At 40.2% G+C, this 144,179-nt stretch overlaps 4 protein-coding genes and 3 pseudogenes across 19 annotated transcripts; 4 read left to right on the forward strand and 3 right to left on the reverse strand.

Moving 5' to 3' along the window:
- Positions 1–294: 294 nt before the first annotated feature.
- Positions 295–59,570, reverse strand: Naa16 (N(alpha)-acetyltransferase 16, NatA auxiliary subunit). Of its 9 annotated transcripts, NM_001399534.1 has the most exons (20): positions 59,368–59,507; positions 55,665–55,749; positions 53,226–53,330; positions 51,773–51,930; positions 50,140–50,274; positions 46,184–46,337; positions 43,535–43,654; positions 39,551–39,646; positions 38,069–38,175; positions 27,407–27,479; positions 24,202–24,371; positions 23,750–23,902; positions 17,429–17,557; positions 10,710–10,923; positions 8,897–9,090; positions 6,440–6,548; positions 5,624–5,722; positions 5,137–5,280; positions 2,067–2,164; positions 295–1,563 (listed from the first exon to the last, which is right to left on the reverse strand). In NM_001399534.1, exons 1-20 carry the CDS (start codon positions 59,419–59,421, stop codon positions 1,366–1,368), a joined length of 2,595 nt encoding a protein of 864 aa, NP_001386463.1. In that variant the 5' UTR covers positions 59,422–59,507; the 3' UTR covers positions 295–1,365. The 9 variants fall into 9 exon arrangements, 4 of the variants coding, with proteins under 4 accessions (NP_001386463.1, XP_063130715.1, XP_038949975.1 ...); XR_010057850.1 differs by lacking the exons at positions 295–1,563; positions 2,067–2,164; positions 5,137–5,280; ... (1 more) ...; positions 6,440–6,548; positions 10,710–10,923 and adding an exon at positions 16,737–16,878 and having other exon boundaries at positions 8,951–9,090; positions 59,368–59,569; XM_063274645.1 differs by lacking the exons at positions 295–1,563; positions 2,067–2,164; positions 5,137–5,280; ... (1 more) ...; positions 6,440–6,548; positions 10,710–10,923 and adding an exon at positions 16,737–16,853 and having other exon boundaries at positions 8,951–9,090; positions 59,368–59,569.
- On the forward strand, positions 58,693–58,855 carry LOC120097256 (U2 spliceosomal RNA; annotated as a pseudogene).
- Positions 59,571–65,548: 5,978 nt separating the features above from the next.
- Mtrf1 (mitochondrial translation release factor 1) lies at positions 65,549–93,374 on the forward strand. Of its 8 annotated transcripts, none has more exons than XM_006252367.5 (11): positions 65,557–65,878; positions 67,779–67,888; positions 69,447–69,872; positions 70,686–70,777; positions 72,491–72,572; positions 72,747–72,854; positions 77,023–77,195; positions 78,483–78,600; positions 82,017–82,153; positions 86,510–86,608; positions 93,012–93,374. In XM_006252367.5, exons 3-11 carry the CDS (start codon positions 69,455–69,457, stop codon positions 93,123–93,125), a joined length of 1,341 nt encoding a protein of 446 aa, XP_006252429.1. In that variant the 5' UTR covers positions 65,557–65,878; positions 67,779–67,888; positions 69,447–69,454; the 3' UTR covers positions 93,126–93,374. The 8 variants fall into 8 exon arrangements, with proteins under 8 accessions (XP_006252430.1, XP_006252429.1, XP_063130713.1 ...); NM_001399523.1 differs by having other exon boundaries at positions 65,590–65,840; positions 93,012–93,369; XM_008770927.4 differs by lacking the exon at positions 65,557–65,878 and adding an exon at positions 65,904–66,981.
- A 2,173-nt stretch (positions 93,375–95,547) lies between these two features.
- Positions 95,548–100,127, forward strand: Kbtbd7 (kelch repeat and BTB domain containing 7). The gene has a single exon (NM_001302944.1). It carries the CDS (start codon positions 95,833–95,835, stop codon positions 97,903–97,905), a length of 2,073 nt encoding a protein of 690 aa, NP_001289873.1. The 5' UTR covers positions 95,548–95,832; the 3' UTR covers positions 97,906–100,127.
- A 4,728-nt stretch (positions 100,128–104,855) lies between these two features.
- Rps24-ps14 (ribosomal protein S24, pseudogene 14) lies at positions 104,856–105,341 on the reverse strand (annotated as a pseudogene).
- Positions 105,342–111,916: 6,575 nt separating this feature from the next.
- On the reverse strand, positions 111,917–112,535 carry Rpl15-ps1 (ribosomal protein L15, pseudogene 1; annotated as a pseudogene).
- Positions 112,536–136,950: 24,415 nt separating this feature from the next.
- Positions 136,951–138,708, forward strand: Kbtbd6 (kelch repeat and BTB domain containing 6). Its single transcript, NM_001012045.2, has one exon. The coding sequence runs from the start codon at positions 137,202–137,204 to the stop codon at positions 138,669–138,671; it is 1,470 nt and encodes a 489-aa protein (NP_001012045.2). The 5' UTR covers positions 136,951–137,201; the 3' UTR covers positions 138,672–138,708.
- Positions 138,709–144,179: the final 5,471 nt, after the last annotated feature.

Consider the following 144,179-nt stretch of genomic DNA (forward strand, 5'->3'; position numbering starts at 1 on the left):
GTAGCCCTGGTGCCCTGAACACCAACTGCAGAGCGCACTGGAACTCCAATTCAGAGACCACCTGCCGTCTTCCCAGTGCTGGGTAAAGGATGTGCACCACCCGCCATGCCCGGCCTATTTCTACATTTTAAAACACCAAAGAATCCTATTTACTGTGGCACCGAAGCTTATCTGGGGGTTGGTTACTGACAGTCACACTTTCTATAAGCTTGAAGAATAATATGGTTAAGTTTCTACTTTCCCAAAAAATATTTTTCAAGTATGGACACATAATAATAGATATAAACAAGCAACTCTGTATGAAATAATTTATTGTAGCATTGTCAAGATTGGCATTATTTTACAGTATTTTTTTTTCTCTTCAAGAACTACGAGTCTAAAGAAATAAAGGAAAACTACTTTAATTAGAACTATCTAAATAAAATCTTCTGTTTTGGTTTATATCAGATAGATTTACAGACATATTGTCACTGAGAAATAGAGTGATTCCATTATATAAAATATGGCAAAAAGGGTCCCCCCAAATACTGTTCAACAACACTATGGTTTAATAGTTTAATTATAGTTTAAATTCTCATCTGAGAAACCTAAAAATGTACTGAATGGCTTGTGTGGGGACAGTGCTGTGTTTTAATTTGTACTTTGCCCAATCATCCTCCCTTGAAGAAAACTCAGGGTAAGCTACTTGCTAAACTCTCTAAGTAACTCAATCAAGAAAACACAATTGCTATTCAATAAAAAAAAAATCCAATTTAAGAAAAGAAAAAGAAAACAATTCCTCTACAATAGTCTGTAAGACCAGAATAGATACACAACAAATTTAATGGTTAAATTTACATGATTAAGAGGCAAACCAGTCTTCACATTCTGAATCAACATAACACTGGTGTATCCTTATTCTACCATAAAGTATCACGTTTATGGCTATGACAAAGGGAATAACCATACAAGTTAAGGTAAAAAGGGAACAAATCACATTATCTACCAAGATGGAAAATATGGCTGTTTCTTAACATTCAGTTAACACTTCAAATAATCAAATAAACAAGAGGTCAAAACAGATTCTGAAAGTAGGCCCTAAAGGAAACAGTGTAAGAAGGCTGTCTATACCTTAATCAGCAACTGAAGTCTATAATACAGAAGCAACAACACTCATAGCTCAGGAGTGTGGGACTGCACAAGTATCAACAGGTAACTGTAACAGACGTCTATGTAAACTGGAGGCCAGACACAGCATAAAATAAGCTTACACAATATTCCATTTAAAACTTCTATCCAAATATTTTATTTCATAGCAGTTTAAAATGTACAGAAACCCTGATGTGAATTCAGCTAAGAGTCTGTAGGAGCAGCTTCTCACAAGGTTCAGATTTCATTCGTTAAGAGCTTGTGCTCAGCTGTGTGGTTCAGTTCAGTGCTGAGACCCAGGGCTTCATTGGCAGCAGGCAGGAAAGCAGGTGTCAGTGGAAACAGGTTATGGCAGGTCTTCCTGTACTCTTCATACTGGGAACTACAGTTCCCAAAGCTGCCGTCCTGCAGTGCCTCAGAAACCTTTATTAGAGTCTAGTGACAAAAGGAGAAAAGACCAACTGTGTAAAGATAAAGCAGCTCATCTAATAGTAAGTGTAACCAACAGAGACAACTTGTCCCCCAGAAAGACTGCAGTAGCCTCTTCCTATCTACAGTGAGCAATCACTTCAAATGAAGAATGCTAACGTCAAACTCTGAGATGGGTATGGTGGCAAAGGTCCCTCTGATCCCAGCACTCGGGGCTGAAGTAGGATTCCAACTTCAAGTTCTGTATAAAAAGGCACTCAAGTGCCTCTATGGATGAGCGAGGATGTGGTACCTACCTCATGCTTTGTTATTTCAGTTAACTCACACTCAAGTGTATAACAGCTATCACTTGCACATCTATAGCCTGCCTGAAGCCACACAGGTAACAATGGATAAAGTAAGATTTGCATTCAGGCTGAGCTCTTTAACCCACTTAAAACTATTGTTGTAAAGATATATGTTTTGTTAGCCCTTGCAAGACCTATAAATCAATCTGTGAAGAATCTTACCTTCACATTTTTATTTTTTATAGTTTCATCCAACCTAGTGGCTGTAGCAATTGCTTTCTCTTGCCTTGACTTGTCCAGAAAATACATCATTTTAGCACCTGAAATTCCAAGACATTACAGGATGAGTGACTCTGAAGACTTACATTCATCTGACTTACACTGACCACTCGGATGTGGCTTAAAGTGTTTAATAACTCAGTGGTGGGCTGGAGCTGGCATCAACCAGCTTTAGGCAGCCAATCGTGACAATTTCTTCCTATTCAATAACAGCTCACTGAACCTTTTGGCTATATTGAGACTGTGAGTTACCATGGCAAAACGATCAGAAGAGAAGGTAAGAGCTCTTGCTGCTCTTCTGGAGGACTCAGGTTTGGTTCCCAGCACCTATGTAGCAGCGCACAATCTGTAACTCCAGTTCCAGGGAATCTGACCCCCCTCTTCCGGCCTCCACAGACACTGCGCTCATGTGCATCAACACACACACAGGTAAACACTCATTCACATAACATTTTTAAACACATTATCAGAGTTTCTCCTTCACAGTTATTAAACACTTACTGAAAAAAGCCTAATTTGACAATTTCTGTGATTTTAAAATACAAATGTACAGGGCTTAAGACCATCAGTCATTTCAGCTGGAACCACTTTTACACAGCACAGAGCCTTAAGTAGAGTGTCTAAAGAGCAAGTTATTGTCATGGAGGGCTGTACTCAAAGAAAGGTCTTTCCACAATCATGAAGAAGGGAACTTTTAAAAGCTATTTAGAATAAAACAAAACACAGTTCATACATGTCCTATAAATATGGTCATGTTCACAGTCTCACTATATTCTTATTGATGTACATTATCTGGCAATAATTTGTTGAGAATACTATATAATATTAACTTACACTTACAAAATGGTCTTTTGACTTTGTTTTATTCTTATATGGTAGACATTTTCCTTTTCCTTAGAATTTCATTTAATATTTCAAAAGCAATTTCTCACAATTATTTAAATGTTTTCTATTATCTCGATTTTCTAAAAATTATTGCTTCCACCTATTACTTTTTTTTTTTTTTACTATTTTTTTTTTTTTTTTTTTTTTTACTATTTTTAAGATATGTGTGTGTTTCTGTGTGGGGGTTATGAGTGAGTCACAGGAAGCCACAGAAGCCAGAGGTGTTGAATTCCCCCTGGAGCTGGACTGCTGCTGAGAGGCTGAAAATCTACTGCAGATCACCTGGAAGAGCAACACATATGTGCTCTTAAAAACCGAGCCATCTCTCCAACCTGTCCTCTGCTCTTAAAGAGAAATTCTCTGCTCTTTCTGCCTAGAAATGTAATTTATTATTAATGTAAGCATTTCTTCCAAATATGTCAGAATGGAGACTTCTGCTTTAACAACAAAGTTCAGATTAAAATAATCTATATCTAAATATGGCATACAGTAGAGCAGTTAATTTGGTACAACTTTCATTTTGTCTTCAACTCCTTTCCAACATCTTTCCTCTAGTGTTCATTAATGCTGCCCTTAACATTTTAGGTATTTGTGCAAACAGCGTAAAGTCCTTTCCATAACAAGACAGGATACAAGTAAATTTTCAAGATAAAAAGTAGATAAAGAAAGGCTAGGAATGAAGCCTAACTTGCATGAGGCCTGGGCTCAGTTTTCAGCACTGCATAAAACTGGAAGTGGTGGCACACGGCTATAATCTCAGTACTCAGGGTGTAAAAGCAGTGAGAAGTTCCAGGTTATCCGTGGCTCTAAGAGGCCAACGGAAAAGATATTACACAATCCATCAAACAAAACAAACAAACAAACAAACAAAAAACCCAAAAAGCGGGGCTGGGGGTTTAGCTCAGTGGTAGAGCGCTTACCTAGGAAGCGCAAGGCCCTGGGTTCGGTCCCCAGCTCCGAAAAAAAGAACCAAAAAAAAAAAAAAAAAAAAAAAAAACCCCAAAAAGCCTAAGAGCAATAAAGATTTGAGGAAAAAATTGGCTCATAGTCCAAAGTCAATGTTAAAGTTTTGGTATAAACTTCCTTTCAGACTTTTTCCCAGGCATATTTTTACATAGCTGAGATTTATTGTTTGTTAATCTCTGCATATGTATTATAAGAATTATTTATAACCAGGGAGATGTAATCCCAGCATTTAAGTCAAAGCAGGAAGATTAAGTCCAAACTCAACTACATACTAGATTCAAAGCCAGCCTGGGATGCATGACACCTTATCTCAAAACAAGACAAAACATACAAAAAAAGGCTGTTACTATTATTATAAAATGTTTGAATAAACACTGGTTTAAACGACTACTTGGTATTTCAGTCTACCATTGACTGCTGTTATCTCTGAACATACATTTTAGTCCATTTTCTTTCCCCCAAATTTACATACATTTTAGTAGGTATGTTTGCATTGAAAGCTTTCTTTGCTTGGAATAATTTGGTTTGAGCCAGGGTCTGTGTATATAGCCAACTGTGTATAAGGCAAACGTACTGCCCTGCACCAGCATGTGGAGCCCCAGGGATTATAACTGAAAACTACTACCCTCAGCTGGGTTACGTTACTTACAAAGTACGACTACAGAATGGAAAGACACACGTAATATCCAACTTTTAAACAAATATTTATATATATATGTAAACATATATAAATAAATATAAATAAATAATATATATGTATATGTATATGTGTGTGTGTGTGTGTGTGTGTGTGTGTGTGTGTGTGTGTGCTGCACACAGAAGTCAGAGGAGAGCACTAGATCCCCTAGTGGAACTGGAGTTAAGGATGGTTGTGAACTACCATGTGGGGGTCTGAAAACTAAACTGGGGTCCTCTGCAAGAGCAGCAGCACTCTTAACTGCTAAGCCATCTCTATCCCCTAAAATGTGTAACTTTTAACAAGACAGACAAATTGCTTTCCCAGTGATGGTGCAAACCATGTCCAAGAGTGCTGCTTACTAAATATACTCTCCTCTCCTTTTTGACAACAACACTCTGGCTAGTTACACCCTATGGATGGTCCTGTGCTATTTTCTTTTTTCCTCTGGAAATTAAGTAGACTGAGTGTTTTCCAAATACAAACCTGCAAGCAGATGCTGAAGAGAGGTAGCGTTGTGTTTGAGAAAATCCTCATTAAAGCTGTGCACATCTTTGTCGACAAATATCTTCTTCATTTCTTGAGCTAAAACTGTGCTCACGATGTCTGGGAGATTACTGTGATTAGATACTACAAAAAACCAAAAACAGGTGGATTTGTTTTTCATGGACTTGGATGGGGGAACAACTGAAAGATTTTTATACTTAGGATGTTAAGCTTAATGTATATATATATACCCATACACACAGAGACAGTAAAATTACTTTCTCCTTTGAAACATTAATAGTCTAGTCAAAAATGCACTAATTGTATATCTCATTTCTTAATTACAGGTATACCACCATTTGAGTATCAGGTAAACATCTGGTTTGGTTAGATCTCTGCAGTCTCTTCCCTGTCTTGTTAAATGGAAGATGGCTTATATTTGCTTCTCATAGTTCCATGCATATAAACATCTCCTCCTTATACTTACCAGATTTAGAAAATTTAATCAAGCATTCATGTAACCAAGGGTTATTACTGTCAATGGCAAAGGCTCGTTTAACAGACTGCAACATTAGCAAAAACTTCCCTGTGCCAGAAAAACAAAACAAAATGAAGCATGAGCATTTGTGTTATCTTCACTTATTCATTTTAAGAACCTACTTTAAAAAAACACGTGAGAAAAATTTAAAATTAATTTGCATTATCCAATTTTTTGCTTTCTGAAGAAAAATTTAAAAAATTGTTTCACATAGATGTTTTAGTTAGGTTTCTACTGCTGTGATAAACACATGACCAAGTGCGACTTGGAAAGGGTATGTCATCATATAGCTGGGAGCTCATTACCCAGGGACGTCAGAGACAGCTTCACCCTGAGGTCTGAGGGAGGCCATGGAAGAACGCTGCTTCCTGGGCTGCTCCTCATGGTTTGTTCAGCTCGCTTTCTTATACTTCAAAGAACCACCAGCCTGTGGGTAGCACTGCCTACAGTGAGCTGGACTCTTCCAGATCAATCTGGAAATGTGTGAGGATATTTCTTCATGTGAAACTCCCTCCTCCCAACCGGCTTCGGTGTGTGCTGACACAGAACCGGCCAGCACATGCAAACAATCTGTATATTGTTCACACTAGGCTCACAGCAAATTTTAGAATCAACATTATAAAGGTTAGAAGCTGAACTCAAGGCTAGGAGTGGGCAGCTCAATGAAAAAGCACGTGCCCAGAATGTATGAGGCCCTATGTACCATAAAAAACAAAACAACAATTAACGGACATATACAAACCTCAATTCAAAACAATGTGTTACCTTTTCTAAAATATATTTCAAAGGCCAGCAGGTGGGTATAAATGTTATCTGCAGCAAGGGTTTTTAGAGGAGTGAGGAACTTGATGGCTTCTTCTAATGGATTGTCAACCTATTTTGAAGCAGAAAGGAAAACTTTTATATTTAAAAAGCAGGTAACACAAGCCAAATTCCCCCTCAAGTTTACATATACAGATGTATAACTATTTGTACACTTTCTTTTATAACTAAACAAGCATGAAACATTTAAGAATTATCACCTATACAACACGATCAGGGGATAGAGAGATACCTCAGCTGTTATGAGGACCCAGCTCCTAGAACCACGGTAGGTGGCTCAAAACCACCTGTTACTCCAGCTCCAGGAGATCCGATGCCCTCTACCAGGCTCCATAAGCCACCTCATTCCATACGTACATAAACAAATAATAAAGTTAATCTTTTTTTTTAAAGGTACATGACCAATAGTTTTATTTTTTTAACTCATTTATTCATTTTATGTATGTGAGTACACTGTAGCTGTCTTCAGACACACCAGAAGAGGGCATCGCATCCCATTACAGATGGTTGTGAGCCACCATGTGGTTGCTGGGAATTGAACTCAGAACCTCTGGAAGAGCAGTCGGTGAACCATTGGTCAATAGTTTTCAAAGTAGAAATAGCTACATTATTTTTATAACTATAAAATCAGTGTACTTTTATACAAATCAAGAACTATTTGAAATTATTCCACAGAATTTATGAAATTATACACCAAGTACTGGTAATGCCTTATATATTACAAATGTCAAAAAGAAGTAGGAAAATATCATAACTGGAAAAAACATAATGAAAAATCTTAGATATTTATTAGATTTCTAACGAATGAATCAAAGTTAAACATTTCTCTAAATCTGGTCCCAAAATAACTAACGTTTTGACAAGATCTTAGTTTTTAGGTACTGTTTTTAGAGCTAGATCGTTGTCTTAGTTTGGGTTTTACTGTTGGAAAAAGACCAAGGGAACTCTTATACATAAAACATATTTAATTGGGGTTGGCTTATAGTTTCAGAAGTTTAGTCCAATATCATCATGGTGGGAAGCATGGCAGTATCCAGGCAGACATGGTGCTAGAAGAGCCAAGAATTCACATTTTGATCAAAAGGCAGCCAGGAGGAGAAGACTCTCATTCCACATTAGTGGAACCTGAGCATTGGAGCCTCAAAGCCCACATTGCCACAGTGACACACTTCCTCCAACAAGGCCTCCGATTGTGCCATTCCCTGGGTCAAACATATTCAAACCATCAACCATTTATAGAGAGAGACAGATTAAACCGATAATTCCAGACTTTATAAACTATTATACTGCTGCTACAAATTCCAAAAACTAGGTGGCTTCTTAAACACTTCTTTCAGTTTTGTAGATTATAAGTCTCATACTAGTCTACTCATCAGGATTAAAAATCAACATGTCAGAAGGACTGCATGCCCTTTCATGGGTTCTAGGAAGAATCCCATTCCATGACTTTGTCTACTTCTAAAGGTGGCCCACATTTCTTTCTACTTTAAAAGCCAGCGACACCACATTAAGTCACTCTCACAGCACATCACCCTACCCTTGTCTGCTTTTCTCCACCATGACAGACCCTGTCTGACCACACTGGGCCTTATGGACATTTCAGACCTATCTCAGCTGTTCCCTCTTCTTTTTATTGAAAACATTTCTCCCCTCACATAATATATCCTGATTACAGATACCTCCCACCCTCTCTCCTCCCAGTTCCTCTTCACCTCCACTTTTTCTAGATCCACCCCTTTCTGTGTCTCTCATTAGAAAATGAACAGGTTTCCAAGAGATAATAACAAAATAAAATATAGTAAGATAAAACAGAAATAACACATTGGAATTGGACAAAACAAACAGAAAAAGCACAAAAAGCAGTGACCCATTCATTTGCACAGTCAGGAAGCCATAACATATACAAGCAAAGAATCTGCTTCTATGGCTGGCATCTTTTTTTTTTTTTTTTTTTTTGTTCTTTTTTTCGGAGCTGGGACCGAACCCAGGGCCTTGCGCTTCCTAGGTAAGCGCTCTACCACTGAGCTAAATCCCCAGCTATGGCTGGCATCTTAAGCTAATCTCTTCATTTTAAGATTGGCGTATTGCAACTTTAAATTCCACTTGATGGAATTAAAATTTCCCTTTGCCATGTACTCACATTCCAGGAATTAGAACATACCTTCAGAGAACCCTACTCTTGGGGGGTCCATGATAGTTCTATATATAAGTAGCATTAGCCACATTTTTGCCTATTTTGGACACTGCATATTACCATTCAAACAATACACAGTGGCTCTTATATGACTTGAAATATTGCAAGTAGCTTCTTTTTTATTTAAACATTTAAATACACTATGTCCAGAGCAGAATCAAATATCATAATTTTGCCATAAAACAATAGTTATAGACTCAACTCACCCTTTCCAGTTTTTCAGGAATAAGTTCTTCCTTATGACCACTGGTAACTTCTTCTTCTTCTTCTCTTTTTTTCTTTTGATTTTTCTGCTGACGTTCCCTTTCTGTGTGCTTTCTCTCTTCTTCTACCTTAGCCTTTTTCTGAGCTCTTCTTTGCTTGCTAAGCATTTTCTTCAGTTCTTTGGCTGACAGGTTTTCTATAAACATTCAAATATGCAAAACATCTGACTGTTGGTTTTCATTTTTTGTCTTTTTTACAATACACACTATTAATATAGCTTTCTTTTTGGAGAAAATGGGGGTTATCTATGTAAAAGGTTTTAGAAAGTATTTTTGTGACTAGCCAAAACATGGCACACAAAAGGCAGTCAATAAAAGTTGGTTGCATTAATAACTAAAACTAATTTCAACTAAGTCCTTCCTCTGTGTCAGCTTGACACAGTAGAGAATCACGAGACTATCTACATTAGGTTGGCTTGTGGACATGTCTATGGGAGACTGTCTTAATTATGCTAAACTGCGGTGGGAAGTTAGTGGCACTCTTTCCTGGGTTTGGATCCCATTGATTAAAGAGGAGAAAGCTGAGTACTGTGTGTTCATTCACTCTCTGTTCCTGACTGTGGCTATGACCAGCTGTTTTAAGTTCCTGCTGCCTTTGTCTTCCCTGCTATTATCCTAACCTGGAATTGTGAGTTAAAATAAGCCTTTATTCATTAGCTGCTTTGCCAGTATAGTTTATGACAATAAGAAACAAATGCAGTTTCCCACACAATAGATAACAGGCAAATCACTTTATCCCTCTCAACTTCAAGTTGTAAAACATGTACCAACTATGCTCTTGGGATGTTCCAAGGGTGAGAGAGAATGTATGTGATGAGATCCAAACTCCCTTTTATCTACTATATACTATACACTAGTACCAGTGACTGACAAGCAATAAAGGCAATCTTACTCCGTAAAGCAGACACCACACTCTGTAAGAACATGTATTTTCCTGAGGTTCTTATAGCTTTTAAAATTATATAATCATTTAATTATATAAAAACACACTTAATTATATATAATTATAAAAATAAATGTTTAATTAAGAACATTTATTAGTGTGTTTGTGGAAGTAGTGGCAGAGAAGAGGCTGAGATTAGGGGTGCATACCCTCTTGCATGTATAAAGGTCGGAGGAATGGAACTGATTCTCTCCTTCACAGGAGCTCCAGGCATCAAACTCCTATCATGAGGCTTGGGTGGCAAGAGTTTATCTGCTGAACCATCTCACCAGCCTTCAAAAGCCTTTTCTTCAATTAGCATTTAAAGAAAATAAAGTAGCATATAGACATTTATATTCTTTCTTAACTGATGCTACTAAAAACAGAACCAAAAGAGACAGTGCTTGATGTTGTCGTACACACATACACAGAGGCTGAGGCAGAACTATCAAGAATTTGAGGGCAGCTGGGCACTGGGGGACAGGAGGACACATGCAAGGCCTCTCACTTGGTTGATGGAGGTACATCAAGCTAATGTACAAAAGCCCTCAAAGAAAGATGAACTGTATTGGAAGTTTCTCTGGCTTTTTCCTAACGTATCTATTAGCCAATACTGTCTTCACATCCACTTGACAACATGTCTTTTATTGTTATTTTAGTTATACAAACATTTGGATTGAGGCAAAGCAATTTGATATAGTATGTAGTGTATGACTGATTAGGGTAGATAACATTTTTATCTCCTTAAACATGTGTTGATACAATTTTCCAAATAATATGTTAATCTCTTATAATATTCTCAAGTTTAGTATTCTTTTTAAACCTTTTCATTACCTGAATCTATGTCTTGTTGTTTGCTGTCACTGGTTAAAGGGTTATCGTGTAATTTCAAATATATTTCAATTGCTGATCTAGCAGCCTTGAAATAAAAAGTATGTCTTCTGAGAGTGTCTTCTAATCTCAAGAGGTCAACATAAGCACGGAGGGTCATCCTTCTCATGCAGTATGTGTGGAAGTCAAACTGATCATCGGTTATCTCAACAAAATGCTTAAAAACAAAACCACAAGATTATCCCTTACATTTATGTCAATAACTTTTACCTTTTAAAAGAAAACTGTATAAGAAAGAAAAACTGTAAAAGCCTCCAGAAGAATACAGTCACAGTTTCACTGGTTGCAATTGATTTACAGTATCATTTTTTACAGCTGCAAAACTGAACACACCTGATCTCAACTTAACAGGCTCTTCTATAATCCACCCTACTTCCTGATATCACAATTGTGATGATACTCTATTTGACAAGAGAGGTATCAGGTTATCTCATTGGTTATGTTGATGAAGTTTACCTCTGTACTCCAATATAAACCAGCAAGGCAGAGCTAATCACAACTATGAAGCTAACAGCATGCAGGTTCCCACTAAATGTTTACAAATCTGACTCATCTACTCCTCCCTGAGCTCTTTTCTTGTGTGGGCAAGACTCACCATCTTTAAGCCTCATCTCTACAGAGTGTAACACATAGCACAGTACCTACCAACTGGAAGGAAGGAGCTTATCATGCACAAGTCTTTGATTTCTTAGTGTCTTAATTATTTAATCTAGGGTAGGAATATATCTACATAGCAGTTTCTTAAGGTGATTGATCAAGCAACACATTTTAAAGTTTCTTCTCATTAACAAAGTATTATTACAAAGACAGCATTATGACTTTTTCTTAGCGAAGAAGCTCCCATTAACATATGAATATTCCATAAATTCTTAATTCGTAAGTCTTCATAATAACAAAAATAGTAACTTCTTCCTAAGAAGTAAGCTCAACACTTTCATCTAATTTCCAAAGGACTCACCACCTGAACTTCAAAGCTTAAGTAGTAGTTGCTTTCATGAAAAGAAGAAAATTCACCTTCAGTATGTACACAAAACAATTTTATAATTTAGTCCCCCCCCCCACATATATTTGTCCCTCTGCTTCCCCATTGCACTTTGGTTTCTCCAGACTCTATAGAAAAATGAAGTGTTCCACAGTCCCTTGGGGAGGAGGCGCACTGCAGTGGTCTAGTGACTAAGCAGAGGACACATTCTATCAATTATGCCTAACCACTTGATATTTTTAGTTATCTTGGTAATTAGAAACATGCTATATACACAAAAATCATACTAAATATCTAAGAGTTTAAGAAAAGAATTCTAAAAAGAATAAAAGTATAACACAGAGGACAAGCAACAGGAAAAAAATAAACATTTCATATTAGTTCACTTATTAGAAAATCATGTTTTAATGATATATTTGAAAATTAAGTTTTCAGAAATAAATTAGTAAGTAATCACATCAATTTATTTCTTAAAAATCGAAGGCTAACATTCATAATGGTGTTAGTGCTTTTCCTTAATGTAAACCAGGCTTACATAATCCAACACAGTTGGCTAAGGGAAAGAGCAATGCTAAGTCATGAAACACCATAAGATGAGAACATCTAAGGGAGTGCACGACATTATTTAAGTTGAGAAACATATGAGGGAGGGATGACAAGCTTCAAAAGATATTCCTAGAAATATCAGTAGATATGAATTTTAAGTCACACTTCAAAAGTAATCTGGAACCACAAACACTTATCCACCTCTTTATCAGTAACAGCCCACAGGCTGCCTCTCTCCAGTTGATGTCTTCCATAAACTGGGTGACCAACTTAGCCCAGTTTAACAGAAGTCTTCCCAGTTTTTCCAGTGAATACACTGTCTTGGAACCACTCGACCACAGGCAAACCTGGGTGTTTACTTACTCCATATAGATTTCAGTTTAAAAATAAAATTAAAAAGCTAGATAAAAATCAAAAAAAGGAGAATACTACAGCTACGGTTTGTTGATATTTTGCTTTGGAATAAACAGAGGTACTGCAGAATACTACATAAGCAACTAAATAAATAATTTCAATCCCTTTCTCCCCTGCCTGGCAGCCACTGTTAGCAGATAGTCAAAATTAGGCCTCACTGTGAACTTTGAAGCTAGCACTGACTACATAGCAAGACCCTCTCTCAACAAACAAATAGCAGAAAAAATAGGCATGATTTAAGACCAGTTGCCAAAGAATTAGGAAATGTTCCATCAAAGCTTTAGAATATAACTTTATTCAGGAATCGTGTGACACCCTCTTCTAGCCATTCCCCTGGTCTATTACGTCTCTGAATTCTTGGCTGAGACAATTAAAAACTTAAACAGAGAAAATAATAAATGTCCGTTCTTAAAAGTGGTGAATGGGGAGGGGACATGACTGGGAGGAGCAGATGAAAGGGAAACTGCAGTCAGGATGAGAGGATGGATGGATGGGTGGGTGGATGGATGGATGGATGGATGGATGGATGGATGGATGGATGGATGGATGGGTGGATGGATGGATGGATGGGTGGGTGGGTGGGTGGGTGGATGGATGGATGGATGGGTGGGTGGGTGGGTGGATGGATGGATGGGTAGATGGATGGGTGGGTGGGTGGGTGGATGGATGGATGGATGGATGGATGGATGGATGGATGGGTGGGTGGGTGGGTGGGGTAGATTGATTGATTGATAGGAAAAAAACCTATTCCTCTGAAGAATCTGAGATTCTTATAAAGAATAATCTGTGATTATAAAGCCTGTGAGAACTTAAAAAGATGCAATATGTTTTATTCTGGCAGAAATCCTAGAGTGAATGAACAATAAGAAATAATATATTATATGCCCTATATATTATATTATATATTATATTGTATGCCCTAACCCAAATAAATATAAGCCAGCACACTAAAGAGATCCCAATCAGTATTTAGAAAAAGAAAAATAATATAGGATGTTGCTGTGAACACAAGTTTATAGTAAGTACTTTGAAGACAGCTGTTTTGTTTAAAAAACTTAAACATCAGATTGGACTGGGCCACATGACCTTTACAGATAATCTTAAAATCCACTGAGAGGGTCAAACTAAAGACAGAAAAGGTACTATGGACAATTCCAGAATGCTAAAATTTCAACTCCAATTTCTAAGAAGCCATAACAGGAAGAGAAAGCTGAAACTACTTTTAAAGAGAGAGTTCTTGATTGAAACTGTCAGAGCAGAAAGATATATTCTTTATCCTTAGCTTTACTTCTATTTAAAAGATGCAAAATTTTATTTGTGATTGGTATTTATTTCCTTATTAAATATAAGCCAGGTATAAGTTAACTTATAAAGTAGTTACAAATCATGTTTGAGAGATGGGAGGTGCATGCCTTTAACCTCAACACTCAAGAGGCAGAGGCTGGGGGATTTCTGAGTTTTAGGCCAACATGGTCTAAACCTGGTCTACATGAAAGTAAGGAATACATGCATAGTGAGACTGTCTCCAGAAAATAAAAGTCATCTCTCAATTTTATACTTTTGCATGTGCGCATGAGAGTATGATGTGTGTATGGAGGTCAGAGAACAACCTCAGATGTCTTTCCCCAGGTGCCTTTGATTGGCACAGGGTTTCTCACTGGCCAGAAATTTGCCATGTTGGTTAGGCTAGCAGATCTAGTAACTTTCACAGATCCACCTGTCTCTGCAACCAATTTTGTCACTGCTGGGATTATAGAAACACATCATTCTACCATATTTTTTCCATGGATTCATTCAGAGGATCCAAACTCAGGACTTCATGCTAGCAAGTGGTGTGGGTGCACGTGTGCCCGCACACTTTTCTCTGTGGGTTCATGTAGAGACCAGATGTTGAAGGCAGAACATCTTCCTCACTTCCCTGCTCCCCTCCCCAGTTGTTGAGACAAGGTCACTCACTGACCCTGGCTCACTATTTCAGCTAGACTGCCTAGCTAGGAAGCCCCAGGGGTTTGTCTGTCTCATCTGTCTCAGCCCCTAAGATGTGTGTCTCTATGCCTGGTTTTTGTATCAGTGCTGGAGATTCGAACTCAGATCATGCTTGTACAACAGGTTCCTTAACCATTAAGCCATCTCCCCAGCACCCAACCCTGAACTTTATACTCGAAAATCTTTCCAAGGACATTAATACTTTTTTTTCTTTCTTTCTTTTTTTCAGAGCTGGGGACCAAACCCAGGGCCTTGCGCTTGCTAGGCAAGTGCTCTACCACTGAGTTAAATCCCCAGCCCCCAATACTTTTCTTTCAATGTATTAATGTAAAAATGTACATATTATCCCTGAGTTAAGCTTTTTTATTTTATTTAGTATTAATATAATCATTACAAATGACATGAGAAGTGTTCAGGTTCTCCATAGAGTGAAATGCCAATAGCAAACTCTGAATAAAGATAATTATATTTTTAAATAAAAATAATTACGCCATATGACCAGAGGGTGTTGATTTCTACATTTTAATCTCTGGTAACTAATGTAACCCTTTCCTTCAAATATACTTTCTTCCAATTAAATTATTTTTTGAACTAGAAGTAGTTTAAGAATTTACGAATTTCATTCACATTACTTAGGCAAAGTCACTATAAACTTAATGATACACAGTAACAGAAGATATATTTAACATAATCTGGCAATCTAGCAAATACTGAAAATCATAAAGCAACACAGGAATTAATATCAAGACTTAAGTCACAAAGGTTCCAACTATAATGAACCTACAAACATTTAAATTAAACTTCTACAGGAAAATGAGTAGGTTTCCAATGGCATCCTTGCTCAAAGTACTAATTTGTAAATGCTTAGTAAAGAGCTACAACATCCCACTGACAGTGGGGTACACGAAATGTCTTTCTTTAACAAGCAGGAGGCTTTTTAACTGGTAGACACTAGGGAGCACTGACACAAAGTACTGATATTCAGTACTTTTCACTGCTAGCTTTTGTTCTTTTCTGTGTTATGGTTTGTGTTGACATTTGTATATGAGGGTATGTAGGTATGATGGCACATATATGGAAATAAGAGGATAAACTGGGTTCTCATATCCCACTTCCTTTTGATTTGCTGGTTCTTTCCCATTTATGTGTGTGTGTGTGTGTGTGTGTGTGTGTGTGTGTGTGTGTGTGTGTGTGTGTGTGTGTGTTTCGCCTGCAATGTATGCCTATGCAGCATGGGCATGAGTGGTGTTCATGAAGGTCAGAAGACAGCACCAGATACCCTGGAATTAGAGTGAGGAATAGTTATATATCACCATGTGGGCACTAACAATCAAACCCCGGTCTTCTACAAGAGCAAGTACCTTTGCTGAGCAAGACATCTCTCCACCCCTCTTGTTTTATAAGGACCTCTCTTGCTGTCTGTGTATTCAAGGCTAGCTGGTCCACAAGTTTCGACAGGATTTTCCTGTCTCCACTTCCCAACTCACCACAGGAGTCCTGGGGTTACAGACGGTATACCACCATGTCCAGGTGTTAAGGATCCCAGGGATCTGAATTCGAGGTACTAGCACATTTATACACCAACCCATCTCCTGTCCCTTTTTTTGTGGTGACAAGGTCTCACTATGTAACCTAGGTTGACCTTGAAAATCATCTGCAACTCAGGCTGGCTACAAACTTATGGTCCTCCTGAGTTCTGGCCTGCACCACCAGTCCTAATTCTGTCCTACAATTTCACCACAGAAATAGGTACCTGATTTAAACTATAATGTTTGGATATTTAACATATAATCCAAAAGGCTTATAATTCTCAAAGAGAAAATGAGAACTCTTTCCCCTAGAAATACAAGTTTAAAGGACAAGAAAAACAAAAACAAAAACAAAGCAAACTTTGGTGATTTCTATAAAAGTTCTGATATAATCCAAGTTCCAATTCCCATCAAAAGCCACCCCCTAAGACAGAGCCTTCTTCTGGGTAACCTCAGGAGTTTCACATGGGAAGAAGGCCAAAGTGACTGCCATGGTGCAGACATCAGGCTCACCTGACTACGACGCCTGTGGTTTTATACTGCGTCAGCAGGGGAAGAGTGGTGCCGAGTGCCCCACAACTGAGGGCTGCTGAGGACTGCCTCAGGGGTGCATTTGCGGCTCCTTTCCTCCTGTGGTCCATGTAGAAGAAGAGTGCTTCAGAGATGACAAAGAACAGGAAAACAAAAATTCACACAAAGGAAAAGAAAAGTGCCCTCACTAAGGCATATCACACACATAATTCTAAAAGCAAGTAATAAAATAGGCCTGCAACTGGCTATTTGATGTACAGGGTACCAAACGTGAAAACAAGCATCCTGGGAAGACGAACTGGAGAGAGGCTGACTGTGGACCAGATCCTGATGCTTAAGGGGAAAAGAGGTTGCCACCAGCTCTGTGTCCTCCTAGGCTGCCGATGAAAAATTAAGTAATGGCTGAATCAGGGAAGAGAAACTGTGAATATATGTCAATGATAGCACAAACTGCTTTTACTAAATTGTTTTTCTTTTTCTCTTCAGAAAAAGAATAAACATGTCGGAAGTATCAGAAAAGTAATCATTTATTACACAATGCTCACAGTACTAAATATAAAGATTTGTTTTCAAATGAAGCTGTCAAAGTCAGTCAGAAGAGGCAGACGATCCAGTGTAGACCTGTACCTGCTTTTCTTACAGATAAAACTAGACTCCACACCCTAACAACTCACCCTTTCTACTTCATGGCATTTTTTCAAGGCATCCCCGTATCTCCCCAGGCGCTGATAGGCAGAAATGCACTCCGTCTCAAACCACATACACTGCATTTCATTTAGATTTTCCATGGCAGATGTTCCTTCCTAAAATGGAAACGTGCATAAATATAAAGCAGCAAGCAATAAAACTACTCCCCAAATCACATTTTTTTAAAGATTTATTTATTTATTATATATAAGTACACTGTAGCTGTCTTCAGATACACCAGAAGAGGGCATCGGATCTCTTTACAGATGGTTGTGAGCCACCATGTGGTTGCTGGGAATTGAACTCATGACCTCTGGAAGAGCAGTCGGGTGCTCTTAACCTCTGAGCCATCTCTCCAGCCCCAAATCACATTTTTTTAAAAAGGAGATTTAAAGCCTTGAGTTCAAATCCTGACAAGAAAAAATAAATCATCTTTTCTTTTCCAACTATGACCACAATAACCAGCAATGAGCGTAAGTTATGCCAATAACTAGCAATGAGCGTAAGTGACATTAAGGCTTGTGATATTTTTAACAATTTATTAATTTATTTTGTGTTTGTATGTATACACACACACACACACACACACACACGGTCACAATTTGGGGAGTCAATGCTTTCCTTTCACCTTTGAGTCTTAAGGATCTCTTTGCAGGTCCTGGGAGCAACACCTTCCTCCTGAGCCATCTCTGCAGCCCTTCTCAGTGGTTTTACTTATTTACTCCACTGGACCGTTCACTACTTTTACAGAACAGAGTCCAGATTACTAAGACTATTTTTAAGCATCAAAGCTCTTATTGTAATTATTTCAAACAATAACATCTTCTTTTCACCCTCGTTTTCTTGCTGACTCAAGGTCACTATTGCAAAGATCTAATACTGTTATACTTCTTAGCAAGTTTCCAGTTTCCCACCCCTCCCTACTATATGCTAAGCTATTTCTTTGTTCATGAACTTGCTGTTTCAATAACAAGTCTTTTACTTCTCTAGCTCTCCTCTGCCACATACTATTACAACCAAGCAACACAGGGCATGGTGGTGTATGCCTATCAGCCCAGCACCTAGGAGGCTAAGGCAGGAGGATTTTGAGTTCAAAACCAGTCTGAGGCATAATAATGAGACAGACAGACAGACACAGACAGACACACACACACACACACACATACACACACACACACACACACAGACACACACAGACACAGACACAGAGAGAAATATCCCTGGATTTGTTACAAATATTTGTCAGTTCAGGTTTAAAGGTAAGTATAAGAACTTTATAAAATACGTATATGTTCTTAGTTTCAATGTAGGGTATTATATTTTTGTCACTGACTAGAATATATTTATTTTAAACATTTGTGAAATCTCAAGAGAGATAATCAAAGTATATTTATGAAAACATTCTCAGTCTTTGGCCCTTTTTTAGCCCACTTTCTATTATCAGGTCAATTCTTGGAATTCATTAAAAGTCTAAAACTTTGGTATGCGTAGGAGGATGCATAGGAGGTGAAGGCAAGAGTATGTCAGTGTAAGGCTACCATGAGCTTACACAGTCTCAAAAAAGAAAGTTTAAAAATTTATTATCTTCAGATTTAAAAAGACCTAAGAGATATATTATTTCTCATTTATAGCTATTATATTTTCCATTTTCTGATGACTGTATCTTCACAAAAAATATTTCATCATAAAAAGTAACCATAAGGAACTATTAAGTAAGCATTTGTAATTCTCTATAATTCTAAGCTGTAAATAATCTGTAAATGTGAGCATTTCACTCATTCCTTGCAGGTTGAACTGTTTCTCATTTTCCTAAGCCCCTGACATGCTAGTTGTCTACTTAAATTGCTGGACTGAAATTTAACTTAAATTTTATAAATTAATTTTCTACTGGTTATTTTAGTTATTTACATTCCCCTTCCCAGTTTCCCCTCCACAAACCCCCATCCCCTAACCCCGGGCCTCTATGAGGGTGCCCTAGCATTCCCCTATCCTGGGTCACAGAGCCTCCACAGGACCAAGAGGCTCCCTTCCCAGTGATGCCAGACAAGGTCATTCTCTGCTACATATGCAGCTGGAGTCATGGGTCCCTCCATGTGTACTCTTTGGATGGTGGTTTAGTCCCTGGGAGCTCTGGGGGTGGCTCTGGTTAATTGCTATTGTTGTTCTTCCTATGGGGTTGCAAACCCTTCAACTCCTTCAGACCTTGTCCTAACTTCTCCCTGTGCTCAATCTGCATCTATGTACTTCTAATCCCTACCTTCACCTTCCAGAAAGTTTTTTCTCTAAAAGCCTAATAATTTTTATGCCTATTTGTTTTAGTCTCTTCTAATCCTGCCGTCTAGGACAATGTAGCAGAAAGGGCACTGAACCACAGTACTACTCAGTATAACCAAGCATGGTCTGTGTATCCTTTCCAAGCCTCAATTACTTTTCTGTAAAACATTAGACACTTGAATATATGCTATGTGAACATAAGCAACATGACTATTTTCCTGACTTACTGTTCTCCTAGTATCCATTGCTACCCCTCCCCCAATTACTGCGTGTACCATTTTGTATATGTACTGAGTCTATGGCATCTCAGCTTCAGAAACACTACTTACTGTAGTTTTGGCAATGGTTACATAATTTAAACATCAATTTGGCACAGAACAACATGGGTTTAGAATCACGGATTTCCAATGCAGAGTATTGGCTCCAAATAACAACTAGCAAGGTAGTCTGGCCAGGACAGTGTTTGACTTCTAAACATTTTAACTGTATCATGTAGCTAATGATACACAAAACTATTAATGAAATGAAATCATGTATATAAGTACTTAGCTTAGTACTCAGAAGTACTGAAGCTATTTTTCTATTTCCCTTTATAAATAAGTCAATTATTAGCACTGTTGAAAATATTGTATATCAGGGCAATTCATCTAAAAAAAGAAAAAGGTTATTTTTATAGCAAACAACAAGTTTTCTTTAATAAAAGCTGAGAGTAGAAAAATGAGAACACACTGTGTGTGTGTGTGTGTGTGTGTGTGTGTGTGTGTATCTGAACAAAGATCATATCACCTGTCAATAATTCGTCATGTCAGACTTAAAATTCAGTCTATTTTTTTTTTCTTTTCTTTTTTTCGGAGCTGGGGACCGAACCCAGGACCTTGGGCTTGCTAGGCAAGTGCTCTACCACTGAGCTAAATCCCCAACCCCAGTCTATTTTTATGAGCACAAAATGCTTAGAGCTTTAATTGTACTTTGCTGATTACTAGAGAAGACAGGCGCGTTTGGTGAATTACTCCTTTCTTACAGTGTCTTGTAACTTTATTTTCTTTTTTTTTTTTTGGTTCTTTTTTTCGGAGCTGGGGACCGAACCCAGGGCCTTGCGCTTCCTAGGTAAGCGCTCTACCACTGAGCTAAATCCCCAGCCCCTTTATTTTCTTTTTTATGTTTATATTTCTAGAGCTTTTTTCCAAGTAGAAGTATTATTTGACAATAAGCAATGCTATTCTGTAGCTTCTAAATTATAAGGGTTTTCCTAAATATCAAAACACAATTCGAATCTAGTTAACATTTCTAGCATATAGGTGTGCAGAGGGTGGGGTAGGGGAATGATACCAGTGATATCTTGGCACCACAGGACACAGTAGTACCTTATTTTCATCCAGCACTGAGCCCTCTTCTTGCTATATAATGTTTATCTCTGATATGCAGATTTCGAATCTCAAAGTCTTATCTAAAACTCAGATCACTAACTTGTAAATAGGGTTTTCTTACTAGGTGTCAATGCCTCATTTAGTATGTATTAGACATTTATTTCAGTGAATTCTTAGGATTTTTTTCTTTTAAAGATTTATTTAATTTTTAATTATGGGTATATGTGTGTCTGAGGCCAGAGGCATTCAAGGAGTTATGAGTTACCTAACCCAGGTGTTGGGAATCAAACTCAGGTCCTCAGGAAGAGTAACTCATGGACTTAACCACTAAGCCATCTCTCCAGCTCCAAAGTTCTTGTCAAAGATTTTTGTCATCATCATAGGTTGGAAACATTGTCCAATTCTCGCTCACTTTGATAACAACTATTTTGTTATACACATACTTAAATTATAATATAGTCAAATATATAAATGCTATTCACACTTTATCTGAAACATTTCTAGGGTAACTGAATTTGATCAGTTCATGTTATATATGTTCACGTAAATAACACACTCAATAACCCCATTAATGTGCACTACTGTTATATGTCAATACAAATTTAATTAGTAGAGCTGAAAGTGCTGTAGCTCAGTTGGTAGAGTTCCCATACTGTAAATGAAACCCTGGGGGCTGGAGAGATGGCTCAGTGGTTAAGAGCACTGACTGCTCTTCCCGAGGTCCTGAGTTCAATTCCCAGCAACCATATGATGGCTCACAACCATCTGTAATGGGATCTGATGCCCTCTTCTGGTGTGTCTGAAGACAGCTACAATAATCTTTAAATAAAATTAATTTGAAAAAAGAAAGAAAGAAAGAAAGAAAGAAAGAAAGAAAGAAAGAAAGGAGGAAAGAAAGAAAGAAAGAAACAAACAAACCCTGGGTTCAATCTATAGCATCACAGAAAACTGGGCATGTTGGGACAAACTTGGTAGCTCTAACACTCAGAAGGTAGAGACAGGAGGATCAGGTCAAGATCATCATCCCTACACACTGAGTTCAAGACCACCCTGGGCTACTGGAGTCTGTCTCAAAGAGTTAAATAAATAACTAAAAAAGATGATCAAAGTACCAAAGAGAAAGAAAGTTAGGAAAACAGTGTATTAACAACATAGAAATATAAAGAAATAGAGCAGGGGGAGAGGGATGGGATAGGGGTTTGAGGAGGGGAAATGGGTTAACATTTGAAATGTAAATCAATTGATTGGAGGAGAGGTCAAAACAAATTGGCACTTAGCAAACAGATTTGTTTTGTTTTGTTTGTTTGAGACATTCATAGTCTCTACATAGTCCTGGCTATTCTAGAACTCGATATGTAGACCAGGCTGGCCTCAAACTCATAGAGATCTGCCTACCTCCTCAGTGCTGGTATTAAAGGTATATGCCAATGGATATATATTTAAAAGAGAGAAATAAATGTATTTTGGAAGATACAGACAGACAGATATCAGTGCTGGTTGAATGGAAATGGCTGCCATAGGCTCATAGCAAGTGGTACTATTAGGAGGTGTGGCCTAGTTAGAAAAGTACGTCACTGGAAGTGAGCTTCTGAGGTCTCCGATGCTCAAGCCAGGCCTAATGTCACTCTCTCTTCTTGCTGTCTGCTTATTTGAATACAAAACTCTAGCACCATGTCTGCCTATGTCCTGCCATGCTTCTCAACATAATGACAATGTACTAAACCTCTGAACTGTAAGCCATCCCCAATAAAATGCTTTCCTTTATAATAGCTGCCATGGCTATAGTGTTTCTTCACAGCAATATAAATCCTAAGACAAAAACCTAAAAAGAATGAAAAATCTTTTTCCCCTTCTTTATGCCGTCTTGCTCCTTTGGAAAATAAAGAATACTTCCCCTTCAAGCATGAAGAACATTCTGTAGCCTAAACAGACTCCTGCTGCATCCTTTCAAATATGTTTTCTATATTTAACTCTCTGGTCCACCTGAAACTGGTGTGTGTGCAGGGTAAGACACGGATGCCATTTAATATTTTTAAACACAAATGACTATCTCTGCAATTTCATCTTTATTTTAAAGTACTTATGGCTACATATCAAGTCTCCAAATATATTTGAATCTATTTGTAGCCCTTCTGCTTGGTTTTATTAGCCTGAAATTTTAATCAAAACCAAGTATCATATCTATTAAAATATAACAGAAGGAATGATAAAGGAAGAAAAATAGGACAAATATTTGGCTAATTAGACAACTTAAATTTGAAACTGTCACAGAAAACACACAGAAAGAAACCTGAGCAATTCTGAAAATGAATTTATAGAAAATGAAAAAGATATGAACTAAAGTTTTAGTTTATTTATTTTAGGCATGGTGTCATTATGCAAGCCTGCATCTTACTATGAAAAGCAGCCTAACCTTGAATTCACAAAGATCAGCCTGTTTCTGCCACCTGCATGCTGGGATTAAAGGTATGCACCACCATACCCAGCACAAACTGAATTTTGCAGCTAGGGGCACACATGAACACATCATGGTAAGAAGCTACAGTCTGAACATAGACTAATGGGATTTTTAAAATAGGTATTCTTATGAATTTAATGATAAACTTAAGTCACAGAACTTCAGTTTTCCTAATTCAGGCAATTACATACTTGTATGTTATTCCCTACCCGTGTGAACCTGGAGCACATTTCCTCTGCTTCTTTTATCATATTTGCTCGAAGCATGTATTTGGCACATTTGGAATTGATGAATCTATCGGCCGTGTCCAAAGACTGTGCTTCATCCATCCACTGTGCAGCCTCTCTGAGATTACCCATATGCTGTAGGAGAGGAGACGTTAGGAAAAACCATTTATGAGCAGGAGAAAAGGAGTGTCATGAAAATGGAAAACAATGTGTAAAAATGGGCTCGAAGTTTGGCATGACTTTGCAGTTTATTTAAAAATATGATTTCACTAAGAACTGAACCAAATGGCTAACATTGATTACACAATAAAGAATTCTTTAGGATTATTAGAATATAGTAAAACTGCCAGAGACTCCTAGGAGTTACTGCTACTTCCAGTCTTTTTTAAAATAACCCAACTCCAACTATTCAAAAATCAAAATTAAAAATTTACCTTGTAAATTTTTGCTTTCATGTAGAATAATTCTATTAGAGTTGGAGTACTAGCAATCACAGCATTAATATATTCCAAAGCCAGAAAATACTGTCCAAGTTTATCAAAATGCTGTGCCAGGAAATACTGGACCCAGATTAGAGTTGTTGGGGGTTCCTTTTCCCCATTCTCTGCAATCAAACAAATATTAAATTGTTATAGGAAGAATGCTAAGTAAAGTTTTCTCTCCCCAATTCAGAATGAAATTGATTGCTATTGTTAAGAGCAAAAGTTTAGCAAAAATGATCAGCCTCAAAGGAAAGAGGTGTGACTCTGTGGCATCAAGTTCAAAAGGTAACAGCCAGGCAGAGAAATAAAACCATAGTTTAAGAGGCTTCTAACCCCTAACTACTTCCAAATAAACAGTGCTAGAGAAAAAAACAATCTAACTCCAGTGGAAAGCAAAATACAGTGAACCAGAAAAATAATCAAAAAAAGTAACTTCAAGAAACTATCTATCACCAAATGACTCCAGCAGAAGCAAGAACTGCCACATTACACATTGCCCACATATGCAAAATATATGCTCTTACCAAACAGACAACAGAAGCAGAGGATGTGTTCCAAGTTTACAAGGGTTACCACATGAGGGTCTAATTGTCTCAATTAGCACAGTGTGATGGTTGGCATATGCTTGGCCCAGGGAGTGGCACTAATAGGAAGTGTGGCCTTGTTTGAGTATATGTGTCGCTCTAGGTGTGGGCTTTAATACCCTTGTCCTAGCTGCCTAGAAGCCAGTCTTGTAGCAGTCCTCAGATGAAGATGTAGAACTCTCAGCTCCTCCAGCACCACAACTGCCTAGATGCTGCCATGTTCCTGCCTTGATGATAATGGACTGAGCCTCTGAACATGTAAGCCAGCCCCAATTAAATGTCCTTTTAAGAGTTGCCTTGGTCATGGTGTCTGTTCACAGCAATAAAATCCTAACTAAGACACACAGTATACTCTTTAACACAGCCAGAACATCCTCACTCTGGTGAAGAATATGGTGAACTGAAGAATACGATTCAAAGAACATATCCCATGAGATTAAAAAATAAAAATCCCTGATATGCCAGAAATCCAAGATTAGGGCACATGGTCAGCTAACAAAAGCAGCCACATAACTTACAATATCTGAGCTGTGTTTTGCTCCCTATCCTGTACTAAAGAAGCAATCAAAATGGCCTGCAGAATGGCAGGTATGTCTACAGTGAGGCAGAGTGAATCTACCTCTATTACTTCAACAGAAGATCTCCTAGTATATGTAGCCAACTAATCAACTGACAAGACAATAATGCAAACACCTTAAGTCATAAATTAGAAAGCTGTGGTGGCTTGAATGAGAATGGGCCTCAATGCACTCATGTATTTGAATGCTTGATCGTCAGTTGCTAAAACTATCTGAAAGGATTAGGAGGTGTGACCTTATTAGAGGAACTGGCTTTAAGGTTTCAGAGCCCATGACATTCCCAGTTAGCGCACTCTGCCTGGTACTCAGCTACTACTCCAGTCATACTTATCTGTCTGTTACCATGAATTATAACCCGCTGGAACCACAAAACCATCCATAAACCCATATGAAACATTTGTTTTTGTATTGTTTTAAAAGTTGCCTTGGCCCTGGGTTCGGTCCCCAGCTCCGAAAAAAAGAACCAAAAAAAAAAGTTGCCTTGGTCATGGTATTTTGTCATGGCAACAGAAAAGTAAGTAGAAAAATTCAAATTAGAACAAAAAAAAATCAATATTTATCTTTCACATATGTTATCTAATTCAGGCAACCAAAGTATATAAAGGAAGGTTTCTTAAAATAAATTCAGAACTGGGCTTATAAGTCAGTAGCATATCACTTGTCTAGCATAGATAAGGCCCTCAGCTGAACTGATAGCCTGCCCTGCCCAGCTAATAGATGGGGAGTAAGAATGAAATAAGAGATCCTCAATAATTGCATAAATCCTTAGGTCAGAGGAACTTTATAACAGGCACATCAGCCTGATAAGAAGCCCAGCATCAGAGAGATAACCAGAACGCCTCAAGCCTTCTGATATGATACAATCACAAACACAAGGCACCATCTGTGAAGTATTCAAATGGAACTGAAATCTACTAATCTCACTACCAATGTTACATGAAATAGAAACGACAGTGAAAAACAGTGATATCAAAAGAAAGAAATCAGCTAAAACCAAGAGAAGATAAGAAAACAATGAGAAAATCTACAAAACAAATGAGCTTTTTCAACAAAAGCCATTTTACCTTAAAGGAAGGAGAGATCAGACAATATATTAAAAGTACATAAAACGATCAAATGTAAATCATGGGCCTTAACTAGATCTAGATTAAAATAAACCAATTAAACATTAATTTTGGACGGTGGGAGAAAAATAAATATGGACAGGTATTGAATATAAGGTTAATTTTGTGTGTTTTAAACAAAGATGCATACTAAGCTCTTTACAGGTAAAACAATTTTTGGACTTTGCCTTAAAACACTTGAAGGTGATGGTTTAGAGGTAGGAGAGTCAGCTCAGCAGTCTAGAGCACTTGATGCTCTTCCAGAGGACCCAGGTTCAAATCCCACCATCCACATGATAGCTCACAACTGTCTGAGACTCCAATTTCAAGGGATCCAATGCTCTCCTCTGGCCTTCATGGAGCACCACCAATGCAGGTAAAACATTCATATTTTTTTTTATATTCAGAAATCAAGAAATAAAATACTCCAAACTCCAAGGGCAATGTGAAAAAGACACATGAAGAACCTAAAGAAATTGTCCCATACTTTCAGCATTCTATAGGATTTTCTAAATTTTAAGTTGTCTTCATTTACATATGCTTCCACAGAGACTCAAAGAGCCAAATCAAACATGATTAAAATTAATAAAAGAATAAAAAAGTAGAGAATTCAAGGATTCAGTGGAAAAGGTTCTAATTCAACTACTCAATCTTGGACAAGCCATCCAATCTCTTAAGTCTGTTTTCCTTGTTAACTAAGGCTAACTCCCAGACAAAAAGAATTTGGAAATTTTAAATTAAATAACACTAAAAATACTTTCATTCACTAATTAAAAACTAGTAAGTAGCCACTTATGTAGCACACACATAATAAATGTAAAATAGTATTGCTGTGATTAAAATTAGATAGAAATGAACAATAAAATTCCAAGTTAGTCTAGATTAAACTTACCATAAGGGCTAAAAAAGCCATTCATTTTAAGAGAAGCTTCATAATTAGTAACAAGTTCCTGGATTATTGAAACCTGTTAAAGAAACATATTTTTTAAAATTTAAAAACACTTCACTGAAGGCATTTTTATCTGTGGACTAATTTGATTAGAACAATTTACTTTGTATTGATATGTGCCAATATGTGTGTATAAGATGGAAAGAGGGCACCCAATCCCCTCATACTGCAGTTAAGACAAACTCACAGGAACATGTACACACGCTACACACACACACACACACACACACACACACACTACACACACACACACACTACACACACGCTACACACACACACATACACACACTACATACACACTACACAGACACACAGACACAGACACAGACACAGACACACACACACACACACACACAGCATAATTGTTTACTATTGTTAACCCCAGTAAAGAACAGAAAAAAGAATTCGTGCTTTTTTTGAACTGTGTGACATGTATGCTGGGAGCCAAACTCAGGCTCTTAGAAGGGACAGCAAGTGTTCTTGATAATTAACCATCTCTACAGCCCTAAAACAATACATTTCAAAACCACAAGTTAACTAAACCAAAGTTTAATAAGGTTAATTCGAAATACTATGTTCTCCAATCTTCCAATCTGAACACTTAGAAGACTGAGGGAAAAAAAATGCATTACTGTCTTTATTAATGATTTTAAAGGAAAAAAAAAGCAAAAACACCTCCATAAATTCTCACCTCAAGAAAAAGCCTGAGGTTTTTTAGTCTGTTTGGTTGGTTTTGGTGTCCATCCCCTTGTCCCAACACCAGAACTGAGGATCAAATCCACCCTGGGCCTTCAAAGTGAACCCAGGGTCTTCAAAACATCTACCAGTGAACTAGGTCCCCAATTCCAGAATCCTGATTTTTTAAAATGGGATTTTTTTTAAATTTACATTTCAAATGTTATCCCCTTTCCCAGTTTCCTGTCTATAAACCCCCTATTCCATCCCCCCCCACCCCCAACCCCCCACCCCCCAACCCCCCCCACCCCAGAATCCTGACATTCTTTTTTTTTTTTTTTTGGTTCTTTTTTTTCCGGAGCTGGGGACCGAACCCAGGGCCTTGCGCTTCCTAGGTAAGCGCTCTACCACTGAGCTAAATCCCCAGCCCCGAATCCTGACATTCTTGAAGGACAAATTACCACACTTACATGAATAATTGTCTTTGTTTCCCTGTTTTGATCTGTAAACTTAGAAGCCACTATAAAAATGTTTAGATTTGGGGTTGGGGATTTAGCTCAGCAGTAGAGCGCTTGCCTAGCGAGCGCAAGGCCCTGGGTTCGGTCCCCAGCTCCGAAAAAAAGAAAAAAGAAAAAAAAATGTTTAGATTTTATTAAATGTCACTAACAAAAAAGTGAAATGATCTAAAGTTTAAGAGTTTACACATTAAAAATGATAGCTCAGTCAGTAAAATGCTTGTCACATAAGCATGAAGAGCAAAGTTCAAGCCCCAGCACTTACACAAGAGCTGACAATAGCAGCACAGCTTGCTGGTGAGGTAGAGACGGGAGATCCCTGGAACTCACTGGCTAGCAGCATAACCAAATCAATGAGCTCCAGGTTCAGCTAGTCTCTGTCACAAAAACTAAAATGGAGAGTAACTGCAGAAAACACATGTACACACACGCTCATGCACCTGTATGCACTGGTGCAAACACTCACAGGAATATGTTCAAACTTAATATACAAAAAATAAACATTTTTAAATGACTATAATATTTTGTTTATTATATTATTAACTCTGGCAAAGAACAGAAAGTATAATCTGTGCTTAATACATTTAGAGGTCTTTTCTTTCAATTTCCATATCTGAAGACGTCTAAAATAGTTTACTATTTAATAAAATTTGGAACTTTAAAATATTTTGATTTTCAAAATAATTAAATTTATTTTCTTTCTACCTTCCTCTTTTATGAACAAATAAAAATGTGCTATTTATACATTTCCTGCCAGTTAAGAATAGATCAGGCATCATAAAATCCCGAGGTTTTGGTAGATAAGGCTGTTAAGGAACCTTCTATATGCATTCCACTTAATAGAAAAAGACAGAATAATTTAATTGTCTTAATTTTGAATCCAAATTAATCTGTACCATACAAAGTAACACAATATCATCTATGAAACCATGAATCATATCAGTGGTTAAAAATTCCACTGCCCAACCCTGTTGTGGTTTGCCCTGAAGTTATCTGTATTTTGATGCTAATTCCACTGCCCCAAGGACAGCTGCCTAGTCACTTACTCAGGAATCAGGTGACTTCACCAGAACCTTTTCCCCATTGAATTTGTAAAGTACAGGTGAGGGGCAGGTACAGGATAGAAGGAGGCCTATCATTGGAGAAGGAAGGATGGGCGGGAGAGAAGTTTGAAGGGAGAGGAGGAGACTAGGACAGAGAACTCTGAGATAGGAGACAGAGAGAGGAGAGAAGCCATGGCAGGACAAGATGGCAGGTGATGTTAAGATTCTGCTCTGTGTATTTACAGGTTGTTACCAATGTTCCTAAGGGATGAATGGTACAGGGCTTTGTATGTTTAAGTGGGCAATTATATCTTATCAATTGGATCTAAGATTACTGTGTTGTATGTTTTTTATGTGAGGGTTTGAGTGTAGGAAAGTGTGCGGCTGGGATGTGTTTCCGCCAAGATATCTAGCAGATATCTTGGGGCACCCGGTACCGAGTTAGTGGGGTAAAAGACAACTACTCTTTTTTACATTTATATTTTTACAACAACACAACCCTTTACCAAAAAGGGAGGAGAGGAAAGCCAAATTAAAACACTTCTCAGGCTTACTATACAACTGTCTGTAATTCTAGTTCCAGGGGATCTAGTTCCCTTTTTCAGGCCTCTGAGAGCACTACATACACATAGTACACATACATGCATGCAAGCAAAACACCTAGCATATAAAAATAATAAAATATAATGAAATAGGGGTTGGGGATTTGGCTCAGTGGTAGCGCTTGCCTAGCAACTGCAAGGCCCTGGGTTCAGTCCCCAGCTCCGGAAAAAAAAAATAATGAAATAAAAAAAAAAAACCCAAAAAACCTCAGTCAAGCATACCTAATGAAAAATGTGAAATTAGTAGAAACTGGCTAAAATGATTCTTTAAAAACAGAGTGTCGGGCTGGAGAGCTGGCTCAGAGTTTAAGAGCACTGACTGCTCTTCTAGAGGTCCTGAGTTTAATTCCCAGCAACCACATGGTGGCTCACAACCATCTGTAATGGGCTCAGATGCTCTCTTCTGGTGTGTCTGAAGACAGCGACAGTGTACTTATATACATAAAATAAATAAATAAATCTTTAAGAAAGAGAGAGAGACAAAGAGTGTTTAGTTTAAAACAGTATTTTAAATAACTCTGTTTTGGTTTGTTTTTAATAGAGTCTAGGAATACAAGACTAGCAGGTCTGGAACTTACTACATAGCCCTGATCTCAAAGTCAAAGCAATTTTTCCTTCTCATCCTTCCAACTGCTGGGATAACAAGCAAGTGGCACTATGTCCCACTGAACCACTATTTAAAAGTGTCTTTAAGGGGGAGTGTGTGTGCATACAAACCTATCTAGGCCCTCAGGAGGGTGGTAAGCTTGAGACCCACATAGGGTACACAATAAGTTCATGTCTTGAAAGAAAAGAGGTATGTCTCTGATGTGAAATCCAAAAAGCTGACTTCCTGGGAGTAGACTTATTTCAACTAGAGGTCCAGGTGAGTGAGGGAGGATAAGAAGTCGATATAACACGTACTGAATACAGACGGAAGACATAGCAGTTACTGAGACAGAGGAGAAGAGTATAGTCTACCGCTCTAACTCTTACTAAACTGTGTACTCTAGCCTCTGGGGTCACAAATGTGGAAGACTCAAAGTGTTTGGTAATATTTAAAGGTTGCTGAATGTGCGATGATCAAAATAATAATAATAATAATAATTATTATTATTTTTTTTTTTAAAAAAAACAGATACACGGTGAATAGTGGGTCTTTCTTGTACCATGCAACAAGAACACTTTGCACTAACTTCATCACACTACACAACGGCAACAAATGCTACCTAAAACACCGTGGCTTAAACTCAAGAACAACTATGCTATGAATTACAGTGTTTTTTACACACAAAATTTTTTGTTCGTATAGCATCATGACTTAACTGCAAAGAGTCATTCAATATTTTTCCTACCATCATTCTTCAGCCTCTAAGGATCAAATATTTATATGTCTTTGTATTCTACTATAAGAATAACTTTTAAATTGCTATGTAAGTTACTGGCATAAGTTTCATTTAAAAAAAAAATCATTCAGTAGGGGTGGGAGAGATGATTCAGGAGTAAAGAGCACTGGCTGCTTTTCCAAAAGACCTGAGATTAGTTCCAAGCATTGGTTCAGACAGCTCACAACACTCTAACACCGGTTTCTGGGATCTGACATTCTCTTCCTGAGAACCACGTATGCATGTTTTTCACAGATATATACAATCAGGCAAAGAACCCATATACATAAAAATAAATAGATCTTTAAAAATAATTCAATGAATTTTGGCTTGAGATTAGAACAAAATTTCCAAATATTTCTGAAAAGCCATAAATATGCGTCTGTCATTTTGCCCCTTATATTTATGTGAACAGTATTCTCAGCATTGACAAAATATTAATCAACTGTGAAAAGTGGGAGAAGGTAAGCTAAGGAGATGGCTCAGTAGGTAAAGCCCTTGCTAATCCCTAGAACTCACACAAAAGCTGGGCCGAGTAGCACGTGCCTGTGATCTGAACGCTCTATGATGAGCTGGGAGGCAGAAGCAGAAGTATCCGCAGTATCTCACTGGCCAGCTAGCAGTTTATACAATGTAGCCAATAACGAAGTTAAGACCCGTTCTCGGACAAGGTAAACGACAAGGACTGACACAAAAGCTACTCTCCAGCCCCCAAAGGCATGCCATGGCATGTGCATGTTCTCACACACCACAAACTCACAATAAAAGTTTAAAAGAACTGTGTTCTATGTCCTGCAGTATGAAATGTATAGTCAAGATTTAATCCTTTAGGTAAAAACAGATAAGCACACCCACAATTAGCATGCAAATTTGCTCTCGTTTTAATAAACAATATAACTATGTACAGACAAAGGGATGTTTTAAAATAAATTTCACCATGGCAGTAAATGTTTGATCTACACGCTCATTTTATATACTCATAAACTCAAGGGTCAATAAAATCTCAGGCAAAAGGGGGGTCACAAGTAACAAAGTTCAAGAATCTCTGCTCTATAGTTCCTAACAATTTATTATATTTTTTCTGAAACTATAAGACAGGAGTTCCAAATTTCCGAATGCAAGTGATTTAAGGAGTCAGAGAGGTTAATTACCCTATCCAGTCACTAGATATTGTATACATGTACAGAATGGGCACACTGCACTCCATAATTATCTGTATTTTCTACCAGTAAAATAAATAAAAGCTAGCTCTCAATTTTTATCACTACTTATTTTTCAGAAAAATGCTGAAGATCAAAGGCTGAGTATAGTGGCACATGCCTTTAATCTCAGCACTGAAGAAGTAGAAGCAGGTAGATTTCTGTGTCTTTCAGGGCTACTTAGTGAGATCCTATCTTGAATGGATGGGTGGGTGGGTGGGTGGGTGGGTGGATGAGCAAGCAAGTAAACAAACTCATGGTCTGGAAATTAATGGGATCATTTTGTTTTCAAAAGAACAGTTCTGAAATTGGAATCCAGGGATCATTATACTCATTCAGACTAGCCCTAGGGATATACTTGCATGCCAGAAAAAGGCATTAGAACTCATTATATACAGTTGTGAGCCACCACGTGGTTGCTGGGAATTGAACTCAGGACCTGGAAGAGCAGACAATGCTCAAAACTGCTGAGCCATCTCTCCTGCCCAAGATTTACATTTTAAAAAATATTTATTTTATGTAAAAGTATTTGTCTGAGCAAAGCATTGTGGCCTATGCTTTACCCCAGCATGCAGGAAGCAGAAGCAGGTGGAACTCAGAATCTGAGGCCAGCCTGATTTATAGAGCTAATTCCAGGACAACCAGGGCTACAAAAAGAAACCCTGTCTCAGAAACAACCCCCACCCCAAACAACAACAACAACAACAACAACAACAACAACAAAAAGAGGTGGGTGTTTTGGCTGTATGTATGTATTTGCACCACATACATATAGGAACCAGGAGTAGATATTGGTTCCCTTGGAACTGGAGTTACAGATAGTTATATGCTACTACATAGGTTCTTGAAAGGAACCAAACCTGGGTCTTCTGGAAGCACGGTCAATGCTCTTACCACTGATCCATCTCTCTAGTCTCCAAGATGTACATTTTTAGACAATCCATACAGAATTAGAAACTTTGGTTCTCTCTAACAAGCCTTCTAGTTAAACCAGACACAAGAGTTTGAGAAGCACTGATAAAACAAAATTAAAGGTAGCAGACATCTTTTAATGTAGCATAACCATCTCACCAACCTTTCTTAGAATACTTACAACCTAAAATATCTTTCAGGCTTAGAAATTTACTGTTCCAATCATGTTAAGTATGTGGCAATTACTTTTGTTTTCAATTAACTCACACTGCTATCTACTGACTGGATAAACATTGTAGCTAGCATAGATTTTTTTTCATATTTATTTTTGGTGTGTATGCATACTGGTATTTCCTTCCCCAGCCAAGAACATCACAGCACATGTGGAGGTTATCTAGGAAGCCTTCAAGAGTCTCCTCTTATTCCATCATGTATGTTCCAGGAGTCTAACTCAGGTCATTAGGCTTGTTGGCAATAACCATTAACCTGCTGAACCATCTTCCCAGCCCCCAAACACAGATTTTAAATAGGATTTACCATACAGTTCTGGAGTAAAACATACTTTCTAAACCAACTTTAAATAATCAAAGTATAACTAATTGGATGTGGTAAACAGGCCTTTAATCTTAGCACTCAAGAGGAGACAGAGGGATCTCTGTGAGTTCAAGGTCAATCTGGTCTACACAGTGAGTTCCAAGACAGCCAGAACTACATAGGTGAGTCTGCATCAGAAAAATTTTTATCAAAAATGACAATTTGGGACTGGCAAGACAGCTGAGTAGGTCTGGACTTGCCTCACAAAGCTTGATGTCCCAAGTTCAACCCCTTGAACTCATGATAAAAAGATGATCAACTCCCAAAAGTTGTCCTTTGACTTTCACAAGGATGTCCTGGCATGTGCACACCTGTATTCACACTTTATACACACAAAAATAATTTAAAAAGTTTTTCTCATAAGAATCCACTTCATTTCACTACTTTGATACCAAGTAGGTAGTATGTAATATGTGAAACTCAGCCCCTTCATTTGTTATATACTGAAAGCTCATTTTGTGTGTGAGGTGTGTGGTATATGCACCTGAGTAACCAGAAAACATCTCGTATCTTCCTCTGTCATTCTGCCTTATTACCTTTAGACAGGGTCTTTCCCAGTAAACTAGCTCACTTACTGAGCTAGACTATGGGGTATGGAGAGTTATGGGAAAGCACAGCCACATCTACCTTTCAATTAGGTGCTGGAATTCAAACTCAGGTCCTCTAGCTTAATTCCTCACTGATTTCACTATTGGAAGGCAACAGCAATTTTAGGAGGGCCTACGTGAAGGGAGAGGTCAGTGGCAAGGTATGTCTTTCACAGTACTGACATTCCAGCTCTTTCCTTTCCCTTTTTAATTCCTCCTGGCCTGCCATTATGCAATCAAGTCTGCTCCCTTACATATTCCCCTCACCAAGATGTTTGCCAGAGGCAAGAAACCACAGACCAAACCTCAGAACTATGAACAAGTAAGCCTTTCCTTCTCTAAGCTATTTATCACTGATACTTCCTCACAGTGATGGAAAGCAACACAATGTTTCATGTTGTTGTAAAAATATAAAAATAAAAAAGGGGGGCTGGAGAGATGGCTCAGTGGTTAAGAGCATCGACTGCTCTTCCGGAGGTCCTGAGTTCAAATCACAGCAACCACATGGTGGCTCACAACCATTTGTAATGAGATCTGATGCCCTCTTCTGGTGTGTCTGAAGGCAGCTACAGTGTACTCATACAATAAAATAAAATCTAAAAAAATTAAAAATAAAAAATAAAAAAGAGTAGTTGTCTTTTATCCGGCTAGGTGCGCACAGCGGTGCCCAAGATATCTGCTAGATATCTTGGTGGAAACACATCCCCACTCCTCGGCGACCCAGTGTCTCCACACTTTCCTATACTCAAACCCTCACATAAATGAACACACAACACAATAATTTTAGATCCAATTGGTAAGATATAATTGCCCACCTAAACATACAAAGCCCGGTATCATCCATCCCTTGAGAACATTGATAACAACCTGTAAATACACAGAGCAGAATCTTAACATCACCTGCCATGGCTTCTCCCCTCTCTCTCTCCTCTTCTTCTCCTCTCTCCTGTCTCCTCCTTTTTCCCCTAGTCTCCTCCTCTTCCTTCCAACTTCTCTCCCACCCATCCTTCCTTCTCCTCCAATGACAGGCCTCCTTCTATCCCGTACCTGCCCCTCACCTGTACTTTACAAATTCAATGACAAGGTTCTGGTGAAGTCACCTGATTCCAGAGTATGTGACTAAGTAGCTGTCCTTGGGGCAGTGGAATTAGCATCAAAATACAGTAACTTCAGGGCAAACCACAACAGTTTCAACTTTTCACAAACTTTAAACCTTCTAATTCCAACGTCCTCTCCCGCTAAGTGTTTTCTCTAAGCAGTTATATTTGATTAGGACTGAAGAACCTCTACTATAGTTTTATTAAAACCCAGCCTGGGAAAACATCTGTGCCTGTTGCAGAGATAAGTTCCAAAAGCATGGCTTCTGCAAAATCCATGGTGTTTATGACCTGAGCTCAAGCACACGAGTGACAGAGTCAGAATGCCCAATGAGCACGTATAGTGATTCCACAGTACCAGAACCTGCCTACAAATGGAATTGATATGAATGCTGTAACTCACCAACCACTGTGGTTTGAAAATGGTTTGAGTGGGACTCTCAAGGCTTCATGAGCCAATCAGATGTTCTAATCACTGATCTTATTTCCAACATTATTTTTTATTTACAAGTATTACTTTTCAAAATATGAGTCAAACCTAAATAACCTGACAGAGGTTAGATGAAAATCTTAGTGTCCAACAGTGACCTTTAAAATGTTTGACTATAAAAAAGACCAGCCACATGATTTCAGACCTTAATAAGTAAGAAACAATTCTTAGGAATCAAGTATAACTTTCTTCCTATTAGCCGTCTTCCCCCTTTATAGTGGGGAGGGCTTTGCTGCTTAAGTCTCAGATCCTAAGCTGAAGTGGCCCTCCTACTTATCTACCAAGAAACAGGAACTGCCAAGTGTGTGCTCCTGGCTTTCCTCTCAGGCTCTAATTATCCATTTATCTTTCAAACTTACAAGACTTCAGTGCAGAGGCAGTTTCTTTACCAAACTTACTTGTATGCAGATGCACATGGGGCGGGGTGAGAGAGGTTGAGTATGAGTGTGTGTGTGTGATGTTTATGCATGTGCTCTGTTGTTTGAAACCTGGGACTAGTTACTTATGCAAGGCCACTTGGCCAACAAGCTCCAGGAATCCCCCCTCCCAGTACTGGATTTTAAGTACATGCCCATTTTTACATGGATACTCATACAGCAAGTTCTACACTGCTGACTGAGCTATCCCCCAACTCCTAAAACTATTGTACCTATTAGGACTGAACCTGTTAATTAAAACTAGTTGCTCATATTCCACTAACCTAATGGTATTTACTGTTATACAAAATCAACTATCCAGGCTAAGTCTAATATGATTACAAACTGGGAAAAAAAAAACCTATACTGTGAAATATATAATGACTTAGGAATACCTAAATATAAAGTTCTAATATGTTTGGTTTGGGGTTTCTGTTGTTGTTGTTTTGTTTGTTTGTTTGTTTTGAGAGTAGGTCTCACTATGTAGCCCAGACAGACCTGGAATTTACTGTGAAACTCTAAACTGGCTTCACACTCTTGACCATTCTCCCACCTTAGCCTATCAGAGCTAGTATTACAAGTGTGTCCCACCACATCCAGCTGTGTATAGATTTCCTTTTCTTGGGTTTCCAGAACAGGATTTCTCTGTGCAGTAGTACTGGCTGACCCAGAGCTTGCTGTGTAGATCAGGATGGCTCTGAACTCAGAGATCTGCCTCCCTCTGCCTCCCTAGTGCTGGGGTTAAAGGTGTGCCACCATTGCTCAGCATATCTTTCTTTTTTTTTTTTTATTTGGAGCTGGGAACCGAACCCAGGGCCTTGCGCTTGCTAGGCAAGCATTCTACCTCTGGACCAAATCCTCAACCCCAAGCATATCTCAGTATTTTGAAAATACCTTTCTTTTCTCTAAACTTTACAGCACAGTAACTCCTTTATTATCACTTATACTATATACATATACTTTTGGTATATAGAATTGATATATCAGATGCAATTATTTGGTGTAGAAGAAAAAAAGGGAAACTTGGTACAATAGAGAAAATAATTAAATCATAACAGTTTATAGAAGTCTGCCTATAATAATAGCAAAACTGAATAAAAACTAAACTTACCTTTTCTGTATTACAATACAAAGATTTCAAAGTAGTGAACAGGGGTGGACACCCTTTGCTAAAGTTTGGTCTCAGGAACTTATCCATGAGTTCTTGAAATTTTTTACCTAGAGATAAAAGCAAACTGTGGTTGATTGAGTCAATTCGTAAAGAACTGAACAGAACGATTATTCTGCAACCAGACTTAAACCCCCAAAGTCAGCAATATCTTGTCACATAGAAAGCATAATAGCAATGTTTCAGTTGACATTTCCCCTATTTCCACTCAAACTTCAGGAACAGGCAAATGAAATGATTATGCGTCTTCCTAATCTCTCCCTAACATAAACATGGTCCAAACTCCTAAAGACAACTCATATGGTGTTTGCCACATATTCTATAACAGGTACTACATTCAAGAAACAGCCAAATTGGGGTTGGGGATTTAGCTCAGCGGTAGAGCGCTTGCCTAGCAAGCTCGAGGCCTTGGGTTCGGTCTCCAGCTCCGAAAAAAAGAAAAAGAAAAAGAAAAAAAAAAAAAAAAAAAAGAAAGAAAGAAACAGCCAAATTATCTTCTTAAACACTAAAGTGGTATCACCAATTTCAACATCTGTTCATTCCTCAATCACGTATTAGGCATCCTACTATAGCCCTAGCATTATTTCAGGTACTGGTGATATAGCACTGATTATAACAAAAATTTATCAACAGAGAACATCTTCTAGAGAATAAGAATGACACTAACTAACATTAACATTTACAGTTAGATATGCATTTCCCTTAAAACCAAAAATAGTTCTATCCTATCTTCCCAGCACTTCTTCAGGCATACAGAGGAACTAACAACATTATGGTAAACAGTAGGAGGCAGTTGCTTAAAATATGCATGGTTCTACTTTGTGTATGCTCTTGGGTCTACTACACCCGGTTTCTTCATGTAAACCTAGACTACACCAAGTAGTATCAAAAGCATACATAGTATGGCTCAAACAAGTGAAGCATGTGACAAGTTAACTTGGTAGTCAGTGAAAAAGGCAGAAAAGAAAACCACTTATTCTTTTAATTTGTAACTATATAAACAGACTATTTTTTCTATTTATTCATTTTACAATTCTCTCTCTTCTTCCAAGTTGCCTTATAATAATCACTTTAAAGAAAAAAACAGACTACCTACTATTACATATCTGCTTATCCTGACAATTTACAAAACAGCCTACCTGACTAAGAACTTGAAAGAGTGAGGTTATTCAGCAGTAAGTCTCAGAGGCTGAGACATTCTAGGCCTAGATAAGATTCTATGGAAGCTAGAAGCTTCCAGGACTAGGTCTATGTTAGCAGACAAAGGCAATAAGCCTCAGAGACAACAATTAATCAGGTGAATAATTACTTTTACAGAAAGACAGACAGATATAAACTCTAGAAGACAAAGAAAAACTTAAAATACTAATGGTATCCATTAATTTCAAAAGTATTATTAGCATTACAAAGATATTCTAGTATTACCTGGGACAAAATTCAGTGGTAATCTTCTCGGTGAAACTGCTCTGGGGTGCTGCTTACTGATTTCTTCATAAATCTGAAGCCTCTCGTCTAGAGAACCTAGTATCAGTAAACATGTGAGATTATATATTATAACTTTTATTTAAAACAGCAATGAATTTTCATTGAAGACAAAAATTGCATTGCTGGTATCAAAACTGTTCTCAATTTTGTCAAAAATTACATTTAAAACTGAGGTGGCAAAAATACTATAATCAGGAAATCATTATCCTGATTGTGTAGGGTGGGTGTTGTTTCTTGGTTTGTTTGCTTTTTAGATAGGGCCTTACTACAAAACCCTGGCTAGCTAAGAGTTCCCTATATAGACCAGTTCAGCCACTGAACTCAGAGATCACCTGCCTCTGCCTCCCAAGTACTAGGATTAAATGCATGTGCCACACCTTAAAATTATCCTTTGAAACCAAACCTCCAGGAGAAACCCAACCATCTTTTCTTGACTACAGATTCTACATACCACTCAAATAAATCACTTACATCAAGTCATACAGAGATGCTGTGTATTTCTCTTCTATTCGTTAGCTTCCAAATCATAAAAAAGAAAGTCATTTTATAACATATTGTTTATAATATACCTTATATAAATGCTCTAAACTAATGGGGCCTCTCCCTAAAAGTCTACAATACCTATGAAGCTTAAATAACAGTTTTAGGATTGTGATCATAAATGTTTTAGTTTAAAGTGAACTATATTTCTCAATTTCTTTAACACTTAAAATCTGCAATGAAACTTCATAAGAAACAACAACAAAGGGGTTGGGGATTTAGCTCAGTGGTAGAGCGCTTGCCTAGGAAGCGCAAGGCCCTGGGTTCGGTCCCCAGCTCCGAAAAAAAGATCCAAAAAAAAAAAAAAAAAAAAAGAAAAAAAAAACAACAACAAAAAACTAAACAAAACAAAAAACCCTATTAAGAGAGTCTTTAGAGACAACAGAGATGGCTCAGCTATCAACAGTACTTGTTTCTCTTGCAGAGCACCTGGGTTTAATTCCCAGCACCCATATGGTGTCTGTAATTCTAATCCAGAGGACCCAGCCCCTCTTCTGGCATCTTTGAGCACCAGGTACACACATATATTCATAGACATAAAATATAAATCAGTCTAAAATAACAACAAAAAGAATAGACTCTTTAAAGTGGCAACCATTTCTCCCAAATAACATAAAGAAGTGATAAATTCTATCCAAAAATCATTTAACTTTTAGTATCATAAAGAAAATCCACACAAGAATGACATGCTATATACAGAATAGTAACAGTGTAACTCCTGCATATTTAGAGATATTATCACATACAAGCAATTAGACTACCTATAGTAATGTTTTAAGGAAAAAAGTTAAATATATTTAAGCTATAAGGATAGGTTTCAGATAAAAAAAATGTAATTTTTAAGAATAATCCACAGTCTCAGGCATGGTGGCACAATCCTTTAATTCCAGTACGAGGGAGGCAGAAGCAGGTGGGTATCTCTGATTTCAAGGCTAGCCTTGGTCTACACAGTTCTGTTTCTGAACTATCAGACAATCGATCCTTGGTAAATGCAAACAGGGTATCTTCACAGTAAATGAGCTGTTTGTATTAAGATTATAAAAGATTGTATTTGAAGATGTAATCTGGAAGATTTGAATAATTTGGAGAGGTAATTTGTGACTCATACCCCCTGTACTATGTTTTGGAGTGCCAATATGGTTGGATTTTTAAAATGGGGATCTCTGAAAAATATTTTTTCATATTCTGTTAACAACTTAAAGACTTCATAGAGCATTAAGGACCTTTATCTAAATTATATAAACGAAGGTTACTAAGTATACTTAAAAAAAGAGATATCTCTGCATTACATCCAGATAAAATGAATCTTATATATGAAATTAAGTTGGTATTAAGATATTACTGTTTTAATGCCCTAGTTGAAGTAACAAGCTGGGGGGAAAACATCTGAAGGACTCTAAAAACATAGGTAATGTAATAGTTGTAAAGCAATATTTTATACCATCAAGCACCTTAAAATGTGAACTACGGTACAGTTATTTTACTAAAACATTTAAGGACTTTACTATTAACTGCTTGTCAGTGTGGTGTTTAACCTTCACTGTCAACTTGAATGGATTTGGGTTCACCTAAAACAAACTCTGGGTCTGACTTGGAGAGCATCCAAAGAGGCTAAACAGACAAGCGAGGATCCAGAGAATGAGCAGCCCCATCCCATGGGTGGGAATCCAAGGGCAGACTGAGAGAGAAGAGGGAGCAAGCTGAGCACACATATTCATCACCTCTGCGTCCTGTCACTAGCCACTTCATTGTCCCACCCCACTGTCCTACAGTGGGCCAAAATAAACCCTTCTCTACCTGCTTTTGTCTAGTGACTAGGCATTAGTTAATAACTAGACATTTAAGGAAAAAGGCCATAGTTATTTTACATTTCCAGCTGAAAAACATGTAACTTTTGCCCTGTTTTTTCAAACACTATTTAGTCAATATTTTAATCATTTTCCTAAAAAGATGCACTTAAATTTTTTTTTAAAATGTTGTAACTAGTCCAGACATACTTTCTGTAAATAAATACCATTTTAAGTTGGGTCTCGTGGTGTGTGCCTATATTAGAACTTGGGATAGAAGAATAGAGTTCAAGGTCAATCTCAGTTACATACCAAGTTCAAAACCAGCCTCAGCTACAAGACCTTGTCTCAATAAAATAAAATGAAATAAAATTATATTTTTGATTTTGGGAATAGTAACTGCTCCTATCAATATTCAATTCTACAAATTTAAGACAAAATTTGGATAACAATCTCAGGAATTCTCAAAAATTTCACAGCTATCTAATTTCAAGATACATATTTTTCATTCTCCACAAATTGACTTGGCTTGAAGAGAACGATTTTCATATTGCCTCTCTATACTATATAACCTCAGTGAGTATTCTCTCACTCAACCATTACATTTAAAGTCTAAGATAACAGATCTCTAGTGACATAATATTAATTATGCCATTTTCCAGAAAGGAAATACTCATTCTTTTCCTCATCTCTCTAGTTAGGTTTCTGTGTTTTGTGTGTGTGTATGATGTGTGTATTGGATGTTCATATATGTAAGTGCAGGTGACTGCATGGCATTACGTATAAGAGGCCAGAGGACAATCTCTTGTATGAAGTCCTTACCTTCTACCTTGTTTGAGACAGGTTCACTGTTCGCTGCTGCATACTCCAGACTACCTGGACCACAGGCTTCCAGATAACAAACATGTCTAGATTTACATGAGTTCTAGATATCTGACCTCAGACCCTCACACTTCCTCAGCAAACACTTTATACACTGAGGCCTCTCTCCAGGCCTGTATTTGTTTTGGAAACAGGGTCTTAATATGTAGCTCAGGCTGCCCTTGAACTCCTAAGTTTCCTACCTTAGCTTCCTAGGATTATAGACACGCATCACCAGGCTTGACTCTTGTTTACTAAAATTTTAAATGACCCTTACTCTCACTGGCAAATTCAGAGTCTATTTCTTCAGGATTCCAATGTATACTGAAGAAGATCAGCTGAGACATCCAGCCTCATGCAATGGATTCCTGGACTATCAGGAGACAACCATTGTTCAATAGCTGGACCACAGCCTTCGAGCTGCTCTAATAAATCCATTTTTACATAATACATATTCATTCTATCAGTTTGGTTCCTCTAGAGAACCGAGAAACACAGACCCTAATATGAATTTAAAAAAAGATTTTAAATGAGTAAAGGAATTTAAAAGGATCTATTAGCATTGTTATTTAAGTATAAACATTTTAGTTCATTTTCATGCCCACATATAATCTGTTACTTTACTACATGGAAAAAACAATTGTTAACGTTAAAATTATCTATCTTTAAAGATTAGTATACCTTTCATTTTATCACACTTCAAAAACTAGTTAAGTGGAGAAAAATCATTACATACGGAGTTGCAATGCTTTTTCCAAGCCTTCATAATAACACCAATTTTCTGCATTCCAATCAATCAAGTTTTTGAATACTTCACTGGCTTCTTTTAGTCTTCCCAATTTCAACAGCATTTCCCCTAAAATTAAGTTTAAACATACATTTATTTTATTTAAACATTACTTTTCTGACCCAAGAGAATTCTCTAAGCATTATTAATAAACAGATAATTTAGGAAAACCTCAATTCTGTGTGCTTCCTTTAGGGCATATTATATATTAATGTACAGTTTGTCTTCAGAATGAACCACTTTCATTTTTGACTCCTTCCCATACCCTAAATATACAGACAGATACTAACTTCTTAGTAAAAAAATTATCTTTTCAATATACATATTTTTATGGCCTCTTGCAGATAACTAAAGCAAAACAGTAAAATCCAACTGGCAAATCATCCACATGAAATATGCCAACCTTATTACTGTAAAATTTAAATGTGTCTTCCTTGATCAGTTCCTGTACTAAGTGACTGTCCATTCTCTTGGTTTCTTTTCTAGACCATTAAAATTGTTTAAGCACAATTATTTAACTAAACAGTATTTCACAGCAAGAAATCACATAAGCCATGGTGATAAGGTTTAAGTTCAAAATCGATTTACAAAAATCGCCAAGTGGGTCTGGAAAATAAGGCTCTAAAACCCCTCAGACACAATGGGAAATACATTTAAACTAAGGTAAAAGAGGCTTTTTTAAATGAATATACCACACATTCCTATTCCTAATAGTTCCCATTCCCCAAGGAACCATCTAAAAGAAAAAAAGGCTCTGGAATAGCTCTATAATATTATTTAAGATTCTGTAATGTTATATAATTTTATACAATCAATTTCCAAAATAAAATTAAACTAGGTATATTACATTGTACATACCAACTTTGTGAATTTGAGCAAGGTTAGACCTGATACAAAAGGGGCTGGCACCACTGTTGGGAACAGAGAAACAACGAACACACCCTAACTCCTGCACAACTGTTATTTTGCCCAATCTAATCACTGTCCTGCTTACCCCATATATAACTGGCAACAGCATATTTTTGACTCCCATAAACATGTTATCTGTTACCGCCATGAAGCAAACAGTGTCAGGATGCACAGAACAAACAAGTGCACATACTTATCAACTAAGTGAAAATATACTAACGTTTACAACTTTTAAAAGGATCTTTGCAAGCTAATGATTACAAATGACATAAATATCAGAATACTATATGGGCCTACAAAGTTCACTGAAAAAAATAACATAGCCCAACACCTCTATAAGCCATATTGAGAACTGGCTAATTTATTCAAGATTAGAGAGCCCCAAATCTTTGCCGACAACATTATGAATGAATGTGGTGATGTAATGAAGCTATTTACAAGATTTTTTTTAATGAAACCAATGTCACTGTATCATATTTATTTTGTAATAACTGTATTCTTTCTTAATGTTATAAGACAAAGAAAGCCAGAGAAAAACAGCTGCGCCTGAGAATATTAAGATTTAATCACAAAAATAGCAATGACACAATAAGAAGGAAAAATAATTGCCCTTTTCTTTGGTTCCATCACAGATAGTAGAATAAGAAAAAGAATACTTAATTATATTTTATTGATACTTTGAAAAATAGTGCTGTCACTAATACTGATACTAATATTAATTATAATAAATTACTAAGTTAGGTATCAAAAAGCCAGCTAGGTGCCTAAAAGCATGTATTGCTCTTGCAGAGAATTTGAGTTTAGTACCAGCACTCAAACTGAGCAGCTTAGAACCACCTATAACTGCAGCTTCAGGGGATCCAATGCCTTTACATCCCTGACAGCTGCATCACCTATTACACCCACATATAGACAGACACACACACACACACGCACACCTATTATAGCCACATAGACAGACACAGACACACACAGACACACACACACCTATTATACCCACATATAGACAGATACACACACACACCTATTATATCCACATACAGACACAGACAGACAGACACACAGACACACACACACACACCCCTACACAGTTAAAAGTAATAAAAAACAAATCATAAACAAACATACAAAAAAACCCAAAAAACTGGGGTTGGGGATTTAGCTCAGCGGTAGAGCGCTTGCCTAACAAACGCAAGGCCCTGGGTTCAGTCCCCAGCTCCGAAAAAAAGAAAAAAAAAAAAAAAAGAAAAAAAAAAACCCCTAGAGGCTGGAGAGATGGGCTCAGTGGTTAGGTGCACAGACTACTCTTGGAGAAGACCTGGGTTCCATTTCTAGCAACCACTCGGCAGCTTACAACCATCAAAACCTCCAATTCCAGAGGACCAAACACCTTCTAGTTTCTGAAGGCACCAGTCATACACATGGTACACACACACATGCAAAGCAAAACATTCATATACATAAAATAGAAACCCAAGTCAAAAAATGCTACATATTAGCAAGAGGACAACAGCTCCTTAGTTCCCCCCATGTCATCAAAAGAATGTCATGGCGATTAAATTAATAATGGTTTAGTAACCAAGTGCTTAGACAGCCACTAAATACATAGGGTTAATTGTTAGGACAAAAATGGCCATTTTAAAGGGCTATTTAAAAAACAAAACAACAACAACAACTAAATCAACTTACCCTTAATTTCTTCCACCAAAAGTTTATCACATATCAACTTCTCATATGTTTCTATATGTTCCAAAGATTCCTGAAATAAATTTGCCTCTCTCATCACTTGATTCTGATATAGTAACAGTTCGCTATATTCATAAGCTATTTTGTTGGGAGGAACCTAGAAGAAAACAACCAAATTATCTTATTTGTGCAACTATATAAATTGTTACAGATCTTCAAATTTTTTACTCAGGATTCTTTTGCAAATTTAATCCAGAAGCAGTTAAAAATAGGTTAGTAAATGGTCAATTTCATCTTTAGAATAAAACAGGTTTATAAGGCCAAGTGAAGAGGAAAAGAGCTTAAATCCAGATATAAAAGTGGGTGACATCTTAAGGAATCTGCCAAAAACTTTTAAAGAAAAAACAGAACCAATAATGGAATTTAGCAAAGTTTTATACAAAATTTCCTCAAGAAAATACTGTGAAGCAGGGCATAGCAGAGTAATGTCAGCACACACAACTGTAATCCAATGCTCAAAGAAGCAGATGCAAGAGACTTCAGAATTTAAGGCCAGCCTCAGAGACAGGAAGGACAGAAGGGAAAGCTTCCTTAGGCACCTTTCTAAATTACGTGGTAAGGTCTAAGGAGCACCAAAGAATTATTCTCTTCCCGCCCTTTATACTGTACCCAACAGGACAGGAAGAGCTGAGGCACTGTTATAAAACCTCTTGAGTGTTGTAGGCCTGGTCCAACACATCCACACAGAAAAAGTAAAAAACTGTAAGTTGGTTATGGACCAGATCAACAAAATTAGTAACTTAACCTAGAATGACCAAAGGGAAAAACAGATAGCATTAAAATCAGAAACTAAAGAAACATCACCACAGGCCTGAGATTTAAAGAAGAGAAGGAGGAGGAGGAAGAAGAGGAGGAGGAAAGAAAGAAGCAAAGATAGATTAAAAGAGAAGACCACAGAAAATTAAATGAGAAATAAATTAATAAGATGAATTAAATAAAAGCTTTTATAAAAAAAACTGACTGAAAGGGCTGGAGATGGCTCAGCAGTTAAGAGCATTGGCTGCTCTTCCACAGGTCCTGAGTTCAATTCCCAGCAACCACATGGTGGCTCACAACCATCTGTAATGGGATCTGACGCCCTCTTCTGGTGTGTCTGAAGACAGCTACAGTGTATTCACATAAAAAAAATAAATTAAAAAAAATGATTGAAGACATAAAAAAATCTAAATAGCAATAGAAAATAAAATTCATAATAAATATCCCATAAAGACCAAGATGAGATGGCAGCACAGGTGCATTCTACCAAATGTTTACAGAATTAATGCCAATCCTTCAGAGTATTTCATAACAGAACAGAAGGAGACACTTCAAAACTTAAACCCTGAGGCCAGTATTACCCTGATATAAAACAAAACCGGGCTGGGGATTTAGCTCAGTGGTAGAGCGCTTACCTAGGAAGCGCAAGGCCCTGGGTTCGGTCCCCAGCTCCGAAAAAAAAAAAAAAAGAACCAAAAAAAAAAAAAAAAAAAAAAAAAACAAAAACAAAACCAACCAACAAAAACCCCTATAGACCAACATCCCTTTGCCCAGGGTTGATGAGTGTGTGTTTGGCGGGGGGGGGGGGGGGGGGGGGGGGGGGGGGGGGTCTTCTGTTGGTGGTAATTTTTGTTTTGTTTTGATCCTCTCACTATGTAGACCAGGCTAGTCTGGAACTCAGAGGCCTGCCTCTGCCTTGCTGGAAATAAAAGCATATGCCACCATACCCTGAGATGATCGTTGTAACTTGACACATTCTAGAGTCATCTGGGAAGAGGGTCTTAGTTAGCCTGTGGGCATTTCTGTGGGAGATTATCTCAACTGATGTGAGAGAATCTCCTTTCCCTAGGCCTGGGAACCTATAGTGTATGAGAGAAGAAAACAAGCTAAAGACGTAAATGCATGCATTCACTCTCTTGGCTCTGACTATGGATGCCACTGGATACTCAAGTTCTTGCTGCCTTGACTTCCCTGATATGACTGCAACCTGGAATTGTGAGCTTAAAATAAAACCGTTTCTTCCCTAAGTTACTTTGGTTAGGATGTTTTATCACAGCAACAAGAAACGAATAAAAGACATCTAGTATTCCTACACTTCATTAATAACAGGAAGACATAATTGGGTCAGGGAGATAGGCAAGTGGGTAGGGAGTGTTTTACAACCTAAGCTCAATTTCCAGGAACTGTACGATAGAAGGAGAGAACCAACTTCTCCAAGTTATCCTCTAACTTCCATATGTTGCACAAGCACAAAGAAATATTAAAAAAAAAAGATGTAAAATCCAATAAATAACTGGCACGAGGCATCTGCACAATACAGAGAAACAAAATTCATATAACAGTGCTGGTGAATGTTTAAATTAGTATAGCTACGTCACAAAGCCATAATACCAGATCTAGTGCAGACATAATTACAGTCCCAGAACTGTTAACTTTTATAATTCCAGTTTTAGATTTACACTGAAGACAAACACAAATGTAGTCAACGCAGCAGCAAATAAGGGCATTTATAATAGCACTGTTCTTAATAGAGACAAAGTAGACAAACTATTCCTCATTTATACAACACAACAAAACACAGTGTTTTAAAAAATGGATAAATGAGGGGGCTGGGGATTTAGCTCAGTGGTAGAGCGCTTACCTAGGAAGCGCAAGGCCCTGGGTTCGGTCCCCAGCTCCGGAAAAAAAAGAACCAAAAAAAAAAAAATGGATAAATGAGCCCTAAATTAATATTAATAAGTCTCCAAAATGTTGAAAAAAAAAAGCTAACAGGTTGGGGAGATGGCTTAAGGAATAAATCACTTGCTATAGAAGATGGCGACCTGAGTTTAGATCACTGGAACCCATATTAAAAGCCTAAAGTAGTAGAATTGCAGCAGCTGCAATCCCAAAACAATTACAAGGAGGTATGTGCTGTAGACAGAACTGTTCAGCAAGCCACCTAGTCTATAATACACAGCATACACATACATACATACACACACACACACACACACACACACACACACACACACACACAAGACCCTTTCTCACAGCAAGGTGGAAGGCAAGAACTGTCTCTTGGAGTTTTCCTCTGACTACACACACACACACAGTCACCCACTCACAACACACAAAAGATAAAAACTATCAGGCTAGAAACAGTGATACATGCTTATAACTCCAGGACCAAGAAAGGTAAGCTTAGAGGATCTTGAGTTCAAGGCCAGCCAGGACTACACTATGAGACCCTGCCTTAAAAACTAACAAGCAAACAAAAACTCTCATGTAAATTCTTAAATATATAAACAAGTCTGTATCTTTTATAGATGTATGCATGGCATACATACAAAAAGGAATCTCTGTACTAATTTCAGATTAGTGGTTACCTCTGGAAAGGTGCAGGAAAAACTTAAGCTACTTCTATATAATTTTTTAAGTAAAACCTTTAACAATTATAGAATGTTAACATATGTAAAAGAGCTAATATGCTTTATATTTTTATAAAACAGGTTAAGTATTCTAAATATTCTAAATACATTAACATAGAACAAAAATATACCTTTTCCAAATCCCTAACTAAATAAAGTAATATATAATCATAAAAACAATTCATCTTCCAAATTCTTTTCATTTTACTATTTTTCTAGTTCTGCAGATTGACCAGGGCTGTGCACCCATAATACAACCGACCAGACAAGCACTCTTCCTGAGCTCCACCACCAGTCATCATGTTTTATTTCTTTATCTGTCAGAATACTGTTGAGATTACTATCCACAAAGCTTAAGAATTAGTTTATTTTATACTGGGAATTCTACATTTTAAACTTTTCTTAATTATTTTGAGATATTTTTCATTTTTTTCAGTTTTCTAAGAAAAATTTAAAGGTAAAACTCAAACTATTTTAGCCTGCAATATTAGGAAAAAGTGTTAAAGTTCTTACTTGCTGTGTTTGTCTAAATTCTTCTAATAGTTTTAGCGCGGTATCATAATCTTTCAGCAAATGGTAAGCGATGGCATATCCAATCCAGGAAGCACGCTGTGTCGGGCGTAACTGAAGAAGTTGGTATCTTGTCTCCTAGGAAAGAATTGTTTTTTCTAAGTTCTTTATTTATCTAACATGTTTACATTGTATCTGAATTTTAATAATCTTTAATAACATTATAATTAATTCAATCAACAAGTACCAGTTCTAAAACATTATAAAAATGTTCTTCACATTTCTAATCTAAGTCAAGTCTCTGTGCCTTGTAGTCCTTGCTGTGAGGCTGTTACAAAATTAGGATAGCTTCTGACTATACTAGATTTTTAAAGCTATTATATGAAATTAGCTTATTTATATTATTGTAAGTGGTCTCCAATATAGGATGGAGCCAGGAAAAACACTATGGGGCTCTTCCAGTGGAAATGCCCACTGCCAATATGAAACAGCTGAATTTCTGTACTATTATGAACAAAATATCAGAAATCCTTCCATGGATACACTAGAAAAACCAAGGGTATTCTGTGTAGCAGAAAATCCAACTTCTCTACAGAGGCCCTACCTCCCAGGAGTAGCTCATTTCTTTCTCAATGTTTTCGCACACTGAGTCTAGAAAATGTCTATTTAAGTTTGCTGACTATTCCATGGTTACAAGTGGTGCAAAGGAGGCCATTCTTTTCAGGGCCTCTTAGCCATCGCTGGTCCCTTTTCATAGAACATCAAAGTACAACACTTTATATTACGTTCACTCTTGCTTCTGTCACCCGCTCCTTCATTTAAGCGTGGGTCAGTTTTTCTCTCTGGCAAATACTAATGTGGGCCCAAGTTCAGTTCCCAGGACACACTCTGGGCAACTCACAACTGCCTATCATGTTAGTTCTACAGAATCCAGTCCCCTCTTGTAGCCTCCATAGGTACCTAGACACCTATGGACAAATAGAGACAATACCACACATAACTAAAGAGAAAAATGGATCTTTAAAAATACCATTTTCGTGCTCGCTTCGGCAGCACATATACTAAAAATACCATTTTCATGACAATCCTTTCCATAGTATTTTATGCTTACTAACTTAATAAAAAAAAGCTAAGTAATCTTCAGATTTCAGTAAAAGCTGAATGTCAAGTCCATTTTCAGTTTAGCAAAAATGTTAAAACAAAAGATATTAGTATAATATGTTTTTATTGTGTGTGTGCGTGCATGTGCACACATGAGTGCACATGTGGAAGCCAGAAAACAGCTTTCAGAAGTCTGTTCTCTCCCTCCACAGTTTAAGTCCCAGGGATGCTACTCAGGTCATCAAGCTAGGTGGCAAAGGTCTTTATTCTGCTATCTCAGTTTACCCTTATTTAATGCTCAAGTATTATCATAGGGCAGTCCAAGTGGGTATAACATCTTGCCTTAGGCTTACTTCATCCTGAATTCTATTAAAATTTTAATCTTTACCCCAAGTGTTGTAGCATATACCTTCAATCCCATTACTCAAAAAAAAAAAAAAAAAAACAAACAAACAAACAAACAAAAAACCCCCAAAAAACAAAAAAAAAAAACCCTTGGCCCCTGTATTGAAAAAGTACATTTAAAACTACTTACTCGATAACCTTCAAGATCTCTCATCTGAATCTGCAATAGAGAGAGATCCCTCAATATTTGCAAATTATCTTTATCTAACTTGAGGGCATTTCGGTAGCACTTAATAGCTTCATCATACTTCTTATCAGAACGTTGCAGGAGCCCATATACATGCCAACCTATCAAGTTAAGGAAACACAGACAGCCAGACACTACAATATACATTGCAATAATCTCAAAAGTATTTCATCTGGAATGTGTTTCACAGTGATCTGGGATCAGAGGGAAAGGACAATTAGAAACAGGCAAATACAAGCACAGCCAAGCTTTGACTATTCAAGCTGGGTGATGGGGACACAATGATTCAACACTCAATCTCTCCCATTTTATCCATGCTTGAAAATTTCCATAATATTTGTAGGTAACTTTTAGAAAATTCTTGGCAAAAATTTGTAACATTTTCCTACATTCAATTCCCTGCTTTTGTAACCAAGCAATCTCAAAATTCACTTATATAAAGATTGTCTTTATTTTCTAAAATAAGTTTAGATATTATCCAATTCTAAGTAATATAACCACCATTTAATTCACTAGTGATATTAAAAGACACAAAATTAATTTTTACTCTCTTAGTTTATCTTATGCCAAACCCCCAAAACTACCATAATTACACTGTAGGGTAAAGTCTGGGATAAGAAAATAATCATTTAGTATTTTGAGAGACTCCTAAGTTAAATATGTGAAAATATGGAGACTATGAATGGCAAATATTAATCATATGCTAAATGAATTAAATGCCAGATATATAAGGGTACTATGTTAAAAGACCAAACACAAACATGGGAAATGAAGAAATTTCAACAATCCTTCTTTAAAAGTTTTTTAAATTGGTTTACATGTTGAAATACTAGCAAATGAAAGGTACTGTAAATATTCAGTAAAGTAATAGTTGTATCTGTGTTAATAGAATTCAAGCTATAGAACCAGTTTTTCCTGACACAAAATAAAACCTGGTTTTCATTTCATTTGCTAGTTTTGCAGTGCTAGGGGTTATACCCAGGACGCCTTGCATGCACTGGGTAAGCACTCTACTACTGAGCTACAGATCCAGCTAAACTTGTTTTAAAATAGGTTTCTTCTAAATTTAAAAATTCATCTAAAACTTCTAAAAGAAAATTCAAGAAACACAAGTATTTATATAGATTAAAAAACTAAAATTCATTTTCTGAAGTAGGGAAATATCAATCAATTCATGGATGTTTAAGGAAAGAGCTGGTCTCTGTCTCTCTATGAAGATTTTCTTTAAAATACTCCAGAAAGGATCAAGGAACAGAATACTGCTGATGAGTAATGGTTAAATACATAGACTTCACTAAAATTCCTAAGATTTCAAGTTTCACAGAAAAGTTGTAAAATTTGAATTAGAAAAGACAAGTAAATGAAAACAAAACCACAAAACTATGGCAAAGGATACAGACATGACTCCTGACGTCACTGCGAAGTCCTTTTCGAACAAATTCATACGCTTCTTCTCTTTTTCCTAAACAGTTCAATGTTAATCCTTTCATAGCCAAAGTCTCTGAAAAATAATTTTAATCTGTTTACAAATCAAAGATTCGAGTCACTCTCCTAGCACTCCGTTAGTATCTGGGATCTAAAGTACTAACTACTCTTACCCCAGGGCTTTTATCTTCATTACAAAGGTACAAACGATAGTCAGACTTACTGTTGGCTTGAAGCATCTCCCCACCCCACTGAAACCAATTTTAACTAATCATAATCTACTTTATACCTCACAAAATGACTGACTACCTAAATATATACACTGTAATCAGTATCACCATACTCAATACTGAAGTCGTATTCTAAAATGCCTTAGACTGGAATAGAGTTCTACCCTTTACAGGACTCTATATGGAGGGATTTATCCTCTGAAAAGTTTAACAAAGCAGGCATCCCAGTTCTCTTGAATTAAATTTACAGTAGTTCTATACTTTTGCAAGGCCAGTTCATTTCTGTGTGTTTCTATACACGTTTTTGTGTGTGAGTGCAGGTAAATACATCAGGTACACATGTGGAAATCAGAGGATTTCCTCAATGTTATTCCTCGATGTACACTTTCTTTATAAGGCAGGATCTCTTTGCTTTTAGCTAGGCTAGCAGGTCCAAGAGCTTCCAGAAATTCTCCTATCTACACCTCTCAGCTCACTGTAGAGGCACTGGAATTACAGACGCCCCACCCCCACCCCCAACCTGATTTTACATGGATTCTAAATATGTGAATGCAGGTCTTTGCAATTGCTCAGAAGAATATTGCCCACCAAGTATTGCCACCCAAGTATTGCCCCACCCAACTGAGACCAATTCTAACCACTCATAACCTAATTTTTTTTGTTTGTTTGTTTACTTAAGACAGGGTTTCTTTCTTTCTGACTATCTTGGAACTCTGTAGACCAGGTTGGCCTTGATTAAAGGAATACACTACCAAAGCCTGGCTCAAAATCTAATTTATACCTCACAAAAAAAGAGTGACACTAGTTTGCACTTGGAAAGGATAACATTGTACTACAGAAAAGCAACCCAAGAAAATGTTAGGAAGTTAATGAAAGATGAAGATGATTTATAATAAAGTATTTCTCTGAAAAACTCCACAAAGGAGTTACTTAAGATAGTAGCAGTGATTTTCAAACAGATCAAATAGTTTTCAGAACAGTGTTTCACTTTACAAAGAAATCCTGTCTTTAAAAAAAGAAAAACAAAATGATAAAAACTTTATACTATGATTGGTTAGAATTGGTCTTAGTGGGGTAGGGCAATTATTTAGTAGGCTGAGCAATTGCAAAGACCTGAATTCACATATGCAGAACCCATGTAAAGTTTCATTTTCTAAAACTTCATAAAATGAAAGCTTCTATTTCCTTTAAAAGATTATCTAGTAGTTTTAGAAAGGTGAACAGTATCAGCCTATTTTCCCTAATTAAATGATCTTAAAAGTTGTCCAAGTCTAGTAGTCTAAGAGAACTTAATTAGCTATGTTATGTTATAGACCATAATTTTCTAAAACAAATCTGATCTTTTCAACAAAAAATTCCGACTAGTAAAAATGATGGAAAAATAAATGTAGACTTTATTAGGAAGAATTTAAAAAACCCTTAACAACCTAATTATGAATTGATGTAACATATTATAAAGATGAGGCAGACAGGAGCCAGATACATGGCTCGGTGAGTAAACACTTGGCACCAAGCCTGACAACCTGTCCCACCCATGGGACCCACATGGTAGAAGGAACCAATTCTCTGAAGCTGTTCTTGGGCCTCCACACATGTACTGTGGAATGCATGCAACCGTACACACACTCACACATGATAAACATAAAAATAATACATCAAAAACATCAAAGAATAAAATGTGTATATCTTCACACTATTCTATACTGCAATAACAGCCTACTTTTATACAAGAAACTGAAGTAAAAAATTAGAGTCTAGTCAGAGTGACAGATGAAAGAAATTAAGCATCCCCAGCCCAAAAGTCCCAAATTCTAAATGATCCAAGATTTGAAACTAGAATTTCAAGGTTTTTTTGAATTGGTGTATAGAACTGGTAATCTAAACAAGTAATCCAAAATCTGAACTCCTCTAATATCTGAAGTCCTTCTGAAGGGGGATATTAACATGCACATTACCTCATCCAATTGTCTCAACTTCCTCATCTGAAAGTAAAGGCACTGCATACAGTAAAGCATGAAACCAGCTCAGCAGAAGATTCACTTGAAACATAACCAAAAAAATGCTAAACATTCATGCACAGACCACAGCCTTAGAACCTGAGCACTCCTCCACTGTCAAAAGTCCTCCTGGTTTTAGAATTATATTCTCCCAAAGCAACACAGCAATACGTGAGACAGTACCTCCATGGTCAGCGAATTTCGGGTTCGAAAGAATCATCTTGCAAAACTTGAGGCCATTTTTGTACTGTTTCTGTTCGTAACATTTCTAAAAGGAAACAGCAGGTTATTTTATAAAACAATGAAGCAATTTTCATTATATCATGTACATTTAAATTGAAGATCCGAAGTCTAAAATGTGATGACGTGCTCTTCTATTTATATTAATCACAGCATTAAGTGCAGCTATATATGCCTTGACATATAACATTTCCACTATTAATAAGAGATAAAGACATAAATGAATAAACTCAATAAATGCATAATCATCAACCAACACCGACACAGAATATAGTAAAGAACTTTAAAGCCATACAATTGTGACTTAGTACCCACTGACCAACTTTCCCCAGTCCCTTCCTCCAGTCATTCTCATCTACCCCTGGTAACCTCTGTTCAACTTTTCTGGTATCAAACTTCTTTTGGTTACACATGAACCGTAGAGTCCCTAAAGTCTCGTCTATGCCTGGCTTATTTCACTTACCATGCTGTTTGATTTCATCCATGTTGCTGAAAATATTATATCTTCATTCTTTCTATAGCTGATTACTATTTCATTGTATGTACCACACTGTTTTATCCATTTATCAATTGAAGAACATTTAGATTGTTTCCATTTATTGGTCATTATGCATGATATTGAATAGTGTTGTAATAAACACTACAGATGACTCTTCAACATACTGATCTCAATTCCTTTGTATATTACAGCAGTGATAGCAGGATCATATGGTAATTCTATGGGTATTCTTGTTTTAGTTCGACTTTGTTTGTTTTTAGAAACTCCCTCCATAGTTTTTTTTAAGTGTGCGTGTGTGCATGCTTGCGTGCACGCGCTCATGTACAGATCAGAAGACAATTTATAGATCTTGTCCTCATTCGTACCTTTCCACAGGCTCCAGAGATTGAACTCTGGTCCAAGCACTTTATCTGCTAAGCCATCTCACTGCCCACCATACTGCCTTCTATACTGGCAGCACTGACTTCCATTACAAAAAACGATGTGCACGGGTTCCATTTTCTCCACAACCTTCCTTGCCAGCACTTCTCTTGTCTTTTTAATTTTATTTAGTTCTTAACACAAATACAAATCTACCTTTGTTCCAAACCGTGGTGCAGCTACAAAGACTATCATTCATCTAACACTAACATAAAAGGCATCTCTATTCCCAAATCACACAAGTCGAGCTCCTCTCCACTTTCTCATCCACTATACCCTTCAGACTAGGTGTTCATCTCTCAGTATTCAAGCTTTCCCCCACTTAGGACCTCTACACTATATTCCTTTGAACTAAAAGGTTCTTCCTCCAATGTTGCCGTGGCTGTTCCTTTGATCTAAGCCACTCTTCACCTACTTGGCCATGCTATGTAGCTCTGCCAGCCTCCTTCCCTCTGCCTATCTCTATCTGTTACTCTCTTTCATCTGCTACACAGTGCTAGCCATCTATTGTCTCTGACAGTCTTATCTATTTACTGTCTATCTTCAGAACCATCTGCGAACTCTAGGAAAATGAATTCTTGTCTAGGTTTCCTTACGCTAGACAAGTAATCAAGAGCTCAATTAAAACTACTCTTCTAAATTCAAAGCAAAATGGCACCAAGGGCATACACAGCTAATTCTTGTAGCAAATGATGTGGAAGTGATAACTTTAGAGTCTTCATTAAAATATATTTAAATTCCTTGATTGGCTCTGGAAGATTACTGAATGGTTAGAAGATAAAGGTAACAGGAAAAATATTGAACCATATGAATAAATTAATAATAGCTATGAGGCCCAGCCTGGTGGCTCATTCCCTACAATCCATCAATTCCAGTCCTTAGGAAGTTGAGACAAAAAGACTGCCATGAGTTCTAGGGTAGGCTAGATTATACAACCCATTGTGGGCTAGAGTGAAAATCTGAAACCTCGCCTCAAAATAAGTAAAATAAAACAGGGCCAGTGAAATGGGTCAGTTAGTAAAGACTCTGCAGCGAGTCTGACAACCTGAGTCTGACTGTGGGAACCCACGTGGAAGGAGACAACTGGAAGCTGCTCTCTGATCTCTGCACGAACACCACAGTGTGCACACAAGTCATAAATAAACGTAATAAAAAATGTTTAAGATCCAACTTGGCCTATAGAGGTTCGATTGACAAATAACAAAGACAGACGATGAGATATAAGCAGAAGGAACTAATAAGGAAGAGTATCAAGTGTTTTTTAAATAATGCTGATCTGCAACAGTTACCAAAGGAGTGAACATTTTTGTCATTTATTTGCCAAGCATGCTTCTTCACCAACTGTATCAAACTGAGATTTGAAATACTCATCCCAAGGCTAGATGAGGTACAACTATAATCCCAGCATTCTCTAGGCAAAGCATACATGCATATATATATGTATAAATATATATAATTTTTTTCATCCCCTAGTTCACTTGTATCATGGTTAACATTCTCAATACTAAACGGCAAGTTTCTATTGGCTTGTATCATTGATCATTGGCTTGAACCAGAACTACGCCTGTAAAGTTTTGTCAGGTGACAGCAATAAAGTCCTCAATGACCAGTGTTTTATACAGCAAAGCTCATCCACAGCTAACTGCTATGCAGCCGTGTGCTCTCAATTTAAATTCACCCCGAAATTTAAAAGCTTGCCTTGCAGTACCACATTTGCAAATTTAAAAGGCAGCTTAGAAAATACAGCCATTAACTCATATTCTTTTCTAAATCTTAGAGCCCCAGGGCATTCTGAGAAGCATGTCACTTCTCTCCTCCCTGAAGGGATATAACCTGGAAAACCATAAAGGTGCCAAGGTGGCAGATAGGCTGGCACACATCCCAGAGAAAACTTCTTGTCTGGGCAGAGTGGCAAATGCCTTTTATCCCAGCACTCAGTTGGCAAAAAGAGCGACTTTAAAATCTAGGCTAGCTTTGTATACATAGAGAGATCCAGGCCAGCCAGGGCTACAGAGTGAGCATGTCTTAAGTAAAATTTAAAAACGTAAAGCCATCGCTTCTCGGCCTTTTGGCTAAGATCAAGTGTAGTATCTGTTCTTATCAGTTTAAAAACGTAAAGCCGAGTCTCTTTAAGCTTGGCAGGGGTCTGACATGACTAAGGCTGCTATTATTATTATTATTATTATTATTATTATTATTATTACTACTACTACTACTACTATTGTCGTCATCATCATTATCAATTAGTAAGGCTTTCTTCAAAGCTACATAAATGGTTTCAAGAAGCGCAAAGCCAGCCTCTGCAGTTTTAACAAGGACGAGTTAAAAGCAAGTTTCTGGCAAGTCACTCCCAAAACGGGGCTACCACAAACATGCAAACTCTCCCGCACAGAGGCATGGGCTGCCGTGGACCTCGGGCTCGATTTCCCCGTACCCTCAAGCAGCGGTGATTGGCCCAGCCTGGACCCGAAGCAGCTTTAACTACCCTGACAAGAGGGGGGGGCGCTGAGCCTACCGCCGCAGAGGGCACCGAGTTGCCGGGGTCCCAGCGGCTTTGCCAGGGAAGTTTCTGGAAAGCTCCGGCAGTGGGGCCAGCCCAGCACGCTACAGAGTCTGGGAGGGAGCGCCGCAGAGGGAGAGAGGGAAGGGGAGCGCTGCGGGGGAGGGAAGGAGAGCCCAGCTCTGAGTTAAAGAAAGCGCGCAAAGGTCGGATGGGCCACCGCTCACCAGCACGCGCTTGAAGAGAGCGCTCTCCTTGGCGGGCAGCTGCACGCAGGGCATCGCGGCGATGGGGAGGCCTGCTGGACCGACCAGCCAGTACCGGGGCCGTGGGTTACCTCAGCCGGATGCCACGGGAAGCGGAACACAGCGCACTCCAGTGGGCGGCCCGGGAGGGAAGCCCGCGCGCGGCAAGATGGCGACCAGGACCCGCCCCCTGCGGTGCGCATGCGCAGTCTCACGGCCGAGAGAAAGACTAGAAACTTCTCCCTGGGGAGGTCTCCAGCTCGGTGCAGGAGTATGGTTCCTGACACCCCGTCAGCGCCAAACTACTCCCGTGCCCTAATCTCTGAAAGCTGTTCGTCTCACGCTGGTTATTAGGCTTCCGCCCTAGATGTTGTAGTTTTTTCCAAGTTAACTTTTATTCTTTTGTTTTGTGCAGCGGAAACCCTGCCTGATACAATGAAGACTCTTGATTTAGAATCCATTTTTCCTTCCTTTTCTTGCTGTTTTTAAAACAATTCTTAAAAGAAGCCTTGTCTTTCGGGGCAAATCAAAGTAATGATCATGACTTTAGCGGGAACATGGGCAGACCTTGAAATGATGAAACTGGTGTGAAAGAAATCTCAGCCGTGTAGGGGACCCAACATTTTCAGTAAGAATTGTGGTATTTTTTATGGGTCTACTGATCATCGAGTCTACTGCCTCTTTCTCCATGTAAGCTTCCCAATAATGAGAAAAGCAGGATACAACCCTAGAATGTTTCAGGGACAATTTCTCCAAAAAATAAAACATACTAAGGGTTTGTAACAGCATACAGATAGACATCTGTGACAAGAAGGATCACACGCTAAGTGTTTGTGTAGCATTAAAGTATTAAAAGATATATGTAAACATGTCTATAAACGTATATACATTCTGAATCCTAATTTCTGCACGTGCCTGTAATAATAGCACTGGAAAATCAAATGCAAGAGGATTACAATTTCAACGCCAGGTGAGGCTGTGTAATGAGAACTTTTTTTAAAAAAGGGGACAAGGAGGCTACAAGCAGCAGGAAATGGTTCAGCTTGCAAGCCAGAGTTCATTCTCTAGAATTCTTTTCTTTGGTTGGTTGGTTGGTTGGTTGGTTTTGTTTCAGAGACAGGGTATCTCTGTGTACCTTTGACTGTCCTGTCCTGGTGTTCACTCTGTAGACTGGGCTAGCCTCAAACTCCGAGATTGGCCTGCCTCTGCCTTCCTAGTGCTAGGATCAAAGGTATGCATCACCACTGCCCAAAATGGAAGGTGACTCCAAGATAGGGGTTGCCCATTTCAGTCACTTGCCAGAGATAACTACAGGTAATAATTCTACATGAGGTACCTACCACATTGAAGGATGCAATGTGTGCTTTTAGGTGAACTTCATCCTATGCCTCCCCCACCCCTTTTGTTTGAGAGGGGTTTTTTGTTTGTTTGTATTTGTTTTTGGCTTTTCTTTGTTTTTTGAGACATGGTTTCTCTGTGTAGTCCAGGCTGGCCTGAAACTTTTAGAGATCTGCCTGCCTCTGCCTCCCAAGTGCTGGGATTAAAGGCCTGTGCCATCACTGCTTGGCCTAAAACAACATTTTGTTTTTGTTTTTTATATTTTGTTCATTTGTCTGTGTTTCGTTTGTCTGTTTATTTAAGAAAACAAAAAGAAGAAGCTGGAGGGGGGTGGGGAGGCTGAAGAGACGAGTGAACACAAATCCCTCCAGGCTAAGCCTACCCTATCTGATGAACTCTGTTCTAGTAAATACCCTGTCTGAAAAACCAAGGCAGACAGCTCCTGAGTTATTAACACCTACGGTTGCTCTCTGACCTCCGCACACGTACGCGTGTACATATACACACATACTTAGTTGTTTAGGCTATGGAGGTGTAAGACAGGAAGACAAGAATTCAAAACAAAACAAAACAAAAGCCTCTACTAGTTGTGCTGCTGACAGTTCCAAGCCCAAATCTTCGTCTATATAAACGAAATAATGTCTGCACAAACAGAAGTCCTAAGCGAGCCAGCAGCTATAATTTTATTACTGCCTTCCTGTTTTGTCTGAAACAAAACTTATTTCTACCTTTCAACAGGAAATGGAGTTAGAACATCATTGTGATCTTCTTTACAGAAATATGACTTCCATGCTCAGTCACTTTAAAGTCAAAATTAAAAGAAAAAATGCTATGTAAATCAAATTTCAGTGTTTCTGAGAAGGAAAGTCAAATCTTGATTGGGAGCATCTGGGATTTCCAGCTAAACATTCTCTCCTGACACTTTAGACAAGCTGTGCCTCCTTTAGAATTATGCCTTAAGTGAAATAATAGTACAACCACATACCTGTTTATATAACTAGCTGGCACAGTAAAATCTAGGAGTTTGTTATTATTTCCACAACCAATTTAACCATGAGATTAAAGACTGTTGAGAAGACAGCTGTGGTGGTTTGAGTGAGAATACTACTATAGGCTCATGTATTTGATTGCTTGGTCCCAACCGAAGGAACTGTGGGGGAAGGATTAGGAGGTGTGGTCTTGTTGGAGGAGGCTTGTTACTGTCATTGGGTATAGGGGGAAAGGCTTTGAGGATTCAAAATACCATGTCATTCCCAGTTAGTGCCTACTCTACCTCATAATTATTGTCTCAACATATAAACTCATAGCTACTGCTCCATTGCCATGCCCGTCTATGTGCAGCCATCCTCTCCAACATGGGAGGATGTTCAAGTTTCACCCTCTGAAACCATAAGCAAATTCCCAATTAAATGTTTTTTGGGTTTTTTTTTTAAGTTGCCATGGTCATGGTGTCTCTTCACAGCAATAGAAAAGTAATTAAGACAACTTATTCGTTTGCATATCACCTAATTCTTCGGAATGGTGGAAACCTTTGGAGGAAGTTAGATCCAAGGGGTATATTCTAGAAGGAGATACTAGAGTGCTGGCATCACTTTGCTTCCCAGTTCTTAAAAGGTGAACACACTTAACACCATGTTCTGCCTTGCCAGAGGTCCCAAAACAAGATGTCCAGGAGCTGAAACTTTGACAACCACAAAGAAATTATTTCCTTTTCTGTTTTGTTTGGGTTTTTGAGCTGTTTGTTTGTTTGTTTGTTTGTTTGTGAGTGTTGTTGCTGGTGGTGGTGGTGGTGGTGGTGGTGGTGGTGGTTCAGTTTGGTTTGGTTTTTAGAAGCAAGGCTTCTCCTTGTAGCCCTGGCTGTTCTGGAACTCGCTCTGTAGACCGGGCTGCCCTCCAACTCGCTGAGCTCCACCTGCCTGCCTCTGCCTCCCAGGTGCTGGTATAAAAGACATGCTACACCACACCTTGTAACACATTTTTTAAAAGTTTCCAGTGTTTTACTACCATCTGTGCATGCCAAGTAAGTGCAGTGCCCGTGGAAGACAGAAGAGAGCATCAGATTCCCTGGAACTGGAGTTACAGTTGGTTGTGAGGCAACATGTAGGTGCTGAGACTGAAGCCCGTTTTCTGTAAGAGCATCAAGGGCTCGTCAGTACCAATCCATCTCTCCAGCCCTAACATAGTGGAAAGGGAATAGTTTGCTAGGCTTTAAATATACTCTTTCAGGCCAGGAAGCAGGATGCATGCTTGTAAACCCAGATCATTGGTGGGTAGATGCTGGAGGAGCAGAAGTTCAAGGTTACTCTTGGCTACAATAGCAAGTTCAGGGACAGCATGGGCTACGTACATGAGACTCTATCTGAAATACAGACTGAATAAATATGCCTTTTCAATTACACAGTGTAGATCTCTTTCTGCATTGATAAGCAAGTACATGCCGTATTGTTTTCCTTGCTTAAAAAGTTGGCAAATAAAGCAATGTACTAAAAACTAAAAAGTATAACTTTGCCCAAGATTCTTTCTATGTTGAGGGATAACACAAATACAGTACATAAAAATTAATTTATATTTTAAAGATGTTCTACATATTCGTCAGTCTAGTCAAGCTGCTGTACAAAATGCCATAGACTGGTGGTTCAAGTGCCTCACAGTTTGGAGGCCAGAAAGTCCAAGATTAAGATAACAAGGCGAGTTTAGTCTGTTGGCTTGTAGGTGGCTACTTTCTCATGCTCACATGACTGTTCTGTGTGGCAGTTTTCTAAGTGACTTCTACAGCTTTTCCTCTGACTTCCATCTGAGTGTGACACACACTAAAACACGTATTTTCATTATTTTTGGATGGGGGAGGGCGTGTGTGTGTATGTGGTGTCTGTGCGTAGGCGTGTGCATGCAAGTATGGATGCTTGTAGAGGCCCAAAGCATTGGATTCTCTGGGGCGGGACTAAGATGTCATTGTAAACCACCTGCTGTAGGTCCTGGGAACTGAACTCGGTGCCCTGGAAGAGCAATAAGTGCTCTTAACCAGTGAGTCCTGTCTCCAGCCCTGATTTTGCTTTTGAGACAGGGTTTCACACATCTCATGGTGGCCTCAAACTCAATATATAGCTAATGATGACTCTGAACTTCTTTTTTTTTTTTTTAAAGATTTGTTTATTTATTATATATAAGTACACTGTAGCTGTCTTCAGACACACCAGAAGAGGGCATCAGATCTCATTACAGATGGTTGTGAGCCACCATGTGGTTGCTGGGATTTGAACTCAGAACCTCTGGAAGAACAGTCAGTGCTCTTAACCGCTGAGCCATCTCTCCAGCCCGACTCTGAACTTCTGATCTTCGTCTCTACTTCCCAAGTGTGACTTCAGACCCGCCCCACAGTTCCTGGCTTGTGTTGGAAACCAAATTTGTAAGTTTTTTTTTTTTTAATGTATTCAAGTGGGCTTGAGTTTTTGAGACAGGGACTCACTGTTCCCAAGGTAGGTCCAGTAGTCTGTAGCCCAGGACGGCCCCTAGCCTCCTATCTCAGCTCCTGCGTGGGAGGATTTCACATGTGAGCCACCATGATTGCCTCCTTAAATGCACTGTGCTTTAGTTTTCTTGTCTGCAAATGTATTTTTAAGATTGCTATAGAAATACACGACTTAATAGGTTTAAAGCATTTAAACTAGTGACTGGGTATGCAATAGGTGGAAGTAACTACCTTGAAGTGCATACTAGTAAATGTTAAGTGTTTTACATTTTCCTATTTATTTATTTATTTATTTATTTATTTATTTTGGTACAAAGTCTTGCTATGAAGTCTTGGCTGGCTTTGTAACTCACTATGTAGCCCAGGCTGCCTCAAACCTGTGAAAGCCTCCCCTGCCTCAGACTCCTGAGTGCTGGGATTACAGGTGCAAACACATTTCCAATTTCCATTTTTCTGTATACATGGTCACAATTTCAGAAAGTAACTATTGAAGCCAGAGATAGGGGATATATTTATCTTCATTCTCAGGGGGAAAAATTGAAACATGTAGAGATGACCTCTAAATGTGACAGCTAAGAACTGTATCCTACTGTGTTTGTATGTCTTTACAATTGATTGGACTTTTTTCTTTGCTTTCTCGCCTTGTTTTTTATTTGTTTGTTTTTGAGACGGGGTCTCCTGTCTCTAAACACACATGCAAGCAACACTATCTTAAAACATTCTAATTTATAGATATAGTTCCCTATCCTTTGGGTCCTGTTATGATTTATACAAATTTATAGTTTTCTTTAGTCGTTGTTTTAAACAATACTGGCTGAAAGTGTGACAGTTACAATTCAGAATCTCCTAAATTTTTAATGATTGGGGGGAAAAAGATCCCATTTAAAAAACAACCCCCCCCCCCAGGGGGTTGGGGATTTAGCTCAGTGGTAGAGCGCTTGCCTAGGAAGCGCAAGGCCCTGGGTTCGGTCCCCAGCTCCGAAAAAAAGAAAAGAAAAGAAAAGAAAAGAAAAAACAAAACAAAACCCAAGTCTGCGGATACAGCTCAATGGTAGAGCTCTTGTCTATCATGCATGGTCTCTAGCTTTAACCTCCTGCACTCTGGGATACAGAAACAAAAACAAAACAAAATAATAACTTAGAAACTACTGCTTTAAGGGTTGGTAACGTGTAAAGAAATTCTTGTGATCTCACCTATCACATACTGTAGAATTTGATATATAAGTTAGGAAAAAGTCTCCCTTCTTGGTTTGCAAGTAACTGAAAAAACCCCTAAGATTAGGAAGAAAGATGGAGCAAAGGGGCTGGGGTGGGAGCAAGGAAGCCTGGGAAAGGATAAACTTCAACTCCCAGGATTCCTCTGTTAGGGCACTAGGAGGAGGTGATCTGCTCCCTTTGGACTTCAAGGCTCCCGCGAGTCAGCTCCAAATAAGTTCCGCGCGCCGTCCTTCCAGAGGAGTCTCCTTCTGACTTCATCATTTCATTCTTGTTTACCCTTACGGACACCTAAGGACCATTACTCTGCGAGAAGTGTCAAATTGGAGGAGGAGCCGGGAGCGAACCGTAACCCGGAAGCAGTAGCCTGGAAATGATCATGCTTGCAGTACCTGGCGCTGAAATGTTGCGGGCACAGAAGGCTCAGTTATCAGTAAGAAACGAGAATGTCATTTTTCTTCTTTTAATTAGGTATTCACAATTCTGTCTTGGCCGTAAGCGGGCTTTGTTTTTTTCCCCCCACTGCCCACTTGTGTTACTTCCATATAGAATCCATAACACTGACTTACACAATATGGTTTTTACATTCTGTGCCTGGTGCCCGTTTAGTGTCACTTTTAATACGCCAGAAACTGAGAATTGCTCTTAAAATGTCGAGTAAAACTGGGTTGTGGGGGCGATGTTGAAGCCTTGCTCTTTCTAGGTTTAGGTAACTTTATAAAGTAATTAAGATTTCTGACCTTGACAGTTACTCATTCCACGGCTACTCTCAAAGTGGAAAATTTAGCCAGAGCTATTATTACTAAAATCTGCCATCCTTTTTTATTCTTTCCACTGTCAAATGAATACTCCTGATGTATTCAAGGTTAGATACAAAGATGCACAGAAACTTCTGGACTATTAAATGTGTAGCTGCTGGGCATTCCCAAATTCTTTCACAGTCCAATTTCAGCTGTGATTTGTTACAAGGAATTTATTAATAGAACCCAGTATATGCTGAATCTTCTGAATATTTATTTATTTATCTATTTATTTATTTTGGAGCTGGGGACCGAACCCAGGGCCTTGCGCTTGCTAGGCAAGTGCTCTACCACTGAGCTAAATCCCCAACCCCTGAATATTTAATTTTTAAGATGACAATGCTAAGTTAGATTTAGCAAAACCAAGGGGGCTTATATATGAATGTGTTGCCAAGCACAGCAATAACAGTTGTAGTAAGGCTGCTTCTGGTAATTTGTTGTGCAAAGGAGTAAACCATAGGCCTTGAGCTGGTTGGGCAATTGAACTACATCCCCAGGCCATTCTGCTAAATTTTGACCCCTTTTTCCATGTTTAATATCAGGAGGCAAAACATTTTCCCTCTCTTGCCCAATAAAGTCACACTACTGCTAGCCCTTATCTGAGGGGAGGACAGATAATTATTGTACACAGCCAATTTCACCTAATCTGTCATTTTTAAAAAATATTTTTGCATGTGTGTGTGTAACTAATGGCATGTATGTATGTAAATCACATGCATGCTTGGTGCCCAGGAAGCAAGAAGAGGGTGTCAGATCAGTCTCCTGGAACTGGAGGTAGGGACAATTTGTGAACCACTGTGCTGGCCTTGGTCCTCTGCAAGACAGGTAGTACTCTCAACTGTCAAAATCTCTCCGGCTTGGTAATATTATGTAACTGTTAACTATGAAAATAATGTGTACTGTTTAAAAGACATGAACAGTAGGAAAACTTAGAAGTTTTCTGTAATTCCACAACTACATGAAGAATGACTTACTTAGTTACACCATTTTGATGGGTTTCTTTTGTCTTTTTAAAATATATGTAATGGTTTGAATGAGAATGAACCCTCATAGGCTCATATATTTGAATGTTTAGTTCCCTGTTAGTGGAACTGTTTGGGAAGGATTAGGAGGTGTGGCCTTGTTGGAGGACATGTGCCACTAGAATGGCTTTGAGGTTTCAAGAGGACATGCCAAGCCCAGTCTCTGCCTGCAATTTATAGATCAGAAGTGAGCTCTCAGCTACTGTTCCAGCACCATGCCTGCCTTTATCATATTCACCGTCATGATGTCCATGGACTAACCTAAAACTGTGAACAAGCCCTCAATTAAGTGCTTCTTTTTAAAAGTTGCCTTGGTCATGGTGTCTCTGTCTCCTCATAGCAATAGAACAGTGACTAAGACAGTATTCTTTATCTGCTTTTACCCAGATAGGATAGAATTTTTTTTAAAAAACAGCAATTATATTGTTTTGTAACCTGTTTTTTTTTTTTTTTTGAGATATTAAAATATCATTGTCCTGTTTTTTATCCCACCAGATCCTCCTGGCATGTTAACTTGGTCTTTTAATATTTGAGAATCTCTTCCTTTAGGTTCTCAGCTAAGAGAGAAGCATCCTCAAGAGGTGGTCACAGGGTTGAGAATGAAAAGCACTGATCTTGGAATAGACAAGCTGTTATAATACAAACTCTGCCTCTATCCAGTGAGTGAATACTTGTGATTAAGTTACCCAACTTTCTTTGGCTTCCGAATGGCCTGAAATTAAACAATTAAAGTGTTTGCTTAGCATGTGTAAGGCCCAAGACAATCCCTAATCTCTCTCTCTCTCTCTCTCTCTCTCTCTCTCTCTCTCTCTCTCTCTCTCACACACACACACACACACACACACACACACTAGACACCCTGTTTCTCTCACACACTCAATAATAATATTAATAATAATGATGATAATAATTTTTAAAAATAAAAATTGCTCATGTAAGTTTATCCAGACATATTGACATACATTTGAGATTCGGCATTTGGAAGGCCAAAGCAGGAAGCCGCCAGTTTGAAGCCAGCCTGAGCTACGTATGAAGCCCTCTTGTCAGTTTAGATTAGATGGTAGATGAGATGTTAATATTTGCCTTGGACTTCATACATACATGACCATGAATCACCTAAGATGTGTCATTATTTTATAGCTGCTTTTCTTTTCTTTGTCTTTCGGGACAGGTTTCTCTGTGTAAGCCCTGGCTATCCAGGACTCGCTTTGTAGACCAGGCTGGCCTAGAACTCACAGATACCTACCTGCCTCTGCCTCAGTGCTGGGATTAAAGGCCTGTTTTACGGCATGTAAGTGTATATGTATACACTCATTTACAGTTAGAATTGCCTTAACCCATTCTAGTGCAGTATTTGTTAGTTGAACTCCTACACACTTGTCATAGTTAGTTGTAGATATAAGGTTACTCTTTTTGCTTTTCTTTGACAAAATTATTATGTGCATGTGGGGATGTGCAGGTCAACAGCTTTCAAAGATCAATTTTCTTTATATCAGCCACATGGTGGTGGCGCACGCCTTTAATCCCAGCATGTGTAAGGCAGAGGCAGGAGGATCTCTTTGAGTTTGAGGACAGCCTGGTCTACAGAGGGAATTCCAGGACAGCCAGAGTTACACAGTAAAACCATGTCTTAAAAATAAATAAATAAATAAAGAAAGAAAGAAAGAAAGAAAGAAAGAAAGAGAGAAAGAAAGAGAGAAGGAAGGAAGGCAGGCAGGCAGACAGATAGACAGACAGATAGACAACGACAACAGACAGCAACAATCCCAGGGACTGATCTCGGATGTCATCAGAATTACCTGTAGGTACTTTTATTCTCTGGGCTATTTCAGCAGCCCCTCACTTGTTTTAATAAACTACTGTTTAGAGGTTTTGAGGATTTTCTTTGTGGGTTCAGCCTGGTGGCACTTCCCTTTAGTTCCACCATTTGGGAAGCAGAGGCAGGCGATCTCTGAGTTCATGACCATCTTGGTCTACAGAGCGAGTTCTAGGATAACTAGAGATAAATAGTGACACTCTGCCTCAAAATTAAATAAATAAATAATAAAAATATATAAAACCATATATATACTCGTATATGTATGTCTGTGTGTGTCTGTATGTATCTCTGAGTTATTGACCAAATTGGAGCTAAATGGGGCTATGAGCTAAAGGTTTCTCTGAAACTCCATATATCTTGAGAATCGCTTTTCTCAACTGGTGTACCTTACATTACAGCTGCTGAGATGAGTTTTCACCTGTGTGTTTGGCTTTTTCGGAATCTGTCGTCTCTCAGTGCGTGCTCCCAGAGACATGTCTTCCTCTATGGTCAGCAATTTAGACAAATAAACCTTGATCCAAGGCTGTGGAATTTTAGACAAAATAAGACTCATGTTCTCTATCGGCTCTTAAATAAAAGTTGGTCCAGGGGCTACTGTCAAGGCACAAGGAAGCTTTGGAAACATAAAGCCCTACAGAAGTATATGGAAGGCCTGAATGACGAGTACCAAAGCCTTGACCAGTGCTTGCAGGACATCTCTGAGGACGAAGGAGACCGAAGGGCCTCACACAGAAGGCACGCTGAGTTGGCGCCACTCGTGGCTGTTTATCAAGAAATTCAGGAGGCTGAACAAGCCATTGAAGAATTAGAGTCAATGTGTAAAAGTGAGTGAAAGATATGTATGCGTACACAAGTGCAGCATTGGTTGAAATTTGAACTGTGTCTTTTTAAAAGCCTGCAGATAAGCTCAGTTCTGGTAAGAAGAGGACCATACACTACTCCCTTGGTGTTTGGCAAGTTTCAGTTACAAAGGGTCTGCTTTTCATGGTGTTTACCTAGAGGTTTAGAGTCTAGGAGACTTGATAATCTCATAGGTTTTGATTTACTGAGCACTGTTCTACATACAGGAACACAGAATGGTGGTTCCTCTTCCATTGAAGGAGTCATGTGACAGAGTATATGTGTCCTGTGCACGTTACAACCTGGAGACCTCTACATGATCTCAGTCAGACACCACACCAGATCCTAGGCCCTTAAGCTATAGAACCCGTCTTCATGGTAGAGACCACATCAATGTAGTCACACCTTAAGCTTTATTGGGCACATGGGATAATTGGGATAATTGCTACCAGGAAACTTTTTTCCAAGACAGTACTGTACTTAATTATGGCTAAAACAAACTGGCCTAGTGTTGGACTCCAGAAGTTGGAGCCAGCATGGCTAAGTCATACTAAACAGGGTGTTCTTACCTCTCACCACTCATTTTTTTTCCAGCCACAGCATTCCGGGGTTCCCCCCACAGACAGGGTCTTAGGAGACTGAGACTCAGGGGCAAGGAGGTCAAGGCCAGCCTGGCCTACACAGTGGGACTCTGTCTCAAAACAAACGAAAAACATTGACATCGATGAGGTAGTTATTTAATGCTTTTTCTGTAAGAATTTTCAAGAATTTACTATTATCCCTATTGCTGATTCTAGGTCTAAATAAACAAGATGAAAAGCAGCTGCAAGAACTTGTGTCAGAAGAAAGGCAAATCATTGATCAGAAGATCCACAGACTGTATAGTGAGGTACGGTCCAGGCAGGAGACTAATCTCCAAAGTGCTAACATGAAGGACTAGAACCTTCCTAGAGGGTTGGGGATTTAGCTCAGTGGTAGAGCGCTTGCCTAGGAAGCGCAAGGCCCTGGGTTCGGTCCCCAGCTCCAAAAAAAAAAAAAAAAAAAAAAAAAAGAACCTTCCTAGAATATGGTTTGGTGTTCAAGGTAACTGCCCCAACAGTTCTTTATCACAACGAGTAATTAACTGTACTTAGTACAGTTTGCTAAAGGATAATTGGGAGAGAAATTGAGATGTCAACAAATGGGACTCCAGAGGGAGGGAAACCATAGCTGAATCCATTGGCTTGGTAAACAAGCAGACATAATCCTTTAGTAAGGAAAGTTAGGGAACAGTGAGATGGCTCAGCCGATAGAGGTGATGCTATATATATCTGTCCTACAACCTGACAGGAGAGAACTAGCTCCCTTCAATTGTCCTCTGACCTCCCCGTGTGTGTGTGTGTGTGTGTGTGTGTGTGTGTGTGTAAGCAAAACAAATGAGTTAAACTTTAAAAAGAAATATAGTCACCATGAGGACAAGTCAGGTGGGGTTAAGAGTAAGAAGGGATTCATAGGTTCATGGTGATTTGTTAGATTGAAAACTTGCATGCTGAAATGATGAAGTGAATCCTAAGGGGAGAGGCAGCTGGTTACTGCAGGTCTTTAATTAGAACTAACCAGTCTTTGGCATTCTGGGGACTCTCAGGGTTCATGATAGGATGTCAGCTTTAGCTGACAATCTAGATATGGGAGGGCAAATTCTTCAATAATGTTCTCTTTTAGTTCAGTAGGTGGTTTGTTTTTAAAGATAACGAAGACCATAGCACTGTGTACCATGTTTCTTTCTGCTGTAATCATTATTGTCCCTTCAGCTTTCTTGCTGTGGGATTTAGAGAGGGGCTTTTGAGGACTTAGAAGGATGAGTAGAGATGTCACCTACTGCCCCAAAGGCAAAAGCTATCTGACACCTAGTGTGGCTTTCCCTCCCACAGACGAGCGTTTCAGAGAAGTGGCGGTAGGGAGGACGGTCGGAACATGTATGTGTTTTGATTTGAAAAACCTTTTAGTAATCAGAAGGCTGTTTTCCTATTCTTCCTAAGAGGAAATTTTTATTGGGAACCTAGGAACCTCCCACCCTTTTTTTTTCTGTCACGTGAGAGAAGCTTTTTGAATCTTACCTTGAGTCCCCTTCATATAGTCTTTAGACTGAGTGACCCCACCAGGAATGCAAGGTATGGTGTAGTGCTGACCATCGTTTATGGCAGGGGAGTCTATAATTATATGTCAAAAGTCATTTGGAGCAAATGAAGATTTTTCAAAGACTCGCTTCATTCATCAGATGAAAGATGCCACTGTGTAGAGCTAATAAGAGGCAAAATCTGAACAAAGTTGAATGGAACTCTGGACTTTGATCATAATTAACTTCATTTTAGAAAATTAAGTTAATGTGATAACATTGCAGAAAACGCTCAGATAAGTAACTTCATTGTCATATGAACTGACCATCTAATTAGATTACTTAGGATATGGTTTTAAGGCTTACCTCCTTGGGATACTACATGGTTTTGTTAATTACTGACTTAAAAAAAAAAAAACTGTTTTGAAGGCTTTGACTTAATTTCAAGTAATAATAGACCGAAAGGAAAATAAACACATCAGCAATTGCATTTTCCTTCTTTTCCAGCTTTTGGAGCATTTAGTGCCTAAGGAGAAGTGTGACCGGAGCAACGTTATTCTAGAAGTGACATCCGGAAGAACTACTGGAGGTCAGGAAGTCAGTGTGTTGTAAACGAGTTTTGAAAACTGAGTTTTGTGTTGGTCTGGCAGCGCTGTCCCTAAGAGGCTACAGCATATGCTTGGTTTAGGAGACACTCCTGCCTGAGTGCTCCTGCACTCTTTAATACTTGTGCTTACTGAGTGGTTTGTGTACTCTCTTACAGGTGATATCTGCCAACAATTTACCCGGGAAATATTTGATATGTACCAGAATTACTCATACTATAAACACTGGAGATTTGAGCTGCTAAATTACACACCAGCAGATTACGGTAAGCATATGGAGGCAGAGACAGACACATCTCCGTGAGTTTGAGGCTAGCCTGGTCTATGTATTCAATTCTAGACTGGGCAGAGCTAGAAAGTGAGATCTTGTCTTAATAAATAAAAGATAAATAATAAATAAATTAAAACTCAAAAAGTATAAGAAAACAAAAACAAAACTTTGTAACAGAGGCTGAAGAGATGGGTCACTGGTTAAGGGATAGTCTCTTCTAGAGAATCAGGTTCAACTCTCAGCACCTGATAGAAATTCACCATAATGAGGGCACCAGGCATGCATATGATAATCAGACAGACAGACAAATCACCTGTACACATGTGCTTTTTAAACTTTAAAAATAAAAGTACTAATACAATGCAATCAGAAGATGACCCATAGGTCCTGTCTGGGTTACACAGTACTACACCAAGATAGACAGACGGGTAATTAAAGATAAACTAGAAAATCCAAGAAGGGTAGAAGGATTAATTAAGGTAAACAGCAGAGGGAACTCAGTATGCTGCTCTGGTAACCTGGTTGGTACAGACTGGCAAGTCCAGCAATATACCTTCACTCCCTTTCTCTAGGGGATATCAGCCCTTCACCGTCTTTTAAAATTCAGGCAGCAGGGAGCTTTGTTAGCGTCCGTCCAGATGCTGGCACATTGGTCCAGGGGCTAGTGGGTGATATCAGTCTCACAGCTAAATGTCAACATTGTATTTAGTGCTCTAAACAGGCTCCTGTTTTCCCCTGCAAAAGTCTCTTGATAAATAGATGAACTGAAAAATGTGTCATATTCCTTTATATGCACTGGTCAGATAATCTGCACACATAGCTCCTCTTTTATCTGTGCAGGACCACAGTCATGGATGATGCTGTGGGTGGGGGTGGGAGACAAAGCATGGGCAAGGATATAAGCTAGCTGTTATGTAAACTAGCGGACTGCACATAGCTAGGGAGAGAGGAATTGAATGAAACCCACTGGCTCTATTAATTTACACAGGAAAGATGTAGGATTCTCCAGTTTATATAAATTCAAATGTTTGTATTCAGCATGAAGTAAAGAGCATGGCCGGGAGAGAATAATTTTGTGTCTCTCTGTGTCTGTCTGTCTGTCTGTCTGTCTCTGTGTGTCTTTCTGTCCTTCCTTCTTTCTTTCATCTTTTTTAAGTTCTCACTACATAACCCTGGCTATCCTAGAAATCACTTTGTAAACCAGACTGGCCTGAAATTCATAAGATTGAACTGTCTGTCCCTCTGGAGTGCTGGGATTAAAGGTGTGTGCCACCACTCCTGGCGAGGAGAATCATGTTAGAGTGTTAGGTAGGAAATTTAAATGTCGTGGCTTCACTCTGTCTTAGTTCCTGGCTTAATGAATGGAATGCAACCATCACATTTTTTATATCTGTCTCCTAATGCATATCTGTCACCTGGTAAAGGCACTGGCTGCACAGGCCTGGAGACCTGAGGTAGTTAGAGAGAACCTATTCCAGGAAGGGTTCCTCTGATCTCCACATCAGTCTCTTTGCATGATCACTCTATACTATACACACTATTAATTAATGAAAAATAATTGATTATTTTCAGATGGTTAAAGGAACCTACCCAATTCATTGTGTTTTTTCAAAGCGCTATTATATTGGTAAGACTAGTAAAGGACCCAATCAAGCATTTAGCCTTTCCCATGTAACTGTGCCATTGGCTAATCAAGCTGTAGTCAGGGAAAGATGGGTGTATCCTTTTAAATTGTTTTTTTGTTATTGTTGTTGTTGTTTTATTTTTTGAAATAAGGTCTTACTGTGTAGCTTTCACTGGCCTGGAACTCCCTATATAGACTAGGCTGACCTTTGACTCATAGAAATCCACCTGCCTCTGCCTCCCAAGTGTTGGGGTTAAAGGCATATACCACCATACCTGGCAGATATATCTTTATAAATGATCTATTTTATTTGATGAGTAAAAAGGGAATCAATAAGGCTGTTTTATAACCCTTAGTAATGCATTAGACTTGATAAGAAGCTGCCGAGACCGTATGTTTGCCAAGGGGTGCATGAGTGCTGCAGTGTACGTGTGGGGGTCACAGGACAACTTGCAAGAGTCAGTTCTCTCCTTGTACCATGTGGGTCCCAGGGACTGAATGCAGGCTTGGCAGTGAGCCTTTACCCACTGGGTCATCTCATCGACCCTTTCGTAGATTAAAGGAGAGCTAGCAGGCACCACATGTCCCTATAATCTTGCCAAGGGCTCAGGCTGATGTAGGTCCAGTCTCCGGACCCCATCTCAGCAGCAGAACAGGGTTAGCTTGCAGCAAGAATATGTAGTCGGGCTGGAGGGATGGCTCAGCAGTTAAGAGCACTGGCTGCTCTTCCAGAAGACCTGGATTCAATTCCTAGCACCCACATGGCAGCTCACAGATGTCTGTAACTGGATCTATTCCAGGGGATATGACACACAAACGTTCATGCAGACTGCTGGACTTCTGTAGGTCAACCACCTCAATACATAGGAATTTGAGAGGTGAAGGAAGAGACTTAAGGGACTTATCTCCTGGGGCTGGGGGTGATGGGCATTGAACCTAAGACCTTTTTCATTGATGAGCATGAACTTTGCTACTGAGCTATTAATTGGTTTTAAACAGAAAAGACTTCTCGGGGGATTTTCAGGTAAGTACACTTACAACGAAGACAGTAGTAAAGGTCACCATGTGCCGGCTCACTGTGATGATGAGTGTCCACTTGACACATCCTAGAATCGTCTAGTAAGAAAGTCTCAAGGAGCGACAGTCTAGACTAGACCGGCCTCTAGGCGTGTGTGCAGGTGATTATCTCGAGTGCCTTAGCTGATGTAGGAAGACCCGGCCTGAGGTGGGGAGCACCGTCACCTGGTTTTAGGCCTTGGACTGTAGACTGGAGAAAGCCAGCCGAGCAGTGGGCATGCATGTGTTTATTTTCCTCTCTGCTGACTGTGTATATAATCAGCTACTTCAGGTTCCTACTAAATTTCCCTGCGGTGATGGACTGTAGAGTGGAATTGTGAGCTAGAGTATACCCTTCCCCCCAAGTTGTTTTTCTTTCAGAGTGTTTTATCACATCAACAGACGTAGTGGAATTGAAAAGGACCTGGGGGAGGAGAGCGGGAGCAGGCGGTTACTGAATTACATATTTGAGTCTTGTGCTTTTCTATCCTGAATATTCATGGAGTTGTTTGCCTCTTTTACATTCAGTTTTTCATTTATTTTGGGTGGAAGGGCACATTGTGGGGTTCATGTAGAGGTCAGAGGACAACTTCAGAACATAGAACTTGGGTCATCAGGCTAGGCAGAAGTGCCTTTTTCTGCTGAGACATCTCATTGGCTATTTTATAACTTCTTATATCATAAAAATGTTTTTAAAAAGCTATTAGATAAAAAGCTAAAGCCTAACCACTAAGATTTTTTTGTGTGTATGTAACAATCTTTCCACATCCCAGATAAGGGTTAACTTTTAATTCTTGAAACTCAGAAGGGCTCAAAGATATTCAATGGTGGGAAATTGTGTTATTGAGCCTTTTCTGATGTATGGTGCTTATTTGCCTAAAAATTTACAGGTAATCCAATGCAGAAAATGTCCCAGTATTACTTTTTTCTTAAATGATATTTTTCTTAATATTACCAAGTAAAAGTTCTTTATAGAACAATTGGAATCCAAAAAGTACAAGCCAGATGTTAAGTGCAGCTGCATCTTGATTCCCAGCATTTGAGAGGTTGAAACAGAATTGTGAGTTCAAGGCCAGCCTGAATTACATAGCAAGACCCTATCTATAAATAAATAAATAAATAAATAAATAAATAAATAAATAGTACAAGAATTAAAACATAACTACACTGTTACTCACCTCCCCAGAGATGACCATAATAATATTCTTGACTTGTTTTATTTTATATATTTTTATATTCTATATAGGGATAATCTAGTTTATTTCTCTTGGGTTTCCATCTCATGTGCTGTATTCAGACAGGCCTTAGTTTAAGGATAGCTATAATCTTAATCTTTTTCAAAGTAGGATGCACTAGTATTGGGGTTGGGGATTTAGCTCAGTGGTAGAGCACTTGCCTAGCAAGCGCAAGGCCCTGGGTTCGGTCCTCAGCTCTGAAAAAAAAAAAAAAGAAAGCACTAGTATTTCTGAATCTTCCTCCCCAGGTGGACTGCATCATGCAGCTGCCCGCATTTCTGGTGACAGTGTCTATAAGCATTTGAAGTATGAAGGTGGAATTCATCGAGTTCAGCGAATCCCAGAGGTGGGCCTGTCATCTCGGATGCAGCGTATTCACACGGGGACGATGTCAGTTATTGTCCTTCCACAGCCAGATGAGGTAACTTCCCCAGGAAGTTCCCCAGGACATGTTTGTTTATTTTTATGTTCTGTCTGCACGTACATCTGCACGCCAGAAGAGGGCATCAGATCCCTTTATAGATGGTCGTGAACCATCATGCGGTTGCTGGGAATTGAACTTAGGATCTTTGAAGAGCAACCACTGCCCTTAACTTCTGAGCCATCTCTCCAGCCCCAGATCCCCTTTTCAAATAAAATTCAAGGAGTTAAAATGTGACCCACCAATAAACACACACGCGGTGGGGAGGGGAAAAGAGGGACCACTTAGCCTTAGGAGTAGTGGTTAAGGATTTACTCTGTAGTTTAGAATTCACCCATTTATATACATATACATAGCTCATATAGACTATAGTCTTAAATCTCAAAAACAACCCTCCTGTTAGATTCAATATTTTTGCCTTATAAGAGAGGAAACAAGTCTCAGAAGTGGTTAGCCTGAGGCTGCTCCACTGAGGTTAAAGCCCTCATAACCCCAAGTCAAAGCTCCTTTGTCCTCTGCTACTCTGCCCGGCGCACTCTACCCATCCTGTGGTTGTCTGTGTGGGAGCTGAAACAAGAAGATAGAATGTCACCCTGTCTGACCGTGGCCACAAACACCAGAAGGTGGAGCGGCTCAAGTGACTCACTGTGCACGTAGCATGGGACGCAGAGAGATCTTGGTGGGTTTCTAACAGGATCTGGTGACAATGAGATCAGTAATGTACATTATAGACATCTTTATGGTCTAGAGAACTGTTAGATAATCAGCAGTGAAACTCTTCAAAGATCCCACAATTCAGTGATCTCATACCATTCCAAGTCAGCGTTTAGAACCTGCACCCAGAAAGCAGGGTAAAATTCAGAGGTATAATGCGCGGTGCGTGCCCAGCTTGCGTGCCACCCGAAGTTCAGGCCTCGGCGCCCCCCAAATTAAAATAGGATCTCGTTAAAATTGGTCGTTTATTTCACTGTGTGGTGGTAGCACATGTCCTTAATTCCAACAGTCAGGAGGCAGAGCCAGGTGGATCTTTGGGTTCTTGAGTTTGAGGCCAGCCTGATTTATAGAGTGAGGTCCAAGACAGCCAGAGTTACACATAGAAACCCTGACTCAGCTGAGGGGGGGGGGTGTGGGTGTTTGGTATTATTTTTTTTTTAAATTCATGGTTTACATAAATAGTTTAGTTTATCTGAAAACTCTCAGAATAAAGTGTTTGTGGGATTGTGAATTTTCTTATGATATATATATATATATGTATATATGTATATATATTTTTTTTTCTCCCCCCAGGTAGATGTGAAAGTAGATCCCAGGGATCTGCGCGTAGACACATTTCGAGCCAGAGGAGCCGGTGGGCAGCATGTCAACACAACAGACAGTGCTGTGAGGCTCGTCCATATCCCCACAGGTGAGCAAGACTTTTCCTTTTGTCTTAGTTACTTTCTATCGCTGGGCTAGGACACTGTGACCAAGGCAACTTACAGAAGAAATTGTTTGATCTGGGGCTCGTGGTCCAGAGGGTCCGAGTCTGTGACCATTGTGGCAGGGAACATGGCAGCCGCAGGCACAGTGCTGTAGCAGTAGCTGAGAGCTTGTGCACAAGCCAGAGAGAGCTAAGGGAATGGTGTGGGCTTTGAAATCTTCAAGCCCACCCCCAAGTGACAAACCTCCCCAATTAGGCCACACCTCCTAATCCTTTCCAAACAGTTCTACCAACTTAGGACCAAGCATTCAAATATCTGAGCTAATGGGGGCTACTCTCATTCAAACCTCCACAGCTTTCATTTTTTCTTCCCTCTATATACTAACTAGCTAGTACTCAGAGGAAGGTCCTCTGGTAGTTTACAGCTCCTTGCACAAATGTAATTGCATTGCATTACAGATTGCAATGGCATTTGTGGGTCTGATGGGCCAGTGGTGTGTAGTTTCTCCTTCTGTTTGGAAGCAGTTCCTCTTTTGAAGGATGTGGGTGGTAAGCATAGCTGTGCAGGAAAGGCCTGGATAGAGGATGATAGTGGCTCCACGAGTTGTGCTTCGGTCCAGTTACAAGAGGACAGAGATACAGTGCAGACACACCATCGCTCTGGATCCTTTTTATCTTGAAGATGAACTTCCAGTGCTGTGAGGCTCTGCTGCACTAGCGGTGTCCCTGATACCAGGACACTTGGTCACCTTGACAAAGTACAAGATTTTATTTTTAATTCATCAAGGTGATTTTAAATACATTGTTTCACAACAGTGATAAACTCTGGGGAATTTATCATTGCACAGTGTTTTCACTGGATGAAAATTATAAATGGCTGAACACTAAGGCACGCCCCAGTAGGCATGAGAGGTTATAGGACAGCTATCGTACATGCAGACCGTCAACTTATTATGTGGTGCATTAGCATCACTTTTCAGAGTAAAACAATTTTTCCTTTTACTTTCATTTCTTTTTAAATTGTGTGTCTGTACTAGTGTTGGCATGTGTGCAAGTCTCGGCATACATGAAAGCTGGAAGGAGATTGATCCCAAAGAGCTGGACCTTATAGGTGTTTGCGAAGACACCTGACTTGTTATGTGGCTACTAGGATTCAAACTCTGAGCCTCGTGATTGATCTCAAGCACTGTCAGATGTAAAGCCAGGGCTAGAGAAATAGCTCCAGTTAAGATCACATACTGGAGTGTAGTTCTTAGCACCTACAGCAGGTGTCTCCCATTGCCTCTAACTCAAAGGCCTCTGACCACATGAGCAGTGCACTTGTCTTTTTTGTTGGTGGTCCAGAATTGGGTGATGGAAGTCATACTTGTTGGGGTTCAGGAATCAACACTCAAACCAAATACTGACCTCAGCTAAGCAAGAATAATTTATTGACTGCACACCGTAATACTGGATGTCCAGGACAGCAAAAAGGACTCGAGAGGCTAATTGCAGCCCCACTCTGCTCTCAGGATAGACTTTTTATAAGAAAAAAAAAATTAGGTTCAAAGGTTTAAAGGGCAAGGAGGGGAGCAGTTGACTCACTAGGCAAAATATTACCAGGTAACCTTTAAGCTGATTGGTCGTGAGTAAGGAAAGGGTTGGTGGATGGGTGATGAATAGGGGATTTCAGAACACTGAGATAACAGAGCATGAGTATTATAACCATAACTCTTTGGCTTATTAGTAGCATTCTTCAGTATCAGCCACAAAAACCATAGAACTCATACGTAGGTGCAGGAAGGGCTGCCCAGTGGTCAGCTCTGACTCAATCTGTTTTAGGTATAACAGTTCATATTGGCTGTTGTGGGTTTGGTCTAATGGTACCCGTATTATGTTAATCTGGGTCCCTAAAATTGTTGGTTTTGATTGGTAAATAAAGGTGCAGGTGGCCAATAGCAGGGAGACAGAGGCAAGACTTTTAGGATTCCCAGGCTAGAGACCAAGAAAAGAAGAGAGAGATCCGCCATGCTAGGACAAGCAGAGGAGAGACATCACACCTGAGAGACAGAGAGCATAGCCACCATGTAGGAGCCGGAGGATTGTGCCCTAAGAGGGCCCCTGACTGGGTGTGGGGCAGCCACGATGGAATATAGGTTTTAGTAGGTAATAATTTGGGAATATTGGAGGGGGGTGGATTAGCCATGTGGAGGTTAAGAAGTGACCCAGCCACATCATATATTATGATATGTTTAAGGCATATCATAATATAAAGGTTGTGCGTGTGCGTCTTTCATTCCAGAATCAGAACATTGTGGCGGGTACCAGGAGCTCTGCCACCGCTGGGGTCAAATGAGTAGCTTAATTGGGTATAGCTACGATTGACCTTTGATTTGTTGGGTCCTATGTAAAGCTTTGTGAGATTTCTTAAGATTAGCAAACCTCATACAGAACATTCAGAACAAATAGAACAAAACAGGGGATGTGGTCAGCATGTCCTTGAGCCAAGTCACTTCTCTGTGTTAGTGACTGGCAGGCATGTTACAGCAGCAATATGAAATAGTTGGCGGGCATGGAACAAAATGGTTACAGCTAAGGATGGAAGCCAGGCTTTGCTCTGTCACTGAGCTACATCCCTGGACTTACATAAAGGTGTGTTATCATCAGCCCTCCCTTTGTGTATTTGCGACTGAAAGAGGAAAGGTGAAGTGCTCCCTGTGTAGGACAAAGGTTGGGTCAGCACTCCATAGAGGATGGTAGCAGATTGCTCTTGGAAAAATACCCGGATGAGCCAAAAAAACCCAAAAAAACCCGGATGAGCCAAAAAAACCCGAAAAACAAAAAACAGAGAAGAAATGCTCAGAGAACAAAAATAAATATAACTAATTGCTGCCTCACCCTTCTCACCTGAAGTAGCTAAGAGTTGCACCTTACAGCACACTCCTATAAGCCTAGCTCTTGAGGGGCGGGGCCCGGGGCGTGGCGGGGCGTGGCGTGGCGTGGCGGGGGCGGGCCGTTCTCTGTGGTTAACAGGCCAGCCTGGTAATAGTGAGCCCTAGGCTAGATAAGGCTACGTAGTGAGTACCTTGAAAAAAATGAAAAGAAAATGGTGACTATCTTGTCATCAGAATCTAAGTAGGCACCTAGAGCTATTACCAACAGTTTCTAAATTGGGCTAACTCAAAACTGTTGCTTGTCTTTTGTCAAATTCCCTGACTAATCTTTCACCTTAAGATGTCCCTCAGCCAGGTGTGGTGTCCCATGCCTTTAGTTCCAGAACTCCTGAGGCAGAGGCAGAATGAGTTTAAGGCCAACCAGGGCTACCCAGTGAGACCTAGTCACACACAAACAGTGAAGAAATGTTCCTCACTTCTTCTTTCCATAGAAATGATAGGTGACAGTTCCTTCTGATTGTTTTTCAGGACTGGTGGTAGAATGCCAACAAGAACGATCACAGTTGAAAAATAAAGAAATAGCTTTGCGTGTGTTGAGAGCTAGACTCTACCAACAGATTATCGAGAAAGACAAGTGTCAGCAGCAGAATGCTAGGAAACTGCAGGTAAGACAAGTGGAGCCATGGCCGTGCTGTAGCAGAGTCAAGTGATGTGCAAATGCAGTGCATGTCCTTACGTGAACAGAAGCGTCATGTCACGGACATGCGCTTTTCTGTAAGCGAGGCACCCGTAGCCAGTTTCCAAAGGAGTAAATAAATAAACAGAAGCATTTCCTACTTGTTTCCCTGCAGTGTTTATGGTTTAACGACTATCTTAAACTGAAATTGGTTGTTTTGTTTTGTTTTTGCTTTTTTTTTTCTTGACAGATTTTCTCTGTGGAACCATGGCTGTCCTGAACTAGACTCAGCTGGCCTCAAACTCTGCCTCCCAAATGCTGGGATTAAAGGTGTGAGCCACTATGCCTGGCAGGAAATTTGGTTTAAGACAAAATAATTCTCTTGAAATTTGAAGATTTTCGGATACTTAAAGGCCTGTGGTCTTTATTGTAACTCAATATGAATCAAATTTAAATAACATTCCTGAATTCAAGGAAGGGAGATTGCTGCTGGAGTCTGGGGATAAGGAATAAAAGGGAGATTACCTTTTCATTCATGCCCTTTGGTATCTCCTGAATTTTGCTTGATATATATTTATAGTTGTTGGGGTCCAGGAGTCACCTCACAAACCATAGGAACACTGATCTCAATCAGACAGGGATACTTTATTGAACACATACCTGAAGACTGATTGATCACAGACATAGCTCATACTTCAGGAGCTGAACATTTCTCAGGGCCAGCTTATAAAGGCAAAAGCCAAAAAAACCCACCATGAGCTCATACGCAGGTATGGGGTGGGGGAGGAGGGTAATGGTGGTGCTATAGGGTGGTCTATCTTTTTTCCGTGTTTCTTTAGTAATTTAGACATAACGGTTCAACTGACCCCTATCTTGCTTGACCCTAAGTGAAGGCTGCAGCTGAGGAGTTTTCTAAAGAGAGCAGCTTTCAAAGTATAGCAAACCTCCGAGCATAGCAGCAGATTTGTGGTCAATTTGACCTTGCTCGGAACCAAATTATTTTCTGTGTCTGCTTTCTTTTTGTATCAACAATATGGGATAGCTGGCAGACCTGAAGCAAAACGACTATAGTTATTTCTAAGAAGTAATGCTAGAGAACCAGGTCAGAGATGTAGACTTCAACAAAGTATTAAATATAGTGAAAGCTGAGTGTGGTAGTTATATCTTTAATCCCAGCACACGGGAGACCAAGGCAGGCAGGTCAATATGAGTTCTAGGTCAGTCTTGTCTACTTAGTGCTAGAGATACTATTTCAAAAAACTATGTTATATATAAAATATATTAGTTAGACTGTGGTGACACATGCCTTTAATCCGGGCACTCCAGAGGCAGAGGCAGGGGGATCTTTGAGTTTGAGAATAGCCTGATCAACAAAGTGAGTTCCAGCAACACTATTACACAGAGAAAACGTGTCTTGAAAAACAACAAAAATTTTTTTAAACATTAATCCTTCTGTTCTAGTTTTTTGCCCTCACTGCAATAGAAGTGAAGGGATAGATTAGGTCTTATTTGAGTGGCCAGAAAGACCTCTGACTACCTTGTTTGCCTGTGAGCTGTGTAGTAGCAATTTCTACTGTTTTGGAAACCTTTTCATCAGTCAATCATACAGTGGTCTTTATACAGTGCCTGTTGTTCAACCCTAGTTCCCTCATCACCCAGAAAGTTTTGCAGACTGGATTCTGATCCAATTGGTCTAGGGTCCTAGGATTGGGGTCCTAATATGGTGCTTCCCAAACCCAGCTGGGCAGAAGGAATAGCTTAGAGACTGTTTCAAAACACACAGTCCCTTGTTCATTATGTCTAGCTTAGAAATCTATAACTTTTCAAAATTCTCCTGATCAGATGTTTGGTTTCATCATGTGTGTTTGCCTCAGACATAAAGAAAATGAGTCAGTATTTGGGAGGCTAAGGCCAGTTGCAGATCAACCCGTGTTATACAGTGAGGATATGAAGAAAGAACAAGAGAGCTTGGGACCGTGGAAGGTGGAGAGAGAAGGAAAGATGCAAAAACGTGTTTCTTTAGTCTTAAAAATGAAGCAGTTGAAAGAGTGCTGTGTATGGGATTATTGTTAAGGGCAGGAGCGGACTCAGCATGTCAGTAACCATGGCATGGGTAAGGGCAGACTGAGCATGTCAGTAACCACGGCATGGGTAAGGGCAGACTGAGCATGTCAGTAACCATGGCGTGGGTAAGGGCAGACTGAGCATGTCAGTAACCACGGCATGGGTAAGGGCAGACTGAGCATGTCAGTAAGCATGGCACGGCTAAGGGCAGACTGAGCATGTCAGTAACCATGGCATGGGCAGAAGTGGACTGAGCATGTCAGTAACCATCACATGGGCAGGAACGGACTGAGCGTGTCAGTAACCACCGCATGTGATGATCATAACGGAGATTCCAAGTTGTAAGTTTAAAGGAGTCAGAGAACATATTTCAGTTACTGGGTCGGGGTGGTAAAGACATGTCAGGGAAGGGCATCCCTTCTAATGAGCTAGATAACATTTGAAACTGGCATGATATAACAAGCGACATTGTAAAGGTTCATGTGATTCTCAGAAATAATGTTGGGAAGGCTGCTCATGTTAAGAAGGACCTGAAATGCTGACTTTAAGTATGTGCTCTGAGCACAAGACAAGAAGGACCCACAGCAGAAAGCTTCTCAGAAAAATGCCTTAGGGAGATGAAGCAAGGCCACTTACAGAAGGGAAAACATACAGTGTTAATCTGTAGTTTTGTAGACATGGATGTGAAGGTGACAATGAAAATGCAAAGTTAGGACACACTGAGAAACCAGCTAGAAATGGGCAACCGGATGACGGACTGAATGTCGTGCTCCCCCAGGCCCCTGCATTGAGTCTAGCACCGTAAGCTCCCTGACCTGTTTGTTGAATTGCAGAATGTCAGGGTTTCCTCTCTGGAAAAGAAAGGAACATCCCAGGCCTGGGCCTCACATCTGTAGTGCCTGTAGTTAGGAGGCTGAGACAGGAGAGTTGCTGTGAATGAGGCTACCCTAAGCTATACAATGACACAGTATGTTTTTAAAAATGAAAAACTCTAAAAAGGAGGGACAGGAAAAAATTTTAAATATTAAAAGGAACTTGAAACATCAAAGAGGCATTTGTTCTTATTTCATAGTTAAACTCTCCACAGGAGTTTGGCTGTTTGTCTGGTGGGCTGGGAATGGAACCTTTGCTGGGTTAGCATACATTCTCCCACTAAGATCCTTCCCCAACCCCAGACCTGTAGTCTTAAGATTTCCTCCTACATGGGAGTGGAGAGATGGCTCAGCAGTTAGGAGCACTGACTACTTTTTCAGAGGTCCTGAGTTTGATTCCCAGCAACCATATGGTGGCTCACAACTATCTGTAATGGGATCAGATGCCCTTTTTCTGGTGTGCATGAAGACAGCTACAGTGTACTCACATACATACATAAATTTTTTAAAAATCTTAAAAAAAAATTTACCTCCTACCTGTTCTTGTCTTGGTCTGTGGATATAAGGGTTTGTTTTCCTTCCCCCCCTCCCCCTTCCCTCCCTCCCCCCTCCCTCCCCCTTCCTTCTTTCTTTCTTTCTTTCTTTCTTTCTTTCTTCCTTCCTTCCTTCCTTCCTTTCTTTCTTTCTATTGGATATTTTATGTATTTACATTTCAAATGTTATCCCTTTTCCCCCCTCCCCCCTGCATCTATGAAGATGTTCCCACTCCCACCTCAACACCCTGGCATCCCCCTACACTGGGGAATCAAGCCTTCACAGGACCAAGGGCTTCTTCTCCTATTGATGCCCGACAATGCCATCCTCTGCTACATATGCACCTGGAACCATGGATCCCTCCATAAATACTCTTTAGTTGGTGGTTTAGTCCCTGGGAGCTCTGGCTGGGTCTCATTGGTTGATATTGTTGTTCTTCTTCCTATGGGGTTGCAAACCCCCTCAGCTCCCTCAGTCCTTTCTCTAACTCCTCCATTGGGGTTCCCATGCTCAGTCCAATGGTTATCTGCAAGCATCCTCATCTGTATCAGCAGGGCTCTGGCAGAGCCTCTCAGGAGACACCCATATCAGGTTCCTGTCAGCAAGAACTTCTTGGCATCTGCAATAGTGACTGAGTTTGGTGGCTGTATGTGGGATGGATCCCGAGGTGGAGCAGTCTTTAGATGGCCTTTCCTTCAGTCCCTGCTCCACTCTTTGTCCCTGTATTTCCTCCCATGAGTATTTTGTTCCCCCTTCTAAGAAGGACTGAAGCATCCACATTTTGGTCTTCTTATAAGGATTTATTAAGGTCTTATAAATGTTATAATTTTTAATTTTAAAATTAAAAATATGAATTTCTTTTTGTTATGGGACAGGTGGGAACAAGAGCCCAGTCGGAGAGAATTCGGACATATAATTTCACCCAGGATAGAGTCACTGACCACAGGATAGCGTATGAAGTCCGTGACATTAAGGTAATATTACTGACTAGGCCTTATGTACCTTGGCTTCATTGGAAATATAGTCAGGGACTGGAGAGGTGGCTCATTGACTAAGAGCACATTCCCAGGATCCATAAGATGGAAGGCAAGAAATCAGTGTGAGTTGTCCTCTGATCACACGAGTGCCCAGACACACAAACACACAAAACACATAAGTCAGGGAGAAGCTGCTTTAGCCCTAAATGTTGCTGCAGGTTGCTTCATGAATGGCTCCCTCCAAACACCTTCTCCCCACCTTTATTCCTTTCTTGCAGGAATGGCTAGACCCTTCACCTGATTAGGTGAAGCCCACTAGGATGGCATTATCTTTTAGTAAGTCAAAGTCACCTTATTGGTTAATTAATCCCAGAAGTAGCATTCCTTTATTGTCAGAGCTCCGTCTATGAGCTAGAGAATTATACATGGTTACTACACCCAGGGCATCATAGAATTAGATCTACTACAATGTGTGAGAGTGTGTGCTAGTTGGTTTGTTTGTTTGCTTGCTTTTTTTATTTTTTTTGAGACCAGCTCTCACTATGTAGCCCAGGCTAGCCTCATAGATCTACCTGTCACTGCCTCCAAGTGCTGGGAGTGAAGGCATGACTCGTCACACCCAACTAATGTATATTCTTTTTCTGTAAGCCGTATAGCCAAGCTGTTGGAGAAAATACCCTGCAACGTTGCTTGAACAGCATTAGCTAAAATCCTTCTAGCAAGGACTACAAACATTAACACATTAGCAAAGAAACCCAGTGGAATAACTAAAGCCTCATAATTTTGATTCTGTCCATTTTGTACCCAAAACTAGTCTTGGTTTTACAAGAAAGATGTCCAATTTCTTAATATGTTTATAAAGTTCTGTGTATCTTACGACTCTTCCTCTGGTGTCTATGGAGCACAACGATCTTGCATATGACCTTGAAATGAGAAAAAATTTTTTTACTGTTGTTCTTTTGTTTGTTTGCAATCAGGTCTTACTCTTGTAGCCCAGGCTGGCCTGGAACTCAGAGTAACACTTTTCTTGTTTTAGTGTTCGGATTCCTTGGGTTACAAGGGAGAGCCACCAACCTGGTAGATGGAGCAAACGTTTTTTAACTTCTCTTTCCTTAGATAAACCACAATCGTAAGCAAACATATTTGTCAACATTGTTTTGATTGCATCACATTTTTCAGTTGTTCTTCAGCACTTCCGGAGGCTGTGGGAGGAGAATCACTACGTATTTGAGGGCAGCCTGATAGCAAGGCCTGCCTCAAAACCACAAAGTAAAAATCACACCACGCCAGGTCAGAGGGAAAGATAACAAAGACGCTGACTGAGTGAACAACTTAGAAATGAGACAGAAAGAAGAAACTGGAGAAGGAGTAGGGGCCTCAGCAGGAGACTAGCGTCCAGCGGACAGAGTAGGGGGTAGGCTGCTAGGGGCTCTTCTGCCCGGCTCTCCACCCTTTCAGTAACTCCAGCTTCCTCTGACTCCATCCACATAATTCCTGATGGAGCAGCTGCACCTGGGCATATCATGATTTGTTTGCCTCAGGCAGGTGAGCAAGCCACAGCCCCCAAGGAGTACCTCCCAAGATTTCTAAACTAGAGATAGTGAGAGTTGCGCCCACTTCTTGGTGGCTAACCCTGAGTTACAAACTGCTGAGAAGAGGTCAGAAGGCACATTTCCCAGCTCAGAGAGTCAAAGGGGAGGTCAGGAGCACAAGAGTGCATAGTCATGATGTGAATAGTCACGACGTGAATGTCCTTAACTCGTTCTCTCCGGAGGCACACGCAGCCTCAGTCCCAGGGGAGCAGCAACAGGCCCCAGTGCTCCAGCACTTCCGTTTCCGTCCCGTAAGGTCTCAGGAAGCTGGCTCTTTTGCCCTTCTTTGAGACAGTATCTCTAGTCCAGTCTGGCAACTGGAACATTACCCTGGCCCGAGCTCTCACTCTACTTCATTTCTCTGTCTCTCTTCACATTCAGTCATTTAAAATGCCCTCTCCTCAGGAAATACCTGTTTCTTTTAAAGGCTCAGTTGAAATGTCTCCTTCCCAACTTCAGTCTTTTCTAGCTCCCACCTTCCTGTTAACAGGTTCTTTCGGCCCTTGCCTTCCCCTTAGTTTTTTAACTTTCTGCATTAGTCTATGATATTTAATTACTTGTCTCACTCTGACACTAGCTTGTTAGCTTTTGAGGCTTAAGCACTGGAATCTTTATATAAACTCTTTAATCTCTATATAACACAACACCCTGGGTGATCCAAGCGAACTCCCAAGGTACTATGATTAGTGTCGAGTGGAATACCTTTAATGCCAGTTCCCCAAGTGAAGTCCACTTGGCAGTGCCATGATAGTTGCAGCTCCAAGTGTGTTGGCTTTTGTAAGCAGGTGCATAGCATGTATTAGTTGTGTGAACCTTTTAAGGTTTTTAAGTGTGAGTCTCTTGTTTGTGTGTCTGCATGAAAGAACATCAGCTCCCATTACAGATGGTGGTGAGCCACCATGTGGTGCTGGGAATTGAACAGGACCTCTGGAAGAACAGCCAGGGCTCCTAACCGCTGAGCCACCCCTCCAGTCAAATATTAATTCCTAGACTGAGTCAGTGCTTTTCCTTCTTATTTTGGGATTCAATTGATGTTTTACACTATGCTGGTACCTCCAGCACACAAATATATTAAGACACCCCCATTCCTTTAATTAAAGAGAAAGATGTGGATACTCTCCTAACTTTCAATTTTAAGAATCCTCAAGAGAGACTAAACACAGGCACACAACAGCTTTCAGTGTTCAGGGTTCCACATGCCGACTTCAACATATGTCCACTAAGCCAATTTTGAGTATTTCTAAAATAGGAGAACCTGTGTATTCACTAATCCCAAGTCTAGTATACAAACTTCTACAGAGAAAAGCTACTTGAGGAGATGGTTTTAGTCATTCTGCAGAGGTGACTGAGAGGGAAATGATGGGGAAGTCTAAAGGAAACAGCCTTCCCCAGTGCCATTATTTGGAGAATTGTTTTGTCTCAGCTTTCTTTGAATTTGTTCATATATATGTATATATATTATACATATTGCTGTAAAATTATAAAAAAAATGCTGTCTTTTGCCCCTCACTAGGTCTGGCACCACAGTGCCTCAAGATATCTGGTAGATATCTTCATCTCAGTCAGCAAAGCGTCTCACTCGATTTGCTCTATCCCATATCACACTGCTGATGGCCTTTCTCTGAGCCTGGCAGCAATCTCTCTACCCATTTAGTTCCCAAGGCAGGCTTCACCGTACCAGACACACACATCCCAACTTCATGGTGGCCCAGTGTCTCTAACCGCCATACACTTTCTTAAACTTAAATGGCTACATGAAAGAACACACAAACACAATAACCTTTGATTCAACTGATAAGATATAATTGCCCACCTAAATATACAAATCCATGTACACATCCATCCCTTAAGAACATTCATAACAACCTGTAAAGGTACAGTGTGGAATCTTAACATCCGCCTCCATGTTCTCTCGGCAGCTTCTCTCTCCCATCTGCTTCCATTCCAGTCTCCTCCCCTTCCCTCAAACTTTTCTCTTGCCTATCCTTCCTTCTTGTCCAATGACAGGCCTCATTCTATCTTATACTGCCTTCACCTGTATGACAGCCTACACACACACACACACACACACACACACACATTTATACATATATACATATATGTATACACACATACATATATACATATATGTATACACACATTTATACATATATACATTTATGTACACACACACACACACACACACACACACACACGCTGTTTGCAGAGAGTACTACACAGCCTAGATCTGGGCTAAGCACTTGTGAATATTTTGCTATATTTACCTTCTACTTATTCCTCCATTCCTTCTCTATATCCATCTCTTTGGCTGTTGAACCATTTAAAAGCAAGTTGTTAGGGAAGCGAAGACAGAAGGATCAGAAGTTCAAGGACACCCTTTGAGTGCTAGGGCAGCTTGTGCTACAGAGATGCTAGAAAGAAACAAACAGACAGAAGGAAAAGTAAGAAAGGAAAGATAAAGGAAGTTTAAATGTAAGAGGCTTGATCCCTTTACTGTTACAGAATAGTTTGCAGTTACACAGGACTTCTACATTGTATCTGTTGGGGAATGTGGACCCGCAGGGATCAGACTCCAGGACTTCTACATTGTATCTGTCAGGGAGGGCGCTCCTCCAGGGACCAGACTCCAATGTCTTCCTTTAGGCTCCATTCACCTTGCTTTTAGAGACAAGGTCTCTTCTGGCCCAGAACTCACACATTGTGATAGACTGGTTAGCCGGTGACCACAGGGATCTGCCTGTTTCTGCCTCCTCAGTGTAGGTTACATTGCACATGTCACCACACTGAGATGTTACAGGTTCTGGAGGTCAAGCTCGGTCCTCATGCTCACAAGGAAAGTGTTTTACCAGCTGAGCTATTGCAACAATCCAAGATTTCTACATTTTCCGGTTTTTTTGTTTGTTTGTTTTTGTTTTTTGGTTTTTTTTTTTTTTGCTTATTGTATGTGCACGTGTGTGAGCATATTTGTGTGGCTGTTACATGTATGTGCACATGAATAGAAGCCAGAGGTCAGCATCAGGTGTCTACCTCTGTTTCACCTTTTGATACTAGATCTTTTCTGTGACCTTGGAACTCACCAATTGACTAGACTGCCTAGCCAAAGTGAACTTTGGAAATTTGCCTATGTCTAACAACATACCCTGCTCTATGGTTATACACAGATGTGTGTGTGTGTGTGTGTGTGTGTGTGTGTTTCTCTTTTACACGGGACCTAAGATCTGTACTTAGGTCTTCATGCATACATGGCCATGTCACAGTCTTTGACTTTCCAATTAAAATTTTTAGATTTTCTTATGTATATGAATGTTCTGTATGTATTATGTATGTATGTATGTATGTATGTATGTATGTATGTATATATGTATGTATGTATGTATGTATGCATACCGTGTGCATGCCTGGTTCCCAGAGAGGTGGAGGGCATTGGAATTGGAGTTGCAGATGGTTACGAGTCACCTTGTAGGTGTTGGGACTCAAACCCAGGTTTCCCTGTGTATGGGGAACTTGCTTTGTAGATCAAACTGGTCTTCTGGTCTTAAACTCAGAGATCCACCTACCTCTGCCTCCTGTGTACTGGAGTGGACTATTTTTTTCTTTAGCAGACAAACACACTCTTTATTAACTGATAGAAGCCACAGGTAACATTTTCTGTCAAAGATAGTGTGCTAACAGAGACTACTGTAAAAAAAAAAAAACCCTCAGCCATGGGTCTTTGAAGACAGGCAGTTGGTCAGTTTCAAAAACTCATTCAGATGTCTCTGTCTTATCTCCAGAGTCATTGGAAAAATCAAAGTCACAGATTTCATTGTATTGATTTCAAATCAATGATTTGTAATTCAATCAATTTGAGTTCAAAGTAAAATGATAACTTAAGCAATTAAAGTAGTAATTTGTTTTTTTAGATTCATGTTTTAAGAAAAACATAGACTGAAACCCGAGACTCTCCATAGATTAGCAGTTGTGTTAATAATATCACAGAATATTAGTAAACCTTTGTTGTTAGTGATAACTATGAAGAAACAGACAATTGTTTGCTCTCTCTTTTTATTATCAGGGGGTGTTAGTCTGCTTTCCCTCAGGGTAACAGATACCTGAGAAAAGCAACCTGAAAAGGGAAGAGATTGCCTTATCTCTCCGTCTCAAGGCTTCAGACTGCGAATCTCACTTCCAGTCCCCTGAAGACATACCATGACCAAAGCAACTTGTAAAAGAAAGGCATCTAGCTGGGGGCTTCTACCGTTTCTGAGGATAAATCCATGACCACAGTAGGGGGAAGCATGGCAGCAGGCATGCATGGTGCTGGAGCAGTAGCTAAGAGCTATGCCTTATGTGCAAGATGAGGCAGAGAGCGAGAGAGTGTGTGAAACTGGGTCTGGCTTAGGCTTTAGACATCTTGGACATTTTTAGAGCCCATCTCTAGAGACATACTTCCTCCACTAAGGCCATACTTCCTAATATTAAACAATCTACCAACTGGGAACGAGCATTTAAACTTAGGAGTCTGTGGGGCTATTCTCCCACACCATGACTACCTGGCCCCTGTTTTGGGCCTATGACAGCACAGAACATCATGTGGGGAACGAGTGGCAGAGGAAGCCATTTACCTCATATCCTGGAGGTAAAATGGAGAGGAATCCATTAGTATCCTTCAGTTCCATTCAGGGCACACCTTCCATTAGGCATGCCTCTTTTAGGTTTCTACCACTTTATAAAAGATGAGGGTCTATCGTTTACCACATGGGTTTTTGGAACACACCTGAGATCCAAACTGTATAGTCAGGTTTCATAAATAACTCCTCTGTTATCAGGAATTTTTACGTGGTGAGAAGTGCCTGGATCAGCTAATTGAGAGACTGCTTCAATCAGCAGATGAAGAGGCCATTGCTGAATTTTTGGATGAAAGCCTTCAATCAGTGAAATAAATGTGGTTTATTATTGTTATATAAATGAAGTGGACTTTAATCAGGAAACAGACAGGTGTGGAAACTTAATAAATATTCATAAAGTTTGGATGCGCCCACAGAGTTTTTATAGAAATCATTTTAATGAAAGAAACTCACATTTCTTGACATAGAGGTTTATTTTAGGTTTCAGTAAGTAATCCAACTCTCCAAGTAGAAAATAAGCTTGTAACATCAAAAAGAAAAATAAAATATGAAAAATTGATGGTATGAGATGAATCAACTGTTTCTTTTAGGACTTTTGAAAACCATGAGCATTTTCTTCCAAAGGGAGCACAGGTCTGCGCCACCATGCCTCGCTTAGATTAAATTAATTTAAGATATTACATGGCAGGTTCGGGACAAATTCATAGCTACTAAGTATTTGAAACAGAAGGGATGCATACAGGGCGCCCACTCACCAGGCTTCCACGGGGCGAGAGTGGCCTCTGTTGGCAGTTATGATCAAAAGGCATTAGGCATTGTTTTTCCTTTTAATTTAGAGACTCTGCAGAGTGTGTGGTGAACTCTTGTGAAGTTAATTTGCATCCATCTGATAACGAATGACTTGGACATCTTTGTGTGTTTTTATTTGCCAGTATACATAGAACCTGCTATTTCCCCAGACGAGTGCTTACGTTTTTATTTTCACCACACTGTGGAAGAGCAGAAACTTGGGATTTGGTTGTCACTTTGTGTTTTTATTGTTTTATTTAAATGCTGTGTGTCTCCCAAGAACTCCAGCCCCAATAGAAGCTTTGTAGTTTTTGTTTGTTTCCAAACAGGTTTTTCTGTATGTAGCCCTGTCTGTCCTGGAAATCCCTGTGTAGACCAGGCTGGCCTTGAAGTCACAGAGATCCAACCTGCCTCTCTGGTGCTAGGATTCCAGGCAGGTGACACCATACCTGGCAGCTTTGCAGTTCTTAGTCTTCCCTTTAGGGCTAAGATTTATCTTGATGGTTTTCCTTAGAGTTTAAGGAACAGAGTCCATTAACACTGTTGACTTTGATGAGTTGCTTCAATCACTTGCTGAAAAACTCCCCTTAGCACGGCATTGCTATCCACTGCTGGTTTCTCACTTTTAACCTGGAGGTGGGTGAGATGACTCAGCTAGGAAAAGCACTCTTTTCTTACCAAGCCTCAAGACCTGAGTTGGATTACCAGAACCGACATGGTGGAAGGAAAAACGACTCTGTCCTTCAGACATGTATCACACACTCTCACACAGCGTAAGTAAAACATAATAAAAATTCAAATTAATTAAACTATTAGAAAGGATCCGTCAGTTGCATAGCGGTGAGCCCTCAGAATCTAGTCACGTCTCAAAAGCCTATTAACCAAACTCACCGACACATAAGTATTTACAGGACAGTTTGCTATTTAAACTGTAATAACAAGGAAAACAAAACCACCTATTTGTTTATACCTAGTCTACAAATTTAAAGGGCATCCATCAGTGCTCTTCTTAGGGCCTCAAATTAGTTGTCCAATGCTTCCTAATGAATCTACGTATCTTCTGAGGGTTTTCTGGGGCAGGGTTTTTTGTCTTGAGACAGGGTTTCTCTTTGTGTGGCCCTAGCTCTTCTGGAACTCTCTCTGTAGATAAGGCTGGTCTCCATCAAATGAGATTATCCTGCTTCTGCCTCCTGAGTGGTGGGTGGCACATGCCTTTAATCCTCGCACCTGGTAGGCTGAGGCCGGTGGATCCAGGACAGCCAGGGCTTACACGGAGAAGCCCTGTCTCACAACAACAGAAAGAAAAAGAAAAAACCCGAATGTGCAGAAATTTACAGTTTTCTTTAATGTCTCATCTCTTCAAATTAGTGGGTATATTTCTATAAGAGTAAGTAAAACAATAATGATTGATTTCACATTTTTAAAGACAATCTATGACTTTAATAATTATTCTAATAAAAAGAAAGAACTCTATAAATTGCACATACCATTCAGTCTTCACACAAACTAAATAGTGCTATCCTCAGTTTTCAAATTCGATAAAGTTTTCAGAAGGAAGTCATACAATCATATAATACACTGGGTACTTTTACTTTCGACTTGAGAGCCATTTTATTTTATTTTAGTGAGATGGGCTCTCTCTACATAGTTCAAGCTGTACTGTAACTTACTATGTAGACCAAGCTGTCCTCAAACTGAAGGGATCGTTCTGCCTCAGCCTCCCCGGTGCTGGGATTAAAAGCGTCTGTCATTATGAAAGGAATAAACTTAACGTATCAAATTCAGGATACTATCCACTTTCTACCTCAGTGAAGAATTCAATAACAGAAACGATTAAGAGGTTACGTAAACTACAATTCCCAAGATGCAAGGCGGCTTCGGAGCCCAAGGATCCCGTCATGCATCGAGACACGCGAAAGGCAACCTGGGAAGGGTAGTTTGTCTGGGCATCTACCCGTCTCGCCAGCGCGGCAGAAGCTGCTACTGCGGCTGGATCCCAGGGTCGTGTGAGGGTGAGCTGTGGTGAGAAAGGGCGCGAAGGGAAACGGTGAGTCAGCCGCGGGCTACGCGATAAAGGGAGGCGGCACCGCGGCGAAGGCCCAGCTGAGTAATCGCGGCCGCGAGCTGAGTCTGTTCTGGGACGCCGCTGTGTCGGCGTCGGCGAGGGAGGCGTGAGGAGAAGCCCGGCGTCTGCAGCCGTTCTCGCCCTCGGCGCCCCGCCGCCATCTCCACCATGCAGTCCCGGGAAGACGCCCCGCGCTCTCGCCGCCTCGCCAGTCCCCGCGGCGGGAGGCGGCCCAAGAGGATTTCCAAGCCCTCTGTGTCGGCCTTTTTCACCGGCCCAGAGGAATTAAAGGACACGGCCCATTCTGCAGCCCTCCTGGCACAGCTCAAGTCTTTCTACGACGCGCGTCTGCTGTGCGATGTGACCATCGAGGTGGTGACGCCTGGCAGTGGGCCCGGCACGGGGCGCCTCTTCTCGTGCAACCGCAACGTGCTGGCGGCGGCTTGCCCCTACTTCAAGAGCATGTTCACAGGGGGCATGTACGAGAGCCAGCAGGCCAGCGTGACCATCCACGACGTGGATGCCGAGTCCTTCGAGGTCTTGGTGGACTACTGCTACACTGGCCGCGTGTCGCTGAGCGAGGCCAATGTGCAGCGCCTGTACGCGGCCTCGGATATGCTCCAGCTGGAGTACGTGCGTGAAGCCTGTGCTTCCTTCCTGGCTCGCCGACTTGACCTGACCAACTGCACTGCCATCCTCAAGTTTGCCGATGCCTTTGACCACCACAAGCTGCGCTCTCAGGCCCAGTCCTTCATAGCTCACAACTTCAAGCAGCTCAGCAGGATGGGTTCCATTCGGGAGGAGACGCTGGCCGATCTGACCCTGGCCCAGCTGCTGGCCGTCCTGCGTCTGGACAGTCTGGATGTAGAGAGTGAGAAGACTGTGTGTCACGTGGCGGTGCAGTGGCTGGAGGCTGCTCCCAAAGAGCGGGGCCCTAGCGCTGCTGAAGTCTTTAAGTGTATTCGTTGGGCACACTTCCCTGCAGAAGATCAGGACTACCTGGGAGGGTTACTGACCAAGCCTATTGTGAAGAAATACTGCCTGGACGTTATTGAAGGGGCCCTTCTGCAGCTGCGATTTGGTGATAGGTTGTACAAGTCAGTGGTGTCCAAGCCAAACAGCAGCCACAGCAGCAGTAGCAACAATAGCAGTAACAGCAGCAGCACCAGTAGCTCTGTTGTGTCTGTAGCGGAAAATCCACCCCAAAGATTGGGTATGTGTGCCAAAGAGATGGTGATATTTTTTGGACACCCCCGAGACCCCTTTCTCTGTTATGACCCTTATTCGGGAGATATCTACACAATGCCGTCTCCTTTGACCAGCTTGGCACACACTAAGACCATTACATCTTCAGCTGTTTGTGTCTCTCCAGACCATGACATCTATCTTGCCGCCCAACCCAGGAAAGACCTATGGGTGTATAAACCAGCCCAAAATAGTTGGCATCAGCTGGCAGACCGCTTGCTGTGTCGAGAGGGCATGGATGTGGCATATCTGAACGGCTACATTTACATCTTGGGTGGGCGAGACCCAGTTACTGGAGTTAAACTAAAGGAAGTGGAATGCTACAGTGTTCAAAGGAACCAGTGGGCATTGGTGGCTCCTGTACCGCATTCCTTTTATTCATTCGAACTAATAGTGGTTCAGAATTACCTTTACGCTGTCAACAGTAAGCGCATGCTCTGCTATGATCCTAGCCATAACATGTGGCTGAATTGTGCATCTCTTAAACGAAGTGACTTTCAAGAAGCCTGTGTCTTCAAAGACGAAATCTATTGTATTTGTGACATCCCAGTCATGAAGGTCTACAACCCGGCTAGAGGAGAGTGGAGGCGGATCAGTAATATTCCACTGGACTCAGAAACCCACAACTACCAGATCGTCAATCATGACCAAAAGTTGCTGCTCATCACTTCTACCACCCCACAGTGGAAAAAGAACCGAGTGACAGTATATGAATACGACACTAGGGAAGACCAATGGATTAATATAGGTACCATGTTAGGCCTTTTGCAGTTTGACTCTGGCTTTATTTGCCTGTGTGCTCGAGTTTATCCTTCCTGTCTTGAACCTGGTCAGAGTTTCATCACTGAGGAAGATGATGCAAGAAGTGAGTCTAGCACTGAATGGGACTTAGATGGATTCAGTGAACTGGACTCTGAGTCAGGAAGTTCAAGTTCTTTTTCTGATGATGAAGTCTGGGTACAGGTTGCACCTCAGCGAAATGCACCAGATCAGTAGGGTTCTTTGTAAATATTTCGAGACAAAAAGATGTTGTTTCTACTGTATGGAATCTATCTTAAAATGATATCCCTTTTCCTGAAAAGACAAAGTTGATTAGGGCTGGAGATTTGGTTTAGAAAGGGTAGCAATTTGAAATAGTAATACAATATGCAAAATTCATACAAGTCTCTGAAATCAGCTTATTTCAATAATTTGCTGTGCTAAAAAAAAATCCATGATTAAAATATGCATAGTGAACTACATAAATTCATTAAGGTGTTTAGTGGATTTTGTTTTGCTGTTAATTAGTACGTTTATATTTTGATTTTCCTAGTTTTAGTTAAATTTTGCCTAGTGCTATGAGGTCTTGTTTGTTACTAGAAAAACTGGAATGAGAATTGTATTTTGAAGGTATTAACATTTTCCTTCAGAATAATGAAAGATCACATTTTTAAGTAAATTTTAGTATCCTCAGCTATAGTTTGTTAAAAATCTAGTATGATCTCCTTCCTTTCTGCAAAGAAAGAAATATTAAGGTTACTAAGTAGTGATTCCATATTGATAATGTGTTCAGTGGACTTACAAGGTCACAGAAAATTTAAAAAATCAGGATTCCACTGTTTCTAAAGAATTTAAGTTTTTACTTTAAAATTTAAAAATATCTATGTGGTAAATATGACCTATTTCTTACCTTGAAAAAAAAAAACCACTCTAGAATTGTCATCAATTATTTCAACTCCTTTCTAAACCAAAAAAATGAGAGGTAATTTGCTTTATAAATTCACAGTTTTGATCTGTACATGTTAAGTGCTTTGTTGACTCAGAACAACAACCCTTTTCTTCACTGGACATGAGTAAATAATGTAAATTTTTCTTCATTGGTCATGCACTGTCTTAAAAAGTTTGCTTCCCTGAAATATTTTGGCTATATAGTTTTAGTATTCATCTTAGAGGCTTTATCAGCAGAAAGTGATCTATTCTTTAAAGTTTTGTGAAGTCATATCGGTTTTGGAAATATGTATAAGCTAAAGGAAGTATTTTATTGAGATCAGTAGTTATAGTGTTTATCAACCCAAGTTAAGTGCCAGCAAAGAGCTTTAAAACTTCAAGCCGCATATAGAACTGTTTTGTGTAGTACTGAAATATTGTCAGTTTTTAAGTTACTATAAATGTTCTTGATTTTCAGCTTGATGATATTTTTGTATTAAAATTGACTGCTAAGGAACTTAAGTGGATGGTGGGTGGCATTTGGGGCCAGTAGTTAAAAGTTTGTTTCTCTAGGTCTTTCCCTAATCAGTGGTATACATGGCCATTTTACTGTGGGGTCTGTATCCAGTTCCTATTTCTCCGTAAGTTATGCTCTAGTTTCTGTCTCAGTCACCATATGTAAAGGAAAGTCCAGAAGTAGTAAACTACACAAAACAGGCATTACTACCTTATTAAAGGTGCTTACCTTTTGAAGGTTTATTAATACATATGGTTGTCATAATACATATACATGACAAATGGTGTACATATACAGATGTTTTATGCTATATAAAGTTTTCTATATTCTTTTAGAATTACCTTCCTCAGTCTTTTTTCAATACCATGCAAATTCCTCTTTATTCTCTAGTGGCAAATGCTAATGTTTTTACACTCTGGTAGAGGAGAGAATCTGGTCCAAGATGGGGAAGTGACTTTTTGAATGAAAAGAAGTGAAAAATGACAAAAGCAAAACAAAGTGGCACAGGTAATGTGTTATCCATGATTTTGATTGGGTGAAGAGTGTAAGATAGTTGGCTCAACAATATTCCTGTTAGAGTTTGTTGACCCTTCTAAAGTGTAGTCAGGCTTTGAGTCTAAGTTCTATTCCATTTGTACCGGGGAATGTTATAAGAACTACTCTTTATTTAGAAAGTTATTTTCCCTGTTTGGGGGGCCAACTTTTTCTTCCCCATTAACTTCTGTTGATAGCTTTTTGTCCTGTAAGGTGAAAACTTGGCTTATCACAACCAGATTATTCATCTGCACAATTAAGGTCTGCAACTGATGTATAAAAGATAAATTCTCAAATCATCATTCTCAACTCTTGAGTTAAAGCTTAGGCTAAATAGTAATATCTTGGCTTACTGTCACATTTTCTTAGGAAGGATTTTGATTTCTGTGAAACTTTTGTGAGTTAGAGAATAGATGCTATTATTTTACAGATAAATGATTTGTATGTTGCTTGTTCCAAATAAAGCTGGTTTTAACCTGAAGACTTCCTGGCTTTATGCTTTATTTAGTTATTAAGTATATAAAACCATTTCTCATTCAGAGATATAGGTAGCAATATTAAAATTTTTCTTGGCAAGAATTCTCCCCTGCTGACTTTGCCAATTAATCAGCAAGTACTCTGGGTAACTGTCATTTCCAGTGCTACCATTTGTAAGATTTAGAAATACATCTAGCTACTTTGCTGTCTGTCTTCCTCTAGTTTGAAATTCTGAGAACGTAAATTACCTCAAGTGCTAGTTAAATGGAAGCTAGGCATTGTGGTAGAGCACTTTTTACCCCAGTCCTGGGGAGGCTAAGGCAGGAGGGTTGCAAGTTTCTCAGGCTAGCCTGAGCTACACAGTGAGACCATGCTTCAACCAAAAATAGGGCAAAATTAAGTATCATTGTTGTTTTCAAAATGATAGGAGACTGACTTAGCAAATAACTTTGAAAAGTTGGATTTGGGGGGCTAGAGAGATGGTTGAGAGTACTGGTTGCTTTTCCAGAGGTCCTGAGTTCAATTTCCAGCAACCATATGGTGACCCTCAACCATCTGTTTTTTTTGTTTTTGTTTTTTTTTTCCCCCCCCGGAGCTGGGGACCGAACCCAGGGCCTTGCGCATGCTAGGCAAGTGCTCTACCACTGAGCTAAATCCCCAACCCAACCCTCAACCATCTGTAATGGAGTCTGATTCCCTCTTCTGGAGTGTGTGACAACAGAGCATTAATATACATAAAATAAATGAAATCTTTTTCGAAAAGTTTTATTTAGGATCAAACAAGTAAGCTGTCTTCTATCTCTTCTAGTTGAAAAGCTTTTTTCAATTTTGGACTTAAATCGTACTTGAGAATATGATAAGAATTGAGTCAATCCCTATCGAATTACACATGTTTATCTTTTCATAATTTCAAGAGTATAATGACACCTACTTTTGGGTAAGAACAATTGTGACAATGGCAGCAACACCTCTATTAAGAAGAATTAGCATTTTCCACAGGCTCAAATGTTTGAGTAAAAAGCATCACGATGTCATTCCTAAAACATAAAGGAAAAATGACCTTTATTTCTGAAAGAAATGAGAAAACGATAGCACTCTTAGAACAAAGGCAAAGTTGACATCTGAAATTTGGACTTAGTTTTTAAATGCAAATGACTTGATCTCAAATGAGCTTATATGTGAAGACTTTGACACGTAAGTACTGTATAATAGTATAAGAAATAGACTTATTGTCAAAGAAGCCCATGTATGTATTGGATCTTAGAGCAAATACATGATTCAGATGTTTCATGTTGCTGATATTGTGACTGCATATTGTCAATTTGTATTACAAGTATAAAGAGTAAAAAATTCCATAATTAAGAAAACAGGTCATTGGAAAAGTACAATTATGATTTGTATATGTTTGGCACTATTAGCGGGTATGGCCCTGTTGGAGTAGGTGTGTCACTCTGGGCATGGGTATTGTCCTAGCTTCCTGGAAGTTGACTATTCTGCTAGCAGCCTTCAGATGAAGATGTAGAACTCTCAGCTCCTGCACCATGCCTGCCTGGATGCAGCCACATTTCCCACCTTGATGATAATGGACTGAACCTCTGAACCTGTAAGCCCAACCCAATTAAATGTTGTCCTTACAAGAGTTGCCTTGGTCATGGTATCTGTTCACAGCAGTAAGACCCTAACTAAGACAGAATTGGTACTAGCATATTGGGGTATTCTTGTGACAACCTGACCATGTTTGGGGGAGTAGTGTGGAAGGACTTTGGAATTTTGGGTGTTAAGAGCTCTGTGGGATGTTCTGTAGAAGCTTGGAAGATAATGTTGAGAACAGTGCAAATGATGGAGGCCTGGCTTGTCAAATTTCAGAGGGAAGATTAAAGACTCTTATTAGGGTCATTGCTGTTTTGATTGTGAAAATTCTGTGGTTTTGGTTAGCTGGGGCTGAAGAATCAGCTGTGATTAACAAGATACCAGAACTACTAAAGGGAAACCTTTGCATTATTGGAACTATTGATGCTGGTCAGTTGGAGCTAAGATTAGTGGTGATTAAGAAGAGACCAGCATCACTGAGGTGAAGTCTTCTGGGAAGCTGTGTTCCAGAGATAGTCAAGGTGGTACCTCATGCTGCAGCTGGACTTGGTAATGTGCAAGAGTCACCCAGGTGATGCTGGTTTTGAAGGCATGAAGGGGTCATGAAGAGCAGCTGAGGCTTGGCACTGTGAGAGGCCATGGAAGGCCATTGGTGAAGGTGCAGCCTCAGTTACAAGTGATGGCCCAGGACTGAAGGGGTCATGCAAAGAAGTTAAGGCTTGGTACCATGAAGAGAACATATGAGAGACTCTTGGTTAAGCCTGGTTGCAGCAGAAGACAGTAGTGTCTTAGAGATGCCAGTACCATGAGATGACCACCAAGAACGGTAGCAGCAGTGGAACACAGGCAGCTGGAGCCGAGAAGACAAGGTGTGTGCTACAAAGGGCAGAGCTGGAGAAGTGACCAAAGCCTTTGGAGGAGCCCAGAAGATCTTGAGTAGATCCCAGACATTGGATGGTTAGAGTTTGAGTTTGATTTTGACTGTGACTGTGCCCTGATATTTTTCCCTCTTGAAGTAAGAAAGTATTTTGGTGGAGCCCACAGTTAAAAAACTTTGAATTTCAAAAGAGATTGCATATTTTAAAGGGATTGAAATTTAATGTGTAAGAATTTGTAAAGACTGTGGGACTTTTAAAGTTATTTAGATCTTGGAGATGAATAAGAAAGTAAGGGTTGAGGCTTAATAGTGGTGCATTTGTGTGTCAAATTGACAAGGAGTCAGTTGTACTGGCTGGTTTTGTGTGTCAACTTGACACAAGTTGGAGTTATCAGAGAAAGGAGCCTCCCTTAAGAAAATGCCTTTATGAGATCCAGCTGTAAGGCATTTTCTCAATTAGTGATCAAGGCTGGGAGGGATCATTGTGAGTGGTGTAATCCCTGGGCTGATAGTCCTGAGTTCTATAAGAAAGCAAGCCAGTAGCAGCATTCCTCCATGGCTTCTGCATCCACTCCTGCCTCCAAGTTCCTACTCTGTGTGAGTTCCTATCCTGACTTCCTTTGGTGATGAGCAGCAGTGTGAAAATGTAAGCTGAATTAAACTGTTTACTCCCCAACTTGCTTCTTGGTCATGATGTTTTGTACAGGAGTAGAGACCCTGAGTAAGACAACACTCAACCAAAATGTATCTGTTTAACAGTGAAAAACTATTATTGTCTATTTATTGCTCATTTAACCAGGAACCAGTAGTTTGCCTACTGTCATTCTTTTTAGTTTAAGACATGTTCCTCTCTGTGTAGCCCTAGCTGTCTTGAAACTCACTATGTAGACCAAGCTGACCTGGAACTCTCAGATCTGCCTTCTCCCTCTACCCACTGTAGTACTGGCTTTTTATAAAGGCCTGTGCCACCACACCCAGCCCTAGTACCAGTTTATGTTAAGAAGAATGAAAAAAAAAAGCAGTGATTTATAAGACTAAAATTGTTTAAATGTTTTTAAATTTCCAACTTCCAGTTTTTCTCATCCCTAAAAACTTTAAAGAAAGTTGACTAATTTTTCAAATTCTAAAGTTTGATAACTAAGAGACATCTGGATTGAATTTGAACTCTCAGAGTTGATTGCAAAGTGATATTACTTTGCCTTTGTCCTCTAGTCAAATCTCTTCTTCCAAGCTAAGAGTGTGGCTCAGTGAGAGTGAACTTGCCTTGCATACTCAAGGCTCAGTGTTTGATCCGCAGCACCAAGAAAGGAAGGGATAAGGAAGGAAGAAAAAATATTTAAAGTCTACTTCCTTTATTTCTTCAAAAAATGCAATGACTATTTTTATTGCACACACTCATGTTGTGTGTAGAATGTATGCGTGTCATGGTACGCACATGGAGGTCAAACAATGTGGATTGCTGTCTACATGCAGGTGAGGGCAGGCGAAAGATAAGGCTAGAGCCTGTGATTGGGCAGTGGAAAAGGAAGTCGGGCTAAGAGTTTTAGAGATGGGTCAGGGAGAGACAGAGAGGAGACAGAGACTAGAGAAGATGGAAGAAGAAGACGAACCGTATCCATGTGGCTTGAAACAGCCACAGGTACCTATGAATATCATAGAAGAACAATAGAATAATATTGCCCCATCTAGGAGTTGCAGCTTGTGTTTATATCAGTTGAGTTTTGAGTTCTTTGTGTGGGCATTTTGGGGGTTGAGAATTTACTGATATAAATCTGAGTGATAATTTATAAGCCTCTGGAGTTCTCTTTATACAGGGCTCAGGGTTTAGAGCAAGTTATGCAGGGGACAGATGACTGGGAAAATAGCAATTCAGTGGCATGAGAACTGTAGGAAGTTGGGTGGAATACTGAATGGGAGTAGCCATGGGCACGAGGAGACCACTGCGGCATGAGAATAGCCAGTGTTAGCATGGATTGTTTTTTAATTATTACACCCTACAAAACTGCAGCTTGTGGGAGCTGGTTTTCTCCTCCACCATGTGGACCCGGAGGATCAAACTCAGTCATCAGGATTCACAGCCCAATTTTAAAGGAATATCTTTAGGGCGTGTTACACACCTATTATGTCAGGTAGGGAAGGCATTATTATCTTCCATATCTGGGATATATTTTCTCCTCCGAATTAGCCACTCTCCAAGGTAACTTTAGATACTTGGATATACCATATCTTTTTTTTTTTTGAAGCTTTTTAGTTTATTTTACCCTCAGAAATTTGCATATCACAGAAGAACATCAAGTCACCGCAGAGCTACCCCTTTGACTTTTTGCCAGCACCAACATTGGCCTTTGCAGTCCCCCTGACCTTCTTCATTCTGTTCTTGTGTTCCTTTCGCTGTTTGCGAGAGGTCTTTTTCTTCTCATAAAGGCCATGTCTTGCAAGTCTGTGTTTAGGCTCATTCTTCTTCGCATAATCTAAAGATCATGCCAAAGCCAGTTGTCTTGCCACCACCAAAGTGGGTTCTGAATCCAAATACAAAGATGACATCTGGTGTGGTTTTGTACATCTTGGCCAGCTTTTCCTGAATTTCTGTCTTTGGTACTGTGGCCTTCCCAGGATGAAGGACATCAGTGACCATCTGTTTCCTCTGAAGCAGACGGTTTGTCATGAACTTCCTGGTCCGGATGGTTATCGTGTCATTCATGATGGCTATGGTGCCAGAGCTGTAGAGGAGGAAAAAAAGAGCGGATATACCATATCTTAATCAAGGATATTCTTTTGTGGACAAACAGCTGTCCCTTCGAGGTACAGACTGATACAGGGTTTCAGCTGCTTTGTACAAAGAACACATGGAGCGATTCTTTCTCTCCTGATAGAGAAGAATTAAGGTCCAAGTGTGCTTGCTTGTAGGTGCAGAAAAATCTGTAGATGTTGAATTAAATAGGACTTTTCCTGCCAGGCATAATGAAATTTAATTCCAGCACCCAGGACAGCAGAGCCAGGCAGATTTCTAAGAGTTTGAAACCAGCCTGGTCTATATAGCAAGTTCTAGGATATTTGAGTTACATAGAACCTATCTCAAAAGAAGGAAAGAAACTTTATATATATAAAGTCTGTTGCATTATTTGGATATTGATTTACCCAGCTCAGGATTTTCAGTTTTCCTCTTCGATCCTTAAGTTGGTGAGTGGTTCCATGTGGCTCAAGGTGGCCCATGTCCTGGGCATCAAGAAGAAAGGATGTTTGATAGGAATGCATAAATTGTTCCCAAGGACAGTAAGGAATGCACGCATCTCTTTTGGTAACATAGCATTGACCATATTTAAATGGCATGGTTATCCTAGCTGTAAGGAGGCCTGGGAAAGGTAGTCTTTATTCCAATTCAGTGTGCACTTGGTTAAAACTCAGAGGTTTCTTGTTAAATTCTGAGGAGTAATAATGGAATATAAGTAACAGTCTTTAACCAATTATCTATCAGAATAGACTTCATCAGAGGGTGTTCCAGATGCTAAGACTCCTGAGACCTGCATTACACCGTCTTTCAAACATCAATGGAGAGAACGAGTTTTCTGTCTCTAGAAATAAGACTCCTGATGGCTTAATACTTTTTTTTTCATGATGCAAATTTGTTTTATTTTTGCAGAATATTTGTGGGGCGGTGGGCAGTGAAAGGTACCCTGCTCCTGGTCCAGACAGGTTGAATCCCCGGGGGGCCCTGAAAGGGATGGCAGGTGTATTCCCAGCCTCCCAGATCAGGGCCTCACTAGCTGCAGCACCCCACAAACCCCTGTAGAGAGGTTTGAGACAGACCAGTCACGTAGAGCAACCTCCCCCCCCCCCCAACAGGTTAGGACATGACCACAGGTCACATAGGCTCAAGACAAATCAGTCATAGAAACAGGACCATGCCCCCAAATATGTAGATGAGGTCTTCCGGAGCTCCCTGGCCAAACCAATAGGAAGTACCTGCTGTCAGACACTGACCCATCCAAAAAACTATTTAACTGTCATGTTCAGAATTAAAAGTGTGCAGGAGGTTGGGGATTTAGCTCAGTGGTAGAGCGCTTGTCTAGGAAGCGCAAGGCCCTGGGTTCGGTCCCCAGCTCCGGAAAAAAAAAAAGTGTGCAGGAATTATTCCATTGTCTGAGAGCTTCTGTCATAAGAGCTGTAACACCGTCACTTGAGGAAGAGATCTTCTCTCCCTGAAATCACCACCAGAAGCTCTCCTGTACCCCTCTCCATCTAGTCAGTCTCCTGCAGGCTCAGCCAGGCCAGGCAACCTAAGCAGTAGCAGAAACAGAGGTGGAGCAGGACCAGCAGTGAAGGCTGCAGAAGCAGTCCCCTCTCCCTGCCTGAGTTCACTCCCCTTTGCCAGAACCTGAGCAACTAGCCAGCCTAGAGATCTGCGTGGGAGAGCACCCTGGCGCCAGAGCCCTAATTTTTTTTTTTTTTGCATTGGATATTTTTTGTTTATGTTTCAAATGTTATTCCATTTCCTGGTTTCCCGGCCATAAGACCCCTATCCCTTCCCCTTCCCCCTTCTTCTGTACTGGTGTTTCCCCTCCCCAACGCCCCCCCCTTCCTGCCTCCCCACCGTGACATTCCCCTACACTGGGGGGGGGGGCGCAGCCTTGGCAGGACCAAGGGCTTCTCCTCCCATTGTTGCCCAACAAGGCCATCCTCTGCTACATATATATGCAGCTGGAGCCATGGGTCTGTCCATGTGTAATCTTTACATGGTGGTTTAGTCCCTGGGAGCTCTGGTTGGTTGACATTGTTTTTCTTATGGGTTGCAAACCCTTCAACTCCTCCAATCCTTTCTCTAATTCCTCTAATGGGGTCCCTGTTCTCAGTTCAATGGTTAGCTGCTAGCATTCACCTCTGTATTTGCCGTGCTCTGGCTAAGCCTCTCAGGAGACAGCTTTATCAGGCTCCCGTCAGCATGTACTTCTTGGCTTCAGCAATATTGTCTGGATTTGGTGGCTGTATATATATGGGCTGGATCCCCAGGTGGGGCAGTCTCTGAATGGCCATTCCTTCAGTCTCTGCTCCACACTTTGTCTCCATATCCCCTCCTATGATTAGTTTTGTTCCTCCTTGTAAGGAGGACTGAAGCATTTGCTCTTTGGCCAACCTGCATCTTGAGCTTCATGTGGTCTGTGGATTGTATCTTGGGTAATCCGAACTTTTGGGTTAATATCCACTTATCAGTAAGAGCATACCATGTGTATTTTTCTCTATCTGGTTACCTCACTCAGGATGATATGTTCTAGTTCCATTCATTTGCCTATGAATTTTGTGAAGTCATTGTTTTCGATAGCTGAGTAATATTCCATTGTGTAGATATACCACATTTTCTGTATCCATTCCTCTGTTGAGGGACATCTAGGTTCTTTCCAGCTTCTGGCAATTATAAATAAGGCTGCTATGAACATAGTGGAGCATGTGTATTTGTTGTATATTGGAGCATCACTTGGATATATGCCCAGGAGTGCTATAGCTGGGTCCTCAGGTAGTACAATGTCCAATTTTCTGAGCAACCCAGACTGATTTCCAGAGTGGTTGTACCAGCTTGCAATCCCACCAACAATGGAGGAGTGTTCCTCTTTCTCCACATCCTCACCAGCATCTGCTGTCACCTGAGTTTGTGATCTTAGCCATTCTGAGCGGTGTGAGGTGGAATCTCAGGGTTGTTTTGATTTGCATTTCCCTAATGACTAAAGATGTTAGACATTTCTTTAGGTTAATTCTCAGACATTCGATATTCCTCAGTTGATAATTCTTTGTTTAGTTCTGTACCCCATTTTTAAATTGGGTTATTTGGCTCTCTGGAGTCTAACTTTTGAGTTCTTTGTATATATTAGATATTAGTCCTCTATCAGTTGTAGGATTGGTAAAGACCTTTTTCCCAATCTGTTGGTTGATGTTTTGTCCTAACCACAGTGTCCTTTGCCTTACAGAAGCTTTGCAGTTTTATTGAGTCCCATTTGTCAATTCTTGATCTGAGAGCATAAGCCATTGGTGTTTTGTTCAGGAAATTTTCCCCAGTGCCCATGTGTTTGAGGCTCTTCCCCACTTTTTCTTCTATTAGTTTGAGTGTATCTATTTTATGTATAGATCCTTGATCCACTTGGACTTAAGCTTTGTATAGGGCAAAAAGAATGGATCGATTTGTATTCTTCTACATGCTGAACGACAGTTAGACTAGCACCATTTGTTGAAAATTCTATCTTTATTTCCATTGGATGGTTTTAACTCCTCTGTCAACGATCAAGCGACCATAGATGTGTAGGTTCATTTCTGGGTCTTCATTCTATTCCATTGATCTACCTGCCTGTCTCTGTACCAATACTATACAGTTTTTATCACTATTGCTCTGTACTACAGCTTGAGGTCAGGGATGGTGATTCCCCCAAAGTTCTTTATTGTTGAAGATACTTTTTGTTATCCTGGTTTTTTTGTTATACCAAGTTAATTTGCAAATTGTTCTTTCTAACTCTGTGAAGAATTGAGTTGAAATTTTGATGGGGATTGCATTGAATCTGTAGATTGCTTTTGGCAAGATGGCCATTTTTACAATATTAATCCTGCCAATCCATGAGTATGGGAGATCTCTCCATCTTCTGAGATCTTCCTCAATTTCTTTCTTCAGAGATTTGAGGTTCTTGTCATACAGATCTTTCACTTGCTTGATTAGAGGGATTATATTGTGACTATTGTGAAGGGTGTCATTTCCTTAATTTCTTTATCCTTTAGCCTTTATCCTTTGAGTAGAGGAACACTACTGTTTTGTTTGAGTTAATTTTATACCCAGCCTCTTTGCTGAAGTTGCTTATCTCAGGTGGAACTTTTGGGGTCACTTAAGTATACTATCATATCATATATGCAAATAGTGACATTTTTATTTCTTCCTTTCCGATTTGTATTCCTTTGACTTCTTTTTGTTGACTGATTGTTCTGGCTAGGACTTGAATACTATATTGAATAAGTAGGGAGAGAGTGGACAGCCTTGTCTAATCTCTAATTTTAGTGGGATTGCTTCAAGTTTCTCTCCGTTTAGTTTGATGTTGGCTACTGGTTTGGTGTATATTGCTTTTACTATGTTCAGGTATGGGCCTTGAATTCCTGATCTTTCCAAGACTTTTAGCATGAAGGGGTGTTAAATTTTGTCAAATGCTTTCTCAGCATCTAATGAGATGATCATGTGGTTTTTTTCCTTTGAATCTGTTTACATAGTGGATTACACTAATGGATTTACATATATTGAACTATCCCTTCATCCCTGGGATGAAGCCTACTTGATCATAATGGATGATCATTTTGATGTATTCTTGGATTCGGTTTGCAAGAATTTTATCGAATATTTTTGGATGGATATTCATAAGGGAAATTGGTCTGAAGTTCTCTCTCTTTGTTGGGTCTTTGTGTGGTTTAGGTATAAGCATAATTGTGGCTTCGTAGAAGGAATTTGGTAGTGTTTCTTCTGTTTCTATTTTGTGAAATAGTTTGGACAGTATTGGTATGAGGTCTTCTATGATGGTCTGATAGAATTCTGCACGAAACCCATCTGGCCCTGGGCTTTTTTTTTGGGGGGGTGGGGGTTGGTTGGGAGACTTTTAATAACTGCTTCTATTTCTTTAGGAGTTATGGGACTGTTTAGATGGTTTATCTGATCCTGATTTAACTTTAGTACCTGGTATTTGTCTAGAAATTTGTTCATTTCCTCCAGATTTTCCAGTTTTGTTGAATATAGGATTTTGTAGTAGGATCTGATTTTCTGAATTTCCTCTGATTCTTTTTGTCTCCCTTTTAATCTCTGATTTTGTTAATTTGGATATTCTCTCTCTGTGCCCTCTGGTTAATCTGGAAAAGGGTTTATCTATCTTGTTGATTTTTCTCAGAGAACCAGCTCCTGGATTTGTTGATTCTTTGTGTAGTCCTTTCCGTTTCTCCTTTGTTGATTTCAGCCCTGATGATATTTACTGGCTCTTTAAGTTGGGCGTCTTCACTCTCTTCCAGGCCTAGTATCCTTAGGTCTGATCTTCTCAGTGTGGCCTGGATTTCCTGGAGGTTTTGTGTTAGAGGCGTTTTGCATTTTACCTTATCTTTGATGGTTGTGTCAATGTTTTCTATGGAATCTTCTGCCCCTGAGATTCTCTCTTCTAGCTCTTGAATTCTGTTTGTGATGCTTGCATCTATGACTCCTGATCTCTTCCCTAGGTTTTTCATCTCCAGGGTTGTCTCCCTTTTTGCTTTCTTTATTGTTTCTATTTCCATCTTTAAATCCTGGATGGTTTTGTTCAATTCCTTCACCTGTTTGGTTGTGTTTTCCTGTAATTCTTTAAGGAATTTGTTTGTTTCCTCTTTAAGGGCTTCTACTTGTTTACCTGTGTTGTCCTCTATTTCTTTAAGGGACCTATTTATGTCCTTCTTAAAGTCCTCTATAATCATCATGAGATGTGATTTTAAATCTAAACCTTGGCTTTTCTGTTGTGTTTGGATAGCCAGTATTTGCTTTGGTGGGAGAACTGAGCTCTGATAATGCCAAGTAGTCTTGATTATTGTTGCTTAGGTTCTTGCGCTTGCCTCTTGCCATCTGGTTGTCTCTGGTGTTAGCTTGTCTTGCTGTCTCTGCAGTGGCTTGACCCTCCTGTAAGCCTGTGTGTCAGCACTCCTGTAGACCTGTTTTCTTTCAGCCAGAGCTGGGAACAAAATGCTGCTCCTTGGTTTGTGTGACCTGAAGCTTCCAGGTGGGTCGCTTGAAGCAGAAGAGTTGGTATGACCTCTGCTCTCAGGTGTGTCAGAGCTCCAGGCAGACACCAGAAGTTTCCTGCAGCTGACTACTCCTAGACTGGTTCCTCTTGGGCCAGGAATGTGAGCAGAGGTGGTGGTCTCCCTTGAGCTCTCAGGATTGTCTGTACTTCTGAGAGTCCAGCTCTCTCCCCCATGGGATTTGGGTACAGAGAGCTGTGGGAGTGGCTCAGCTCCAGGTTTAGGTAGAAAGCAGAAGTGCCCTGTCCCAGATAACTTCTGCCTTTGTGTGTCCTGAGGCCACCAGGCGGGTGGCTTAGTACTTTCAATAGCTAATTCTGGCCATGGAGATGGATGCAGATAGGAAATATTCAGGGAGGTAGATAGATGAAGAGATAACCTCACTACAAGTCATCATTTCTGTCTTACTGGGCTGTGCAGAAGCAGTAGCGTCCAGAGGTAGGTTTTGCTACACCAAAGTGCTATGTAGCAACTTCCTAATTGAAACACATCAGAGAGCTTGCAAGACAAAACACCCATACACGTAAATAACTCTCTTTTTGACTGTCCTAAGTTGTTTATTGGATATGAATTTTACAAATATTACGTGGATTACAGTAACGGTGGAGCTGAAGAGTATTGCGCCTTCTCCAGGCTGCACAGTGAGATCCACCAATAGTGTGGTGGAACCCTTTCCAAGGCCATGGCTCTCGTGGCCAGCAGTTGTCAGTCCATGCATCTCCCTGTGCTTGTGGACTGGTTTAGGATCCATTGGGAGTCAGGATTCTTCTGGTAAGTTTATGGAATGGATCAAATGAGGTAACCTCAAAAAATGTATATATGGAATCTTCACCAACCCAGTAGGAGTTCAGGACTCTCAAAGCCCCACACTGGTGCCTCAGCAGCAGACCGAAGGCTTTGAGCAAATTTCAGCTGGTTACCACCATGGCGAACAGGCTTGCCTTAAGTTGCAACCTTAGGAACTAGGTTTGCGACCACCATGGCGGACATGAGTCCTGTAAATGACATAACCTTGCTTAGCCTTGTATCCCAGCCTCTGCACTTGTATCCGGCCGGGTGGGGCAGAGAGGTGCAGACAGAGCTGGCACTGTTGCCAGCATGGGCTCTCAGAAGAAAGCGCATCACGTCGGACTGCTTCTTCCTCCATAGCTCCTGGATGTATTTGTATGCATCCATCTTGGCTCACCTGATGACATTGGGAAGTTCTAGAGGGAGGTTCCTTATGACTTGGGAAATAACACATAAGTCACAAAAACTTAACCAGATTCACAAGGTTCCCTCACTTCCCAAGACTATATAAACAGTAAATACTGAGAGCCCAAACCTACTCCATCTTGGGGCCAGCCTCCATATTAAGAGAAATGACCTATGGCTGAACCTAAGCTGCACCCAAGTACCAGGAAGGACCTATGGCTTGCCCTTGGCCCATACCTCAGAGTTACTCCCTAGCTCCTTCCTAGCAACAGTCAATCAAAGATTAGTCTGATAGTTTCAGATATTCTTTCAGATGGTGGCAGTTCATGGTTTTGCTTCAGAGCACCCACCTGTTGGGTTAGAATAGTCATACAACTCAACCCCTCACCCCCTGAGAGCTCTGGGTTACACCCTCCCATTCTACGGTATCAGATGTGGTGGTGTAGTCCAAACTAGAACTTGTAAATAAAGACCCTAGTGCAATTGCACTGGAGTCGGCTCCTTGGTGGTCTTTTGGGGTTTGCAAGCGCTTCCTGGCACAACAATTCCACTGAGGAGAGGAGACTCTGACATGTCAGAATGCCTGCAAATCCAGTTTTTGTGAGTTGTCAACCATACAGAGGTTGCCTTGAGTTATCCATGATTCTGTAAGTAACCACCAATACACTCCTTAAGTTCATTAAATTGGAGGTTAGTGGTATCATTACTTTGGTCATCAGTTTCCTTTCTGGGTTGAGTAGATTGTTTGCACATGTCTCTCTAGGGAAAGTGTCCTACAATGAGACAAAATATATAGATCATATATTTTGATGTAACTTGATCCTGGAAAGGAGGATTATCTTGGAATATCTTTCAACTTGGGACCAAACAAGAAAACTTGGTTGGCATTAAATTTTGAAAGCTTTTATTTTTTTCCCATACAGTATGAATTCACTGAGGGTTTTCAAAAGGTTTTTGTTTGTCTATTTGTATTTTTGAGGCAGAGTCTTGTCCTGTGGCCCAGGCTGGCTTTGAACTCTGATCTTCCTGCCTTTGTCTCTCAAGTGCTAGGATTACAGGCATGTGTTACTTGATTCTCATTAAGATTGGGAGGGGGTGGTTGGGGATTTGGCTCAGTGGTAGAGCGCTTGCCTAGCAAGCGCAGGCCCTGGGTTCGGTCTCCAGCTCCGAAAAAAAGAAAAGAAAAAAAAAAAGATTGGGAGGGGGCATTGGGACCGTCACAAAAAATCACAGCTGGACACTGCAGAACTTAATGGATCAGAAGGAGCCCAGCCACGATGGCTACATCTACATCACAGCTCCTGCATCTGTGGCTCAGGGAGTACCCAGAAGAGAAGGCAGAAAGGCTTAAGAGCCAGAATATTGAAAAGTCTGTCTCCTAGAAATGGCTGCACAAACAAGATCTGAACAACGGCAATGTCAGTAGGCAATGCTAGCATAGAAGGGGGGACATCTCATGGGATCTCATTCTTGGACAAGGGACTACAGACAACTGATAACTGCCAAGAAAGGGAGAGTTAGCATTTCCCAGAAATTAGCCCCTTAATTGATTGGTTATCCAATATAAAGTGGATATGTAGTGGCCCAGAAGCCATCTACAAACAGACTCAGCAGGTTGTGTGTGTGTGTGTGTGTGTGTGTGTGTGTGTGTGTGTGTGTGTGTAAAACAATAAAGATGGGGAAGAAGCTTCTTCAGTTTGAGAGTAGGGAACATGGATGGGAGGAGTTGGAAGGAGGAAAGGGAAGAGGAATGATACAATTAAAACTTAATTAAAGTGTATAAAACTTGTTTCTGTATATGAACATTTTGCCTGCATGTGTATATGTGCACCATGTCTTTGTTTAGTGCCCTGGAAGGCTAGAAGAAGGTGTTGTGTCCTCTGGAACAGGAGCTATGGGTGTTGTGAGCTGCCATGCGGGCGCAGGGAAACACACCCAGGTGCTCTTCGAGAACAGCAAGCGCCCTTCGTCACTGAGCCATCTCTCCAGCCCCTCCTTGAAAATTTTTAAGTAGAGACTTGACAGTTTCATTTTATTAGTGACCCTCTCCTGAATGTATTGGCAGTGTACAAATTAATAATACAGATAGAAGGGATGTTGATTGTGCTTTGAATGATAAATATCTCCCATAATCACCAGCATTTGAATACTTGGTCCTTCCCCACTTTGGTGATGGTGTTTGGGTAGGTTTTGATGTCTACTTTTTTTTTCTAGAAGCTGTCAGTCATTTTTTTTTAAAAAATATGAATTCTACAGCTGCCCTCGGTGGATATAATCCAGTTAAGTTAGTCACTCCTGTGCTGGCAGCATAACGTCTCTTCAAATGACTTGACAGGAAAGTAGAGAATGCGTGTGACAGACAGGTGATAAAATCCATGTCCAAAGCTACATGAATAAACTCCCTAAAGTGGAACAAGAACAAGATACGCTTAAATATACACACGTGCGAATGATTGGTTACTTGCTGAAAAGATATGTCTGTGGGCCATCTGATGCAAAGGAAGAAATAACTGTAGGGAACAGTGGTGGGACAAATAAAATAATTAATGCTTCTGTTAAAAAAAAAAAAAGAAAAAAAGAAAGTGTGGCCTTGCTGGAAGAAGTATGTCACGGGGGTGGGGGGAGGGCACTTTGAGAGTCTCCAACCTCATCTCTCACAGTTTGGTCTCTCGGCTTCATTCGTGCCATTGAAGGTGTGAGCTCTCGGCCTTTTGTTCTAACCACCAGGCTTACTTGCTACCATGCTTCTTAGCCCTTGTCCCACTGGAACCATAAGCCCAAATGAACTCAATCTTCTCTGAGTTGCTTCTGGTCATAGTGCTTTATCACAACGGGAAAGTAACTAAAGCTCTGTTATTGACCAATGGATGTCCTTCTCAGTGGATTAAGTAGTTGTGAACTTAATGAGACAGGAGCGGGTCTGAGAGCTGAAAGTGACCTGGACCTAACTATATATTTTGAAATGAGGTACTCTGAGAAAAGAAGGACCAAGTTCCTTTCCTGAATGCTGTTATTAAGACAGAGGCCAACATTCTGTACCAAAGGACCCCTAAAATATGAGGGAGCCCCTTTTCTCTGCATTCAGTCCAGAATGAGCAGTTGGGGATTTGAAGAACGGTTCTTTGCAACGAGATTGTTTGTGGGCTCAGGTTTTTGCATTTTCATTGACAAATCATGTTCTTGGGAGTTGTATCTCTTGTTCGGCTTAAAAAGAGAGGAAAGGAAGTGCAATTTTTCCCCTTTAAAAGGACTGTTATGGGACTGAAGATATAACTTATTTGCATTGCCTCATGAAACCCTGGATTTGATCCCCACTACCACATATACAAAGCATAGTGGTGCATGCCTGTAATCCCAGCATTTGGGAGTTAGAGGTAAGAGGGTCAGAAGTTCAAGATTATTCTTAGTTACGTTGTGAGTTCAAGACCAGCATCCTAAGGGAGATCTTAATGATGTTACCATATTTGTTAACAAGGGCATGTTGTGTGCTTCATTCCCTCCACATCTGAGTGTAAATGTAAATGTCACTTTTTTTCCTCAGATGAAGGATGAGATGATAGCTGTACCTAAGCTTTATGAATGCATGGCTTGGGCTGAACCCAGAGTGTTTCTAACTATCCCTAGGCCTAGGCCTGGAAACATCTAGCCTCCATACAACCTAATCTAATTTGCAAGCACAGTCCTTGAAGGCTTCAGCTTCTAGCCTCGGTCTGCTAATGTAGGCCTAGAATGTTTCAGCCTCTGACACTTACTGCTGAATAAATTCACCCTTTCTAGCTCTTTCTGAATTCTAACTGGTTCAACTTAGCTGTTCTGGCTTAAACTTTTCTCCATGCTGACTGATTCAAACTGGCTTCTCTTGGCTTCCGATTTAATTGTTCTGCTTGGAAAGACTGCCTCAGCAAATCAAACTGCTCTGGACTGAACTACTCTGCTCTGCACTGAACAGCGCTCAACTGCATTGAACTGCACTGCATTGAACTGCACTGCATTGAACTGAACTCTCTCCCTCATTGCTTTTTAGCCCTTTTTTTTTCTTTTTTCTTTTTTTCAGAGCTGGGGACCGAACCCAGGACCTTGCGCTCGCTAGGCAAGCGCTCTACCGCTGAGCTAAATCCCCAACCCCCCCCCCCCATTGCTTTTTAAGTAGATTCTGTGTGCTCCTGAGAGTTGAACATATCCTATCTCTGACTCATTCTGTCAAATCTCTCTCTGATTTGTCATTTTATCTGTCCCTCAATCAGACATTATTGTTTGGGATTAAAGGGGTGTCTGTATTCCGGCCAGAGGGACTAAAGGCTTGCAGTGTGTTTGCATTCCAGTCCGGTCATATCCTTGGTTATGATCCCTTGCCAGAGAAGTCATGTAGCTGGATTAAGATTCCTCTCTATCTGAGACATGTTTTCTCTGACTCTATGAAGTTTAGCTCTTTTGGAACCTCCATACCTCAATCAGGAATATTCCTTTGGATTCAAACTATTAACTGGGGAATTTTGTCACTAGATGAGTAACTGTGTGCCTGACTAAGGGACTCTAGTTCTAAATAGATGATAAGCAATTTTAATATGAACACTTTCTTGTATAGTGGGACAGGCAATTCACACCACTGTGTTAGGGTTTGAAAATCGATGAAGGAAGACCCCAGACTCAGTATGCAAAGCCAAGAGCATTTATTCTGCAGAAACAACCAGCATGAGGTGGATCACCCATTCATCAAAATAGCAACCCAGAGCGGAGCTCACAGGTCCCTTTTGTGCAGGACTGGGGGAATTTTCTGAAAGGGTTAGGCAACCCTAACATGATTGGCTAGGACTGCAGCAGTGATAGCATACAATTTTAATTGGCTTCATGTTGTTTCATTTTTGGTGAGGCCTTGAAGAATTCCAGGGACCGTTCTAATTCGGGGCTCGTTATCTCTCTCAGCCAGATGTCCCAGGAACTGACTCAACTCTGCACTCCTCCTAGCTCTAGGCCAAATGTCAGGGCCACTGTTGACTAACAACCCATTGTCTACAGCTCTCCCGAGGATCCTTGCCAGCTTCTTTGGGAAACTGAAACATGAGAGCCAGAGTCCCTTCCCTAAATTCTTTTTTTTTTTTTTTTTTGGTTCTTTTTTTTTGGAGCTGGGGACCGAACCCAGGGCCTTGCGCTTCCTAGGTAAGCGCTCTACCACTGAGCCAAATCCCCAGCCCCCCTTCCCTAAATTCTTAAACAATGTCCCAGTCCCTCACTTTCACCTCCAGAAAGCTATCAGTTTACCTACCTCATACATATGCCATAATCCCAAGGTTTGCTACTGCCAAAGAGAAGAAGGGGCTGATAGACAGGGCACTTAGCAGTGTCCTCTGTCCCAGCTGACTAAGTGGACAGTGCCAGTGAGTCTGGTCATACAGGAGTCAGATTAGATTTGGGGAAATTACTCGATGCACCTGGTGTCCCACCTCACACTCTTTTGGCCTGCCTCGAATTTACTGCAGTTGTGGCAAGTCTGTCCCCACCACCCTCAGGTCACTTTCTAAAGGCTTCCTTAGGGGAAGGAGATCCCTTAAGCAATGCTCCTGCACCGAGGAAATTACTGCTTCCGGAGCAAAGCTTCCTTAAGCAATGGAGGATGAGAATTGCAGATAAACCTCCTGACCTAAGAAGGGGACAATTATGAAAGATTCTGAGATTCCCCAAAGAGCAGCAGCTTCCTGCCTCACTCTCAAGGGGTATCCCACTTAGTCACATCACATGAATTTTAGCTTGATCGATGGAGCATCACTGATGGTATCTTGAAAAGAAGTTTTGATTTGGACAAGTGCTTGGTAACAGGGAACTGAAATGAGACAATGCTTTCCTCATGGTAAACAGCAGACAGAACAGACATGGAGTGTCATGAGAGTCAGAGTCCCCTCCAATCCTTACCCAGTGTACCAGTCCCTCACTTTCACCTCCAGAAAGCACTGGCTTACCCCTCACACATGTACCATATCCCCAAGGTTTGCAACTGCCAGAGGGAAGAAGAGACTTACAGATAGATGGTTTACCCCAACTCCTAACACAGGTCTCACAGCCCTTCTTAGATCTGCATAACAAAAAAAGAACTCATGTTCTTATGCTATATTTTCAAAATCTTTAATAGTTTTAAATGTCAAATAGTTATTACTACAATTATAATTGAACTGCTAGTCCAAATCTCCATATTTTTTTTTGGGGGGGGAGAAATGAGTGGACAGAAAAGTGACTTCTAAAACACCATGACAGCCAGCAAAATGGCTCAGCAGCTAAAACCACCTGCATGTAAATCTAACATGAATTCTATCCTGGGAATCCAAGAGGGAAGGAAAGAGCTGACTCCTGAAAATTGAACATGCAATCACTGTGCCCACAGCCTCTCACACAATAGTAATAAAACAAAATATAACAACAGTAATACCACAATGAAGCCAGCTTCAGGATCTATTGACATCCACAATGTCCAAAGTACTTTGTTACCTCATGTTGTAATATGAGGGCATAGAATGGGCAGCATGAGACCTTGTCCTCCCCTTCTCCCTCCCCTACCCCTCCCCTTCCCCTCTCCCCCTCCTCCTCCTCCTCCTCCTCCTCCTCCTCCTCTTCTTCTTCTTCTTCTTCTTCTTCTTCTTCTTCTTCTTCTTCTTCTTCTTCTTCTTCTTCTTCTTCTCTTCTTCTTCTTCTTCTTCTGTTCTTCTTCTTCTTCTTCTTCTTCTTCTTCTTCTTCTTCTTCTTCTTCTTCTTCTTCTTCTTCTTCTTCTTCTTCTTCTTCTTCTTCTTCTTCTTCTTCTTTTCTAATTTTATGGGATAGTTGCTACATCAAATGCATGGCCTTACACATGCTAGGCAGATATTTTACCACTGAGCTATGGGCCCAGCACTAGATGTAAGGCTTTCTGTTGAAAGTAACCAGGCCTAGAGATGCTCACTTGGGGGCTGGAAAGATGGCTTGGTGGTTAAGAGCAGTGACTGCTCTTCCAGAGGTCCTGAGTTCAATTCTCAGCAACTACATGGTGGCTCACAACCACCTGTGATGGGATCCAATGCCCTTTACTGGTGTGTCTGAAGATAGTGACCACATACATAAAATACAATAAATAAATTAAAAAAAGAGAGATGCGCACCTGTACTCTCACCTGTACTCTCAAACTTAGGAGATAGTCACAACAGGGTTGTGAGTTCAAGGCCGAGTTCAAGGCCAATTTCAGGTACATAGAAAGCCAGCAGCTATGGAGATTCCTACACAAGCATGAAGGCCAGAGTTCAGATCCCCAACATCAATGTCAAAAGCTGAACACAGCAGCGGATGCATCTGTCATCCTCCTGGGGCTTGCTGGTCAGCCAGTGTCACTGATCCGTGAGCGCCAGGCTCATTAAGATATGCTGTATTAAAAAGAAAAACAAGGTAGAAAAGTAACTAAGATATCTGATGTCAACTCTTGACCTCCACCTGCACTCACATGTATATACATGGTGAACCCCATGTAGATCATAGCAGGATCATTCATACCAAGTTTCTCAAAATGTTGGTGATTTCTGTAAGTCTAGTTTAATATTAAAAGATGTTTTTACATTATTAAAGGTTCTGTACCTTTGAGGGAAGGCTGCGTGACACACATGTGTCTATGTGTACTCAACTAAAGTAGCCCATCTCTGTCTCTTTTTGTTTATTATCTGTCCCCTCTGCTACAACATGTTCCCTTGGGGCAACAGCCACATCTGTCTTTTTCATCAGTCCCTAGATCAGTGGGTCTCAACCTGTGGCCCTCAATTCATAACAGTTGCAAAAATCACAGTTATGAAGTAGCAAAAAAATGATAATTTTATGGCTGGGGGTCAGCACAACATGAGGAATGGTATTAAAGGGTTGCAGCATCAGGAAGGCTGAGAAGCACTGGCCTAGATGGTGCTAAGGGCAGAGTGGGTGCTCATAAAAGAAGAAACAAATGAATGTGCAACATTTGTTTGGATTTATAGGTCAAACACCTGCATTTAAAGCTCATGTCATTCACAGAGCTCTCTGGAGCTAAAGAAAAATAATTATACCCATCCCCACCCCACCCCCCTTTTGTGGTTCAGGTTGCCATAGCAACCCACCAGCCTCTAAGGCTACAATTCAATTCTGACGTACTCATTCTCCCAGAAGAGCAAACGGTGTTTTAAATTTTGAACTAACAGTGCCATTATAAATCACATTTCTCACACCATGGAGGGACACAAAGAGGTTTAATCTTTTAACATGGCAGAGAATTGAGATCAAATCTCTTTAAACCAATAAGTGCAAAGGAAGACAAAGCACAGTGGTGAGTTGCACGGCCACACTCCTACCATGTCCACATTCTCTTGTAGTTTTCCAACCTTCCCACAGGCAGCTGCAGTTTCTATGGCATTGCTGACCAAGTTGTCAGGGACATTTTGAAAGGCAATGACTATGAAACGAGGCATCTGAAGAACTTTTATCCAGCTTCTGATTTTCTCCTCTTCTTACCCATTACTTAACCTTCATGGTTAGCTAACAAATCATTATAGCCTTACAAAAATTGAGCTTTTCTCTGAAAAGGTCCAACATAGCCTATGTCCCCATGCCTGCCTGCCTCCCACACCCTCACATTGCAGGGACTAGAACTGAGAATTATTTCATTAGACTGGATTAGTCAGTGTGGAAAACATAATATTAGATCAACAAAGCAAGGTTTATTTGGGTCACCCAAACAGCCATGAATTTAGTTTTTTTTTTTTTTAATTCATTTGGCCCATGTATCAGTGGTTTATTAACTGTTAAAGCAAAACACAGAAATAGCTCTTCTGATTAATTAAAAAAAAAGACCATTTAAATAACCTTTATAATCATTACGATTTTGATTGGCAGTCTCAATTCTATTTTTATTCTGTTTTAAACTCCAGATTCAAACTGTAGAACACGCCACTTTCTCATTTGCATTAGTTGACTCCCTTCTTAAAGGTGTACGATGCTGACTAAAGAAATATGTAACACTGAGGCAAGGGAGCGGGTGGCAGGTACATAATCATCCCGAGGGCAGGACGTTTCAAGATATTATGATTCAGAATATGTCTGCAGGATAATGTGCTAACAAATGACAGCACAAACTCTAAATTTGGAATAGCTAGTTGAGTTAATATGTTCAGAGACCAACTGTACTTTTTTTTTTTTTATTAACTTGAGTATTTCTTATATACATTTCGAGTGTTATTCCCTTTCCCGGTATCCGGGCAAATATCCCCCTCCCCCCTCCCCTTCCTTATGGGTGTTCCCCTCCCAACCCTCCCCCGATTGCCGCCCTCCCCCCACCAGTCTAGTTCACTGGGGGTTCAGTCTTAGCAGGACCCAGGGCTTCTCCTTCCACTGGTGCTCTTACTAGGATATTCATTGCTACCTATGAGGTCAGAGTCCAGGGTCAGTCCATGTATAGTCTTTAGGTAGTGGCTTAGTCCCTGGAAGCTCTGGTTGCTTGGCATTGTTGTACATATGGGGTCTCGAGCCCCTTCAAGCTCTTCCAGTTCTTTCTCTGATTCCTTCAACGGGGGTCCTATTCTCAGTTCAGTGGTTTGCTGCTGGTATTCGCCTCTGTATTTGCTGTATTCTGGCTGTGTCTCTCAGGAGCGATCTACATCCGGCTCCTGTCGGTCTGCACTTCTTTGCTTCATCCATCTTGTCTAATTGGATGGCTGTATATGCATGGGCCACATGTGGGGCAGACTCTGAATGGGTGTTCCTTCAGTCTCTGTTTTAATCTTTGCCTCTCTCTTCCCTGCCAAGGGTATTCTTGTTCCCCTTTTAAAGAAGGAGTGAAGCATTCACATTTTGATCATCCGTCTTGAGTTTCATTTGTTCTAGGCATCTAGGGTAATTCAAGCATTTGGGCTAATAGCCACTTATCAATGAGTGCATACCATGTATGTCTTTCTGTGATTGGGTTAGCTCACTCAGGATGATATTTTCCAGTTCCAACCATTTGCCTACGAATTTCATAAAGTCGTTGTTTTTGATAGCTGAGTAATATTCCATTGTGTAGATGTACCACATTTTCTGTATCCATTCCTCTGTTGAAGGGCATCTGGGTTCTTTCCAGCTTCTGGCTATTATAAATAAGGCTGCAATGAACATAGTGGAGCACGTGTCTTTTTTATATGTTGGGGCATCTTTTGGGTATATGCCCAAGAGAGGTATAGCTGGATCCTCAGGCAGTTCAATGTCCAATTTTCTGAGGATCCTCCAGACTGATTTCCAGAATGGTTGTACCAGTTTGCAATCCCACCAACAATGGAGGAGTGTTCCTCTTTCTCCACATCCTCGCCAGCATCTGTTGTCCCCTGAGTTTTTGATCATAGCCATTCTCACTGGTGTGAGGTGAAATCTCAGGGTTGTTTTGATTTGCATTTCCCTTATGACTAAAGATGTTGAACATTTCTTTAGGTGTTTCTCAGCCATTTGGCATTCCTCAGCTGTGAATTCTTTGTTTAGCTCTGAACCCCATTTTTTAATAGGGTTATTTGTTTCCCTGTGGTCTAACTTCTTGAGTTCTTTGTATATTTTGGATATAAGGCCTCTATCTGTTGTAGGATTGGTAAAGATCTTTTCCCAATCTGTTGGTTGCCATTTTGTCCTAACCACAGTGTCCTTTGTTTACAGAAGCTTTGCAGTTTTATGAGATCCCATTTGTCGATTCTTGATCTTAGAGCGTAAGCCATTGGTGTTTTGTTTAGGAAATTTTTTCCAGTGCCCATGTGTTCCAGATGCTTCCCTAGTTTTTCTTCTATTAGTTTGAGTGTGTCTGGTTTGATGTGGAGGTCCTTGATCAACTTGGACTTAAGCTTTGTACAGGGTGATAAGCATGGATCGATCTGCATTCTTCTACATGTTGACCTCCAGTTGAACCAGCACCATTTGCTGAAAATGCTATATTTTTTCCATTGGATGGTTTTGGCTCCTTTGTCAAAAATCAAGTGACCATAGGTGTGTGGGTTCATTTCTGGGTCTTCAATTCTATTCCATTGGTCTATCTGTCTGTCTCTGTACCAATACCATGCAGTTTTTATCACGATTGCTCTGTAATAGTGCTTGAGTTCAGGGATAGTGATTCCCCCTGAAGTCCTTTTATTGTTGAGGATAGCTTTAGCTATCCTGGGTTTTTTGTTATTCCAGATGAATTTGCAAATTGTTCTGTCTAACTCTTTGAAGAATTGGATTGGTATTTTGATGGGGATTGCATTGAATCTGTAGATTGCTTTTGGTAAAATGGCCATTTTTACTATATTAATCCTGCCAATCCATGAGCATGGGAGATCTTTCCATCTTCTGAGGTCTTCTTCAATTTCCTTCTTCAGTGTCTTGAAGTTCTTATTGTACAGATCTTTTACTTGCTTTGTTAAAGTCACACCGAGGTACTTTATATTATTTGGGTCTATTATGAAGGGTGTCGTTTCCCTAATTTCTTTCTCAGCTTGTTTCTCTTTTGTATAGAGGAAGGCAACTGATTTATTTGAGTTAATTTTATACCCAGCCACTTTGCTGAAGTTGTCTATCAGCTTTAGTAGTTCTCTGGTGGAACTTTTGGGATCACTTAAATATACTATCATATCATCTGCAAATAGTGATATTTTGACTTCTTCTTTTCCGATCTGTATCCCCTTGACCTCCTTTTGTTGTCTGATTGCTCTGGCTAGAACTTCAAGAACTATATTGAATAAGTAGGGAGAGAGTGGGCAGCCTTGTCTAGTCCCTGATTTTAGTGGGATTGCTTCAAGTTTCTCTCCATTTAGTTTAATGTTAGCAACTGGTTTGCTGTATATGGCTTTTACTATGTTCAGGTATGGGCCTTGAATTCCTATTCTTTCCAGGACTTTTATCATGAAGGGGTGTTGAATTTTGTCAAATGCTTTCTCAGCGTCTAATGAAATGATCATGTGGTTTTGTTCTTTCAGTTTGTTTATATAATGGATCACATTGATGGTTTTCCGTATATTAAACCATCCCTGCATGCCTGGGATGAAGCCTACTTGGTCATGGTGGATGATTGTTTTGATGTGCTCTTGGATTCGGTTTGCCAGAATTTTATTGAGTATTTTTGCGTCGATATTCATAAGGGAAATTGGTCTGAAGTTCTCTTTCTTTGTTGTGTCTTTGTGTGGTTTAGGTATAAGAGTAATTGTGGCTTCGTAGAAGGTATTCGGTAGTGATCCATCTGTTTCAATTTTGTGGAATAGTTTGGATAATATTGGTATGAGGTCTTCTATGAAGGTTTGATAGAATTCTGCACTAAACCCGTCTGGACCTGGGCTCTTTTTGATTGGGAGACCTTTAATGACTGCTTCTATTTCCTTAGGAGTTATGGGGTTGTTTAACTGTTTTATCTGTTCCTGATTTAACTTCGGTACCTGGTATCTGTCTAGGAAATTGTCCATTTCCTGAAGATTTTCAAGTTTCGTTGAATATAGGTTTTTATAGTAAGATCTGATGATTTTTTGAATTTCCTCTGAATCTGTTGTTATGTCTCCCTTTTCATTTCTGATTTTGTTAATTTGGATGCACTCTCTGTGTCCTCTCGATAGTCTGGCTAAGGGTTAATCTATCTTGTTGATTTTCTCAAAGAACCAACTTTTGGTTCTGTTGATTCTTTCTATGGTCCTTTTTGTTTCTACTTGGTTGATTTCCGCTCTGAGTTTGATTATTTCCTGTCTTCTACTCCTCCTGGGTGTATTTGCTTCTTTTTGTTCTAGAGATTTTAGGTGTGCTGTCAAGCTGCTGACATATGCTCTTTCCTGTTTCTTTCTGCAGGCACTCAGCGCTATGAGTTTTCCTCTTAGCACAGCTTTCATTGTGTCCCATAAGTTTGGGTATGTTGTACCTTTATTTTCATTAAATTCTAAAAAGTTTTTAATTTCTTTCTTTATTTCTTCCTTGACCAGGTTATCATTGAGTAGAGCATTGTTCAATTTCCAAGTATGTGGGCATTCTTCCTTGATTGTTATTGAAGACCAGTTTTAGGCCATGGTGGTCCGATAGCACGCATGGGATTATTTCTATCTGTACCTGTTGAGGCCCGTTTTTTGACCAATTATATGGCCAATTTTGGAGAAAGTACCATGAGGAGCTGAGAAGAAGGTATATCCTTTTGCTTTAGGATAGAATGTTCTATACATATCCGTTAAGTCCATTTGGCTCATGACTTCTCTTAGTCTGTCTACATCTCTGTTTAATTTCTGTTTCCATGATCTGTCCATTGATGAGAGTGGGGTGTTGAAATCTCCCACTATTGTTGTGTGAGGTGCAATGTGTGTTTTGAGCTTTAGTAAGGTTTCTTTTACATATGTAGGTGCCCTTGTATTTGGGGCATAGATATTTAGGATTGAGAGTTCATCTTGATGGATTTTTCCTTTGATGAATATGAAGTGTCCTTCCTTATCTTTTTTGATGACTTTTAGTTGAAAATTGATTTTATTTGATATTATAATGGCTACTCCAGCTTGCTTCTTCTGACCATTTGCTTGGAAAATTGTTTTCCAGCCTTTCACTCTGAGGTAATGTCTGTCTTTGTCTCTGAGGTGTGTTTCCTGTAGGCAGCAGAATGCAGGGTCCTCGTTGCGTATCCAGTTTGTTAATCTATGTCTTTTTATTGGGGAGTTGAGGCCATTGATGTTGAGAGATATTAAGGAATAGTGATTATTGCTTCCCGTTATATTCATATTTGGATGTGAGGTTATGTTTGTGTGCTTTCATTCTCTTTGTTTTGTTGCCAAGACGATTAGTTTCTTGCTTCTTCTAGGTTATAGCTTGCCTCCTTATGTTGGGCTTTACCATTTATTATCCTTTGTAGTGCTGGATTTGTAGAAAGATATTGTGTAAATTTGGTTTTGTCATGGAATATCTTGGTTTCTCCATCTATGTTAATTGAGAGTTTTGCAGGATACAGTAACCTGGGCTGGCATTTGTGTTCTCTTAGGGTCTGTATGACATCAGTCCAGGATCTTCTGGCCTTCATACTTTCTGGCGAGAAGTCTGGTGTGATTCTGATAGGTCTGCCTTTATATGTTACTTGACCTTTTTCCCTTACTGCTTTTAATATTCTTTCTTTATTTTGTGCGTTTGGTGTTTTGACTATTATGTGACGGGATGTGTTTCTTTTCTGGTCCAATCTATTTGGAGTTCTGTAGGCTTCTTGTATGCCTATGGGTATCTCTTTTTTTAGGTTAGGGAAGTTTTCTTCTATGATTTTGTTGAAGATATTTACTGGTCCTTTGAGCTGGGAGTCTTCACTCTCTTCTATACCTATTATCCTTAGGTTTGATCTTCTCATTGAGTCCTGGATTTCCTGTATGTTTTGGACCAGTAGCTTTTTCCACTTTACATTATCTTTGACAGTTGAGTCAATGATTTCTATGGAATCTTCTGCTCCTGAGATTCTCTCTTCCATCTCTTGTATTCTGTTGGTGAAGCTTGTATCTACAGCTCCTTGTCTCTTCTTTTGGTTTTCTATATCCAGGGTTGTTTCCATGTGTTCTTTCTTGATTGCTTCTATTTCCATTTTTAATTCCTTCAACTGTTTGATTGTGTTTTCCTGGAATTCTTTCAGGGATTTTTGTGATTCCTCTCTGTAGGCTTCTACTTGTTCTCTAAGGGAGTTCTTCACGTCTTTCTTGAAGTCCTCCAGCATCATGATCAAATATGATTTTGAAACTAGATCTTGCTTTTCTGGTGTGTTTGGATATTCCATGTTTGTTTTGGTGGGAGAATTGGGCTCCGATGATGCCATGTAGTCTTGGTTTCTGTTGCTTGGGTTCCTGCGCTTGCCTCTCGCCATCAGCTTATCTCTAGTGTTACTTTGTTCTGCTATTTCTGACAGTGGCTAGACTGTCCCATAAGCCTGTGTGTCAGGAGTGCTGTAGACCTGTTTTCCTCTCTTTCAGTCAGTTATGGGGACAGAGTGTTCTGCTTTCGGGCGTGTAGTTTTTCCTCTCTACAGGTCTTCAGCTGTTCCTGTGGGCCTGTGTCTTGAGTTCACCAGGCAGCTTTCTTGCAGCAGAAAAGTTGGTCTTACCCGTGGTCCCGAGGCTCAAGTTCGCTCGTGGGGTGCTGCCCACGGGCTCTCTGCAGCGGCAGCAACCAGGAAGACCTGTGCCGCCGTTTCCGGGAGCTTCAGTGCACCAGGGTTCCAGATGGCCTTTGGTGTTTTCCTCTGGCGTCCGAGATGTGTGCACAGAGAGCAGTCTCTTCTGGTTTCCCAGGCTTGTCTGCCTCTCTGAAGGTTTAGCTCTCCCTCCCACGGGATTTGGGTGCAGAGAACTGTTTATCTGGTCTGTTTCCTTCAGGTTCTGTTTCCTTCAGGTTCTGGCGGTGTCTCAGGCAGGGGTCCTGCCGCTCCTGGGCCCTCCCCCACGGGAGCCCAGAGGCCTTATACAGTTTCCTCTTGGGCCAGGGATGTGGGCAGGGGTGGGCAGTGTTGGTGGTCTCTTCCGCTCTGCAGCCTCAGGAGTGCCCACCTGACCAGGCGGTGAGGCCTCTTTCCCAAGGGGTCTGGGAGTAGGGAGCTGCTGCAGGCCGGGATCCGCGGGCGTGGGACCTCCGGCAAACACAGGACGTGCCCGGTCCTAGATGAACTCTGCCTCTGTGTGTCCCGATCTCACCAGGCAGCTCTCTTGCAGCAGACAAGTTGGTCTTACCTGTGGTCCCGAGGCTCAAGTTTGCTCGCGGTGTGCTGCCCACGGGCTCTCTGCAGCGGCAGCAACCAGGAAGACCTGTGCCGCCCCTTCCGGGAGCTTCAGTGCACCAGGGTTCCAGATGGCCATGAATTTAGTTTTTAAATATTTGTCTAATTTCATGTATGTGTATCTGTTATGTGGTGTGTGGGTGCGTGTGTGTGTGTGTGTGTGTGCTTGTGTGTGTGTGTGTGTGTGCTTGTGTGTGTGTGTGTGTGTGTGTGTGTGTGTGTGTGTGTGTGCGCGCGTGTGCGCATGCCCACGCACGCAATTTGTTCATTATTTTTGAGACAAGATCACTCTGTGGCTGGCCTGGAAGTCATTACATAGTACAGGCTAGCGTCAAACTCACAGAGAACTGCCTGCCTCTGCCTCCCAAGTACTGGGATTAATGGTGTGCACCACCATGCCTGGCTCAAATTTAATTTTAAAAAGGCATTACTTCCTAGCGGTTGGTAGTTTGAGGTAATTTCATTTGTAAATAATGTTGCATCATCTCCTCTGAAGGCTTTGGTGTGGTAAAATTCAGTCAGGGAGCATGGCAGTTCTGTGGTACAGCCTGTGCTATGTGTCTCATTATCCCGTCCTCTGCAGATCTGAATGCTTTCTTCTAACAAAGGTTGCAATACCAGTCAGAAAAACAGTCCCATGACCTGTCTTGAATTCCTGATCTTTCCAAGACTTTTAACATGAAGGGGTGTTGAATTTTGACAAATGATTTCTCAGCATCTAATAAGATGATCATCTAGTTTTTTTCCCTTTGGGCCTGTTTACATAGTGGATTATGTTGATGGATTTCCATATATTGAACCATCCCTACATCCCTGGAATGAAGCCTTCTTGACCATGATGGATGATCATTTTGATGTGTTCTTGGATTCAGTTTGCAAGAATTTCATTGAGTATTTTTGGATGGATTTTCATAAGGGAAATTGGTCAATTTTTGAGAAGGTACAATGAGGTGCTGAGAAGAAGGTATATTCTTTTGTTTTTGGATGAAATATTCTATAGATATCTGTTAAATTCATTTGGTTCATAACTTCTGTTAATTTATCTATAGCTCTGTTTAGTTTCTGTTTCCATGATCTGTCCATTGATGAGAGTGGGGTATTGAAGTCTCCCACTATAATGTGTGAGATGCAATGTGTGCTTTGCACTTTAGAAAGGGTTCTTTTGGGGGTTGGGGATTTAGCTAAGTGGTAGAGCGCTTGCCTAGGAAGCGCAAGGCCCTGGGTTCAGTCCCCAGCTCTGAAAAAAAAAAAAAAAAAAAAGAACCAAAAAAAAAAAAAAAAAAAAAAAAGAAAGGGTTCTTTTATGAATGTAGGTACCCTTGAATTTGGAGCATAGATATTTAGAATTGAGAGTTTATCTTGGTGGATTTTTCCTTTTATAAATTTGAAGTGTCCTTCCTTATCTTTTTTGATAACTTTTGCTTGAAAGTTGATTGTATTTGATATTAGAGTGGCTACTCCAGCTTGTTTCTTGGGACCATTTACTTGGAAAATTTTGTTCCAGCCATTTACTCTGAGGTAGTTCTGACTTTGATACTGAGGTATGTTTTTCGTATGCAGCAAAATGCTGAGTCTTCTTTATGTATCCACTCTGTTAGTCTATGTCTTTCTATTGGGGAATTGAGGCCATTGATGTTGAGAGACATTAGGAACCAATGATTTTTGTTTCCTGTTATTTCTGTTATTAGAGGTGGAATAATATTTGTGTGGCTATCTTCTTTTGGGTTAGTTAAAATTAGATTACTTTCTTACTTTTTCTAGGGTATAGTTTCCTCCTTATATTGGAGGAAATTATATTCTATTATTCTTTGTAGCACTGGATTTGTGGAAAGATATTGTGTACATTTGGTTTTGTCATGGAATACCTTGGTTTCTCCATTTATGTTAACTGAAAGTTTTGCTGGATATAGTAGCCTGGGCTGGCATTTATGTTCTGGCACTTATGTTCATATTTATGGCCGGCATTGTGTTCATCTGCCCAGGATCTCCAGGCTTTCATAGTCTCTGGTGAGAAGTCTGTTGTAATTCTGTTACTTGATGTTTTTCTCTTACTGTTTTTTAATATTCTTTCTTTGTTTTGTGGATTTGGTATTTTGACTAGTATATGACGGGAAGAATTTCTTTTCTGGTCTAATCTCTTTGGAGTTCTTTAGGTTTCATGTATTTTTATGGGCATCTCTTTCTTTAGGTTAGGGAAGTTTTCTTGTATAATTTTCTTGAAGATATTTACTGGACCTTAAAGTTGGGCATCTTCACTCTCTTCTATACCTATTATTCTTAGGTTTGGTCTTCTCATTGTGTCCTGGATTTCCTGGATATTTTGGGTTAGGAGCTTTTTTTCATTTTGCGTTTTCTTTGACAGTTGTTTCAGTGTTTTGTATGTTATCTTCTGCCTCTGAGACTCTCTCTTCTATCTCTCATATTCTGTTGGTAATGCTTACATCTATGACTCCTGATCACTTCCCTAGGTTTTCTATCTCTAGTGTTATCTCCCTTTGTGCTTTCTTTATTGTTTCCACTTCCATTTTTAGATCCCAGATGATTTTGTTCAATTCCTTCACCTGTTTGGTTGTGTTTTCCTGTAATTCTTTAAGGGAGTTGTTTATCCTTGTTAAAGTCCTGTAACATCATCATGAATTGTGATTTTTAAATCAGAATCTTGCTTTTCTCGTGTGTTTGGGGTACCCAGGGCTTGCTGAGATGGGGGAACTGGGTTCTGATGATGCCACGTTTGGCTTTGGTTTCTGTTGCTTAGGTACCTGCCCTTCCCTCTCACCATCTGCTTATCTCTGGTGTTAGCTTGTCTTGCTTTCTTTGACAGTGGCTTGAACCTCCGGTAAGCATGTATATCAGCATTCCTGGAGACCACCTTTCTCCCAGCGGGATCTGGGTAGAGAGCTGTGTCACAGGGTCAGCTCTGGGCACAGGTGGAAATTGGAAGAATCCTGTTCCAGTCTGGTCCTTGGTTCCTGTGTCCAGAGGTCTCCATGCAGGTTCCTCTTGGACCAGGGATGTGAGCAGAAGTGGGGGGTCTCACCTATACTCTCAGGATTGTCCTCACTTCTGAGAATCCAGCTCTCTACCCATAGGATCTAGGTACAGAGAACTGTGTCACAGGGTCAGCTCTGGTCACAGGCCCTATTTTTTTTTTTTTAAATGGGAATGTTTCAAAGCAGCAGTGAAGTCTGAGGAGAGGTGGTGTGGAATCCTGTTGCAATCATAGAACATGTTCTCAAAAAACGAAAGCCTGCTTTGTTATAAAATACCTGAAAAGCAAAATTTGAGGAAAAGCATGTGTGTTGGCTTACAGTTTCAAAACGGTCCAGTTTGTACTGACAGCAAAGGCACTCGGCACTAGGCCTCAGTTGCAGAGTTGGGAGAAGGCTGATCTCCTGTGCTCAGGTCACTTTCTCCCTTTAATGGTCCATCCCAGGAATCAGTGCCACCCATAGTGAGTGAGTGGTAGGTCTTTCCATCTCAACTGACCTAATCGCAATCATTCCCCATGGACATGTCCAAAGTCCTATCTCCCAGTTGACTTTTCATCTTATCAAATTAACAGTTGAGATTAATCGTCTCCACTCCAGCCTTTAACCTCACTTCAAGTCACAACTTCCCACCCTTGTCTTCAAAGTTACATATTCATATTGTTGGAAGAAATTCATAAAGAAGAATTGTTCTCGGGTTGGGGATTTAGCTCAGTGGTTAGAGCGCTTGCCTAGGAAGCGCAAGGCCCTGGGTTCGGTCCCCAGCTCCGAAAAAAAAGAACCAAAAAAAAAAAAAAGAATTGTTCTCTAGAGCTGCAGTAAATAAGCAAATATTAACTAAATTAACTGCCCGCTGTCTTAGTTTCCAGCCAGACCCAAGCACAAACTGATAATTCTGCTTAGGATTGCTACAGGGGCAGATGGGAGGACCAGAAATTTAAGGGCAGTCTGGCTACATAGCAGGGCTTTACATTTAAAGAAATAATTGAACCCCAATAAAACAGATAACTTAGTTTCCTTATATACAATAGTACATATAATATGAAAGTTTAGCATGAACTAAGTGATATAGAAATGTTAGTGCTTTCTAAAATTATACAAAAAAACAGCTCAAAATACAATAAAATCAGTAATTATACCTGGCTAGTAAGATGTTCAGTAGACAAAGGGGCTTGTACCATAGAGCCTGACTTGACTTCCATCCTGGCATCCGATGTAAAGGTAGGGGAGGAGACTCCCCAGAATTGTTTTCTAGCTTTTACAAGGGTACTGTGGCAGAGATACAGCTCACCCCCAAATCAAACACACACACACACACACACACACACACACACACACAGAATGATAAAAATTAAAACAGATGGGTTCACTGTACAATTTTGCTCGCCATTTAAAGAAGAGCCAACACCAATTATGATCACTTCTAGAAGAAATGCAATCATTTTCCAATGAATTTTGTGAGAGGCCAGTACTACCTGAATATGAAATCTATGCAGAAGAGGCACAAATAGTAATCTGCATACCAGTATCTCTCATGATTAACATGCAAAAAATTTAACCAAGTGCTTGTAAACTGAGCACAACAGTGTATGTATAAATATATTGTTTATATGTATATATCTATACGTATATATATATGGTTTTTGACACAAGGTTTCTCTGTGTAGCTCTGACAGCAGTATATATATTTTAAAAGATGTACACACTGATTGTCTAATCTTTTTTTTTTTTTTTTTTGGTTCTTTTTTTCGGAGCTGGGGACCGAACCCAGGGCCTTGCGCTTCCTAGGCAAGCACTCTACCACTGAGCTAAATCCCCAACCCCTGATTGTCTAATCTTGGGATGCTATAGCCAAATTTGAAAAATTGCCTAGCATAAAAACCAAACATTTAGCTAGATGTGGTGTATGCCTATAATCTCAGCCCTTAGGAGGCTCTGGCAGGTGGATTGCCACAAGTTTGAGGCTTTATCTGAACGTGAGTGAAACCATTTTTTGTGTAACCTGCAAACTATGTTGAAAACATGCCATGTTATTTTGAGCAAAGTATTTGTTTTGACAAAATGAATATAAACATGGTTTGATGTAAAGGATAGTATTGTTGTATAAGGAGAAAATATTTACAAATAGTATGAACATAACAAGTTTTGTCTGTGAACAAAACAGAAAAAATTATGTTAAAATGTTCAAAATATTAACCCCAAAGTCAAACATATGGAAGATCAACTACATGTGCTGTCACATCCAAAGAGTTTGAGAACTGAAACTAGACTGTGGTCCCTAGGATCGAACTGCTGATCCTAAGACACTGCATGTCAAGATGTAGCACTGATACCGATTAGTAAGAGGAATTTGTGTCTCTGGCTTCCAGATGAGTTTCTGGTGCCATTGATAGATTAACCCATTCCTCCTATCAACACTATTCACTGTCTGATGCTCTCCGAGACCTTTGGGACAACCAATACAGCCACCCTCCTGGACTAACACAACTGAAGGACTTCACAGCAGATTTGGCTTTGAATTTGCAATTCCTGGGGTATACTAGTCAGGAGTATTCCCCAATGGAACCGTGCACCAGCATTATCTTGTCTGATAAACCATTCTCATAACCTTCATATTAGCACAGTATCATAAGGAATGTTTATGTGATTCAACTGAGCATACTCAAGAGGCAATTCTTATGTGGACATCTGTGCTTGCTAGTCTTATGTCAGCTTGACACAAGCTAACTCTAGCTTGACACAAACTACCTGAAAGGAGAGAACCTCAATTGAGAAAATGTCTCCATAAGAACTAGCTTTAAGGCATTTTTAAATTAATGATTGATGGAGGAGGGCTCAGCCCATTGTGGGCGGGGCATCTGTAGGCTGGTGGTCCTGGGTTCTATAAGAAAGCAGGTTCTGCAAGTCCTGGAGAGCAAACCAGTAAGCTGCACTCTTTCATGGTCTTTGCATCAGCTCCTGCCTCCAAGTTCATGCCCTATTTGAGTTCCTATTCTGATCTCCTTCAATGGTGAACAGTGATGTGAAAGTGTAAGCTGAATAAATCCTTTCTTTCCCAACTTGCTTTTTGGTATGGTATTTTGTCTCATCATAGAAACCCTGAGTAGAACCAACATTGTAATTGCTGAATGCTTCACAGCCCACTGGCTGCGGTCTCCAAAGCCTCATATCATTGACACACTGGGGAACTAGGATTTCACTATGTAGAAGACAGAAATATTTAGTAATTGTAGTTTGTTTATTTCAGGTATATATGGCTGCTTTGAACTACCTGCTTTCTGCTAGGGTAAGAAGTAGATCAATACCTAAGGAACTCTAGGAAGAACGAGGCTATTTGGGAAGATTTTCTGAGTCTTCAAAATCTGTGGCTTAGTTGTAAGCTACCATGTGGTTGCTGGGATTTGAACTCAGGATCTCTGGAAGAGCAATCAATGCTCTTAACCACTGACCCATCTCTTCATCTCTCATTAACTCTTTATAAACCAGAGAGAAAAGAAAAAGAAAGGAAGAAATTCATTTACACAGACAATGTGCACAGACACATACATATACATGTACATCCATATATAGACACTTTCTGGTTGGGCCAACTACCTGTCTTATCAGCTCTACAGGTATCCATGCATGCCCATATACATACACATATACCTACACATGTACATATAGACAAATGGACACATACATATATACATTTGGTGAATGAGGCTTAGCCTCAAATACCACACATACATCTATATGGATGGGTGGATGGATGAATGGGTGGAGCAGAGTCCCAGAAACCACTACATTATTCCTTCTCTCTAGCCTTTTTATATCTTCACAGACAAATTTCTTTAGGAAATTACTTCATAGATAAAATCATACACAACAAGGGGGTTACAAAAGTATGCTGATATTAAGTTCAAAGCAGTGTATCATTTTGTAAGCTCATTATAAGTTCAAAGCAACAGTTTCACATGGCCTTGCTTTATCATAGTGCACACCTGTGGCTTCATCCTTGGACCTGACCTGGAATGAATGTTTTTCCTTGGCCACAAATTTGTCACAAGCCTATTTTTTTTTAGTGCAATTATGAAAGCTCATTGTATTCCTTATTATGCAGCCTTTATTTACTATTCTATGAGGAGTGGGGGACATTCTATCCTTGATTCTAAATTTATTTTATCTTTCTGGCAAAACAGCTATAACCATATCTTAAAACTTTCTTCCTAAAATTCTTTTAATCAAATCAGGAATTCTATAGATCATCTAAACAGTATTAATTCATGAAAGTTCATCTTTATATTGATCTGCAGGAAATTTTCACAATAAGATGGGTAATATCCAGGAGTCCTTAGACTCTATAAGAGTGTCAGGAAAGGCATATCAGCTGCAAGAAGCAATCCTGAGATGAAGTCTTTTGGGACTTTGTCCCATTTTAGGCCATACAAAAGGTGGACCACCTCCAGGAAACGTCCCTACTAGCATTAGCCTCTTTTAGATGGCTCCTGACAGTTTGCTTTCTATCAAATGGCAATAAAAATAAACTATTTACTGCTGCTGATGTCATCGGGTTGTCCTTAGTGGTCTAAGCACAAAGATAGCACAATTTCACAACCAGCCTATGATACAGACAGAGTAAGACTCTGCCTCAAATACAACACTTGAATTAAAGGTCTTTCTTTGTAGCTTAGGCTGTCTTGGAATTTTTTGAATAGATAGTCTGTAGGCTGTTTTCTAATGTGAGGTGCTCCTCTCTCTACCTTCTGGGAACTGAGCTTGTATGTAAGGGTCATTAACAAAAGTTGAAGCACACAAAATTGAAATTGTGAGCCTATAGGAAAACAAAAATGCTGGAATCTATAGGGTTCCTTTTTGGTTTGGCAGTTTCTATTTTGAAAAAATATTTAGTTTTGTGTGCAAGATACCTAGCTCAGGACATGTGTGGAGTCAGAGGACACCTTTTGAGAGCTTCAGGTTCCCAAAACCTGCAGCTTTTTTCATCACAAAGAGTGAACTCCTTTATAAACTATATTAATATTGATGCATTGGTAATCATTTATCATTTCTAACAAATTTTACACTAATGCAGGGCATTAAAGGTGGTATTAATGGGTGAAACTGTGAGACATGAACGTTGGGAGTTTCCTACACTTCCTGTTCAGTTTTCCTAAAAGCCTAAAACTATTGTAAAAATAAAATCTTTCCCAATGTAGCAACCAAGACAGAAACATTTCTGAAGAAACTTTAAGATGTTTTTCTGTAGACTCATATTAAATCAGTGTTTCTTCATTTTCAATAAAATATTAGGGAAAAAACCCTAAAACTCTCTTGCCTTTTATACTCAAGTAATTGCATGTCTATTTATCGTTTTGTAAAGCAAAACTATTAAGCGTTGTTATGTATCCAAGGCAATATAGCTCTTTTAATCATCGATCTTGTCAAATACTATTATTGCTGTTTTACAAAAAAAAACCAAACACGTATTAGAACAGAAATATTAATGAGGATTTCAAACCATAAATTCTAAAACCGTTAATAAATCCCAAGAGAATTGGGATTTATCTATCTAGTATAGCCTGAAAACAATGAAAAGCCAAAACGGATCGCGACTTTGGATGAACTACAACTCCCAAAATGCAAAGCAGCTGCAGTCTTTCAGTTTCCTCCCTAGAACCTGAAAACTCCCGTCATGCCTCGAGGCGCGAAAAGCAACTGATAATTCACCCTGTTGCCACCCTTTTGGTGGAGCTGGGGCACCCGCGCTGATGTGAAGACCCTGGCCGCCGGCTACGCGATAAAGGGAGGCGGCACCGCGGCGAAGGCCCAGCTGAGTAATCGCGGCCGCGAGCTGAGTCTGTTCTGGGACGCCGCTGTGTCGGCGTCGGCGAGGGAGGCGTGAGGAGAAGCCCGGCGTCTGCAGCCGTTCTCGCCCTCGGCGCCCCGCCGCCATCTCCACCATGCAGTCCCGGGAAGACGCCCCGCGCTCTCGCCGCCTCGCCAGTCCCCGCGGCGGGAGGCGGCCCAAGAGGATTTCCAAGCCCTCTGTGTCGGCCTTTTTCACCGGCCCAGAGGAATTAAAGGACACGGCCCATTCTGCAGCCCTCCTGGCACAGCTCAAGTCTTTCTACGACGCGCGTCTGCTGTGCGATGTGACCATCGAGGTGGTGACGCCTGGCAGTGGGCCCGGCACGGGGCGCCTCTTCTCGTGCAACCGCAACGTGCTGGCGGCGGCTTGCCCCTACTTCAAGAGCATGTTCACAGGGGGCATGTACGAGAGCCAGCAGGCCAGCGTGACCATCCACGACGTGGATGCCGAGTCCTTCGAGGTCTTGGTGGACTACTGCTACACTGGCCGCGTGTCGCTGAGCGAGGCCAATGTGCAGCGCCTGTACGCGGCCTCGGATATGCTCCAGCTGGAGTACGTGCGTGAAGCCTGTGCTTCCTTCCTGGCTCGCCGACTTGACCTGACCAACTGCACTGCCATCCTCAAGTTTGCCGATGCCTTTGACCACCACAAGCTGCGCTCTCAGGCCCAGTCCTTCATAGCTCACAACTTCAAGCAGCTCAGCAGGATGGGTTCCATTCGGGAGGAGACGCTGGCCGATCTGACCCTGGCCCAGCTGCTGGCCGTCCTGCGTCTGGACAGTCTGGATGTAGAGAGTGAGAAGACTGTGTGTCACGTGGCGGTGCAGTGGCTGGAGGCTGCTCCCAAAGAGCGGGGCCCTAGCGCTGCTGAAGTCTTTAAGTGTATTCGTTGGGCACATTTCCCTGCAGAAGATCAGGACTACCTAGAGGAGCTACTGACTAAGCCTATTGTGAAGAAATACTGCCTGGACGTTATTGAAGGGGCTCTCCTGCAGCTTCGTTTGGATGATGATTTGTGCAAGGCTCTGATTCGGGTGCCAAGCAGCAGCAGTAACAGCAGCAACAATAGCAATAGTAATAATAACAACGATACCAGCAATACTGTCATCCCTGCAGAAGAAAATCCACCCCATAGGTTAGGGATGTGTGTTAAGAGAATGATGGTTTTCTTTGAACACTGCAAGCATCCCTTTCTCTGCTGTTACTCATACTCTGGGGAAATTTACAAAGTGTTCTTGCCTGTGTCTTGCCTTGCAGACACTAGAGCCCTCTCCACCTTAGCCGTCTCTATTTTTCCAGACCATGACATCTGTTCCACTGTTCAGCCCAGGAAAGGTGTATGGGTATATAAGCCAGCCCCAAATAATTTGCATCAACTGACTGACCACTTGCTCTGTCCGAAGGGTATGGATGTGACAGATCTGAATGGCTACATTTACATTTTGGGTGGACAAGACCCCGTTACTGGAGCTATATTAAAGGACGTAGAATGCTACAGTGTCCAGAAGAACGAATGGCAATTAGTAGCTCAACCCCCACATTCCTTTACATCTTTGACTTAATGGTGATTCTATGTTCTCTGCAGTACACATCTGCTATGTAATGGTCCACACCATAATAAGTGGCTGATACTTGTTTATCTGCACCTCAGTGACTTTTACAAAGCCTGTGTCTTCAATTATAAGATCTCTTGTATCAGTGACATCCCAGTCATAAAGATGTACAATCCACTTAGTGCAGAATGGAAACTAATATTCCTTTCATGATAGGGACCAGCGGTTATCAAATTATTACACATGATCAGAACTGCTACTTATCATCTCATGGACAGTGGAAAAAGAGCAGGGTGACTGTATGTCAGTGGAGAAAACCAGTAGTTCAATATAGGTAACCACATTAGGCCTATTGACATTTGACCTTAGTGTATTGTGTCTCAGCCCATGAGTTTCTGCTTTGAATCTGGTCAGTTCCCCAGCTGAAGAATAGATAACTAGGGTATGTAGTTTCACTTGGGACTTAGGTAGGTTAGGTGAGCTGGACTCTGATTCAGAAATTTCAAGTTCTTTTTATGATAAAGGTTTTGGTGTAGATAGTGTATCAGCAAAATTCACAAGACCAGCCAATTAGAGTTCTGTAGAAAATGCTTGAGAAAGGCACTTTATTCATAAAGTTATAAGAGTTAATTGAAAGTTTGGCTTAGAGGAATTAATACTTAAAATATATAATTCAATGTCAAAAACGTTAGCACTCTAGTTATTTAACAACTTACTGAGCCCCAAATCCAGAGGTTTGCTATTATGTTTATATTAATTTGTGTTTTGGAAGATAATTTTTCAGAACAATGTAATAGGCTTTCACAATGTTAAACTCTTATCTATCTACATATCTGGAACTCATTTTGTAGACTACGTTATCCTCCAACTCACAAGAGATCTGCCTGCATCTGCCTCCTAAGTGCTGGGGCTACAGGCATGTGCCCCAACTCCTGTCTTACACTGAATTTTTTTTTTTAAAGATTTATTTTATGGGGTTGGGGATTTGGCTCAGTGGTAGAGCGCTTGCCTAGCAAGCGCAAGGCCCTGGGTTCGGTCCCCAGCTCAAAAAAAAAAAAAAGATTTATTTTATTTATTATATATATATATATATATATAAATACACTGCAGCTGTCTTCAGACACACCAGAAGAGAGCATCAGATCCCATTACAGATGGTTGTGAGCCACCATGTGGTTGCTGGGAATTGAACTCAGGACCTCTAGGAAGAACAGTCAGTGCTCTTAACTGCTGAGCCATCTCTCCAGCCCCTTCACTGAATGTTTTTTTTTTTTTTTTTTAGAACATAAACAAAACCTATTTTATTTTATTTATTTTTTTTTTTTATTAACTTGAGTATTTCTTATATACATTTCGAGTGTTATTCCCTTTCCCGGTTTCCGGGCAAACATCCCCCCCCCCCTCCCGTTCCTTATGGGTGTTCCCCTCCCAACCCTCCCCCCATTGCCGCCCTCCCCCCATAGACTAGTTCTCTGTGGGTTCAGTCTTAGCAGGACCCAGGGTTTCCCCTTCCACTGGTGCTCTTACTAGGATATTCATTGCTACCTATGGGGTCAGAGTCCAGGGTCAGTCCATGTATAGTCTTTAGGTAGTGGCTTAGTCCCTGGAAGCTCTGGTTGCTTGGCATTGTTGTACTTTTGGGGTCTCGAGCCCCTTCAAGCTCTTCCAGTTCTTTCTCTGATTCCTTCAATAGGGGACCTATTCTCAGTTCAGTGGTTTGCTGCTGGCATTCGTCTCTATATTTGCTGTATTCTGGCTGTGTCTCTCAGGAGCGATCTACATCCGGCTCCTGTCGGTCTGCACTTCTTTGCTTCATCCATCTTGTCTAATTGGGTGGCTGTATATGTATGGGCCACATGTGGGGCAGGCTCTGAATGGGTGTTCCTTCAGTCTCTGTTTTAATCTTTGCCTCTCCCTTCCCTGCCAAGGGTATTCTTTTTCCTCATTTAAAGAAGGAGTGAAGCATTCACATTTTGATCATCCGTCTTGAGTTTCGTTTGTTCTAGGGATCTAGGGTAATTCAAGCATTTGGGCTAATAGCCACTTATCAATGAGTGCATACCATGTATGTCTTTCTGTGATTGGGTTAGCTCACTCAGGATGATATTTTCCAGTTCCAACCATTTGCCTACGAATTTCATAAACTCGTTGTTTTTGATAGCTGAGTAATATTCCATTGTGTAGATGTACCACATTTTCTGTATCCATTCCTCTGTTGAAGGGCATCTGGGTTCTTTCCAGCTTCTGGCTATTATAAATAAGGCTGCGATGAACATAGTGGAGCACGTGTCTCTTTTATATGTTGAGGCATCTTTTGGGTATATGCCCAAGAGAGGTATAGCTGGATCATCAGGCAGTTCAATGTCCAATTTTCTGAGGAACCTCCAGACTGATTTCCAGAATGGTTTTACCAGTCTGCAATCCCACCAACAATGGAGGAGTGTTCCTCTTTCTCCACATCCTCGCCAGCATCTGCTGTCACCTGAGTTTTTGATCTTAGCCAATCGCACTGGTGTGAGGTGAAATCTCAGGGTTGTTTTGATTTGCATTTCCCTTATGACTAAAGATGTTGAACATTTCTTTAGGTGTTTCTCAGCCATTCGGCATTCCTCAGCTGTGAATTCTTTGTTTAGCTCTGAACCCCATTTTTTAATAGGGTTATTTGTTTCCCTGCGGTCTAACTTCTTGAGTTCTTTGTATATTTTGGAAATAAGGCCTCTATCTGTTGTAGGATTGGTAAAGATCTTTTCCCAATCTGTTGGTTGCCGTTTTGTCCTAACCACAGTGTCCTTTGCCTTACAGAAGCTTTGCAGTTTTATGAGATCCCATTTGTCGATTCTTGATCTTAGAGCATAAGCCATTGGTGTTTTGTTCAGGAAATTTTTTCCAGTGCCCATGTGTTCCAGATGCTTCCCTAGTTTTTCTTCTATTAGTTTGAGTGTGTCTGGTTTGATGTGGAGGTCCTTGATCCACTTGGACTTAAGCTTTGTACAGGGTGATAAGGATGGATCGATCTGCATTCTTCTACATGTTGCCCTCCAGTTGAACCAGCACCATTTGCTGAAAATACTATCTTTTTTCCATTGGATGGTTTTGGCTCCTTTGTCAAAAATCAAGTGACCATAGGTGTGTGGGTTCATTTCTGGGTCTTCAATTCTATTCCATTGGTCTATCTGTCTGTCTCTGTACCAATACCATGCAGTTTTTATCACTATTGCTCTGTAATACTGCTTGAGTTCAGGGATAGTGATTCCCCCTGAAGTCCTTTTATTGTTGAGGATAGCTTTAGCTATCCTGGGTTTTTTGTTATTCCAGATGAATTTGCAAATTGTTCTGTCTAACTCTTTGAAGAATTGGATTGGTATTTTGATGGGGATTGCATTGAATCTGTAGATTGCTTTTGGTAAAATGGCCATTTTTACCATATTAATCCTGCCAATCCATGAGCATGGGAGATCTTTCCATCTTCTGAGGTCTTCTTCAATTTCTTTCCTCAGTGTCTTGAAGTTCTTATTGTACAGATCTTTTACTTGCTTGGTTAAAGTCACACCGAGGTACTTTATATTATTTGGGTCTATTATGAAGGGTGTCGTTTCCCTAATTTCTTTCTCGGCTTGTTTCTCTTTTGTATAGAGGAAGGCAACTGATTTATTTGAGTTAATTTTATACCCAGCCACTTTGCTGAAGTTGTTTATCTGCTTTAGTAGTTCTCTGGTGGAACTTTTGGGATCACTTAAATATACTATCATGTCATCTGCAAATAGTGATATTTTGACCTCTTCTTTTCCGATCTGTATCCCCTTGATCTCCTTTTGTTGTCTGATTGCTCTGGCTAGAACTTCAAGAACTATATTGAATAAGTAGGGAGAGAGTGGGCAGCCTTGTCTAGTCCCTGATTTTAGTGGGATTGCTTCAAGTTTCTCTCCATTTAGTTTAATGTTAGCAACTGGTTTGCTGTATATGGCTTTTACTATGTTTAGGTATGGGCCTTGAATTCCTATTCTTTCCAGGACTTTTATCATGAAGGGGTGTTGAATTTTGTCAAATGCTTTCTCAGCATCTAATGAAATGATCATGTGGTTCTGTTCTTTCAGTTTGTTTATATAATGGATCACGTTGATGGTTTTCCGTATATTAAACCATCCCTGCATGCCTGGGATGAAGCCTACTTGATCATGGTGGATGATTGTTTTGATGTGCTCTTGAATTCGGTTTGCCAGAATTTTATTGAGTTTTTTGCGTCGATATTCATAAGGGAAATTGGTCTGAAGTTCTCTTTCTTTGTTGTGTCTTTGTGTGGTTTAGGTATAAGAGTAATTGTGGCTTCATAGAAGGAATTCGGTAGGGCTCCATCTGTTTCAATTTTGTGGAATAGTTTGGATAATATTGGTATGAGGTCTTCTATGAAGGTTTGATAGAATTCTGCACTAAACCCGTCTGGACCTGGGCTCTTTTTGGTTGGGAGACCTTTAATGACTGCTTCTATTTCCTTAGGAGTTATGGGGTTGTTTAACTGGTTTATCTGTTCCTGATTTAACTTCGATACCTGGTATCTGTCTAGGAAATTGTCCATTTCCTGAAGATTTTCAAATTTTGTTGAATATAGGTTTTTATAGTAAGATCTGATGATTTTTTGAATTTCCTCCGAATCTGTAGTTATGTCTCCCTTTTCATTTCTGATTTTGTTAATTTGGATGCACTCTCTGTGTCCTCTCGATAGTCTGGCTAAGGGTTTATCTATCTTGTTGATTTTCTCAAAGAACCAACTTTTGGTTCTGTTGATTCTTTCTATGGTCCTTTTTGTTTCTACTTGGTTGATTTCCGCTCTGAGTTTGATTATTTCCTGTCTTCTACTCCTCCTGGGTGTATTTGCTTCTTTTTGTTCTAGAGATTTTAGGTGTGCTGTCAAGCTGCTGACATATGCTCTTTCCTGTTTCTTTCTGCAGGCACTCAGCGCTATGAGTTTTCCTCTTAGCACAGCTTTCATTGTGTCCCATAAGTTTGGGTATGTTGTATCTTCATTTTCATTAAATTCTAAAAAGTTTTTAATTTCTTTCTTTATTTCTTCCTTGACCAGGTTATCATTGAGTAGAGCATTGTTCAATTTCCACGTATATGTGGGCATTCTTCCCTTATTGTTATTGAAGACCAGTTTTAGGCCGTGGTGGTCCGATAGCACGCATGGGATTATTTCTATCTTTCTTTACCTGTTGAGGCCCGTTTTTTGACCAATTATATGGTCAATTTTGGAGAAAGTACCATGAGGAGCTGAGAAGAAGGTATATCCTTTTGCTTTAGGATAGAATGTTCTATAAATATCCGTTAAGTCCATTTGGCTCATGACTTCTCTTAGTCTGTCTACATCACTGTTTAATTTCTGTGTCCATGATCTGTCCATTGATGAGAGTGGGGTGTTGAAATCTCCCACTATTATTGTGTGAGGTGCAATGTGTGTTTTGAGCTTTAGTAAGGTTTCTTTTACATATGTAGGTGCCCTTGTATTTGGGGCATAGATAT

This window comes from Rattus norvegicus, chromosome 15, assembly GCF_036323735.1.
Source record: "Rattus norvegicus strain BN/NHsdMcwi chromosome 15, GRCr8, whole genome shotgun sequence".
Lineage (NCBI taxonomy): Eukaryota > Metazoa > Chordata > Mammalia > Rodentia > Muridae > Rattus > Rattus norvegicus.

Coding starts and splice junctions, on each gene's coding strand:
- Naa16 (NM_001399534.1), bottom strand. CDS start 59,421: ATGCCCTGCGTGCAGCTGCCCGCCAAGGAGAGCGCTCTCTTCAAGCGC. Junction 55,750..59,367: donor CTCTCTTCAAGCGCGTGCTG/GTGAGCGGTGGC, acceptor GTTTCCTTTTAG/AAATGTTACGAACAGAAACA. Junction 27,480..38,068: donor TGTATTGTAATACAGAAAAG/GTAAGTTTAGTT, acceptor TTTCTTTAACAG/GTTTCAATAATCCAGGAACT.
- Mtrf1 (XM_006252368.5), top strand. CDS start 69,455: ATGAGTTTTCACCTGTGTGTTTGGCTTTTTCGGAATCTGTCGTCTCTC. Junction 69,873..70,685: donor ATTAGAGTCAATGTGTAAAA/GTGAGTGAAAGA, acceptor TGCTGATTCTAG/GTCTAAATAAACAAGATGAA. Junction 70,778..72,490: donor TCCACAGACTGTATAGTGAG/GTACGGTCCAGG, acceptor CTTCTTTTCCAG/CTTTTGGAGCATTTAGTGCC.
- Kbtbd6 (NM_001012045.2), top strand. CDS start 137,202: ATGCAGTCCCGGGAAGACGCCCCGCGCTCTCGCCGCCTCGCCAGTCCC.
- Kbtbd7 (NM_001302944.1), top strand. CDS start 95,833: ATGCAGTCCCGGGAAGACGCCCCGCGCTCTCGCCGCCTCGCCAGTCCC.